The sequence below is a fragment of the Canis aureus genome, chromosome 11, assembly GCF_053574225.1.
Source record: "Canis aureus isolate CA01 chromosome 11, VMU_Caureus_v.1.0, whole genome shotgun sequence".
Taxonomy (NCBI): Eukaryota; Metazoa; Chordata; class Mammalia; order Carnivora; family Canidae; genus Canis; species Canis aureus.
The window spans coordinates 29905134-30043154 of NC_135621.1; the positions used below are offsets into that span (position 1 = coordinate 29905134).

General features: G+C 58.5%; 2 protein-coding genes and 3 long non-coding RNA genes across 11 annotated transcripts in view; 3 read left to right on the forward strand and 2 right to left on the reverse strand.

Moving 5' to 3' along the window:
- Positions 1-5384: 5384 nt before the first annotated feature.
- Positions 5385-62326, forward strand: ELFN2 (extracellular leucine rich repeat and fibronectin type III domain containing 2). 6 transcript variants are annotated; one of them, XM_077914623.1, is made up of 4 exons: positions 5385-5473; positions 15319-15474; positions 41549-46431; positions 54263-62326. In XM_077914623.1, exon 4 carries the CDS (start codon positions 54757-54759, stop codon positions 57211-57213), a length of 2457 nt encoding a protein of 818 aa, XP_077770749.1. In that variant the 5' UTR covers positions 5385-5473; positions 15319-15474; positions 41549-46431; positions 54263-54756; the 3' UTR covers positions 57214-62326. The 6 variants fall into 6 exon arrangements, with proteins under 6 accessions (XP_077770749.1, XP_077770746.1, XP_077770747.1 ...); XM_077914620.1 differs by lacking the exon at positions 5385-5473 and adding an exon at positions 5783-5966; XM_077914622.1 differs by lacking the exon at positions 5385-5473 and adding an exon at positions 6193-6361.
- Positions 48403-52508, reverse strand: LOC144323768 (uncharacterized). The gene is made up of 2 exons (XR_013389123.1): positions 52074-52508; positions 48403-48594 (listed from the first exon to the last, which is right to left on the reverse strand). It is a non-coding gene; the product is annotated as an uncharacterized LOC144323768 (long non-coding RNA).
- A 6858-nt stretch (positions 62327-69184) lies between the features above and the next one.
- Positions 69185-82499, forward strand: LOC144323767 (uncharacterized). The gene is made up of 7 exons (XR_013389122.1): positions 69185-75705; positions 76006-76115; positions 77372-77460; positions 78129-78310; positions 80798-80998; positions 81708-81764; positions 82042-82499. It is a non-coding gene; the product is annotated as an uncharacterized LOC144323767 (long non-coding RNA).
- A 21707-nt stretch (positions 82500-104206) lies between these two features.
- Positions 104207-107711, forward strand: LOC144323770 (uncharacterized). The gene is made up of 2 exons (XR_013389124.1): positions 104207-105053; positions 107365-107711. It is a non-coding gene; the product is annotated as an uncharacterized LOC144323770 (long non-coding RNA).
- A 403-nt stretch (positions 107712-108114) lies between these two features.
- The window catches only part of CYTH4 (cytohesin 4), a 30991-nt gene continuing 1084 nt past the window's right edge, over positions 108115-138021 (reverse strand). Inside the window, exons 2-13 of one of the 2 annotated variants that reach the window (XM_077914626.1) lie at positions 130946-131028; positions 128815-128879; positions 127376-127442; positions 125763-125881; positions 124539-124619; positions 122548-122660; positions 120577-120725; positions 114355-114466; positions 112674-112750; positions 112257-112328; positions 111576-111730; positions 108115-110095 (exon numbers count right to left, since the gene is read on the reverse strand). In XM_077914626.1, coding sequence (XP_077770752.1) covers positions 110023-110095; positions 111576-111730; positions 112257-112328; positions 112674-112750; positions 114355-114466; positions 120577-120725; positions 122548-122660; positions 124539-124619; positions 125763-125881; positions 127376-127442; positions 128815-128879; positions 130946-131028 — 1166 coding nt within the window. In that variant the 3' untranslated portion in view covers positions 108115-110022. The remainder of the gene's footprint in view (positions 110096-111575; positions 111731-112256; positions 112329-112673; positions 112751-114354; positions 114467-120576; positions 120726-122547; positions 122661-124538; positions 124620-125762; positions 125882-127375; positions 127443-128814; positions 128880-130945; positions 131029-138021) is intronic. The other variant, XM_077914627.1, reaches the window with a different exon arrangement.

Sequence of the window (138021 nt, forward strand, 5' to 3'; positions counted from 1 at the left end):
TTAATTCTGTTTTCGCCTTTGCTAGTCTGGATGCAGACACAGAACTTTCTGAATTTCCCCCAATATAATTGATTGACCTCAAGCCCATGGGCTCCCAGGATGGCCCCCGGTGATACCTTCCTCCTGGAATTCATATCCTGTGTAGTTCTCTCCCACAGGGAACAGGGCAGACCTATATAACCAGTAGGAAATTGCAAACACTGAGAATGTGTAAGTTTGGAGGATGGGGCATGTAAGACACTGTGGCCTCCTCTTTGTTGGCTCTGGGGGAAGCAGCCGCCATACTGGGAGGACGCGCAAGCAGTCCTGTTGGGAGTTCCACGCCGCACAAACTGAGGCCTCCCCCCACCAGCAGCGCCAACCTGCCAGCCACATGGATGAACCACTGTGGAAGCAGCTTCTCCAGCCCCAGCCCAGCCTTCAGATGAATGCAGCCCCAACCAACAGCCCGACTCACTCTTTGGAGATTTCTCAAGCAAGAATCACCTGCTCCAGGGGGTGTCTGGGTGGCTCAGTAGGTTAAGCATCTGCCTTTGGCTCAGGTCATGATCTCAAGGTCTTGGGATCCAGCCCTGTGTGGGGCTCCCTGCTTAGCAGGAAGTCTACTTCTCCCTCTCCCTCTGCTGCTCCCCCTCTCTTGCTCTGTCAAATAAAGAAATAACACCTTAAAAAAAAAAAAAAAGAATCACCCACTCCTAAATTCCTGACCACAGCAACATTGCAATAATAACTGGGTTTTTGTTCTGTTTTGTTTTGGCTGATATAAGCCACTGGGTTTTGAGGTACTGTGTTACACAGCCACAGATGACTAATATGATAAGCATGTAGACTTTCCTAAAGGAAGCAGGGAAGGGAAGGGGTATAGGGAGGATGAAGTGGGGAGGGGGATTATACTGCACACTCCACAGCAAAATGACTTAAGAATCCCTTTGGGAAGTGTGTGTGTTCTCCAAAGTCCATTCTTTTTTTTTTTTTCCAAAGTCCATTCTCTGGGGGCTTCCCTGCATCCCTCCTTCCTCCTGACCAGCCCTAAATCCTCTCATCCTATTAGGCCTGGGAATTTGCCCTGCCTTCAACCTTGCATACTGTGACCTGTTATGGTGCCAGCAAAACAAAACACTCCCATGTAAAGGAACCCCCCTTCCCCAGAAGCTCGGTCTCCATGTCATCATATTCCCCTGGGATGGCTCTGTGGTGGGCAAGGTGCAGAGATCTGGGGGTGGGGAAGCTTCAGGTTTTCCCTTCTGGGGGGTCCTGCATCTCATCACTGGTTCTTGTCTCTTGTGATTGTAGCCTTAATTCCAGCAGCAGAGGCACAGCAGAAAAAGCTGATTTTTGGTTTGGATCCAAAACAGGAATGTGACACCTCATACACACTCTGGTATCTGTATGTTTCACTAAAAGCATCTTAACCTAATCTTCTTAATCAACTCAAAATGCCACGTAGACCAAGTGAAAAACAATTCATCTAAGTACAAAGGGTAGATCTCACGGTTCACTTTAGACAGCGCGGGGAGCTGTTAGCATTCCTGGGTTCGTCTGGAACTTACTGCTCCACTCTCTAAGTCCTGCAGAAAGGAAGAGCTTCTGGAAAAATGTCCCTGTAGCCATGTGGCCAGGGCAGTGGGCTCATCTGGGTGTGATCCATGTCTGGTCAACTCAGGGGAAAGGGGTGCTCATGGGTGGGCTCTTAGAGGCAGCTCACCAGCACCACTGGGAGATTCCAGAACTCATGGGATCTGGGATTCAGGACAGGGGTCCAGGCAGCTGGAAATACCTGCCTGTCATCTGGCATGAAGGCTTCTGGGATGGTTCTGCTTCGGTGGTTTTTCCTGTCCACACATCATTCCACCTACAAGGGCTCAACGAGCCCAGCAGGGGCGGGGGTGGGGGTGGGTGGGCAGGCATTCTGATTCGCGTTCCACCAAGACTGCATATGCACGCACACACATACACACACGTAGGTGGGAAGAGAGGCGATTGTAATGTTGGTGGGAAGGGAGATAGATGCTGGGTGCCCAGAACAAAAGCCCCCTAATGTCCACTTCAGTGACTTATTAATGAGAATAATGGATCAAAAGCGCTCTGCGCAGTGTCTGGTCCTGAGTCAGCCACCATATCCAGTAGCTGCTATGATGGAGGTGATGGGTGAGGAGTAAGTTGGGGGAGGACACATGTGAGGATGAATAATAGTACTGCTGTCATTCAGACCTACACAGAGTGTGGCAGGAACCAGTGGAGGAAGAAGTAACTTGGCCAGCTCAGCTTAGGGGTGCTCAGGGGAGGCATCACAGAGGAGGTGGCCTTTGAGCAGTACCTGATGAAAGACTGGAAGTGAACAGGTGGAGAGGGAATATGGGAGGAGGAAAGGCATCCGGGCTGAGGGAATAGCGGCGTCAAAAGTACAAATGGTATGGAGATTATAAGATGAGGATTTCATGGCATGTTCTGGAAAGGGCAGGTCTTGGTGTTGCTGGGACCCAGAGCACGTGTGGGGTGATACGAGAAGATGCTGGGGTGGGGGGTAAGTAAAGGCCCCACTGCAAATGGCCTGATCTGGGCAGGTTAAGGAGTTTGAGTTTTATGTCGTGGCAGAGAGGACATACTACTCTTCCCCGTGTCTGCGCCGAAGGCAGACAACACCAGTGGGTCATGACACTTTCTGCAGAGGGAGCACCCAGGCAGCTGCTGCCAATCCCATGGCGTTGTCATGAGAAATGGAACACACTGCATTGCTGCATGGGAGCTCTTGGAGGGTGATGATGAGGTGACAGCACAGGTGTCCACGTGAAAGATGGCAAGGCCTGATCTAGGACAGTGACGACGGGGATGGACTTATTGCTGCCCACGTTTGTCTTAACCTTACCTGTCCATCTAGAGAGATTCTAGACAGTCTCCTTATCACCCCTGCTCCCTGGTCCGGCCGGGATGCTCAGGGTGCTGTGTGTGTGTGTGTGTGTGTGTGCTCCCTATGGGCCTCTATTTTAGTGAGGGTGCTGCTGTCTTTCTGGACCTGCACTATCCGACATGATAGTCACTAGCCACCTACAGCTGTTTAAATCTAAATTAATAAAACAAAAATTAAAATTCAGCTCCTGCTCGACCACACTAGCCACAATTTCGAGCACTCAACAGCCATATGTGCTTAGTGACTACTGTGCTGGACAGTGCAGATAGAACATTTCCACCACCACATCTCTAGTTCTCTCTCTCTCAAATAAGTAAGTAAATAAATCTTAAAAAAAAAAAAAAAGAAAGAAAGAAAGAAAGGAAGGGTGCCTCAGTGGTTCAGTTGGTTGAGCATCCCACTCTTGATTTCGGCTCAGGTCATGATCTCAGGGTCATGGGATTGAGCTACTACGTCGGGCTCCACGCTCAGTTGGGAGTCTGCTTGTCCCTCTCCCTCTGCTCCTCCCTGCACTCCTCCCATTGCACGTGTGCTCTCTCTCATATAAATAAACAAATAATCTTTAAAAAACTAGAACACTTCCACCATCACAGAAAATTCTATTGGACAGTACTGGTCTAGAGAAAGCCCAGTGAAGTGTCCAGATGGTGTGGGCCACCATGACCCGGGGGGGGGGGGTGGCGGGGGTGGCGGGCAGACCAACTATCTCCTATTTAGTGACAGTGACTAAGTTAAGAGTTTGAAAGTCTTTCCAGCCCATGTCGGCCTAGGAAGGGCAGCCTCCAGGAAGAGAGTCTCACTTAGAACATTTTAGAGCTGAAGTCACCCCAGAGCTAAGTCAGCTAGATCTGGGGGTCCCAGGTGGGAAGGCAGTGCTCATGTGGCGAGCACAGCGTGGTGATGAGGACAGGGCTGCTTTGGCTACTCTCATTTCACCAAAGGAAACCAGGCTCAGAGAGGGGTGCGACCTGCCCCTCGGCAGATGGCTGGGAGAGTCACGCAGCGGAACCAGAAGAGGCTGTCTGGCTGCCCGCTGCCCGGTGTTCCTTGAGATCCCGGCTCAGGTTCTGGGGCCGGAGCGCGTTAGGCAGGCCTCATCCCCTAGGAGGGTCTGCACGCTGGAGCCACGGTCACCGGGGTGACCAGGGGAGCTCTGTGCAGTGGGGCACTCCATCCGCCAGAGGGCGCAGGGGCCGCTGTGTCGCCTCCTGAGGTGGACGAGGCGGTGGAGGGGGGAAGGGGGAGATTCTTCTCGCCAGGACTTGGCGGGGGAGGGGAGGACCCGGCTTCACGCCCAGCTCTGTGCGGGGTGGGGGTGGGGGGGACGTCCTGGAAGCCCTTGCCCTCTAGGAGCGCTCAGTTCAGAGGGCAGAGACGGCATAGTGACTCGTAGGATCTGCAGTGAGGGGCCTTGAAGGGTGGGTAGGAGTGCGCTGAGCAGCCTGCAGTGCCGCTGGGGAGGGCAGAGGTGCAACGCTCTGTTGCCTGTCTCCTCCTTGGGGAGATAAAGGTGGCCTGCGTCCCAGCTCTTCTCCGCCCTCCCGATCCCATCCCGGACCTGCTTTCCTGTTCTCAGTTAACAGGAGGGAGGAATATCTCAACAGACGGTCTTGCCGCTCCAGTGGCACCCGGCTCTGTGGAGTTCCCTGCACACACACACCTGGCTGTTTCACGCCTCTGTGCCTTTGCACAGGCTGTTCCCACAGCCTGATACACCCCTCTCCACCTTCTCCAGCGGACCACCTCCTACTCATCCATCAGAGATTCAGCTCGGGCAGGGGCTCCGGGGAGTCGCTGCCGTTCCTGGCCTGGACGGGACGCTCCTGCCGCCCTCCTGCAGCGCGGACCTCAGGTCTGCTGAGCACCACCTGAGGACGGGCACTGGCGCATGCGCCCCATAGAAGTGATGGAGACACAGAGGACCTGCTCCAGGCGGGGCTTCAGCGTGTGGGTTCGCGGGTCCTGGGAGCCGAGAGAAGGCGCCTGTTTCTTCGGGTCTGACGGGCACAAGCCGAATCTCCCCACGAGGTGCTCGTGTGCCCAGGTGCCGGCGTACAGGGCCCGATGCCAGACCTTTCTGCATCTCCTACCTCCTCCCCCTAGCTTCTCCCCTTTCGCGGGTGGCCCAGGTGTGTGGGGGCATCGGCCGGGGAGGGGCCAGGGCCTAAGAAGTCTGCAGGGGTCGGCGGTGAAGGGCAGGGAGCCGCAGCCCCGAGCCCCCGCGCAAGGGTAGAGATCTGAAGTCTCAGGCGGTCTCTGCGTGACCTTGGGCGAGTCATTCCCCTGGGGAGCCTCAGCTGGCTCGCCCGTCAAATGGGAACGCAGCGGCCGCACTTGGCGGGTTGCCCGCGGTGGAGCGCGGAGCTCGGCGGGGCGCCGGGACGAGGTGAGGAGGGGTCCCGCCGCCCAGGGGGAGTCGGGGGGCCGCGGGCGTCCCCGGGCGGGCGCTGGGGGGCGCTGCGCGCCGGGCGGCTCGCCCCGCGGCAAGTTTGCCTCCAGCTGTTGAATGCGCCCGCGACGGCGACGGCGACGGCGACGGCGGCGGCGGGACCCGGAGCCCGCGGGGTGAGCGGGGCGGGGGGCCGGGCGGGGCCGGGGCTCGACGCTCCCCGCGGCCGCCGCCGCCGCCTCCCCGGGCGCTGCAGCTGCGGCGTTGGAGCCGGGCGGGCCCCCGCCCCGCGGCCGCGTGTCTGCGTGCGCGCGTGTCTGTGGAAGGATCGGGCCGGGGGAGGGGGGCGGGCGGGGTCTCGCTGCGGACGCGCCTGCGGACGGACGGACAGACCGCGGGCCGCGGCCCCTGACGCACGCTGCGCTCCCACCCCGGCGGCGGCGGCGGCCCGGGCCGGGCGGGGGCGGGTCGGGGGCGGGGGCGGGGGCGGCGGCGGCTGCGCGCACACGCGGGCTCGCAGACACACACACACGCACACGCGGGCCACGCCGCGCACACCCGCACCCGCGCCCGCGCTCACACTCACTCACACTCACACTCGCGCGCAGGCCCCGCAGCCGCCGCCGCCTCCGGAAGCGGCGCTCGGCCCGGATCCCGGCCGGGCTGGAGGTGAGTGAGTCCGGCCGCGGCGGAGGGAGTGAGCGCTGGGGCCGAGGGGCACCCGGTCCGCCGGTGGGGGTGGGCCTGCGGGGGCACAGCCGGGGGCGGCGGAGGATGAGGCCGGGAAAGCCGCCCGCAGGCTCCCGGGTCCGGGGACCACCGCGAGCCCCCCGGGACCCCGTGCGCGGGAGGGTGCCGGGGGCGGTGGGCGGAGGCGGGCGGGAGGACGCGGAGGACGGCCGGTGAGGTGAGCATTCTCGGGGGCTGGTGCAGAGGCTCGAGGGTGGACGGCTGTTCCGGGCAGAGCCACGGCGCACCTCTCAGCCCCCATCCTTGCGAATCGGGGCCCTCGTCCCCCTCTCTCACGGGGGGCTGCCGGCCCGAGGAATTCATCTTCGTAGCCGGTGAGGGGGGTTTGATCGCCGCTGCTCCAGGGGGGAGGGGGCAGGGTGGGGCTTCACCCCCTTTACCCGCAGGAGGGCGATGGGTTTGGTAAGGGCCAGATCCGGGGAGTGGGGTCCCCTGGCTGGGTGGGGACCCTGCAAAGGCTTTGCCCCCTTCTCCGTGGTGCTGGTGCGGGGCAAGCAGGGAGGCAGCCCTGGGAAGCGGCGGAGACCGGCATAGACTGCAGCTCTGGCAGGGCCAGGGCCACTGCCGGGCTGCGTGTGTGTGTGTTTGCATGTGTGGACTCCAGCAACTGGCAAAAGCTGGGGGGCAGGGGGGTGGGCGTGTTAGCTGGTGGGGCGCTATGTGCACGTGGGGAGGGATGTGTGTGCCCTGTGTGTGCACACAGGGCTGTGTGCAGGGTGGACACACACACACACACACACACACAGTCTGTGGCCCAGCAGGATTTCCTTGGAATGTCTGGAGGGGACAGAGCTGGTTACGTGTGTATGTGTGTGCACTCGGGAGGCGTGCGTCCAGGACAGAAGCAGCCACGGAGTGTCAGGCATGCCCAAGGAGAGAGATCAGAAGGGGATGGTGGCGCTGGCCCTCGGCTTAGCCTCGGAGGAACATCAGGCTTAGTACTTGAGGGCACTTTCTGTAGCACTGCGCCCCTTCCCTCTGAACTCTTCCTACCCCAGTGGCTGCCTCTGGGGGACACTGCCTGGGTCCCCTTGCCGAGACACAGGTGTTGGGCTGGACTGTGTGTGCGCGCGTCCGGTCTGCGGCTGTTGCCGTCATCAGGCCAGGCTGTCGGAGGAGGAGAGAGGCTGGGGTTGGGGGGGGGGTGGGGGGAGGAGGGGGTGCTGGCAACACCTGGAGGAATGTGGTAGAAGGCGCCAGCCCCGACTGCCTGATTTAGTGATTTAGTCATTGAGGGACATTTTCATACAGGGAGCTGCATCGTGGGGGTGGGGCTGGGGCTGGGAGGATTTGCCTGTGTACATGTGTGTCCATGGCTCACACACCTGTTCCCGTGGTCTGTCGGGCACCTGTGGGACGTGTTGTGTCTAGGCCATCAGCAGGGCACATGGGCCTGCTCATGTGTGTAAACGTGTGTCCTATGGGGAACGCACACACATGTGCATGCACGCGCAGGCCTTGCCTGTAAACGCTTGTCCGGAGTGAGCTGTGCCCCTGGAGCTGTGTACGTGGGTGGGGACTTCTGGGCCATCTGCTGCTGGGCAGCATGAAAGAGGAGTAATTGCAGGGGAGGGGGTCTCAGGGAGAAGTGTGCGTAACATCAGCATCGGCCTGTGGGTGTGACGTCAGTGAGAACCTCTGGGTGTGACATCAGCTCCAGGCTGCCAGTGACGTCACTAGGACGGCAGTGATAAGGGGTCACCCCCAGCAGCCGGAGGGTGTGATGTCAGTGTGTGTGTGGGGGGGGTGCGGCCGAGTCTGGTTATGTCCCCTATGTGTGAGTGGTGAGAGGGGGAGGAGGATGGAGCCTCTGAGTGAGGGGTCCTTCTCCAGATGCCCCAAGTGGATGTGGAGCCCCTTTCCTGCAGGCATCCTGCCCTAATAGGGCATCTTCTCTGCCCTCCACATTTCATATGGGGTGCCTTTCCTCCTCCCCCTGGCAGTCCCTATTCACCAGTTCCAGCTAGGTCATAAAGATACGTGTTAGCCAGTGAGAGTGTGTGTGTAAATGTGTGTGACAGCACAGCCAGGGAGACAGGGCCTCGAGAGTTCCAGTCCTATGTTGTACTCTGTGTTTTGTGACTTTGGCATTCTTGTCGCCTCTCTGGGTCTCAGTTTGTCATCTGAACCTGGGGCAGGGGTGGTTGGAAAGGTGAGGGGTGTCCCAGGAGACAAAGGGCCTTTGGGGTGCTGGGTGCCTGGCCCACAGTGGGGGCTCAGTCCACCACAGCCCCCGGCCTCCCATCCCCCAGCTCAGAGTCCAACTTTGTAAAGAACTTCTCTTTCCCTCCTCGGATCCCCAGAGCTGTCCTGTGGGGCTGGCAGGCAGGCTGCCATCACGTGGACACTTGACAGATGAGCAAACTGAGGTCTGAAGGGTAAAGTAAGCTGTCTGTTGATTCATTCCTTAGTGAGAACTTGCCCCCATCTGCCTTCTCCAGCTTGGCGGGTGCGGGGAGACACTCTGGATTGGCAGGTCCCTTCCTGCAGGGCACTTTCATTTTTTTTTTTTTAATGGAAGGACAGAGAGCTCTGTGCAGTGGGGGTGGGGAGTGCCCAAGGCCCAGGGGTCACTGGTGACTGCAGAGGCTGCCCAGACTCCCAGTCCAGTCTGGTTCATTCTCCCACTCGACAAGGTTCAGGGACAGGCAGGGTGATAGAAATGGGTGCTTCTGGCTGCTGAGCCTTCTCCAGTGCACTGTATGCCCGCTCCCCGGTGTGGCTTCCTCATCCTCTGAAGCCTGCGGGATGTCTGCTTGGGAAGCAGAACCAGTTCAGTGACACCTCCACCACCGAGCAGCGAGCAGCAGTGTGTGACACGGGGGTCAGCCGCTCTCTCCTCTGTCTGTGAGGTGGCAGCGGCTGCTGTCTTGCAGGCTCAGTGAGCGAGTGTGAAAGTGTGGCATCCACGCGCAGGGCTGGGAGGTACCCATCGCGGTTACCCTCACCCAGTCCAGCTTCAGTGCCCCTGGGTCCAGGTCTGTGCCCCCCACCCCACCCCCAAGTCTGCAGTGGCACCCTGGGCCATGCAGAGCAGAAAGCCAGGAGGCAGGATTGCCTGGAAGCCGAGCCTCCCTAACCAGTAGTCCAGAAGGTTAACTCAATCCTCTGCCTCCTGCTGCTCAGTCCAGTCCCCTATTAAATTCACCTTCTTGTGGCTCAATTAGCCCCTGGGGCAGAGTCACTGCCATTATTACCTATTACCGGGAGGCCCCTAGTCCTGGTGGGGTGGGGGGGGTGACTGGGGGTTGGAATAATAGAGCCCCTCCCCCTCTGCTCTGCAAACAGTCCCCAGGGAGGCCCCAGAGAGGCTCTGAGGGCTAGGGAGCCACCTGGGCAAGCCGAGGCTGCATGGTGCTGCTGGCAGCAATAATTACAGTGACAATAATAATCATGATATTAGCTAATATTCATTGAGCCTGAGAGCCAGGCCCGGGATGAAGCTCTTTGTAAGTGTTTAATCCCGCAGAACCTTCTGCAGCACAGCTATTCTTACTCCCCATTTCCCACACAAGAAACAGAGAGGTTACAGACCAGCTTAGGGCCACACAGCAGTGGAGCCAGGACTGGAAGTCCCATATCAGCACCGTGAATCAATGAACTCCTTTGCCAGGGGACCTTTCCATCTCGGGGTGTTCCTCACTGAGGGACCCCTCTGGGCCTTGCCTTGCTCATCTATCAGCAGGAGAAGCAGTGGGTGTGGCAGTGGCTGCAGGGACAGAGAGGCGGGGAGCCTCAGGCCTGTCCCACGCTCCTCTGTGCCCCTCCCCCACCAGGTGACCTGTGACATCCCTGTTGACAGCAGCACACTCTCTTGTGCATCCCTGTGGCACCGAGCACAGCACTGGCACACAGTGGGTCCTCTGTAGGGGCATCCCCTGGGTGATGAAAGGGATGCTGCTCCCAGATCAGTATCTTCCCCAGGCTTCAAGGCTGTCACTGTCTCAGCTGTGGTCCCTCCTGGGCCACTCGGCCATATCCTCCCCCTGTCTCACTCTCGGAAAGAGTAGGGCCCCAGGGTCCAAATTCTGCCTCTTTTTAACTGTGTGTGTCTTGGGAGAGTAAGTTTTCTTCCAGAAGCCCTGCTTCCTCAATATAGAGTAGGGATAATGATGCCGGGTTCCTAACTTTTCCAGTGTGGTTACATAAGAGAATGTCAAGTGTGGAGCATTGTGTCTGGCACATAGTAGGTGTCAATTAGATGAGTTCCCTCCCCCTTCCCATCTGTCTCCCTTATTCATGCCTGGTTCTCTGGAGTGGGTCCTGGGCTGTGTGTGTGTATGTGTGTGTATGTAGGTATCCCTCCCTCTGCTTCCAGCTTCTGTGTTCACCCCCTAAAATACATAGAAACTGTTTCCAGAGCCAGGCTGGGGGCCCCACAGATGTGTGAGAAGGGGCTGGGAGCTTCCCCAGCTGGAACGTGCAGAGGGGCTGGGAGGGGGCAGGGCATGTGTGTCTGTGTGCACCTGTGCGTGTATGTGACTGTATAGGTGTGCGAGTGTGTGTGTGTGTGAGACTCTGTGTGTGTACCTGCACATCCGGTCTCCACCTCTCCCTGGGGAAGGTGTGGAGCAGTTCTGAAGGGCTGCCTGACCCGTCTGCTCTGGGCCCAGTCCCCAGACTCGGGCCTGACTCAGTTTCCCTCCTTGGCCCATCTTTGTCCTCCTTGAAATTCTCCGTGGATGGTGGAGAGACCCAGGCGGTAGGGTTGGCAGCCCCCCTGCCTTGGTTCTTGTGCTTCTCATTACCTGGGAGGAGGGGGTTCATGGTTCTGCTTGTTTAGCATTTCCTGTCTGTCTCCTACGAGTACGGCAGCTCCACACAGGCATGGACCGGTAGGCCCTCAAAATTTACTTGCAGAAGTTCTTCTTATTTACATGCTATTGAGGATGGACTGACTGGTGCATTTCACATTCAGTACACACACACACACACACACACATGCGTGTGCACGAGCATATCTCATCCAGGGATAAAACCACTGGGTCTGGGGCTCAGGCAAGAACTTGCAGAGAGGAGTTCCTGCCTTGGAAGAGAGATGGGACACGTGGAACATCTGCCAAGTGCCCTGCGTGAGGCCTGCACACAGTAGGGCTTGGGTGACAAGGGGTTCTTGGTTGTCTGTGACCCCACCTCGAGGGGGCTGGCCCTGCAGGTTGCGGTTCAGGTGCTGAGCCAGCCTGGTAAGCTGGGCAGGAGAGGCTGGGGACCACTTCTGCTCAGGGCTCGGCAGGATTCCTGTGACAGTGCACCTGCTGTGAGCCAGGCATGGGACACAACACTGTCCATTATCTTGTTTAATTTTGGCTGGAGGACAGTGACAGAGGTCCAGCCAGACTCTGGGTGGGGGCAGGCCAGGTGAGAGACCACCATGTGAGCCAAGGTCTGGAGGTCGGAAAGCCCGGAGTGGATTTTGGGAAAATGAGTCTGGCGTGTAGTTGAGGGACCAGTCACATAGGACGTAAACTTTGGGCCAAGAAAGTGAGTGTTGGCCTTTCTGTCAGGGGGCAGGCGAGGGGGTGGGCACCAGAGTCTCTGTGTGTTTGTTAAAAATGCAGATTCTTGGGCCTCAGCTGATGAGGTTTTAATTCAGTAAGGTTGACGTGTGCCCCGGGAACCTGCATTTTCAATGCATTTCCAGAATATTAATTCACCCACGTTTGCTGGTTGGAGGGCAGCCGAGGGGGCTGCATCTTCTGGATCTTCCCACACAGGTGAGGAGGCAGCAAACCACCTGCATTTTTCAGAGGAGCCTGGGCTCACTGAAGTGCGGTCCCTTGTCTGCAGCGAGGCCAGGCCCCTACTGACTAGTCGTCTCCACGGTCACTGACTGCAGTTCTAAGCTTGCTCAGTGGCCCTCTTTATTTTTATTTTTTAAAGATTTTATTTATTTATTTATTCATGAGAGACACAGAGAGAGAGAGAGGCAGAGGGAGAAGCAGGCTCCACACAGGGAGCCCGATGCGGGACTCCATCCTGAGCCCAAGGCAGACGCTCAACCACTGAGCCATCCAGGCGCCCCTAGTGGCCCTCTTTAAAGCCCCAGAACGACCCTCTGCATCATTCCTGTTGTATAGACAGACGAGGGAGCGAGAAGAGTTGGTGGGCACAGGTTCAAGGCTGCACAGCTGGTAAAGACCTGAAGTGCGGTGGGGATGAAGTGACACAGGAGAGGGCCTGCCTGGCATCTTGGACAGACCGTGCCCTCCCTCTCTCTTCCTTTGGTGCCAGAGTGCAGGTGGAGGTGAGGCTGGAGTTGTGCATGTGAGCAGAGGCCAGAGGCTGCCAGGCGGTGGAGGTGGGAGCGGAGAAGCCAGAGGAGGACGGAGAGCCTGGAAGGCCTCCTGGAGGCGGCAGTGCAGAGTTGCTTAGCTGGGGCCTGAGGGCTGTCATCCTGTGGGTGCTCTGGCCCAGGCGGGTCTGGGGGTGTGTCCATCCCTAGTGCCAGTCCGAGGCCCGTCCCGGGCGGCCCCAGGGTGCACCTGCACAGCCCTCGCAGGGCACATGCATGATGGCGGGGTGGGGGGGGGTGCACACGGAGCCCCAGTAACCCCCTCCCGCCAGCTCGGTGGCCTGCTGCCCGCCAGTTTCTGCCTTAGTTCCCTGTGCTTGGAATTTGCAACCGCATCCCTTGCCGCTCTCAGCCAATTTCACGGCCTCTGGGCTCAGCTCGGTGCACAGATCGTAAACCCGAGGTGCAGGGCAGGGGCTGGCAGACGGCAGGCCGCGGGGCGTGCCTGGGAAGGGGGTGGAGGGGCGACCCGAAGGGCCTGCGACTTGTTGGTGAGGGTGTGTGTGTGTCAGGTGGGTGTGGATGGGCTGGGGGCTCCCCTGAGAACTGCCCTGGGAGAGTGGCCCTGCGCCTGTGGGGGGGTGGGGGGCCCTGCATCTGCAGGGGGTAGGGGGTGGGTTAGGGAGTGGTTCCTGGTGTGTGGGGGCACAGTGTGTGGGGCTGTGTCGGGGCCCCTGTGCCTGTGGGCATGTTTGTCTGGGTGTGTATGGTGAAGCCTGTATGTGTTGGGGGCCGTCCAGGGTGAGTGGGCTCCAGCGCATTTCCATGGGTGTGTGGACGGGTGTCTGTGCAGTGGCCCTGGGCGTGTGAGTCTGTGTGTCCAGAGGGTGCCCCTGTATCGGGGTTCTGTGGGCAGCTGTGTACAGTGCATCTGAGTCCATGTGCACACGTATGTCGGAGGGAATGTGAAATTCTGGTGTGTTGTTTGCTGCCTGGGGTCCTGTGGGTGCTGGTGTGTGTGTGAGGGTATAGTGTGGGGGGGGGGCTCAGGGTCAAGTGTGGGGGGAGGTACCCCTGGGGACCTGGGCCCCGGAGCGCTCTCCAGGAGCCAGCTGGTCGGTCCTCGTTCTGTGCCTGTGAGCGGGGCCGCGTGTGCTGTTCTGAGGCGGCCAGCTGCCAGCTACGTGTGTTTATGAATGGCGGTGTGGAGGGGGCCAAGGTGTGAGCCCCTGCCTGTGCAGCAGGGCTGGGATTGCCATCTGGGCTGGTGGGGGGTGGGGGCCACACAGAGGAGGGGCCTCTGGGGGAAGAGGATGAGCGTCTGCATGTGCACGTGTGCGCCCAGATGGAGGAAGGTTGGGTGGAGGCACGTCTGTCTGGAAGTCTGTGTGTCTGTTCAGGTGGAAGTCAGGCAGGTAGTTACCCTTAGGGCGTGTGAGTCTACACGGCAGCCCTGCAGCTGGCAGGACTCAGGCTGTGGGCACGCTGGGGGGCGGGGTGCGGGCCGGAGCGTCAGTGAGAGAGGATAGGCTGGGACGGGTGCTCATTCCCTGTCGCTGTAGGATTAGGTGGGGTCCGCGTTGGGGTGGCCATTGGGAGGTGGTGTGGTTGCCGTGTGAGGAGGGAGGGGCTGTGTACGTGAGCACCTGGCGAAGGCTGTGGGAGGGTGTGGGGGCCACCCCACCTGGGTCTGCTGAGTGGGGTGTCTGGCTGGACTTGGGAAGAACCTCCAGGCTCCGGGGCCCTGCAGGGTGCTAGGACCATGGGCTAGGCTGGGTGGGGTGGTAGGAATGGGGTCCCTTCAGCTCCCAGAGAATCTCCCTATCCGTGGGCTGCCCCTCCTCCGGGAACCTGGAGGCCTTGAAAGAAGTCCTGTGGCCCCTTCCCTCCCCTCACTCCCGAACCCTGTGGGGGAGGATGGGGACCCAGACTTCTATCTCTTCTCCATCATCTTTCTGTAGCCAGCCTCCCTCTTCCCCTCCCGCCAGCCTCCATCTCCCCCATCTCCCAGCCTCCCTCCCCACCCAGCCTCCATATCCCTCATCTCCCAGCCTTCCTCTCCCCTATCTCCCTGCTGCCATCTCCCAGCCTCCATCCCCCCAGCCTCCATCTCCCCATCTCCCAGACTCCACCCCCCCAGCCTCCTCTTCTCCATCTTCCAACCTCATTTCCCCCATCTCCCAGACTCCATCCCCCTAGCCTCCATCTCCCTATCTCCAGGTCTCCATCCCCCCATCTCCCAGCCTCCATCTCCCTGCCTCCCGCTCCCCATCTTTCTGCCTCCATCTCCTTGCCTCCCTACCTCTATCTCCCAGCCTCCCTCTCCCCCATCTCCCTACCTCCATCTCTCCACCTCCATCTTCTCTATCTCCCAGCCTCCATCTCTTCACCTCCATCTCCCAGCCTCAATCTCCCCCACCTTCCTGCCTCCATCTCCTCTGTCTCCCAGCCTCCACCTCCCCTGTCTCCCAGCCTCCATCTCTCCACCTCCCAGCCTCCACCTCCCCTGTCTCCCAGCCTCCATCTGCCCTGTCTCCCAGCCTCCATCTCTCCACTTCCCAGCCTCCACCTCCCCCGTCTCCCAGCCTCCACCTCCCTCGTCTCCCAGCCTCCATCTCTCCACCTCCCAGCCTCCACCCTCCACTTCCCCTGTCTCCCAGCCTCCAACCCCCCCCATCTCCAAGCCGCCATCTCCCCTGTTTCCCAGCCTCCACCTCCCCTGTCTCCCAGCCTCCACCTCCCCTGTCTCCCAGCCTCCATCTCTCCACCTCCCTGCCTCCGTCTGCCCCATCTCTCTCCATCTCTGCCTCCATCTCCCTCCATCCCTCCCCTCTCTCTGCCTCCTCCCTCTCTCTCACACTGATATTCATTTGTGGTATATTCGGTTGCCATGGGAAACCTAAGAAAGAAGTGAGTGTACCCTTCAAGACTTCAGCATTCTCCCTCCTCCCTCCCTCCTGCTGCCCCCTCCCCCTCCTTCTCTCCTCCTCTCCTCTCCCTCCCTCCCTCCCCTCTCTCCCCCTCGCTTCCTCCTCGCAGAAGGAGAAGACCTGGGTGAGAAGCTGCTGCCGCCTGAGCCAGACTGGGACCGAGACCCCGTTGCTCCTGCTGCCGCTGCCAGCGCGGGGCCTCCCTGAGACCAGGCCAGGGATAGACCTCGTGGGCCGGAGGGGCCCCCTTAGCCTGCAGACATCGGTAAGGACAGGGTCCTTCTGACCGTGCGCGACTGTGTGGCTGTGTGAGCCCGGCTCACATGACCTGGCCTGGGACCTGTGCTGGAGCGCGGCCTGCCCGGGTCCCCTGGGTCCCTTCCTGCCCTGCCCTGCCCGCCCCCGGCTGTGGGCGCCCACCGGCTCCTCCCGGGCATCCCTTCCCCGGGCTGTGAGGCAGCTGGCAGGGCGGCGGGCCTTTCCGGGGGCTGGGACAGGCCCCCCGTGGTGGGTGGGAGGAGGCCCAATCCTGCCCTAAGCCTGCCTGCGCCCCAGCAGGGCCGGGGCACCTGCGCACGGGCTGGGGCAGGGGTCGGCTTCCAGGTGGTCTCCTTTCCTCCCTCGGGCGGCGGGCGGCGGGGGGGGGGGGGTTTCGGGTGTCGGGGGCCAGCCTGAGGGGCTGGGAGCACAGACAGGCAGGTCAGAATCGATACCGGGTCTGATCCAGCGTCTGGAATTTCTTGGGGGAGCCGTCAGGCAGCTGGAGGCCGCGGGCTTGCTGGCGGGCGGGAGCGGCTCCGTCTAGGCTGGGGCTGGTGGCTGCCCCGGAGAGGAGAGGCTGTCACTGTCACCGCGGCTGTGTTGGTGGTGGCCACGTGGAGGGAGCTGTGGTCCGGGCGGGTGCTGAGTGACGGTGGTTGCCTTGGCGAGGGAGCCGCCTCTGTGGCATTGTGGTCTCCATGGAGAGAGGAGGAGACGAGGGAGGAGGCTGGCTGTCTGGGCCTGGGTGTTGGTGGTTGCTAAGGAGAGGGAGATGCCGTCTCCAGGGCGCGGTGGTCCCCACGTGGAGGGGCTGTGGCTGCCGAGCTGTTGACGGCCCGGGGAAGGGCTGGTGGTGGGTGCCCTAGGGGGGCCGCGCAGGGAGAGAGTGGGGGGGGGCTGGTGGGGGTGAGGCAGGGAGGGGAGGGGCTGCGGCATGGACTTGGGGTGGACTTGGGGTTGCTGGCCAGGGGGTTAAGTGGGGTCCCTGGGGAGCAAGGCATGCTGGGTGGGGCTGAGCTGTGCCTGTCCCTTCCATGCTCATCTTGTCTGTCCCTGGGGCCAGACTGGGGACCCTGCTACTGTACAGGGCCCTCCCAAGACTCCGTCTTGCCTCCTCTTCCCTCCCACTTCCGCACCAGGCTCCCCATCTCTGCCTCCTGGAGCCTGGAGCCTCCTCGGGGCCTTTGAGTCTACAAGTCCCCCATCTGGATGCTTGTTCTCTCCTTGGCCCCAAGTGACTTCGTCCCCTGCCCTCAGGCTTGCTGTGCCCCGGGATACCCGGCTTTGACACCTGCCTTTGAGACAGGGGAGGTACCTTGCCCACAGTCATACAGCAGGCATGCACTGGGGCTGGGATTGGACCCCTGGGCCCCTGCCTCCCCAGATGTCTAGCTCCCCGGTCCTGACTCCTCCCCGGGGAGCCTGCCCCTCTGTGACCACCCACTGAGAGTTCTCTCTGTCTTCCCTCGGGGCCCTAGGTACTTTGCCTAAGCAAACAGTTCACTTAAATAATTCCAGTAGGAAGCAGCATGGAACAGCAGAGTCCTGGGTTTGAATCCTGACTCCGGTGCTTACAGCTGTTTCGGTCCTGTGCCTCAGTTTCCCAGGCTGTAAAATGCAGGTGATGCACATGCATCGGGGGGCTTGCTGGCACTCGGGATAATGTGTGTGATGGTCCCGGTGTGGCTCCTGGCACGAAGTAGACTCTCCATAGGTGTCAGCCACCACCACCATCATAATTACTTTGAAAAATGATTTTTTGACTTGCCTGGGGGAGGACAGAGGTGACTTCTCACTGGTGATCTGCCTTGCTGCTTCCTTCCTGTTGACCCTTGAGCCCCAGAGGAAGTGACCCGATGGTAGGAAGCAAGGCTGGAGAGAAGGGCCTCCTTGGGTGCTGAGCACCTTGGGTGCTGAGCCAGTATAGAACCAGGTGTGCAGTTGGACACTCCCTGGCTGCTTGCTCCAGGGGCCTGCAGGAGCACCTCACTCGGGGGGCTCCTGGCTTCCTTCGCAGGGTCTGAGCATCCTGAGCCTGCTCGACTGATCCCGGCCTGGGTGCAATGTGCCTGGTGAGTGGCTGGTGGTGTCCTGGGACAGTTGGACTCAGGGCCAGCCCTTCCCACTGCCAGGGGACAGGCCAGATGATGGAAGGAAAAGAATGCCCAAAGGGGGACTTTGAGGATATTTGATTTGGAGGGTGAGTGGCAGCACGACTCTTTTTCTGAGTTCAGACCTGAGTTCAGAGCCTCTGCTGCTCTCCAGGTAGGTGGCCCCGGGCCGGGTTCTTCTCTTTCAGGGCCTCAGTTTTTGTATTTGTACGATGGATGTGATGAGACTCCACTTGACTCTGCCCATGTGAGCACAGAGTCTGCTGCCTGGGAGGGGCTTCCTGGAGCAGCAGCTGCTCTTTTGAACCCATGAGCCCTTCCCTACCTTGCCAGTGACCTGCAGGAAGCTGGGTGGGGTAGGGGTGGGTGGGTGGAGGGGGCTGTCCTGTGTGGCCCCAGATGGCAGAAGGGGGCCAACAAGGCCCAGATCTCTGTTCATCTCAAGAGACTTTCTGACAGTCAGCATGGTCTCGGGGTAACCCGGGGGAGAGGGAGTGAGTGTGTGAGTGCTCTGGGACCCGTGAGGCCCCAGGAGGCCGTCAGGACATAGGGTTTGGGATTATGAGACCCTGGTTCCCATCTTCATGTTACCGTTTATGGGCTGTGGGGTCTGGGGAGCCTCAGCTTCCCCACCTGCAAAATGGGAGGAATAAAAATGAATTGGGGGTGAGTGGAGCAGACAGGCTTCCCTGGAATCTGCACAGCATCCCATTTTCCAGAGGGGGAAGGCAGGGCGCAAGGCGCTAGCGCGTTTATAGCAGTTAACACCACCAGCTGCTCTTTCTGGAGCTTCTGCCGGGGGCTGGGCGCTTCCCCCAGGCTCCGAGTCTTGCTGAATTCCTCGGCCTTCACACTAGCTGTTCCTTCTGCAAGAGCGGCTGTCCCTCCTGTGCTCACTGCTGCTCGCCGGGCTGGTTACAGGGCTGTCCCCAGTTCCCCAGGGAGACTCTTTCTGACCGCTCTATTTGTGGCTCTGGGTCTCTTCCTTCTCTGTGTTTCCTTTAGCCCCTAGCATAACCTGATGCCATTTTTATTTTTATTTTTATTTGCTTATTTATCATCTGCCTTGCCACCACTGCCACGTGTCACCTCATGAAGGCAGGAGCTTTTCCTGTCACGTACCCTGCTCTATCCCAAATGCCTCGAAGGGGGCCTGGCCCATAGTAGGTGTTCAATAAATATGTGGTGAGTAACCCTACTGGCCACCCTGGAACGCCAGTCTTGTTGTTCCCATTTATCCCACAAGGAAAGTGAGGCCCGGGAGGCCTGGTAAAGTGGCCGTTGCTACACAGCAGAAAGTAGGTGGCTTCTGAGCCCCAACTGGGCTGACTCTGGGTTCAGTGCTTTTTCTGCTACGCTTCGCTACCTTGCTGGGGACCTGGCCTTTCAAGCTAGAGAGTTTGGACTTCACTCTGAACTTGCAGAGGCAAGATCAGCAGAGAGGCTCCGACGTGGGGAGGCTCTGGCTGTAAGGAAGAGCTTTCCGTAGCAGCCTGAATTGTCAGAAGCGATCAGTTCAGCTGCTGCTCACTAGCTGTGTGCCCTTAGGCCCATTACTTAACCACTCTGTGTTCTCAGTTTACTTGTTTGTAAAATGGAGATGATATCCTGGCTTATCTAGATAGGCTTTTGGGAGGCAGTGGGCTTTGAGCTTCGATTTGCAGGCTTGACTCCAAGGCCCTCTCCTCGGGGTAGAAAAACAGCCACTGCTGAATCACCCTAGTGCTGGGAGGCCCCTCTGCTCATTCCTGAGGGATGCACTTCTCACTTCTGAATAGGAGACATTTCAAGCGCTTGGAAAGGGCCGTCTTCTGCCCTGCCAGCCTGTGCTCTCCCCTCTGCCCGTGCCACCCCCCTAAAAAGAGAAAAATCAAAGAAAGTAGGAGCCTCGTTTTCCTTTGAGCACTGGCCATGTGCCGGGGGCCTTCCTGTCTGTCCCCCTCCGCAGTCGCATCAGCCTGGGTGGAAAGGGATTGTTGTGCCCATTTTACAGATGACCTGACTCAGGTTGGGGGAGATTCTCCATAGGGCACAGAACAGGGATTTGGACCTGGGCTCAGAGGCTCCTGCTGGCATTGTGCTGGGCCAGGGCAGGCATGATGCCGGTGTCTGGGGTGGGCCTGCTCTGATGTTACCCAGGGAGTGGGCTGTTGATCGTAGCCCCACCAGGACATAGCTGAGAGAGCCCTGGCCCTGATTTTGGAGGCTGGGCCTTAAGAGAGGCTGTGGCCCGGACAGCCTGCTCCTCGCAGCCTGGCTCCCCCCTCCCCGCCCCCTGGCCCCCTGCTGGCAGCGACATTAGCCCCGGGAATAGATCTGGCCTTGTGTGCGGTCCCAGTGGCTTACTCAAGACCCCATTTGTTTGGGGAGGAGAAAGTGGGGTCTGTGGTGCCCAACAGAGGTGGGATTCATGGCCAGGGCCCGGGGGAGGGGAGGAGGCTGCCTGGTACGGGCCAGGCCTGGAGGACTGCCAGGAGGGAGAGAGAGAGGAGGAGGGGTCCTGCTTGTGCCATGGGTGCCGACCGTTCTCTGGGTGGGCGGCTGTGTGGGTGGGCGTGCGGCAGGAGTGAGGTGGGCGTCCCACCCTCGGTACTTCCTAGTCTGAAGGAAGGAGAGTGTAGTGGCCCTGTCCTCAGGGAGTCCCTTGTCATAGTGAGAAGAAAGTCTGCCATCAGTATCCTGGTCTGAGGGAGGCGTAGCCCTGACTTCAGGGAGTCCCCTGTCTCCCAGGAGCCCAGGTCTGAGGGCAGAGGCTCAGTCGGCTTCGGGAGTGTGGGAACAAGGAACAGTCCCTCTGCGTGGAGGCTCCCTGAGTTCTGGGAAGACTTCCTGGAAGAAAGTCCCTAAAGATCAGGAAGGGGTTAGATTTTGGGCAGGGGCTCTGGGAGGGCATTTTCTGTGGTTGGGAAGCAAGGCGCTGTGGGTTCCACCCCGACCCTGAGTGGTCCTGTGCACCCGATGAAGCTCTCTGTTTACTCATCCGTGAAATGGGGACATTGCCTGTGGAGGGTGCTGGGCTCCTGCGGGGGATGGAGAGAGGAGTGTTTACACACAGCAGGCCCAGAGGGCTACTGGGGCTGCATGGTTGGTAAGGCCTGAGGCATTCTAGAAGTTGCTAAAAATCCCAAATGCCTTTCTTTCAGGAAAGGCACAGCTCAGCCAACCTAGCTTTAGTGTTTATAAACACAGGAGGGAGGGCAGACTGTGCTGATCTGTGAGGTAAAGCCAAGGGCCGTAGCTCTCCTTCCTTCCTCTGACTTGCTGTGTGACCCTGGCTAATCCCACACCCTCTCTGGGCCTCAGGCTGAGACCCAGCTCCTCATCTTGAGGATATTAGCTGAGGTCAGGGGAGACACAGACCGTCCCCTCCCCACCCAGGGCTGCACTTTAAGGATGGAGGTGGGAGCTGGCTGGGGATCCCGAGTGTCGAGCATCCTGGGAAGAGATGGGCCGTGGAAAGGTTGGGAGCGGAGAGCAGGTGTGATGGTACCTTGGAGTCCTTGAGCTAAGCAGGGACTCGAAGGAAGCCCGTCTTGCCTCTGTCTGACACTCCTGGGTATCGGCTTGGTGTCACTGGGTCAGAGCAGAGAAACTCCCAGGGCTGGAACATGGGGTGACACAGGGGTCAGGCATGTGGGCCCAGGCCTGGATCCAACCCCAGATTCTACTCTGAGTGGCCACACTTCTGTAAAATGGGAATAAAAATAGTACCTGCCTCCTAGGATTGATCCTATAAAGTGCCCTGCTCCTGGTATGTATACAGAGAGTGCTCAATACATGCTCACTCTGTTGTTGGAGTTCCTGGGGGCAGGAGCAGGTAGGCAGGGCTTCAATGGCCCTCCCAGCCACCACCTCTCAGGCTGTTGGGAACTGGCTGTGGCCTACGGAGTCCTGAGGCCTGGGGTGCCGGGTTAGGAAATGTGGGGGTGTCTGCCTGTCGGGTCCCTCCCACTCTCCCCAGTTCCTGCTGGACAAGACGTGGACATTGCTGCTGAGTTTTGGAGTAGGTGGTCTGGGCTCCATCCCAGCTCATTTGTCCCCTTGCTGGCTGTGCGCATGGTTCTGGGCAGATCAGTCTCCAGACCTCAGACTCTCCATCCGCAAAATGGGATCAAGCGCCTTCATGAGAATTAAGTGAGATGAAGCGGGCGGGCTGCATGCGCTCCTCTCCAGGCTCGCAGGGCGTGTGGTACTTGCTGTCCTTGTCACTGGCCTGCTCCTGCCCTCTCTGACCGGGGCTGGGGTTAGTGGCTGCAGAGAGGGAGGGGGCTTTGGGAATGGGGTTCATGGATTCAGGGGGGAGCTCCAGGGAGGAGGAACGGGGCTGTGCTCAGAGACCTCTGGGCCCACAGGGCCGCTTGCAGGCAGCGAGGGGTGCAGGGAGAGGTGGGTCTGCATGGCATCAAGGTCTGCATCCCCCCAGAGAGCCCCGGGCCCCGGGTCATTGCACGGTGAGCGGCCGGGCTGAGGGCAGAACCCAGGTCCCACAGCTTTGAGCGTGGGCCCTTTCACCTTCTGCAGCCCCCGGGCCTGCCCGAAGTGGCCGCTTCTGAGCCGGTCACCCCAGGGTCTGAGCAGAGCTTTCTTGGCTCTGTCTCTGTCTCTCCCTCCATCTGTGTCTCCCCGTCTCCTCTCTGTCTCTCATCTCTCCACTCTGCCCATCTCTGTGGCAGCTGTCGTGTCCCTTCCTTGGGTCAGACAAGGAACGTGGCTGGCTGGCTGTGCGTCTGCATGCACTGGGTGATTTATGTGTGTTTGAGTGTTGGAGTGTGTACGTGTGAAGGAATGTGTGTGCAAACACCTGCTTTCTAACTAAGAACTGACATGTGTTCTCTGTGCATAAAACAGGGCGCCAGGCTGGTGCCCCTGCCCCATCACTGGTAGGGCCCTTCCCCGTGTTTCCAGGCACCTGCAAACACATGTGCGCCATCTGGTCTTACCCACGTGGGATTCGCCTTGCAGCCTCTACCCCTCACTCCCTGCCCCTGACCCCACACGCTGGGCATCTCCCCTCAGGACCGCCGCGGGGGCCTGGTCCTGATCTGCCTTGGCACAGGGTCCCCTTGCACGGCCATTTCCCTGTTGGGGGGTGGAGTGGGCTGGGTTGGTTGCATGTGTTCCACTTTCACCAACGGTGCATGACTTCAGGTATTCGCACCTCTGGCCCGGGGGGGCTGCCCTGTGATGTGGGTGAGCTTGTTTGTGGGGATCAGCTTCTGAGGTTGAATGTGGTCTAGGTTCCCCTTGCAACTGAAGGCTTCAGGGAGGACCCCTATTCTGGATGGGATTCATGCCTGTGGGGCTTCTTGGAACCTGGGGAGGAGTGGGCCCAGGAAGCCCCCGGCTGTCCCTGGGGCAGAATGCTGGAAGCAGCTGCTGGGGGGCCATACTACCCCTTGCCGCTCCCTGCCTGCCATGTCCCAGGACCACTGGCCTTGGGCCCTTGGCACCAAGGAGAGCTGCTTTGGCACCTGGCTGCCCAGGGCCCCTGGGTGGCCATGAAAGTGCCTGGGGCTTCTGGAGCTGGGGGTGGGGCAGGGAAGGAGGTGCAGGGCCTGGCTCCCAGCCTGTGCTCTGACCTCTGTCTCCATATAGCCTCTACTTACCTCCCGGGGCCCGAGCCAGGGTCAGTCCTGGGACTTCTTCGTTCTTGTGGTAGCTGAAGCTACCTTGGTGCTGTAAGGAGAAAGTACTTGGCAGGGAGTCCTGGACTCAAGAGTTTGAATCTCAGCTGTACCCCTTGCCCTCTGGGGGACCCAACTCTCAGGTCATCCATAGAGTCAAGGGGAATAATTTATTCCTTTAATTTAACAACAGCCAAGTAATGCTTACCATGTGCCAGGCTCTGTCCTAAGAACTTTACAGAAATTAAATCCTCTCAACTATCCAACAAAATGTCTTGACCCCCATTTTACAGATGGAGAAACTGAGGTGCGGAGAGGTTAAGGATCCTGCCCATGGTCACAGAGAGAGCCAGTGGTGAGACTGAGATTTGAACCTGGGCCATCTGGCTCTCGGGCTCCCCCTGCCCCCAACTGCCTTGCAGTGTGGAGCCCTTGATAATCTGTAGAGAGCAGTGCTCTGGCAGGGTCTGGGCCAGCCTGGTTCCCTGGTCTGAGCCTTGTGGGTGGTCCAGGAAGGTGCACAGTGGGTGTGGCAGCTTGGGATGAGGCTGGATTTGAGTGCCCAGCTCATCAGTTACCAAGCAAGTCACTTGACCTAGCCGAGCCTCAGTTTCCCCCTTTGTCAAACTGGGTAACATGCTTACCTGGGAGGGCCATTGTGAGAATTCTGTGCAGTGAGGCGTAGGGAGCACCAGGTACATTGCAGGCACTCAGGATGTGGTGGCCAGCTGTGATGGCTCCACGACAAGGCAAGAGGGAGGTGGTTGAAGGGGTGGCCTGTGCCAGCAGGGGTGAGTGTGCACCCTTGGGAGCCTTGATTGGGAGAGGATGAGCCCCTGGGGGTGCAGGGCAGCCCCTCTCATCACTGGGTGCACCTGTCCATCCAGTGTGTCTGCCGTGCTCCTGGACACAGGGCTGGGACAGTCAGCTGTGTGTGTGTGTGTGTGTGTCGGGAGCATACCACCACCCCTGGTGTCACACATGTACACGCACCCACAATGGGGAGACGACCGAGAGTCCTCGCTTGTGAGAGTTGGAGACCATCTCACTCTGCTCTGTCGTTGTTGCAGATGGGGAAACAGGCCCAGACAGGGGAAGGAATTTGCACTGGGACCCCCAGTGAGTCACAGCTATCTGAAGTTTCGCTGCTGGGCAGGACCTTTTATGAGAAATGCAGTGACCAGCCCTGCCTTCGGTAGCCTGTCCCGGTCACACTGGCCCATCTCCATGGGGTCGGTGCCTTGCAGGATACTTCTTTCCATCCCACCCTGTGGTGATCGGAACATGGAATTTTGGAAGAGTGGAAGCCATGAGGACAGAAACCTTGTCTGTCTGTCCACAGCTGAGCCCGCGTGCCCAGCACGGAGCCTGGTGTGTGCGTAGTAGGTGCTTGGTATCCATTTGTTAACTAAGTGACCCTAGCGATTGGCCCCTCCTGCTCCCTCCCGGTAAAGCCTGGACTTCGGAGGGGCAGGGACTTACCCAGTGTAGAGCCGGGGATTGAGGCCAGACGTGCTGGCTCCCGGTCCCAAGCCCTCTCGTGTGCACTCACAGATGCAAGTAGCACGTGCGCGCGCGCGCACACACACACACACATGCAAGCCCACAAGCACACGTTCAATGCACTCGCTCTGTGCCATGATCCAAAAGCTTCACTCTGATTATCGCTCAATTTTCTAGCTTAAAAGTATCCATCTGTCCATCTCTCTGCCAAGGCCGTGGGCTGGACACCTAATGGGATGCCTGTTCTGGGGCCTCCCCCAAGTCTGGCTGCTCCCAGGATGGGGCAGGAGTCCCGGAAAGGGACTCTGGGAGGATAGGACCTAAGGGACACTGCCCCAGTCACATTCCCTGCTGTGCCCCCACCCCCACCCCCACTTCGGGCCACATCCAGCTTGTCCCACGCTGAAATCCCTGCCCAAGCATCCCTAGTTCTCTCCCTCACCATTTCTGGGCCATCTCAGGCTTTGGGGGAGGGGGTGTCATTCCTGAGGACCAGCCTCCCCGCCTCCCCCAGGAAGCCTGCCCTAATGCCCAGGAGGATGGTAATTAGCATGAGGCAGGCTGATTAGCTCAGAAATTAAGTCTTTGTTTCCCTCGCTCCCCCGTTTCCCTAATTGAGCAGATGCAGAGTGGGGGGAGGGAAGGGGCTGCCGGGTTGGTCATGGGGCTGGGTGGGGGCTCATGTGGCTGTGTGCTCGGTGCTGGAGGCGGTGGGGGTATGGGTGGGGGTGGATCAGGGCACGATTGGGGAACGGCTGGGTGGCGGGGCTGGTGGAGGAATGCCAGGGTGGGGGTGGCACCTGGGGTGGACCTCCCAGCTGTAGCCCTCTGGGGATATGCTACCTTGGCTGGGGCAGAGTGGGGAGAGGGCATCACTCCCAGGGCCCCACTGGAGTGCTCGTGGGCCATCATTCTTTCCTTCGGGTCTTTGCATCTGCTGTCATTTATGGAGCACCTGCTGTGTGCAGTTCTTGGGCTGAACACCTTTTGTGTATCTCCTCGTTTAGTCCTCAGACAGTGGTGCAGGCAAAGGGTCCCTCATTTTTTAGGGCAGGAACTTAAGGCTCAGAGAGGTGAAGTGACTTGTCCGGAGTCACACAGCTCAGAGCAGTTAGGGCAGGGTTCAGACCCAGGCAGTCTTGCTTGGCCCTATCCTGGGCTGAGAGGCCCTTTGGGCTGGGGAGGGAGGATCCTGGGGTCAGATGGTGGCCAATTCAGGTCCCGGATGCCAGGGTAAGTGAGGCCTTTGCCCTTCTCATTTATTGCGTGGGGATCATTACATTCGCTTTCTTGGGGAGGAAGCTGTAATGATGACCACAGTGATGATTTAGTTAGTGCTTGCTGTGTGCTGGGTGGTGACACATGCTAATGGGGTTTCATATTTCACACAACAATCCCATGAGCCATGGGCAGATGCCCTCCTTATCTCCATTTCATATTCCCAGAAGCAGAGGTTGGAGGGGAGGCAGGGGGCCGCTCCTGGTCCTGTAGTTAGAAAGCAAGGACCCAGGGTTCAGCCCCGGACCAGCTGACTCTGGACACTTCCTCCTTGAGCACCCCTCCTATGGTCTGTAACACCTGTGAGGTGCACGGCTCGTGCTGGGTGCTCTACAAGGGTTAGCATCCTGCCCCCTCCCTGAAGGAGCAGGTTCCTTGAGATCCCGCACCTCGGATGCAGGAGGAGGCCCTCCTCATACAACCTGTGGGATAGGCATCACCTGTAGTCCTATTTTAGAGATGGGGACGTTGAGGCTTGCCAGGGATCTCACAGCTGGTGAGGTTAAGGGGCCCAGATTTGAACCAAGGCGGTCTGGCTCCAAGTGCTGCCATGTGGAAGGCCCCTGCTCGGCAGTGTCCACTCCGGGCCATGCCTGTCCCTGGGGAGTCAGCTTCCTGGCCTGATCGTCAGCCTCTGCTCTTGCGTGGTGCTCCACTTCCCTGTACAGGGGAGTGGTGGGAGGGAGCACCCAGGCCTCTGTCCTCTGCTATGCCCCACCACTGGCTGGTAGGCATTGGGTATGGCCACCTGCTGATTGGACACATCCTTTGTGGGGGTTCTTCTCACCCCTAAAATTCAACTTGTTCCATCCTGGACTCCTCTCATCCAGCATCCTGACCCATTTGTTCTTTCTCTGAAGCTTTCTGTTCCGGGGTGGGCACTGCCATTCCTGAACCCTGGGAGTCATCCCTGAACACTATGCTCAGCCTCCTGTCTTCATCCTGAAGGTGACCCTATGGGTCACTGAACCCTGCTCTCGCAGCCTCCTCCCATCTGGTCATCCTGCCACCATCATAGCAGCTCCTCAAAGGCTGCCCCTCCACTCCTGTCCCTGCAGTTCATTCTGTACTCTCCCATTGGCGGGACTCCCTAGCATGTTACTGGCCCCCCATTTTCCTTGGGCCAAGATCCAAAATCCTTACCCTGGCTTCGGAGACCTGCCGGGACTTGGCCCAGGCTCAGTGCTCCTGTCTCGAGGCGCCCTCTCCTCTCATAGGCCGTGATCCAGTCCTCCTGGCCTCCTTCCAGTCCTCAGACTGCTACCCTTTGGGTGCTGCATAGGTGATTCCATCACCAGGATCTGCCTCCACAAAGCCTTCCCTGATCTCAGGATAAGGCGGTCCCCAGGTGCACAGGGGATGTCCCTCTATTTCTCTGAAGAGCCTTTTGAGGGGAGTGGTGTTCCCATTTTGCAGATAGGAAAGCTCAGGCTCAGAAAGCTGGGCTGGCCTCTGACCCCAAGGCTCTCTCACCGCGGAGCCCATGTTCTCGGCGTGTGCATGTGTGCGTGCTCGTGTGCGCTTGTGTGCGCGCACCACAGACTCTGCTGTCTGTTGTCTGGGCCAGGCAGTGTTTGGGCTGGGACGAGCCGCCCCCTGGGGAGAAGGGAGCGTCTGGGATGGTCTCTGGGGACCAAGCCTGCCTCTTCCTTTGCGGGGTGGGGATGCTGCTTGTGCACGTGGGGCGGGGCGTCAGGCTCTCCAGCCCCGACCCGCAGCCTCCCAGCTCCTCCCACTAATCTCCCCTTCGCTTCAAAACAAACACCCGGGAGCCCAAACCACCCATCCAGCCAAGGCACAGATGGAGCTCCAATCGGAATCAATTAGTCAGGTTACCAAGGCAACGGATCCCAGGATCCAGCCTTACCTCTCCATGGTGGGCCCCCCCACCTGCCAGGCTCCGCCCCTGCCTTTCACGGCTCCGCCCCTCAGCCAGGCCCCGCCCCTGCCTTCCATGGCCCGTCCCTCATGCCTCAGGCCCCACCCTCTCCCTCTGCAGCTGGGTGGGGGTGCCTTGGGGATTTTCCCCAAATCTGGAGGTAGTGGGTGGGAATGTTCGAGAGCTGGGTTCGAGTTTGCATTCAGGCATGCTTGGCTTGGTGGGAGCTGGGGCAAGACCTGCAAAGCTGGGAGCCAGGCTTTGTTCAGTAGGAAAGGACGATGGCTGGACCTGCCTGAGGAGGGGCTTCGAGGGAGCCGTTTGAGGCTGGCAAGAGAGGGAGAATGACTGTGGCCTGAACTTGAGGTCCCGGAGGTGACGGGCACTGTTAGGGTCAGGCGGCCTCTACGGTCGGCAGCAGTGATGGGGCTGCCTCCCAGGCTCCAGGCACTGGACTCCTTCCTCCTCCTCCCATCCCCACCTGGTTCGGCTCATCCTCTGCCTCATCTGGGCTCCTGTAACCAGGCTTGGGTTTTCCATCCTTGCTCCTTGGTCTGCACATCAGTCCACCTGCTGTTTCTTGCGGAGTAGCCTTGGGCAAATTACTTAGCTCTTTGTGCTTCTGCTTCCTTGTTTGAAAAACGGGTATAGCAGCATCTGTGTAGTAGATTCTGCACCTACCTAGCCCCCAGCGTGGTGTCCACCTGATTGCTCCTTGTGCCACCGTTGGATGCAGGCTGGGGGCTACCCAGTGAGAGGGGCTCTGGGGAAGGCAAAAGGGACGGAAGCCCCACTGCCCTGTTGGGGAAGTTGAGGCACACACAGAGATGGCCACATTGACCTGGTGTTGAGGACCCCCCGCCCCCACTGTCTTCTCTCAGAACGGCTCACTGTGTGGGAGTTGGCCATATTGCAGATGGGGAAGTCAAGGCCTGGAGGGGGTAGCTGGCGCCGCAGGCTGCCCTCTGGCGTGGGTCTGGGCCCTGTTTTCTGGATCGTGCTGGCTGGTGTTGGCTGGACGGTAGCACAGGACAGGTCTTAGAAGGCTAGCCTCTCTTTGTGGAACCATAGGGAATCCATTTCTCCTCCTGCTCGGGCCTCAGTTTCCATTTCTGAGAGATGGGGGATCACGGGGATGTAGCTGGTGTAACCCTGATGGAAGCAGGTTGGGGCCACAGCTTCTTTTTTATATATATATTTAAAATTATTTTTCTTAAATAATATATTTTTATTGGTGTTCAATTTGTCAACATACAGAATAACACCCAGTGCTCATCCTGTCAAGTGCCCCCCTCAGTGCCCGTCACCCATTCACCCCTGACCTCCTCCCCTTCCACCACCCCTAGTTCGTTTCCCAGAGTTAGGAGTCTTCATGTTCTGTCTCAGCTTCTTATGCTTTGTGACGTCAGAAGAGGAGCTAGTGTGGACGAACGAGTTGCAGTTTCTGGCCTAGGCCATCCCTGGAGGTCCATCCAAGGGGGTGGATTTTGAGGGGCCGTGAGGGGAACAGGCCAGCTCTAGCCCTGTCCCACATCCTTGGAGGGCCCTCTGATGCTGGGCTCTGTGTGGGTGTGGCACATAGGAGTGGCACGTGGCTTGGCCCACCATCGCCAGGTTGGGATGAGGCTCAGGACAGGCCTTGGCTCCTACTCCGCCACCCACCTGGTCCCGAATGCACTGAGCTCACGGGGGCCAAGCCTGTCTCTCCTGCCACCTGGCTAAGGGGCCATTTGCTCCTCCGTGTGCCCTGGGGGCGTCTCGCAAGCTGGCACAGTGGGGCTGGGCCTGGACTGGTGGCTGCCCCACAGGGACCGTGGGCATATCGTTGGCCCTCCGTGAGCCTGTTTCCTCGTCTGCCACCTGGGCCTCATGTTGTGTTCAATGAGATCACCAGTTGGAGAAACTTCTCGAGGCATAAACCAGGGGTGGCAAACTCAAGTGCCCACAGGGGCCAGGTCACTTAAAGGTTCGAATCCGGTTCATGGGACAATAGGGTGCAGTGGGGCCTGTGGTGTCCGCCAGCACTCAGAGCCTGATGGTATCAAACTCCAGTTTTTATCAACAGTGAGCAAGCCAACCAGAGTGATCCGTGGGCAGCGTTTGGAGCTGCCAGCCTGCCCCTGAAGGCAAACTCTACAAATGGATTAACTGGGGGGTATTTAACTCTCCTTTACATAATAACAAGGGCTAACATTTATTGAGGGCTCGTTCTGTGCCAGGAGCGAAGTAAGCACTTTAGTGGGATTATCTTGTGTGATCCTAACACCAACCTGGAGGCAGGCGGTGTGGGGTACTTTGTGGCTATTATACCAGAGAGGTTCGGCCAGAGCCCAAGGTCACACAGCCGTGGTGGGGGGGATAGCAGGGTCTTCCCCCCACTCCCCCCACCCCCGCCCCTCATCCGGGGGAGCCTTCTGATTCCTCTGTGGAGGTGTCTCCTCTGAGCCCAGAGGGTGGAGGGAGGAAGGGCAGAACTGCTTGGCCAAGGGGGGAACCCCCAGATCTGCGACAGCTTGTGCTTCTCTCTGGGTTGGGGGGGGAAGGTTGGAGAAACAAAATTAAGCAGAGGGAGAGTGTTGTGGAGCTGAGGAAGGATAACTGATTTTTTATGAGCTTGTTAACATTTGTGAAGTTAAGTAAGCAGAAATTTATGCGCTTCATTTGCATGCATTAAAGGGAGGGCTGCCCGGCCCAGGGCCCAGCGTAGTTACCAGGAAACCTCACGCTTCCCGGGGCATCGGGCCCACCGCCGCCAAGGCTGGCGTCCAGCAGTTGCCCAGGTCCGGAGGGTCTGTTTTGGCGGGTGTGCGGGGATTTCTTCAGATCCAGCTGTGGCCATTTCCTGACGGCCACTGTGTGCGTGGACTAGCTCCTGCGCCCGGACTCTCCTTGCTGTGTCTGAGACCAGGTGACCTGGCTGCTCACAGAGCAGCTTGGCCCTTAGTTCAGAGGCTGAATATACTAGAGCCTGTTCCCTCCCCACCCTGCCCCTGGTTGGGGGAGGCCTCGGAAGGTGCTGGAGGCCCAAAGACCACCAGTTTTTCTGCGTAAGAGCTGTGAGGCCTGAGGCAGGTTGCTCCAGGTCTTGATGTTCTCATCCGTAAAATGGGGACGGTGGTGGTGCCGACCTTATGGGCTTATGTCCTGCTCACGACACGGCTCGCCCGGGATGATGTTGACTTGGGGGGTGGCATGACCTCTTTGCACGTTGACCTGGCTCTTTGGGGGACCCTTTGTTTCCAACAGCCCTGAGAGCTACGTGGCCCTTTCTCTGGGAGGCCTGACTGGACACCCCTGACCTGGCCTTGGCAGCCCCCGGGGCTCCCCGACGTCCCCTGCCCGTCCTGCAATTACTGGTGTCCTGTAATTATAATTCCCTTCCAGCTGTGAGCTTCCTCAGGGCAGAGCCACGACCATCCTGATCCCTGGGGTGCCTCGTGCCTGCTCCAGGGCATGAGAAGTGATATTAAATGAATGAGTGGATGAAATCTATCATCTCAGCCTTTGTTTTTCACCCGTTTGGAATTAGAAGTCCCTTCCAGGTGTGTAGTGATGTATGTTTTTTTTTTCAAGTTTTCAAGATTTATTTATTAATTTGAGAGCGAGGGAGGTGAGGCAGAGGGAGAGAGAAGGAATCTCCAGCTGACCCCCCACCGAGCATGGAGCCTGACATGGGTCCAATCTCACCACCCTGAGATCATGACTTGAGCCCAACTCAAGAGTCAGATGCTCAACCACCTGATTGATGGCTTTAAAGACACTTTTGGGCTAATGCCCTCATTTGATCTCTACCTTTTCGCTCCCCTGCAAAGAAGGCAGGGTAGGTCAGTGGTTGAGCGTCTGCCTTCAGCTCAGGGTGTGATCCCGGGGTCCTGGGATCGACTCCTGCATTGGGCTCCCCACAGGAAGCCTGTTTTTCCCTCCGCCTGTGTCTCTGCCTCTCTCTCTGGGTCTCTCATGAATAAATAAATAAAAAATCTTAAGAAGGCAGGGCAGGCTACAGATGGGGAAGCAAAGGCCCAGGTGGACGTGGAGGGATTTGAATCCAGCCCTCACTCATTTGTTTGCTCAGGGCAGCTCCTGAACTCCTGCTCTGGGCTGGGTAGGGAGGTCCTGGGGGGCATCAGGTGGGATGCTGCCTTCCAGGGATTCAGAGGCTGTCCTCCATAGGTAGGCACAGCGTGGGTGGGAGGAAGCTGAGGAGGCCGTGGGGCGCAGCTGCATCGCTGTAGGCCCCGGTCCTTCATCTCGTCTAGTGGGTGACAGCTCAGAGGCTTACAGCTTCTTCCAGCTCTGATGGGTGAGATTCTCGGCAGTTCAGGGGGTTTGTCGCCAGGCACCTGCCAGGAGGCCCATCTTGCAGCCCTGTCCACACAGCCCTGGCCTATCCAGAAGGCCGACGGGCCCTGTAGACACGGGTGACTGGGCCTCTGGAGGGAGTGGCCGTCCCTGCTGCTGTCCCTGGGCCTGTGACAGTGGGGGTGGTCGTCTGCACACTGTAGGGGTCTGTCTCTGGATAGAATTTGCAGTCAGTCTGGAGCTAGGAGGCAGGGGTGCGGGGAAGGGGATCTGAGGGGCCTGAGGATTGGTGGGATGGGGGGTAGATGTGTGAGGGGTGGTCAGCTTCTCTGAATGGGGTTGTCCCATTTGGGGTGGCCCCCTGGGGGGAGGTTGAGGCTGAAGAGTAAGGGGTGCCTTCCTTTCTGATCTTCTCCCCCCCTGCTCGCTGTCCCCTCTCCCAGGGACCTGCTGGGTGGGCTGGGGTCATGGAGGGCTTGGCCTTAGGAGGCAGAGGGGTGCCTGGCTTTGGGCAGGTGATCGCCTTCTCTGTGCCTCGATTTCCTCATCAATGCCTTGGGGGTGGTGCCAGTTCACATCCTCCTCCTGGGGATTTAGTGAGGGTTCAGTCACCTAAGGGCACCTTGGGGGGCGGAGCCGGCCCGGGTGGGGATGGTGGTGAGCAGAGAGGTGAGGAAACCATGTCGGGAAGGCTGTGGGTTTTATTGTGACCTAATGGGAGTCAGCAGGCAGGTGAGGTTGGCGGCAGGGAGGAAGGTGCGGGCAGCTCCTGCAGTGGCTCAGGTGTGCCACTGGAGGCTGGTGGAGGTGCGGGCAGGGGACAGATGTGCACTGGTGCTTGTTGGCTCGTGAACTTGTTCCCTCTGTCCTCTGGAGCTCGGGGAAGGTACAGGAGGGAAGTACATTTATTCAGACAGTTCTCCAGTATCTGGTATGAGCCAGGCCTTGTGCAAGGTGTTGAGGGTCTGGGGGCTCAATGAGGACTGTGCCTGGCACCAGGGACCGCACTGCCAAGGGGGAAGGCAGACTAGCGTTGAGTGCAGCCCCGGAAGGCTGGAGGGCTTCCTGTAGGAGGTGGCTTTGAACCCTACATGAGGTGGGGGCGGGGCAGAAGGGAATCTCCAGGGGAAAGGCCAAGAGGTCTCAAAAGACCTCCTGAGTTCAGAGGAGGTGAGAAGTCATATGTGAGGATACGAGGGTCTGGGATGGATTTGGGAAGGAGGATCTGGGAGTCTGGGGAGGAGGTAGGGCTCAGAGCTCCATCCAGGCCAGGAGGAGTCTGGGATGTGCAGTCTTCCAGCAGCGGGGGGCATGGTGGGCACTTGGACTTCTCGGTGCTGTTCTGGGGTCAGGTGAGAGGCAGGTGGTGGGATCAAGGCTGGAGGAGGGGTCAGGGGAGGAGCCGAGGAGGCCCCCACGTGTGCATGCAGCGGGGCGAGGTTTGTTCTGACGGTGTCTCGGTTACTGGATGGTGTTGCAGGGCAGATTTGCAGAGACAAGTCCAAGCCAGATCAGGAGAGGTCTTGAATGCCGGGATAAGGACCACGGAGGCAATCAGAGGCTTCTGAGCAGGGCAGTGAGCCACGAGCCCGCTGTGCTTCAGGCAGCTTCCTCTGGCAGCTGGGCAGAGGATGGGTGGGGGCAGGGTAGTCTGGGCAGATCCCTTAGGAGACTGCACCCATCTGGGGGGGCTTCCATGTGCGGTGGCAGAGGCATAGGAGAGGAGAGAGGGCAGCAGAGCTCAGGGAAGGCTCAGTGGAAGAGGTGGCATTTGATCAGGGCTGTAGAGGGCGAGAGAGGTCTGCTCCCAGGGGGTGGAAGAGAACGACACAGCAGGTGGCTGGCACGTCGGTGGGGGGGAGGGTGCGTGATGGGAGAGGCCCGTCCCTTCAGGATGCCTCTGAAGGATGAAAGGGAAGGTCTGAGCTGGGAAGGAATATTATCATTACTGAGGACCACCCCCCCCAACCCCGTGCAAGGCTCTCTGTCCCCAGAGCTGGGTGGGTACCCAGCTCCACTCCCAGCTGCTTGGCTTGGGGCGGGTCTGTGGAACCCAGCACCTCCGTTTTGTTGTCTGTAAAATGGGGGGACTGTTAGGACCTGCCCCCTGCGGAGTCTCTGAGGATTAGGTGAGCTAATCCGCCTTCAGCAGGCCTTGGAGATGCTCCATGGTTAAGTGGTTAATTGGCTGTGGTCCTTCCGATCTCATTGAGCACAGCAGGGCAGCCTCACAACCTGGGGACAGATGACGGACGGCTGTGAGGGGTACAGAGCAAGGGTACCCCAGCCTTGGTGCACTTGCCTTCATGCCTCCTGGCAGTGGGCTGGCCTGTCAAATGCCCGGCCCAGCATGCTCGGTGCTCCTGGGGTCTGGCGGGGGTGGGGTTGGGGGACAGGAGTCAGCCTCTGGTCCCAAGGTAGGCTGGCCCCCACCAGGCGGGAGGCCTCAGGTTGGCTGCATGCTCTCAGAGCCTCAGCTTTCTCATCTGTTAATGGGGACCGCACGTGCCCCATAAGGCCAGTTTTGTGTGGGCTCCTTCCCCTGTTTCTCTGCACCTACTGACCACGCGGCCTTGAGTGGGCTGGGGCCAGGGTGGACTCGGGAGCCACTGTGTCGGTAGAGGCCCTAATGGTCATAACAGCAGTGGTAAGGAGCTGGGAGGCCCTCTTGTCACCAGTAGTAATAAAGAGCACACCTCAGCCTGTGGGGAGGTGGGGGGTGGAGGTGGGGATAGAGACCAGCTGGGAATGACGCACCTCTGGGGGCGCTGGGCGGTTCTTTTTCTTTTTCTTTCTTTCTTTTTTTCTTTTGCTTTTTCAATCCCCGTGCCCCAGGCACCTCCTCTGGGCCAGGCCCCCATCTGTTGGGGGTGGGGGGATACAGAGGGGACATGGTGCTGCCTTGGCCCTCCGGAAGGAAGACGGTGACTATTTAGGGGGACACCATTTGGAGCTGGTGAGCATGGGGTTGCTGTGGAATGGTGAAGGCAGACCTAGGGTTCAGGGCAGGCTTCCTGGAGGAGGTGATACCTGAGCTAAAGATAGTAGGGGTTCAGGTATTGGCAGCAAGTGTAGGGAGAGGGAGGTGCCAGTGCCAATGTGGGGTGGAGTGGCGGGTAACGTGAGGAGGGCCATGTGGCTGGAGCAGGAGCTGGGGAAGGTACAGCCCACCTCACAGAAGCTTCTCATGCCAGCAGGGAGCTCGGCCTCTAACCCTGGGCCTTCAGGGAGCCCCTGAAAGATGGGGAGCAGGAGAGGCAGTGTCAGAATTTCCCCCTGGAAAATTCTTTCTGGCTGCTGTACGGAGGGGCTCGAGAAGGCCATGCGGGCTGCTGGGCAGGTGATGGTGGCGGCCTGTCTTGGTCAGGTGGGGGAGCAAGCAGACCTTCTGGGGATAGAAGTGGCCGATCATCTGCTGGGGGAAGGGGACAGTTGAGGAAAGCTGGGGTCTGTGGCCTGAGCAAGCAGGTGGGTGGTGGTGACCTTGACCAGGAGGAGACGTGTGGGCAGGCGTGGGCTTGTTCTAGGTGACCTGGCCTGGCAAGTCTGGGGCATCTGAGGGCAGGTGGGACGGGAGAGCAGCTGTGGGGAGGTCGGGGATGGAGCCAGGAGGAGCTGTCGTGTTTCAGGGGCTGGGGCCGGAGGGGACCCCCTGGAAGGAGGGGCTGCAGTCTCCTCAGGTGCTGCACACCCAGGGCTCAGACGTGTTCAAGGAGCTGCCAGCTCTGACGTTCTGTGAAGCCCTCCAGAGGGTCAGGAAGTGGAAGGAGCGAGGTCCCCTGGGGGTCCCCACACACAGTGGCTTTGGTCCTGGACACGAGTGCACTGATGGGGTTCGCTTGGCCAGAGCTACTGAGCACCTCCTGTGTGCCAGCTCCCGTGTTGGGGCTGCAACAGGGCATGGGCTCGGCCTGGTCCCACCCAACCCTCTGGGCTCACGCGGGGTGTGTGGCCAGGAGGCCTCCACAAGGCCAGGGCTGATACCTCACTTGACAGCCCCAGTCTGTGAAAATGCAGATTTTTTTTATATGAGAACTTAGAAGCTGGTTATCTATTTTACAAAATAATTTGTAGGAGGCTTTCCTTCAACAGCAATACTCTCTAGTACGTGTGGGGGGGTTTCCATTTGCCCGAGTCCCCTGCCGGTCTGTGAATTCCTTGCTCATCTTTGTTCCCTCCACCATGGGCCAGGAATCCCAGGCCAGGCAAACAGTAGGTGTTCATTAGATGTGGGACTTCTCTTTTTTTCTTTTTTTTTAGATGTGGGACTTCTCGTTGGCAGAAGTGTGGCCCCCTGTGCGGATCCCCAGCCCCCTCGGGGAGAAGCAGGTCCTCCAGGCGCCAAGCCCTCCCAGTTAATAATCATCTTTGGTGTTTGGGGCTCAGCCAACCGCACCCTTGGCCTCCTGGCTGCCTGTTGGATTTGCTGTGTGCTTGGTGACAATAGGCCGGCCTCGTACCTGCTTGTCCCCGAGCCCTGAATGAACTCCCTGCTCCATCCCCCCCTGGGTCTCCCACCCCATGGGGATCCCTGCAGGCCAGAGACCAGTTGGCCAGCCCGTGGACAATGTGCCACCGCTTTATGTGTCTCGTCTACCCCCTTACAGATGACGAAGTTGGGGCCTGAAAGGGAGGCCCTGGCTCACGTCCTTGCTGCCAGGGAGCTGGGAGGGAGATGGAGCCTGCAAAGTGGATGCCTCTTGCCCCAAGCAACCCTGGCAGTTGAGGGCCTGGGAGGATTTGAACAAAGCTAAAGGGGCAGGATGGCCTCATGGCCACAACCACGTTTGTCTCTAGCCCTTCTGCTTCTTAGCTGTGCGCCCTTCCTTGAGCAAGTGGCTTCACTGCTCTGGGCCTCAGTTTTCTCATCTCTCAAATGATGCCTACCTCACAGGGCTGGGGAGAGGGTCGATTGAGTTAATTCCTGTAAAAGGCTGATCAGGGTCTGGCATGTAGTTAGTGCTCAGACACAGGCAGCAGGGCTTGAGTGCTGTTTACCAGCAGTGACCTGGGAGGCCACTTTGTCTTTCTGGGCCTCAGTTTCCTCCTTTGAGAATGAGGTCTGACAAGCTTTATCCTCTCATCCCACTAGGTAGGGGGTTGTGTGTGCACACAGATCAGGGGCGGTGAAGCCTCCTTTGTGTCAACCAGGCTCGCTGTTGGTGTTGGCCACAGCCCGGTGGGTTTGCTGTCTGGACCTGACGGAGGCCTGTTTGTTCAGGCCACAGGGTTACTGTACCGACTGGCAGGGCTGGAGCCATGGTGGAGAACACACTGTGCTTGGTGCTGGGTGGCCCCAGTGGGGAGGGTGGACACCTGTTACAGACAAGAACTGGGAGAGTCACTATGAGAGAGGGGAGAGCTGCCTGGGGCAAAAGCCGGAGGGAGGGTCTGGAGTGGGCAGCCCAGTCCGGCCTCATGGCTGCCTTGACCTTCAGGAGGACTTACGGCTTCAGCCTGGAAGCCATGGAAGCTTCTGGAAGTGTTTGAAGAGAGGGTCTTTCAGTGGGCCCATGGTATATGGCGTTTCAAAAGGTCTCTGGTGGCTGAGCAGAGGGAAGGGGAGGGACGCAGGGGACGCTTGAAATGCTGGGAGGCAGCTGTTGCTGTCTGGGTAAGAGCCTCGGTGGCTTGGATATACAGGCGTGTGGGCTGGACAGGTGTCAGGATGGATTGGAGGTGAGGGATGGACCAGGCAGAGGCAGAGTCAAGTGTGATTGGGATGGTGAGACTGAGCGCAGAGAAATTTGGTAATAGGCCCACAGTCACACAGCCAGCGGGGGAGGGAGCGAAACCTCGGGCCCAGGGCTCGTAGGGGGCGGCCCTACACAGAGGGGCCCACAGGGTGGAGGCAGAAGGCAGGACAGAGCCCGCAGGGGCAGTGCTGGCGGCCTCCTCAGTGCTTCATTCTCGGGCTCTGCCCAGCGCCAGGCATGATGGAGACGGGTCAGGGCATCTGCTGGGGATGGGGGGTCTGGGCTGTGTTGCCCGCGGCTCCAATAGGCAGGGCTCGCACGCAGAGGAAGCAGTCAGGGAAGGATGCAGCCGGCACAACTGGCAGCCGAGCATCCCGCCCTCAGGTGGCGAGTGTGATGGTGAGGAGCTCAGGACTCTAAGTGAGAGAGACCCAGGTTTGCAGCTGGTTCCCATCTGTAAAGTGGAGGTGGTTCTAAGATGAGTGGGACAGTGCAGGACTTAGCACATGGCCTGGGGTGTGGCCTCTCTGATCAGGGACAGGTCATGGCCTCCCGAGCCAGCTCAGCGCAGGGACAGACCGTCTCCTTGAGATGATGGGCAGTGCCCGGACCCAAGGCCCAGGCTCAGACGGGAGGAGGCTGCCAGGGGTGGGGGGAGGGCCAGGAAAGAATGATGGGCTCCAGTTTGTGGAGAATAGAGAGTTATGGGAGTTATGTGAGCCCCAGAGATACATGTAACTGCAGGGAAGTGACGGAGGGGTCTGCAGAAGGATGGGACGGGACCAACTTTGATGAGCCTGGGCAGTGCTTAGAGACCGTCCTTTGGTTTTACCAAGGTAAACATGCAGGAGGCCCAGAGAGGGTGAGGGCCTGGCTCAAGGTCACACAGCAGCTGGCACTGGGAGCAGACCTGCTGGCTTGGGGGCCTGGGCACTGCCCTCCTCTGAAGGAGGGTTGTGATCATTTATCAGGGGAGTTTAATAATGAATGAAGTCGAAGTGTCTTTAATGCAGGCAGCAGGCCCGAAGTAATAAGGGGCCCTGTATTAATTCGGAAGTTAATGAATATGCAGGTGTGTCTGAATGATTAATGGGGCTCCCAAGGCTTTGGAGCGGGGTATGTGAGCTGCTGATGGAAATATGAATATTGCATACAGCTGGGAAGTCGGATAAACTGGGGAGTAGGTGGGCATTCATGCACTGGGGAGGACTCTAGCGGCCACAGAGGTTGAATTTATAGACGCTCAGGGGCAGATGGACCGTGTCATGGCCAAGTGTGCTCATGTTTTACTGTGTGATCTTGAGCAAGTCACTTAACCTCTCTGAGCCTCAATTTCCTCATCTGCAAAAGGCTCATACCTGGTACCTGGGCCGTTAGCATAGGGTCAGGCACTGTGCAAACATCTGATAAAAACCGGTATAGCCTTGTTAGAAAGGAGGGCAGAGATGGCTGAGAAAAGCCAAGGAAGGTATCACAGTAACCGTTAAATTCCCTTAAATTTGAACAACACCTTACGGTTTGTAAGGGGGGGGGGGTGCGTCTCTCATTGGTCTACCCCTTGGCTCTTTGCAGCAGTGGCATGGGGCAGAGGAGATGGTTCTCGGGGAAGCTGAGGTTCAGAGAGGGCTGGTCACTGCCCAGGTCACCAGCTAGCAGGCACAGTCAGGCCTGGGCTCAGGTCCCCACTGCCTGACCATGAATCCCAGAGCAGGTGGAGATAGAACCACCAGTCAGGGGGAGGGTCCCACGGTGGCACTGACCGGAAGGACCTTCAGAGTATTTGTTGGGCCTGGGGTTGGGAGTCCCTGCATCACCTCTCGGAGCCTTAGCTTCTTTGCCTGGCGTGTGAGTGTCTGTTTGCCACTTGGGGCTGTTTTGGGGTTTTGATGAGAAAATGGGACACGGACCCCTTGTGTGTGCCTGGCCTTTGGGGAGTCCCTGGTTCTGCAAACGTCATCTCTTACTGTTTGGAATGGCTGTCCTGGGAGTCTGTCTGCAGCAGCCCTGTCTCATACTGGGGGCCGTGGGGGCTGGGCAACTTTGTAGCTTTGGGTCCTCGGGCGCAACCCTGAGCCTCTCTCTGCCTTTGTCTCTTCACCCTTCCAGTGGGCATAGCAGCGAGGCTGCTGTAGATTAAGTGTGTGGGCCCCGCACGCAGTTGGACTGGGCACAGTGAGCTCCCTTTCCCCCTTGCACCTCCCCCAGGCCCATATCACGGCCCCTGTGCGTGGGTACCCTTTTTATGCTCCCATGGCACCTTATTCATCCTTTGAGCCTGTGACCATTTATGGAGAGCCTCCTGGGCGCCCTGCTGGACCTTGGGTTTGCAGGGTGAGTGAGACCGCCCTCCCTGTCCCTGTCCTTGACAAGGTCATGGTCCAGGCAGAAGGCAGGTGTGAAACCCGTGTCCCGTGATGCAAGCTGGGATGGGGCATGGGAACGAGAGGATGGCCCTTACGCAGGCGTGGCTGGGGGTGGGGAAGACGTGCTCATTTATCTTGCGGGCTTCCCTGCTAGGCCCCCCACCCAGGACTGTGTCTTGGCTGTGGGTGCTCAGCTCCCAGCGGGAGGCACTTACAGGGTGGCTGGCCGAGTGAACGAGGGAGTGAGTGGATGGGTGGTCGCTACCTAGGCCCCTGCCTGGCTGCTCCCGGGCTCTAGGCCAGGCCGTCCCAGGTGCGCCCAGGGGGAGGCTGTCTTGTGTCCTCCTCTTTTCCTTCCCACGTCTCCGGTGTGGGCCCTGAAAGGCAAACCCCCTGCGGGCCTGGGCCAGAGAACTATAGGCTGTTGGGTAAAGAACCCGAGCTGTCACGGTTGTGGCGTGGCGTAGCCTGTGTTGACGAGATGAGGAGACTGAGGCCCGAGCGGGGAGGAGGGCTGTGGGGCAGGGCTGGGGTCAGAGCCCCCGCTGGGCCGCTCCCGGTGTAGCCCGGCTGTGCCCCGCCTGGCCGGGTATTTATAGTCTCGGCTGATCTATATTAACACCGGGGCCTGCAAAAGAGGCCTTTACAGCCTCTGGATCTAAGGATGGCTTTGAACCCCCCAGGGGCTGTGGAATCAGAGCTTGCCCCCACAGGAAGGGGAGAACGTGGCCTCTCATCTGTCCGTTTGCGGTCCTGGGGCTCACGCTGAGCCTTTCACCTGGAGAATCTTTGCTGGCCTGGGCCTGGGCTCGGGCCACCCTTTGGTGGGTTCCAGGTCTTTGTCTGGGGGATGTTATGCCCCGCTGCCCTCCTGCTCTGCAGGGGGACCATGTACACGGGCTGCATGGTCTCGGGCAAGCCTCAGTCTCCCCATCTGTAGGATTGGGCCTAATTCTCTCCCAGCTTCACATGTCAGGCGCTGAGCACTCAGATGCTTGTGAGCTGGGAGTCAGTGTTTACGCTCCTCACGTCTCTTCTGGTCCCTGTCCCATGCAGTGCTCAGAGCCTGTAGGGACTGGAGTGTCCTCTCCATGGGCTAGCTGAGGCCATCGAGGACCTGGGGTGGCCTGACGTTGCCAGGGCCAGGCTGCCTGTTGGGGCACAATTCGGACTCCTGGAAGTCCGAATGTCCTAGCTTCCCAGACCCTGTCTCCTTCTCAGGGCCCGTGGGGTCCTTGGGGCAGGCCGGACTCCTCACCCCACCAACTTGGCTCCACCCCCGTTGCCACGGGGACAGCTCCACTAACTCTATGCTTCTCTTACAGAGCAGAGACGACTGGCCGCCCTGAGCGCAATTCAATTCAACAGACATTTACTGAGTGCCTACTATGCGCCAGGCCTTAGGCTAGGCACGGGGGTGGGGGAGCAGAGAGGAAGATGGGGTCCCATCCTCAGGTAGCTCTGGGCTGGGGGGGCTTGGAGAAGCTGAACGGCTCAGCACCAGGAGAGAAGCTGCATGCGGGGCTGGAAGCAGCAGAGGTACCTGGGTTCCAGTGCCTCCCTGGAGAGCTGCTGTCCCTCGTCTGTGCCTCAGTTTACCCATCTGTAAAATGGGGGTGGGTGAGGTGAGGTGGGGTGAGGCGATCTCTAGGATCCTTCCAGGATTCCATGGGGATAGAATCAAGGGATGGGGGTAGAGCAGCAAGACCACTACTCTCCCTGCACAGAGGAAATCTGAAGGCTTCTTGGAGGAAGAGGCATGAGGTCCGGGTTATAGGGGGTGGAGAAAAGTGGGAATGGCACCCAGGCTTAGGAACAGCATGAGCAGAGGCCCAGAGGACATGTAGATGGGCATCCCCACAGCTTCCCAGGTTTAAAGGGATGTCATGGGGTAGGAGCTGGGTGGGGGAGGGGCCCAAGGGTGACATGTTGGGGTGTGAGCTCTGCTCTGTGAGCTGTTCAGGGCAGAGAGTCAGGAACAATGGTCCTACTTTGTCCTGCCCCTTCTCTTCTCCTTTCCCCTGGGGTACATGTCACAGTCATGTTTCCATAGGACCTTGTGGGCAAGGTGGTGTCCGCGCCGTGCTGGGCACTTTGCAACCCTATAAAGTGGGCGTTGATGGGCCCAGTTCACAGACAAGGACATGGAGGATGAGAGAGGGAAGCTTCTCGCCCAGATCATGATCTGATCCCCAAACCCCCTGCGCTTCTCCCACTGGCTCTCCCTGAGGAGTTTTTCTGTCCTGTGTGACGTCTCCCATCCTGGGAACCCCCACCCTCCCAAGCTCTGAGGAGTGCCTGTCACGGGCAACGCAGCCGTCTTTGGAGGTGAGAGTGGGAAGACCCCCAGATGTTGTTAGCAGGTGGGCTCTCTCCAAGACCTGGCTGCCCCTGCAGCCACCCTTGGAGATGGTGAGGCGGGGTTCCTTCCCACTTTACAGATGAGCAGGCTGAGGCCCGGGGGTGGGGAGTCATGTGGCCTAGTGAAAAGTCAAACTCAGGGAAGTGACAGCCTGAGCAGGGAGCCCTGTCTCCTCTCGCCCAGCTGAGTGCAGCTGGAAGGAGATCCAGTTTCCCTGAGATCCGTGCAGAAGGAGACCCCTACAAGCCCTCTCCAGGAAGTGGAAAAGACTGGCATTGGAACCCAGACCTGGGTTCAAATGCTGGTTTTGTCTTGCACAAATGGTGGGATCTTGAGCAAGTCGTTAATTACTCTGAGCCTTGGTTTCCTTATCTGTGGAGGGAGACAGCAGGCCTCCTTCGTTCAGTGGTTAGTAGATCTTTATTGAACACCTACTGGGTGCCTGGTTGGTGCTGGGCTTTAATGGAAAATCTGGCCCTCCCTCGGAGAACTCAATCCAAGAGTAAAAGCAGCAGTTCCGATTCTGGTGGAGATGGGGAAAACCTGGGGGCTGTGGGAACCCACAGGAGGGACCCTAACCAGACAGGTTTACTTGGCAGAGGAGGCAGGAGGGCAGGAGAGGAGAGCAGGAACCCACTCCGCAGGACCCCAGGGGCTGGCCTCAGATGTCTGCTGTTGGAACCTTACCAGATCAGTAGGGAGCCAGTGAAGACTTTTGAGAAAGGGAGTGCCACACTCAGAGATTTATCCTCTAGGAGGCTCATGCTCTGCCGGATGGAGGATGAGTTGAAGGAGGCCAGAAGAGGGGAGACAGACCAGAGAGGATGCTGATAGAGAAGTTCATTTGGGGCAAGGAAAGAGGCTGAAGCATCACAGAGGGGGTGCACAGAGGCTTCCAGTTGTGGAGGGGCTGGGCAGCTGTGGGCTTCTGGCTGGCTCAGGGCAGAGGCAGGAGTGGGGAGAGGAGTGGAGGGACAGGAGGCAGGTGGTATGAGGGGGTGGGCCTGGTCAGAAGCCTCTGGAGGGGCGAGATGCTGGATGGGGCAGGGAGCAGGCTTGGGAGTTGCAGAGGGCCAGGCCGGGACCTCAGGGGAGGCCAGCGTAGAGGAGCCTGAGGGGGAGCGCATGGGAGGTAGGAGGAGAAGCCAGGTGTAGGGACTTCAGGAGGGGGATGACACAAATCACATGTGTCGGGCACTTTACCCAGTGCCAGGTCCACGAGAGGGCCCCGGGGCGGGGGGGGGTGGGGTGGGGCGGCGTTGCCACAAGTCTTTGACCGGTAAGCAGACCTTAGTCTGTCCCCTCGCCATCCCCGCCATCCCAAGGAGGAAGGTGTTAGGGAAGGATGAAGAGGGGAGAGCATTTGCATGCGTAACAAGGCCGAAGTGAGGGAGAGAGAAAGAGGGAACAGGAGATGAAAAGAAATTACCATACGCCAGGATCTTGTTATTCAACCCAATTTTCAAAGGACCACAGCTGTCGCACTGAGATAATCCGTTAATTATAACAGCCATTGTGCTTTGGCAATGGGAGAGAAACTAGGCTGGGGAGCAAGCAGACGGCGGGGTGGGGGTGGGTGCAGGCCTTTGGGGGGCCGGACCTGTGAGAGAGGCCAGGGGCAGGCAAAGAGGGGTGTGTTGCCCTTGAGATTGAAAGGAAGACACTGTTGAGGGGGGCCGGGCCTCATCCCCTCCTGGCCACCATCGGTAGGGCAGTGGGTGGCGAGGACCCGCTGTGGGTGGGGCGCTGTGCCTCACCTGCCAGCCTGGCCACTGTAACCGTACTAGCGGTGGCTGACTTTATTGAGCACTTACTATGTGCCGGACTCTGCTCTGTGGCTGTTCACTCCGCCCTCTGAGGTAGGGCCCTTCTGGTCTCATTTCACAGAAGAGGATACTGAGACTCAGAGGGCACGTTCCGTGGCAGAGCGGGGATCTGAGCTGAATGTGGCCCGCCCTTCTAGAACATTCGGGGGTGGCCGTCTCTGTGGATCGCCCATGAGTTTTAGGACCAAGGAATTGGTAGCTAGGGATAGGACTCTTGAGCCCCAGCCTTTTAATCAGAGACCCGCAAGATGACAGACCCATGCTGTTGGAGGATGGCTTGGTGGCCACGCGCCCTGGGCCACGATTTCTGTGCAGCCGGCAGTCATGGGGTGCCCCCCCTGCATTTCCGGGGCTTTTCCAGCATGGACAGAGCTTCCTTGTTCTCCGATGCCACAGCTGCAGGCCCCTGGGGGCTCCCCCACCTGCTCCAGAGAAGCTAGTCTCAGGGCCAGGAGAGGGACCCCTTGCCACTGCCTGCTTCAGGGTTGGGATGGGCTGAGCCCCTGGGCTGGCTGCAGACCCTGGGTGCTGGGGCCTGCAACAGACAGTGGCGGGCGGGGGGGCAGGAGTCCCAGGTGAGCAGAGCGAGGGGGTCTTGAGGTCTGTGGGGAGAGGGGTGGGAGCAAGGGGCCATTCCAGACACTCCAGAGCCCTTTGCTGCAGGCGCTACTCTGGGGTGATCTCAAAACTGTCCCTGGGATGTGGCTTCAGCAGCCGAGGCCTTGGGCCTCCCAGTGTCCACAGCAGCCTTGGCTGGCAGTGTTTTATGGGGGTAGGAATTATCTTTGGAGCCAGTAAACCTCAAACCTCAGCAGGAACCCCGAACCTGATCCGGGAACCCAAGCAACATCATTGGAGAGCCAGGGGTCCCCTGGGGGTGACAGGCAGAGCCAGGAGATTGTATGGGTGCTCCTCCGGTTAGAGGTCCCCACCCCAGTGGGCCTGCTTGGAGCCAAGGTGGGTCTGCTTTTGGGTCAGAGCAGATTAAAAGTAGAATTGATGACCCACAGAGACCAAGACTGAGTAGGCTTTTAGGATCAAGGAATGATTGATGGGTAGGTAGAGAACTCTTGAGCCCAGACTCATTATAGAGGCACCCCAAGATGGGAGAGCCTGCTGTTAGAGTGTCCCAGGGCCACAGAACAGGGAGGACAGGATGGCAGGGACTTCAGCACTCTCGGGTCCTAGACCAGGAGGCTTGTGGGATTCCCCCCACCCAACCCCAGGCCTGGGATTCTAATCATTCCCACACTGAGGTTCCCTCCGTGGCTGGGCTCATAACCTCCAAGGGGCAGCAGGCAGCCTCAGCCAGAGAGGCAGGGAGGCCGATGGGCATGTGCTTTGTCCCTGCAGGGACGCAGATCCTGGGCAGCCAGGCTTTCCAGGTGTTTCAGTGGATTCCAGAAATGGGGATTTTTGAAATGAAGCCTCCCAAGTTTTCAACATTGGGCAACTAATTGAACAAATGTTTTGGAAGCACTGTCCGGATGAAACAGGATCCCATGGCATCCCTTGACCGAGAGCCTGGTGCCACGGAGGGTCAAAGCCAACTGTGCAGGAGTCGTTGAGACCTCAGTTTCCTCCTCTGTAAAGTGGGAATGATAACGGTCCTGGCTCCCAAGGTGGTGCTGAGGATAAATGAGCTGACGTGAGAGGTGCTTAGGCCCAGCTCGTGAAGGAGCCAGGTCTGCAGCTTGCCCCAGGCTGCCCGTCCCTCCCCGGCCAGGCTGCCTCCCAGGGGGCTGCACTCTGTGCCACTAGAGCCTCCGCTTCTCCCGGTGGGCTCCTAATGTGCTACCCCGCTTTGGGATAGCCCTGAGGGTGTTGGAAGGCAAGGAAATGTTCACCCCTTGGGGCCCTGGAGGAGGAGCAAGCAGAGCTGGGAGGGCAGGCCTAGCCGGTGCCTGGTACATAGTAGGTGCTCCATAAATGTTTATTGAATGAATGAATGGAGGCCATGCAGGCAGAGGCAGCCGCGCGTGTGCAGGCACTGGTGAAAGAGCGGGTCCAGTGGAGACTGGTGAGTAGTGCCCGGGGTTGCAGTTGAGCGGGGCCTGGGGTTTGCTGGAGCCGAGGCCAAGAGGCCAGCAGGGACCAGTTTGGGGGGTTGGGGGCCAGGTGGGGGGGTCAGAGACTCGGTGGGGGGCGTGGGGACTAGGTATGGGGGTCAGGGGTCAGGCGGGGGGTCCGGGGCCAGGTGGGGGTTCAGGGGCCAGGTTGGGAGGCAGGGGTCAGGTGGGGGAGGTGGGGACCAGGTGGAGAGGTCAGACTGGGAGGCAGGGCCCCAGTGAGGGGGTCAGGGGTCAGGTTGGGGGATGGGTCAGGTGGGGGCAGGGCAGGGGGCAGGTGGGTATGTCAGGGGAGGGCAGGGATCAGCTGGAGGAGGCAGGGGTCAGCTGGGAAGGTCCTTTGAATAGCCTGGAGGATTCTGGGACAAAGTCAGAGATAACCCCTGGGATGGAACTAGGAGGCGAACTTTTAAAACAGGCCACCCTCAGCTCCGGGCAGGGGGCTCATAGTCTCCCCCAGGTGCCTGGCGGTAGGTGAGGTGGGTGCTGGGCCTCTCGGGGCTGGAGAGTGGGTACCAGGCAGTGGGCAGTCTGTGAGAGCTCTGAACCAGCGTCAGGCCTCTCTGGTTGGCTGCCGGGTAGTTTTTCAAGACCAAAGCCTTTTGGCAAAAACTCTTGCATCTTCCTGCTCGCCTCCTCCCACTGAGGCCTGGACAGGGCGTGGGTGCTAATGACGGATGCGACAGCCCCGGGAGCAGCTGGGCTCATGGGGGGTGACTCAGTGGGCAGTTTACAGAGGGCTTCGGGGATGGCCCCAGTAAACCAGGGAGACGCCAGTGCCCAGCTGTCCTCCCGCTGCACAGACGAGGAAACTGAGGCCCAGAAGGGTAAAGTGCTGACCTGCCCAAGGTGACACGTTGAGCCAGCCAGCAGTGTGTTGTGACAGCCGAGAGCACCGAGGACGAGCCTGAGCCCTTCCCTGGTCAAGGTTACTGGGCTTGGGGACCAGTGCTTGTATGTTGAGGTCGTGCAAACCCAATTACCACCCCCCACCCCGCCCACTGCCCTTAGCTCTCAGCCCTTGCTGCTGCTGCTGGCGTGTTCTTCTAGGTGAGCTGGAGGCTGCATGAAGGCAGGGCCTGTGTCCGCTGCGGTGCCAGGCCCCTCGTAGGCGACTGCAGGCTGATGATGTGTCAGACGTGGGTGAGCGTGCAGCTGGTTACACGGAGTGCCCCGCCTGCCCCAGGGCTGAGTGGCCAGCCTGCTCCCCGTTTCCCGGTGACACAGATATGGATGCAGCCGCTGTCTGCTCGCCTGGCTCCGGATGGCAGGGAGCCGGGAGCGGGTGCTGAGGTACCGAGGGGCAGGAGCCAGCTCCCCCGAGATGTGGAGCAGCTGCACCATAGACTGAGCCTAACGAGACGTGATTGAATGGGGGTGGACGGAGCCCGGCACCTGGGGTGTAGCCCAAACCGACACTGCCCGAAGCTGCCTGAGGATGTTCAGGGTACTGGGGCTCCCCGGTAGTATGTGCGAAGGAAGGGGCCCCGGGGGTCTGGTCGACATCTAGGACGAGGTGAGGGCACAAGGCTGGGATGCGCTCCTGCTACTCGAACAGAGTGTGGTGCCAAAGTGAGGGAGGCAGAGGGCCCTGGTGCCTGTCCCTGCTCAGACCATGTTGGCCTGATGCTGGGCTCCAGATGACACATTTTAGGAGGGACCTTGACAGCAAGCGTGACCTGGGGCAGTAGGATCCAAGAGCTGGGGACTTGAGACCATGGCAGAGGAAGGGTAATAGAGAACATGAGGCTGTGCAGCCTGGATAAGCTGACAATAGGGCATGAGGTAACTGATGGGCAAATATTGGGTCTTTAAGGGAGGCCGTTGGCCTTGTTTTCAGTGGCTCCAGATGGCAGTCGGACCGGTGGACAGGGGTACAAGGAGTCGGAGTTGGCATATAAGAAGAATTGATAACAATCAGAGCCGTTCCAGAAGGGTTTAAGTAGCCTCAGATGGGTGCTGAGATCCCTGTCACTAGGGGTATGCAAGTTGGGGGAAGTTGCCTCAGCAGGAATTCTGGGAAGTCCTGCGGTTCTAAGAGCTCAGGCAGGCCCTGGCTCCCCGCTGTGTGGTCTTGGGCAGATCACTGCACCTCTCTGAGCCCATTTCCTCATCTGTAAATGAGAAGCATAGGGGAGTCATGTGGCTAACAGGAAGGCTCAGCGTGTTTCCTGCAGCCTCTGAGCACCCCGTCAGCAAGGCCCCTCCCTCTGATATTATCATCCTGACTCAGTGGAGTCTGGGGTTCTAGGGCCTCCCTCTGCCCTCTGTCCCCATCTTTGGTCCTGAGCTCTTGTTCCACACACTGTGTTCTGAGCACCTGCTACATGTCCGACCTTGTTCGAGGCATGGAGGTTAATTATAGTTGCGAACAAAATAAAGCTTGTGTTGATTTGGTGATGGGAGGGGGAAGGCGGCTGGTAATAAAGAAACTAAATGGTGTCTGGTATTGATGAGTGCCCTGACGGGACCACAGCCAGCTTTGAGTGACCAGTGAGTTATCTCAGATTTGGTGTCAGGAAAGGTGGGCTTGAGGGGAGCAGTTGAGCAGAGACCTGAACCAAGTGGGGTCTGGGAGAAGAGCATTCTAGGCAGTGAGAATAGCATGTGCAAAGGCCCTGAGGTAGGAGTGTGCCTGGGGGCTGGGGGTTTGAGGAGCACAGCTGGCCTGGAATAAGTACTTTCTAAAGATGGAGAAATTGAAGTCTCTCGGCCCGTGGAGCCCATCTCCTGATAGGGAGGAGGGTGCCTCCACAGTGGGTAGGAAAGCCACTTGGCAGCCCCTGCATATCCAGTCCCTGCTGTGGGCCCAGCTCTTTAGAGGAAGCTGGGGAAGGAGTGAGCCTCAGTTTTCTCATCTGTAAAATGAGGCTAATAGCACCAGTCATGCAGGATTGATAGAAGATTCGAGGACTGTACACTGTCAGGCAAAGGGATAGTTAGGACTATCTCCCAGGGGAGGAGACTGAAGCCCCAGAGAGGTCAACAGCTCAGCTTTCAATCCCAGCATCCTTTGCCTTCAACATCCATACTTCTTGCTCTCTGCCCTGCAGCTCGGGCTCATTGTACCTGAAATCCGAATGGTTTACCTGCCACTACCATTCAGTGGTGAAGGTATAATTATCCCATTTTACAGACGAGGAACTGAGGCCCAGAGTGGCCTGCCCTGGGGAACCCCGTGAGGTGGAGGCAGCGACAAGATTCAGGGTCCGGCCCCCAGAGGGCAGTGGGGTAGGAGCCCATCTCTGGGACCCCGGCCTGGTGCTGTCTTGGGGCAGAGTGAGGTGAGGCGGCTGCCTGCCCGGAGAATTCTGGCTGGGTCCCAGGAGTCCTCAGCCCTCCTAATCCTGGGTAATGGTGTTGACACGGATGGTGACAATGGCACCTCGGGGAACCTTGGCCAGCCTGGCCCAGGGCAGAGCCCGTGCCAGGGCTTATCAGCTGCTGCAAATGAGCTTTCCCCCAGTTAACCCTTACCTCCCTGCTCCTGGGAGGCCGGAATATGGACTGCACCTGTTCCCCAGATCCCACCAGCGTCCCCTCCTCCAGTGTCCCCTTGGGAGCCTCCTGCCCTGTGTCCACCGTGGCTTGGGGTTTCACAGGAGCCCGGGAGGTCTATAGGAGGCACTCACCATGCAGGTGGAGAGGCAGGTTCAGAGGTGGCCAGTCTGCTGACCCCTGCTGACCCCTGCTGACCCTGGCTCCCCCATCCCCCATCCCCTGCCCACCCCACCCCCCAGTGGGGGGACACTCAGGCAGGCTTCCTGTCCCCCCACCCCCACCCTGTTCATCCAGCCCAGAGTGCAGAGTGAGGGGAGCCCTGGGGAGCAGTCCTGTGTGCTGGATGATGTGCTGTGCAGCCTGAGCAGTGTCCCTGGGTGGCTGGGCAGGGAGCCCCTGTGGGGCAGTGAGCCCCCAGAAGGGATTTGAGGTTGGCAGATCTGGCCACCCTGCTCCTGAGCCTGACCTGCCACCAGCACCCTTCCCTGGGGTCCTGGTATCCGTTTCCCCTCTGGGCAGGGCCCCTAATCCCTCCTCTGACTTTCTAGGATTCTGAGTCTGTGGTGGCTGCATGGCTCTGAACTCAGACCCCCACCTTACTGGCCCTTCTTCTTCCTCACCATCCAAGGGTGTCCCCATGACAGGGAAATTTGAAGCCAGCTAGGCTGGGGGCCCACCCCAAGATCCCTCTACAGTATGCTGCACCCCCCAATTTTGCCACATTCCTTTTCTGTGCTGGCAAGAGAGAGGGGCACCCTTACAGTGGTGCCGTGGAGGCACTTGGGGCCTGTCCCTCCTCGGGCCAGAGGTCTTTAATTCCTGCTGCACCTCTCTGTGCCCTGAGGGTAGGCCCAGGGTGTGGGTGGGGGGTGGGGAGGCCGGGTCAGCCTGAGCGCTGCTCTTGCCAGATGCTGCACCCTGGAGCCCCTTACCCTGCCCCCCGGCCCCCAGCCTGCTTCCCTGTGGGCCAGGCCCTCCCAGGTTTAAAGGCCCTGCTTTCAACAGCTACTTTGGGTTTCTTGCCGCCCCCCCCCTCAGAGCTGGTCCCTGGCTGCGGTTTGGCCTGGCAGGTGGGCCGCAGGCTCCGTGCCCTCCATCGCCTCCCTGAGCTGCTCTGCTGATTGGTTCCTGTCTCAGACGCTCGCTCTCCATTCATCTCCTTCCTGACTCTCCCGCTTGGCTCTCTTTGGTATTTTGTTTTCCTATCCTGCTCAGTCCTGGCCTCCTGTTTGCAGCGCCCCCCATCTCCCACCCCGGAGCGTGGGGTCGCTCCGCTTCCCCTGCTGGCCTGTGTGCTGGGGGATCGCTATAGCCACCAGGCCCCTGGGCTCCAGGTGCGAGGCAGCAGCCCTCCCCCACACCTTAGTGGGTGTGCAGCTGGGCTGGGGGCCAAGTGCTGCTGTCAGCACCTTCTTCCCCTTGCTGTCCGCCTTCCGTGGCGGTGTTGGGCCTCCAGGGGCGGTGGGCAGGCGGCCCAGGGACTGGGACAGAGTGGCTGACGCACACACACGGGAAAGGGTGATGGGGAGCTTCCTCCCCTTTGGTCTGAGTCATGAGAGGAGTAGGTAAGGGGAGCTGGGCCCTGGCCCAGGCTGTCCTGGAGATCATGAGGAGCAGGAGAGGGCGCCCCGGGCAGGGTCACCTTGAGGGCTTGGCTGCACACAGCTCAGAGTAGCTGGGGGTGGGGGCTTCTCTGGACTGTTTGGGAAGGGAAGAGAAGGGGTGGGAGAGGACCACCCCTGTCCCTAAGCCTGGGTGCCTCCTTCTAGTGCCCTCTCCACCCTCCCCCAGCCTTGTCACACCTCCTCAGCTTGGCTTTGGATTTCCAGAGGCTCTGGCCAGCTCAGCTTTGCCCTGCACCCCCTGCACCCGGCTGCGGGGAGCTGCCTTGAAACCCCCTCAGATCTGAAGATAGGGGGTGGGGAATGGAGGGGGCCTTCGTGTGGCTAAAGTTGCACATGTGCACACATACATGTACATGTGGAACACACACGTGCTTAAATGTGTTGACACATAAGCAGGTATCTGCCTTTGTTCCCAAGATGCCCCTACATGACCCCCTTCCCATCCCTCCACACACAAGTGAGCTCACCTTGGCCTGAGAATACTCTCTGGCAGGCTACAGGTGCCTGCATCCTGGGCGCTTGGGTGTGTATGCGCACACACGGCCGCCTGCACATCCGTCTGCTTGCACGCGCCTGCTTGCACACCCCTGCGCTGGCGTTCTGAGCTGGTGCACACCTGCACGCATACCCGCATACAAATTCGGTCCCCAGCCATTCCCAGCCGGATGTGGTACAGACAGAGGGCTCTCTGGCAGGGTGAGCTTGGCATCTCAGCCTCCTCCTGTACAACCTGGGTGCCTGTGGCAGGGGAGGGAACTGAGGGCCTACGGAGCCAGTTGCCAGGTCAGATGGCAGCTCGGGTCTCCAGACTCCAGCCCTGAGGCTGCACGGCGGCACGGCCAAGGACAGGAATGCTTTCTGCTCGTGGGCACCCGTCCCTGCCTGACTGCCTTGTGCCCCCTCATACCCCACCTGCCTGTCCCCCCCCAGTCCCCCCGCCGATCCCCATCCAGCCCCTCAGCCTGAACCAGCCCTGCGGGGGACCAGGAGGTGTGAGTTCTCCTCACCTAGAGGTCCTGATCATCACAGCTTCTGTCTCTGTGTCTGCCTTTGATCCGAGAGGTCATCAAATGCCCTGTTCACCTGCCACCTCCTCAACAGGAACTGCCTGCCTGGACTTGTTTCTCTCCCTGCTTCCCTTTCCTCTGTTCTAACCCTCTGGGGCTCAAGGCTGTAAATTGGTTTTGCTTTAACAGCAAAGGTTTAATACTTTTTTTTGCCCCTTTTCAAAGCACTCTGTCTTCCGGAGTTTCCCAGGAGGAGGAGCGTGAGGTAGAGGTGGCTCTTGTGAACAGTCTCTGGCTTGCTTTGTCTGAACATGGATTTCTCTGGCCCAGTCTCATGTCCCTGGCCACTGCCCAGGGTGAGGGGTGGGCACACTATGCTCTTCCCGCAAGTCGAGAGAGCCTGGAGTGGGAGCTGGAGCCACGTGGGGCTGAGCGGCCCCTGTCTGGCTTGCTGGGTGATGGGGGCAGGTCTCCCCTGGTCTGGGGCCCAGTCCCCACCTGTGAAACGAGGGTCTGCTGGCTGCGTACCCTGTGCCATCAAGCCTGCTCCTCTGCATCTCGGGCTTCAGCAGCATGGCTCCCCTTACTTCTTCCCCATCAGATGGCTGGGCAGGCATCTGGTCCCCACTTTACAATGTGGAACACATTCAGAGGTGGTTGGCTCCATCTGGCTAATTGGGCTGGGTGGAGGGGGCTCCAGACCTCCTGACTCCTGGTGCCTTGGGAGCCTTGATCCTGGCCTGAGCTGTGCTGTGGGACTAGGCGCAAGTCGCTGCCCCTCTCCGAGCCTCTGGCTCTCCAGCCACGGAGGGGATCCAGGGCTTCGGCCACACTCTTTGGGACGGTGCCTGCTGCAGGCCTGTGCTACAGGATCAGGGCCCTCTAATGGAAAGGGAGGTGATGCTGGGGGTGTGTCTGGCCTCCCAGACTCTCACCCTCTCTCCCTTAGCTCTGGTCCTGCTTGTAGAAATGAGTTCTCCCCATGCCCTCCCCCTGTGGGAGACCCCGGCTTGTGGGGGGGGGGCACGGTAATGCTGCTGTGCTCCCCCTCCCCCGTGGAAGCTGAGACAAGGGAATTATTTTTGGAACAAGAGCGGTTACACAACAAATGAATTATTTATCTTTGGGTATGGAGGGGAGAAGGCATTTTGTTGGGCTTCTTAATTCCTTTCCTGGATTGGAAGGTGCCTGCCTGGGTATGTGGTCGTGTGTGTAAGGGCCCATTTGTCCAACAGAAGACTGTGGGCGTGGGTTGCATTCTGGCTCACGTGAGGGCATGTGGGTCCTTGTGCAGGCAGGTGGATGAGTGTGGACAGGAGTGCTGAGGTGTGTGTTGTGTATGTGTGTGCACATGCATGCACCTGACCTGTCACTGTCCTGTCTTCCTTCTCTGCCCACCGTCCTCAGATTCTGTCCCCTTCTTCCTATTCCTTGTTTCTTGTCTCCTTCCTTCCAGACCTCTTGACCCCCTCCTCCCTCTCTCGCTGCCTGCCACCCTCCCTTCTTTGATGCAACAGGGACCCCAGAGTGCTGCTGAAACCAAGGGCCCCCGGGGGAGGGGTGGAGAAGGAGCAGGGCCCCGCTGAAGCTTCACTGGGGCTGCTCTGAGCCTTCACTGATCTGTCCCCCCTCTCGGTGCTGCCTTTCAGGAGCCAGGAGACAGATGGGTCTCTTCCTTCCTGTCCCGTCTCTCGAGCTCCCTCCTCAGAGCTTCATTCTCCAGCCTCCTGTGGGAATCGTGGGAATCGTCTGAAGTTTGAGCCTAGAACCAGAGGAGGAGGAGGAGGAGGAGGAGGAAGAAGACAAGGAAGAGGAGGAGGAGGAGGGAGAGGAAGTCTTGAGAGCCCGTGCACCTTTCCAGAAACAGGCGGTGGGGGTGCGTCCCAGGCCCATCCCCGGTGGCCCACGCCTGCCAGTAGCACCCCTGGGAGGACCCCCCCCCCCCACCGCCGCCCTCCACCGCGGTTGGCACCGGCCGCGTCTGCTCCCTCGGGGGGACCCCTGTGCCGGGGGTCGCCCCCAAGATGGTGGCGGCCCCAGGGAGGACTGTGCCGCCAGCCCCAGCCTCCCGCTGCTAGGTCCCCTGTGCCCCGGGCCCCCCTTACCCCAAGCCCGGCCTTCCAGGGGGGCCACGGCCGGCGTCATGCTGCGCCTGGGGCTGTGCGCCGCCGCGCTGCTGTGCGTGTGCCGGCCGGGCGCCGTGCGCGCCGACTGCTGGCTCATCGAGGGCGACAAGGGGTACGTGTGGCTGGCCATCTGCAGCCAGAACCAGCCGCCCTATGAGACCATCCCGCAGCACATCAACAGCACCGTGCACGACCTGCGGCTCAACGAGAACAAGCTCAAGGCCGTGCTCTACTCCTCGCTCAACCGCTTCGGGAACCTCACCGACCTCAACCTCACCAAGAACGAGATCTCTTACATCGAGGACGGCGCCTTCCTGGGCCAGTCGAGCCTGCAGGTGCTGCAGCTTGGGTACAACAAGCTCAGCAACCTGACGGAGGGCATGCTGCGCGGCATGGGCCGCCTGCAGTTCCTCTTCCTGCAGCACAACCTCATCGAGGTGGTGACGCCCGCCGCCTTCTCTGAGTGCCCGAGCCTCATCAGCATCGACCTGTCCTCCAACCGCCTCAGCCGCCTGGACGGCGCCACCTTCGCCAGCCTGGCCAGTCTCATGGTGTGCGAGCTGGCCGGCAACCCCTTCAACTGTGAGTGTGACCTCTTCGGCTTCCTCGCCTGGCTGGTGGTCTTCAACAATGTCACCAAGAACTACGACCGGCTGCAGTGCGAGTCCCCACGCGAGTTCGCCGGCTACCCGCTGCTGGTGCCCCGGCCCTATCACAGCCTCAACGCCATCACCGTGCTCCAGGCCAAGTGCCGCAATGGCTCGTTGCCCGCCCGGCCTGCGAGCCACCCCACGCCCTACTCCACCGACGCCCAGAGGGAGCCCGATGAGAACTCGGGCTTCAACCCTGACGAGATCCTTTCGGTGGAGCCCCCGGCCTCGTCCACCACAGATGCATCGGCGGGGCCCGCCATCAAGCTGCACCACGTCACCTTCACTTCGGCCACCCTGGTGGTCATCATCCCGCACCCCTACAGCAAGATGTATGTCCTGGTCCAGTACAACAACAGCTACTTCTCCGACGTCATGACGCTCAAGAACAAGAAGGAGATCGTCACGCTCGACAAGCTGCGGGCGCACACCGAGTACACCTTCTGCGTGACCTCGCTGCGCAACAGCCGCCGCTTCAACCACACCTGCTTGACCTTCACCACGCGGGACCCCGTCCCGGGCGACCTGGCGCCCAGCACCTCCACCACCACCCACTACATCATGACCATCCTGGGCTGCCTCTTCGGCATGGTCATCGTGCTGGGCGCCGTCTACTACTGCCTGCGCAAGCGGCGCATGCAGGAGGAGAAGCAGAAGTCGGTCAAGGTCAAGAAGACCATACTGGAGATGCGCTACGGGGCGGATGTGGATGCCGGCTCTGTGGTCCACGCCGCCCAGAAGCTGGGCGAACCTCCCGTGCTGCCCGTGTCCTGTATGTCCTCCATCCCCTCCATGATTGGGGAGAAGCTGCCCACCTCCAAGGGGCTGGAGGCTGGGCTGGACACCCCCAAGGTGGCCACCAAGGGCAACTACATCGAGGTGCGCACAGGCGCGGGTGGGGATGGCCTGGCCCGGCCTGAGGATGACCTCCCGGACCTGGAGAACGGCCAGGGCTCGGCCGCCGAGATCTCCACCATCGCCAAGGAGGTGGACAAGGTCAACCAGATCATTAACAACTGCATCGATGCCCTGAAGCTGGACTCGGCCTCGTTTCTGGGGGGTGGCGGCGGCAGCGGGGACCCCGAGCTGGCCTTCGAGTGCCAGTCCCTCCCCGCGGCCGCCGCCGCCGCCGCGGCCGCCTCGGCCGCCCCCCCTGGGGCGCTGGAGCGGCCCAGCTTCCTCTCGCCCCCGTACAAGGAGAGCTCCCACCACCCGCTCCAGCGCCAGCTGAGCGCCGACGCCGCCGTGGCCCGCAAGACCTGCAGCGTGTCGTCCAGCGGCTCCATCAAGAGCGCCAAGGTCTTCAGCCTGGACGTGCCCGACCACCCGGCCGCCGCGGGGCTGGCCAAGGGCGACTCCAAGTACATCGAGAAGGGCAGCCCCCTCAACAGCCCGCTGGACCGGCTCCCGCTGGTGCCGGCGGGCAGCGGCGGCGGCGGCATCCACCACCTGGAGGTGAAGCCCGCCTTCCACTGCAGCGAGCACCGGCACAGCTTCCCGGCGCTGTACTACGAGGAGGGCGCCGACAGCCTGAGCCAGCGCGTGTCCTTCCTCAAGCCGCTGACCCGCTCCAAGCGGGACTCCACCTACTCGCAGCTCTCCCCCAGACACTACTACTCAGGTTACTCGTCCAGCCCTGAGTACTCCTCCGAGAGCACGCACAAGATCTGGGAGCGCTTCCGGCCCTACAAGAAGCACCACCGGGAGGAGGTGTACATGGCCGCAGGCCACGCCCTGCGCAAGAAGGTCCAGTTCGCCAAGGACGAGGACCTGCACGACATCCTCGATTACTGGAAGGGGGTCTCGGCCCAGCAGAAGCTGTGACCCTCTCCTTCCCGGTGAGGCCGGAGGGGGAGGGCTGGGGGCTCGTGGGGAAGGGCCCAGCGGCCCGGCCGGGGCGGGGAGGGGGGTGACGGGGGGCGCTGGGGCCGAGGCCGAGGAGTGGACGCACACGCACACCCGCACGCACGCACCCATGCACACACCTGACCACCACCTGACTGTGAACAACCACCACCCGACAATAACGGACAGGAAAACAAAGACACGTTCTCCTTAAAGTTTACACACTGATACCGAAACCAGTCGTCTTTACTGTGCTGCCCAGGGACTCTGCTGGGGTGTGCGGGGCTGGGGGGGCGGGGCGCAGGCCAGGAAAGAAGCTGAAAGGGGGTGTGGGGTCCGGGGCTCTGGGACTAGGGATGGGTTTGGGGGCAGAGGAGTCCGGGGCGGGGAGAGGGTTCCCCTCTCCCACCCCCGGCTCTGGGGACAGGTCACTCACATGGAGATTTAGCACCAGGCAGACACTGGGCATCATTTCCTTTCTTTATGGCTGGGGAAACTGAGGCTCAGAGAAAGGAGGTGATAACCCCAGGGCCACACGTGGCAGGTTAGGCCCTTGCCCAACTTCCCAGCCCCATGCTGTGTCCCCGCCCTTCGTCTGCCCGCCACCCCCTTCCGGAGCTGTGGTCTCCTGGGGCTGAGGAACTTGAGAATCAGGCAGGTGCTCTTCCTTTCTAGAAAGCCCCACAGCCATGCCCCCCGCCCCAAGCGTGGAGCTGTGATTCATCACACTGGGGGTCCTTCGCCCCCTTGCCAGCACCCAGGAGAGATGGGAGGTCTTGCCTGCGAGAAAGGAGCAGAGGCACGGGGCCATTCCACCAGCCCCCTTCAAGTGTCTTCCAAGTAGCCTGGGAGCTGCTTCTGGGGCCTGAGGAGAGAGCAGCGGGCCAGCTCCCACCGCCTCTCAGGTGCAGGCCCCCTTGCCCCACCCCCCAGCCTCTCTGGGCCCCTAGGGCCCCTACTCATCCCAGAGGGCAGCAGTGAACTGTGATGCCTGGGAGCAGTGGGGAGGCAGGGTGTCACGGGGGTCTCTCTGCCTGTGCCCGCACGTCCTGGCCTCCCGCCTGCCTGACCCCCAGGTGGGACTTCGGGGGCAGCATCTCTCGGCCTGCCCAGGGGAAGGAGGGCTTTCCCAGGCTTACTCACCCACCACTTCTTGGCTGCCCTTCCCTCCCCACCCTCTGGCCAGAGGGGCTCCCATGTTTCCATGGAAATGGCCGCTCCTCCCCTTGCAGACCCCCACCCAACATCGAACAAAGCACAAACAGTGAGCACCACCCCTCCCTGCTGGGGGGGGAGCGCAGGCAGGTTCTTGGGGCCCCTCCCTCTCCCTGGCCAGCTTCTGTCTCCATGGCAACCCAGGGCCTGGCAGTTGGGACTGTTGGGCTCCTGGGGGTTCTCTCTCAGTGTGGGCGGTGGAGGGTGGTAAGGGAGGGCAGGGCCAGGTGGCTGTGGCCTCTCTCACAGCTAGGGGCTTTCAGGGATGAGTCTGGGGGCTGGGGGAGGCTGACCTGGGGTCCTGAGGCTGTGGGGGCTTGAGCACACTGTCAGGGTGCTGAGGGGCCCTTCACCTTTGGTTAGGACGTGGGCCAAAGGGCGGTGGGGACAACTATAGCTTTGCCCACCTGCCAATGTGCTGCTTGGCTCCCCACCCACCTCAGGATGGGGAGGAGCCCACTCAGCTCCCCCCACAGCCCTGTTGGAGACCCCTAGCCTCTGGCCTGTCACCCCGTTGGGTTTCTTGAGATTTGGGGAGTGTGGCTGTGGGGTGAGAGTGGGCACTGGGGTGGGATCAAGACCTGTACTGTGTGTAGGGGGCGGTCCTGACCAGGAAAGCTAGTGCCATCTCCTGGGCTGGGGTGGGGGTGTCTAGCGACCTTTCTGCCAGGGGTAGGGTCTGGGGGAGGTCTTTTGGAGGGTTGCCAGGGCTCAACGGAGCGCCTCTCTTACACCCACTTGGGCGACAGACCAAGCCCAGGGCTCACTTTGGGAGTGACATTTGCAAAGAAAGGACTGTTTTTCTGGGGAATAGAGAGGAGGGGGCCAGCAGGATAACGCAGAGCAGACCTCCCTCAGCCCCTGAAACCTGGCCCCCCCAACCCCTCCTCACACCAGATTGGCAAAACTGAGAACAGCAAGCAGGCAAAGCCAGTGGTGTGAGAAAGCAGATTCCTGTTATATTTGCATGACGATTTTACTGTATTTTTCTGAGCAAACATCTGTCGTGTATGTGCCAGTTTGTCCAGACTCCCAGGCCCCCCTCCCGCCACCCCCTCTTGCCCACATTCCCTCTGTTGTGATCTGACAAGCAGCTCTTGAAACCTGGGGAGGGACCAGCTCTGCAAAAGACCCAAAACAGGTGCCACCGAAACACAGCCCCCACCCCGTACCCGTCTCCTGTCTTTCTGAATGGTGGATCCTGCAAGCGTTGCCTCACCCTGTGGGTCCCAGTTTCGTGCCCTCCTCCTTCCCCCTCCTCCCTGCCAGAGAAGGGTAGCCCCAGGGAAGGGAGCATGGGAGGACCTCTTTATCCCACTTGCTGCCCTTCTCAGATGAAGATGGGGGGTGCTGAAGAGGGAAGGGCTGGGTGGTTTGGCCATCAGGTTGGTGGGGGGACAGTCACACTGCTGAATACTGGGGGCTGAGAGCTCAGGGCTTCATGGGTGGTTTTATGGGGAGGCTTGGGGCCCTGAGTGGGGGGGAGCCCATGGAAGGAGCTGGGGCCCAGGGTGGCCTGGCCTCAGTGGAGATGGAGCTTCCCCCGGGGAAGGAAGGGAGCCTCACCCTTGGAAGGTGCGGGAGCCCCACCCTTGCCATTCCCCCATCATTCCTGGTTGAAGATGACCTCTAAAAACCGCAGGCCATCTTACTTTGGGGGCTTTAAGGCTAGGTCTCCGTCTTAATGGCGAGGGTCTTGCCACCTTGGGAGGCAATCAGCCTTCACAACCTAGATCGCGCCAACCTTGGAGACAGAACAGGATCTAACTTGGGCCTCTGGCCTCCCAGCCAGGCTGTATCTTCAGCTGCCCAGCCAGTGCCCTCCACCTGGGAAAAGTGCCAGTGCACCGTAGCCCACCTTGGAGGCTTTCTTGCATCTGTGTCCTATATCTTCCTGTTCAGGATACTTCTTCTCCCAGCCGTGAGCAAAATACGAGACACAAATGAACATTCCCGTTGAGGCGTCAGGCTGGCCGAGGCCCTGTGTTTGTAATGGCGATGAGCACGGTGGGCCTGGGCCGGAGCCTGGGCAGGTGGGGAGGGTGGGCAGGCAGGAGGGAAGGGAAGGGGAAGCTACTGGGCAAGGCGGAGGGCGAGGAAGAGGAGGAGATGTGGGTGCTGTACCCTGGACCTCCTGAGGAGGCCTCCTTACCTTGGGTTGTGCCTGGGCTTTGCTGTCACTGTCAGAGCATCTCCAGAGGAAATTCCTGGGTACCTATCGCTGGAGGGTGGCACCAGGAGGGCTACTGTCACTGGGAGGGCTGGCGCTGCTAACCCTCTGTTGGAGCTAATGGTTTTCCAGAAGGGAAAAGCAGAGGTCGGGGGCGGGAGGGTACAAACAAAAAAACACCTTAGTGTAGTGTAGATACCTCCACAGGGGTCCCAGGGCCTGCCCCTACCTGCGGGAGGCCCCTCCCCTCTGCACGGCTCCCAGGGGGCCAGGGGACAGTGCCAGAGGACTGTGGAGGCTGCCCCCAGTCCAGGCTGGGGGTGGGGTAGGGTAGGGCTATCTGTGGGGTGGTGGGAGTGGAAAGACCCACGGGACAGCAAGAGTAGGCCTGCAGGGCCCCAAGGGCTGGAGGGGCAGGGGAGAGGCTGGGCCTGGCCCTGGGGCTCTTTCAAGTTGCGGACTAGAAGCCGCTCAGCATCCCCACTCCTGGAAATTTGACAGAGAGGGAACAGAAGCTCAGGAAAGGAAAGGAAGGAAATCTTCTAGGGTCTCGAAACCAGATAGGGCTGGACCGAGTCCAGGAAGGGGAACCAGGCATGGGGACCAGGAGTAACAGGCCCTAGCTTGTAAAGGCCTCCTGTGCAGACAAGGGACAGCCACAAAATGTTCCCCAGTGGGGGACACTGTGTGGAGAATTAAAAAATAAAAACGGAGGGGATGGTGCTCAGGGCATGGGGGAGGGGCTCAGGGCACCCCTCTGACAGGGGCCCGGCTGGGAGGACTAACCCACCAGCTGCAAGGACCAGACCAGAGGGGAGGGGGTGAGGCGTGGCTGGGTGTCCCCAAGAAGCTCCTCAGGTGTCCCCACCCCCTCTGAGGGAGCCTACCCCACCCCACTGGTGGCTGAGCAGCGGGGGGGATGGGGCTCTTTCTGGGTGGCAGCCCTGGGGGTGTCTGACCCTGAGGGGCCTAAGGGGGCAGGGCTGACCCGTGCCCAGGGGGGCTGGCGGGAAGGCTGGGGCTTGCTCGATCCATCCCTCCCCACTGAGGCTTCTGCTCCGCAGTGCGCCCTCCGTCCCAGGAGCTGCAGGGCTCCTTGTCCTCCATCCTGACCCACGTCCTCCCACCTCTAAGACAGAACCAGTATTTACACTCTTTGCCTCTCCTGCCTGCCTCAGAAGCCTCATTAAAGGTCCCTCACTGCTGCTGAGCTGAGGGAGAGGAAGGGGGTGTCAAACGGGGTGCGTGGGAGGCTGTGGGCTTTCTCTTGCTTCTTGCCCCTCGCCCAACAAGCACAGGGCTGGACAGGGGCAGGGGTCCCTCCTGGCTCCCCCCTCCCCTCCTCCCTCCGTTGCTCTCTCCCTCCCCCCACAAGGAGCCACCAGCCCCGTGGGCACCTGCGGCTGGCTTGGCACCTGGTTTGGGTACTGCAGAGCTGGACTCCCGGCCCTGGGCTATGAACCTGTGACCCCTAGCTGTGTGTGGACCTTTCCTTCCTCGGGGGGGGGGGGTGGCCCAAAACCTCTCCTTTTCTTCTTTTGGGGGGGGTAATAACTTCATTTATTTTCTCTTCCCTCTATCTGCCTCTCCCTCCTCCCGATTTCCTGTTTTAAACTGAATGGCACGAAATTGTTTTCCTCAACTCGGAGATTCCTGTATGGAGAGAATCAATTTCTATATTTGCAATAAATTTCTTATTTAAAACAATGGGGCCGAGGTCTGTGTTGAATGTCGACCCCCTCCCTCCCCCTGCCCCCTGGCCCCCTCCCCTCACCAGCCCCTGCCAAGAGGGTGTCCCAGCACTTCCACTTTCCCTTTCTCGATGGAGCCCCGCACGCAGGGTTGAGGTGTGTGGCCCACGGATGGGCAGCCGCCACCCTGGTCAAGGGAGAAAGCAGTGTGTGTGCCAGAGAGCAGGGGCCAGCAGGAGATGACAGGGTCACGGTTCCCCTGCACCCCACAAGCCTGGCTGGCTAGGGGGCCTGGTGGCATCTCTTCCTGAGGACCTGGGCAGCCCTCTGCCAGCTGCCCTCCTTCGCCTTGTGGGGCCCCTGGCCTCCATCGTCCCTGCATTCAGCCAGACCCGAGAGACGGACAGGGTGTGGGCCTTACAAGTCTCGGCTGATGTGCGGGGATGATGTCCCCTGGCCGGTGGCCTGCTTGCAACTGTTCTCTGCCCTTCGAGAGGGGCGGGTATGGGGCCCAGCGGGTCGCCTGCCAGTGGTCAGGCCAACTTCCGGGCAGCCTGCCCAGTCCCACCGGGTCTCCGAACGGGTCTGCTGCCCTTTCCTGCACAGCTAGGAGCCGCCTCTGCTCCTTCAGGGATCAAGAGATGCAACTTGTCTCTGGCCGGGCAGGGAGTTCAGGTCTTCATCCAGGGAAACCCTCGCTTAGGTGGGGCCTGGGCAAGCCCCACCTCCTCGTTTCCCCAGGCCACCCTGTGCGCGGACCCCTGCTCTCCAACTGCTGCCAACCACCACCACCCCTCCCCCACCCGCCCCCGGAAGCCCTTGGATTCAGCCTGGATCGCTATGGGGGTCCTCTGAGTGGACTCGCTGGCGCCCAGCTATTCTTCTGTGAGTGATGTCACACGGTGGCACGTGGCAGCTCTGACCCCGGGTCAGGTGTCCCCATGGCCCTGGTGGCCCTTGACCAATGGGTCTGTGCTGATCGCTTTCACCTCCCTGAGAACTGGTGTGCACTGGGGGATCTTTCTGGAAAAGCCCCTGTCTGAGCCCGTGCTGGCGTCCCATCTCCTCTCAGCTACCCTGGGGCACCCCGCCCTGCTGTCTCAAGGTGGCAGTTGCCTGGCCCACAGTCTCCTGAGACTGCTGCTTCTTGGCTCTTACCAAGCAGCCCATAGCTCGTGTCCTGTTTCCTGGGAGAAGGTTCGGGATGAACTTGCGTCGTGGGATGGGAGAAGAGAGGGGCATGTCTGCTGGAGGGGTCAGAGTAGGGGGCAGAGTCTGGGGTCTCATAAGCTCTAGCATCTCAGGCCTGCAGCTGGGGCTGCCCCGGGGTCCCCCAGCCTGGCTGAGGCTCGGGACCACCCTGCCCAGACACTTTCCTGTGACACTTTGCTCCAGCGTCTCCATCAGCATGGGCCTTTCCTTTTGGAGGGGGTCTCATTATTCCCAAGGATACAAAGCCATGACCCAAGGTGGGCCTGAGCCGGGGTGGGCGTGGGGGGTCCAGGCCAGTCTAGGTCATTCCATTCCTGCGACCCTAAGCAACTCGGACTCCCACGTTCCTTTCCACAGGGGTCTTAGGGTCATCTGCAGTTACTGGGAATTTGGAAGTGTCTTCAAGGACAACTTTGCTTTTGTGAACAGAAAGACTCATTCTGTTATTACTCAGGTACAAATGTAAAGACCTTTTAGCTCTTTCATTTCGGTACAGGACTCATTCTATTTATAAGTCTAGTAAATTTTCGTATTCACATAAGGGGATTTGGGTTAATTTAGGTCCTGTTTACAAAATGCAATTAATCAAATGTCCTTAACTGCCCCAAACTTTATCCAGAAATGCATGCTATCTGATTTCCTTTTTAAATATTTCATTTAGTTGAAGAACAAACAAAGCCTTACATCCTGACAGATTTCTACTTGCTCCTAGGGTGACTTTGGTCTCTTGTCATGTACCAATCTTCTTATCACATGAGTGGTATTTTCAAGGAAAATCACAATCCCGAATTAATTCCCGATATACAAACAATCCATTTGAATTTCAAGGACTCTGGTGCGTTCAAGAGCAAACAGCACAAATAACCCAAAACACTAAATACGCCCAGGTATCTTAATGCCGATGTGAATCCTACAAACGTGACACGTGGGTTTCGTACCTACTTATTCTTCCTGGGGGAGGAGGTGTTCTTCCAGTGACGAGACACATGTCACCCAACGAGTCTGCCTTGTGGGCACTTGGGGGTAAAACCTTCTTGCTGACTGGGGCTCCCACGTACCGGAGATTTCAGCTGGGGTCTGGGATCTGGGCGCTATGGACAGAGGAGACCCCTCTTTTTACACTTTCCGGGTTGTGCCACGGAAGCCAGTGTCCGCAGGTGATCTGGTTCTTCTGTCTTCTCCAGGAAGTTTACTGCCCCATCCTGTCTTTCTGGCCTTGAGTTGCCCCCTCAGGACCGCCGTCTCCTCAAGATTCGCCAACAGTCCTCCCGCAGACGCGGGCTCCCACTTGGCAGCATGCTCCCGGGATGGCTCTCTGGGCTCGGCCCGGGTTTGGTTTGAAGGAGTTCACAGTTCTAGGGTTATTCTGTGACCTTCTCATAGCTGCGGGCCAACAAATTTGCTCTTCTATTCAGTCCCTTAGCTCAGGTCCCCTCCCCTGGGCTCCCACCTCCCCTTACTCCACAGCAGCAAAATCTCTTCCTCTGGAGATGTCTGCAAGCTCAGCCCTGTGCCTGCAGGGCACTGGGGACGTCACTGGGTCTTGGCTGGTTCTCAGAGGCAAGTCTCTGCAGGCACGGTCCTGCGCACCCCAGCCACTGGCCCGTGACCCCCGGGACCTGGCTTCTCCCAGGCCTGCCTGCCTCTTGGTTCTGCCTCGGGTGGTCAAGGTGTCTGTGGGACCCCAAGGTAGCCTCTTGCAGGCCACAGCCAGGGCAACCTCAGGCCGGGCTGACCCCTGACCTGGGCTCCTGGTTGCCTCATTCCCCAGCTGCCCTTTCCTGCACAGCTAGGAACCGCCCCTGCTCCTTCAGGGATCAAGAGATGCAACTTGTCTCTGGCCGGGCAGGGAGTTCAGGTCTTCATCCAGGGAAACCCTCGCTCAGGTGGGGCCTGGGCAAGCCCCACCTCCTCGTTTCCCCAGGACACCCTGTGCATGGACCCCTGCTCTCCAACTGCTGCCAACAACCACCACCTCCCCTTCCCCACCCGCCCCCGGAAGCCCTTGGATTCAGCCTGGATCGCTATGGGGGTCCTCTGAGTGGACTCGCTGGCGCCCAGCTATTCTTCTGTGAGTGATGTCACACGGTGGCACGTGGCAGCTCTGACCCCGGGTCAGGTGTCCCCATGGCCCTGGTGGCCCTTGGCCAATGGGTCTGTGCTGATCGCTTTCACCTCCCTGAGAACTGGTGTGCACTGGGGGATCTTTCTGGAAAAGCCCTGTCTGAGCCCGTGCTGGCGTCCCATCTCCTCTCAGCTACCCTGGGGCACCCCGCCCTGCTGTCTCAAAGTGGCAGCTGCCTGGCCCACAGTCTCCTGAGACTGCTGCTTCTTGGCTCTTACCAAGCAGCCCATAGCTCGTGTCCTGTTTCCTGGGAGAAGGTTCGGGATGAACTTGCGTCGTGGGATGGGAGAAGAGAGGGGCATGTCTGCTGGAGGGGTCAGGGTAGGGGGCAGAGTCTGGGGTCTCATAAGCTCTAGCATCTCAGGCCTGCAGCTGGGGCTGCCCTGGGGTCCCCCAGCCTGGCTGAGGCTTGAGGCCACGGCACTCAGCGGCTTTCCCCTAGCCCTGTCTGAGGCCTCCTCCTGCATCGTCTGTAAGGATGGAGCACTGCTAGCCCCTCCCTCTGGGAAGGCCCTTGAAGTCTATTCCTGGGCAGCAGCAGCACTTGAGGCAATTTCAGAGTAGCTGAGGTGCTTTTCTCGAATTTTTAGACAATGGGGTTGGAGAATCCAGTTCTGGGTCTGGACTTTCTCTTGGCCCCAATTCACCCCATTTCCCAGATTTCAAGTGCCCAACTGTAGCTTGTAGGTCCCCCTGAATTTGCTGTCTTCCACATGGATGAATGCTTGTTCCTCCAGGGAACAATGCTTGTTCCTCCTCTAGCCCCACAGGCACTTTTACCTGCAAGAAAGGAGACCTGGTGCCAGATGTGAGGCAGAGGTGAAGGTTCTGGGCTTCTACATTCACTGGGTCTTCCTCCTCCTTCCGAGGGTCACTCTGGAGCCTGTTCCTGGCCCTGTTCCAGCCTTGCCCCCCCCCCCCCCCCAGAATTCAGTTGTGGTGTTGAGCTCTAGGAGCATCCTCTCCTTCATGCTTGTCTTGGGTCCCAGAACATCCCGACATGAGTCCCAGATGGCAGGGTCTCTGGCTGGTTGACTCAGAGCAATCTGCCTGCCCTCCACTCCTCACTGGAGAATTCTGTGACTTGATCTATGGGGTCCAGTCTCCAGGTGAAGTTCGGGGCTGCCTCTCTGGCCTGGGCTGGGTCCCCCTCCTCTGCCCCTAGGCCTGGGGCCCCAGCCTGCTGTCTGTGAACCTCCCTCCTCAGTGCCAAGTCCGCAGCTCCCCTCTAAACTGGAGGCCCTGTCCCAATCTTTCTCGGACTTGAAGAGCCCTTCCCTGCATCTCTGACAGCCCGTCTCCGGTCCTCCTGGTTCTTGCCGAGCTAAACAAGATCAGGTGTGACGGGGGTTGCATGGTGACAGGGATGCGGATGTGGGAAGTTGTAGCCTCTCAAAGTCCCTGACCTCGACATCCTTGCCTACTCTTTCCCTGACCTACAGTTCCAGCAGCCTCCCGTCCCCTCGTGTAAAGAGCTACAGGAATCTGGAATGGCCCAGGACATAAAACTTGCTCTCCACCCCTTCCTCCTCTCGCTTTGGCAGACAATATTTCCATTTCCTAGCCTGTATAATAGCCATGAATGTAGGGACTTTGGCGTGGGCTCTGCTGCAGGGAATGGAATTCTCTAGAGCTAATCGAAGCAGGAAGGATTCATGGGAGGAGACTAACAGGTGTACAGAGGACCCAGATTCGAGCTTGTGCTTTCCGGACGGACATTCCCCCAGGCCATCTGTGAGCCTGCTGCTCCCTGGTCCCTTAGGAAGCCCAGAGCTGCCGGCACCGGGACCACCACAGCCAAATGGGCGATGGTGGAAGCTGGTGCTGGGCTGAGGGCTCCCCCGCTGAAACCGGAACGGGGGTGGGGGGGAGGGAATGGCACAGAAGCAGAAGCCTGCCCTCTGCCCCCTTTCCTCCTTCCACACCTCTCTGAAGAGTATGTGACCTGCAGAGCCAAACCACCTCTGGCCCTCAGCTTCAAGATGGTCTGGGCAGGTGGCTTTTCACTTGGGTGGCTGTGCCAGCAGGGTGCCTGGCAGGAGGGCGGGGCAACCCCTCCCATCTCTTCCCGGGGCCAAGTTGCCTTTAATTCCCATGGCAACCGTGTGAAGTAGGTGCTTTAGCTCTGTTTTGGGGGAACAGGATCTGAAACAGGAAGTTCCTTGAGCTGGTAAGGCTTTGTCAAGAACGGCCGGCCGGAGCCCGCCACGTTTCACTCCCAAGCCTTGCTTGTTCCTCTAGGTATCTTCTTCCAGATATCCCCTCAGGTCAAGGTTCACAGGCCCAAGGCCAAGGTAGGGCGCTGCAGGACCTCCCACCCTGGAGGCCAGCAGAGAGTGGAGCGCAGGCCCAGGGCCTGTGACCGGCCTGGGTCTTGAACTTACATGAAGCTGTCCCAAGGCCCGCCAGTGCCTGCATTCTTGATTCTTGCTGTTAAGATCCTGGTTACTGCTGGGCTCTCTGTTATGGATCCTATGTTTCAAGTTGAGAAGAAGTCCAGAAAATAGGGGTTGGGGAGAACCTTCTCAGGTCATAGGGAGCATGGCATGACCTGGGAGGATGGAGGTCAGATCTTAGGATGTTTTGACTAGGCCCCAGAGATGGGAAGGGGAGGAGGCAGAGGGGTCCAGGGTCAAGAGGGGCTCTAGCTCGGGCTGTGCACATCAGAGGGTGTGCTCTAGCCCTCTAGCCCCCAGCTCCCCCTCAAGGGGCAACAAGTCTGCAGGGCCGACGGGTGCATGCCCGGGGCCTCATGGCTTCTAGACCCTGCTCAGAATACCTGGGATCCTGACATTGTCTGCCTAGCTGGCCCTAGACCTGCTGCCAGGTTCTGTCCTCTCAAGAGTGGACTGTGCTGCCCATGTGACGCCCCCCCCTCGCCAGTAGGAGGAATGGCCAAGGGTAGCTGCGGGCCTGTGGTGTGTGGACAGAGCTTGGAGGTGTGGGTTGGAGGATTACAGGCATCTGCAAGAGCTCCCTTAAATTGTGGGCTAGTGCTGAGGGTGAGAAGGGAAAGGGGGGGAGGGTTGTGCTTTGGGCCAGGAAAAAGGGCTCTCAGGGCCACCACACTCAGAAGTCTCAAGAATTTGAAATTCAAATCTGTCATAGGTCATTAGGAAGGTGTATTTGCGTCAAAGCAGGAGGATGTCCTCACAGTTTGTTAGCTTGATTTATAACTGTCAAATATTTAGATGACAGTATGTGAGCTTCCCTCTGTGCTCTGGCCCAGGCTTTGCAAGCACCAGGGGCGGGCCTGAGCTCAGGGCTCATGGAGCCCACCAGGGTGGCAGATGGTGCGGCACGGGCCCACTGTGCAGGAAAAGTCTCTATAAATGGTGTCAGACAAGGAAATGGTTTTGCTTTTTTGTGTCTGGGCAGGAGCAGGTGGGCTCGAAAGTCGGTCACAGAGGAGGGAATGACCGTGTGAGGCGGGGCGGGGATGGAAGTGAAGATGGCCCAGCTTGGGCCCAGAGTTGGGAGGCGGGGGGTGGATTTTGTCTCCCAGGGGAAGAGGGATGATGGAGCTGGCTCCTGAGGGGGTGAGGTGTGGGGGTAAGGGGAGGTCAAACAGGCAGTTAGCGTTGGTGCTATTGTCCTGACCCTGAGGGTCCACCCACGAGCCTTGCCCTATGTGCCATCTGGGGCACCGTCCTGGCTGGCATCTGCCGTGGAAAAACTTAAAGGAGACACGGCCTCGTCCCTTGGAAGCCAAGAGAGGCTGGGGTGGAACAGTGGCGATGGACGCCCAGGGGTGGGGGGCTGCCTGGATGCCACTATCCCCTTCACTGTCTCTAAAGTTCCCTTCACATCCTCTAGATGAGGATTAAAGGCAGAATGTAACCCTAGTACCTAGTGGGGCCTCATGTGGCTTGGTCTCTGCAGCGGATGCCGTTCCAAAAAGCCCAGTCCAGCCATCGAATAGCAAGGGAAGGGGACGCTGCTCTTCCCTGGCTCTCTCGAAGGACATCAGGATTGCATGTAGGATTCATGGCGATCCTTTTCAGAGGCCTCTCTTTAATCTGTTCATTTGTCTCATGCCTAGGAACTGCTCCCACACTCCCTCCCTCCACTTCTCTGGTGTTGCTGCTGTTGCTCTGCTCCTGGCATTCCCCCCTCCCCAGTTTTGGTCCACGGGTACCCCCCTTCCCAGCCCTTTCTGGCCTAAGGACCATTCTGACTTTGGATGTGACATCGCCTCACCAGTGTTCCTTTAACAGTTGCCAACCAATCCCCACATAAGTCCCTGAGCTGTCACAGTGCCAGGCCTGCTGTTGGCTGCTTTGCTGGAGTAGGGGGTGAGTGGTCCATGGCTCCTGCCCTGAAGGAGCTCACCTCAGGGACAAAGCACCTTCTATGTGTTGGCACTGTGTTTGCACATGATGCTAACCATTTAAACCTCGCAATAGTGCCATGAGGTGGGCATCAGGTCATTAGATCTTTGCAGCATGCTCATGAGAGACACGGTGCTATTCTTATCCTCTGTGTATAGACCAGGGGACCGAGGCTCAGCAAACACTAATTAATATAGGCAAGGCCAGACTCACACAGCTCATGCCCCTGCCTCAGGCCTGGCTGCCCCGACCACCCATCAGTGGATGATGACTCATCCCAGGCCAGGCTGTCAGCCAAGGGCAGAAGTGACCACCAGAGCCTGGAAAGGAAGGTGAGCCTGGAAAGGAAGGAAAGGGAGTATGGTGACCTGAGCACTGAGACTTGGGAGAAGCAGTCCTACAGGGCCCGGCCCAGTGAAGCCGCCCAGGAATGTCAGCCGAGAGCAGGAGGGTGTGATGCAGTGATGGAAGCACACGCTTTGGCTCAAAGAAACAGGCCCCAGAGAAGGTGTTGGGAGCTGGGGAGGCAGAGAGGCTGGGGGTGGGATAAAAAGAAAAAGGCTGTGCTGGGGGCATGGGAAGGTGGGTGCTGGCGGCTGGCTGCCTGGCCAGGGGACCTCCCACCACCCAGCTCCTTCCTCTCCTTCTCTCCCTGCCCCTGGTTGGATGGTGAAGTCCTACAGATTGTATCTTCAGTGTTCCTAGAGTCACCCCTCTCCAATGGGGCCTGACCCCAGGCCTCCGTCTCTCTCTTGGGTCCCTGCAATAGCCAGAGAAACACATGCGTGCACCAAAAGTGCCTGCTCATTGATTCTCTACTGAGTGCGCTCTCTGGGGCCCCAGGGCTTCAGATACCATCCATATGTTGGTGACTCTTCAGCTACACATCCTGCTCAGACACCCCTGGTGTCCCTTCCCCGCCAACCAGGCCTCCTGCTTCTGCATAAGTGGCACCACTCAGCCACCCTAGTCAACATCAGGTGGTCTTTACTGAGCTGTCTCCTCACTCCCACATGGGGTGCTGCAGTGTGGGCCACACACTTTCCCCCAAGGGCCCATCTTGAAGTTGACCATACCCTCCACGTTGGCCAAGCCACATTGCCCTTCACCTGGGCCCTTGCAGCAGCCTCCAAACTGGGCTCCCTACCTCTGTCCTGAGCCTCAGGCCCTCCCCTTGCAGCTGCCAGAGGAACTGTGGTGGTCATGCATCTGATTGTGCCCTCATCTGCTGAAAGAGGCCCCCCTGCTTCCCTTAGCCAGGCCGAGAAGGTTCTTAGCCAGGCTGAGAAGTTTCTTCACCCAGGCATGCTGTTCTCTCTGTGGGGGGTTTCCTGCTGGACCTCCATTTCTCCCTTCTTCCTACCCATAAAGAATCCTCCTTTTGTTCATGAGAGTCCTCCCCTTGCCCCAACCCCACTGACACACAGCGTTGGACAGGGCCTGGTCCCTAGCCCGGGGCCAGGCTGGATTGGGCTAAGTCAACTGTGGTGGTCCTACCCCCCTTGCCAGTGATTGGTTTAGGAATGGCCATGGGACCTGGCTCCCACCAGGGAAGGGACACCTGCAGGTGGGCTTTCAGGGGGCAGGGCCCAGTCCTCCTGTGGATACCCTGTTGGGTCTAATTGGGATGCAGATACCTGGAACCACGGCAACCTTGTGGCCATGAGGCTCCTCCCTGCAAGCCAAGGTGACACACTGGGAAGGCCAAATGGAAAGAGAACAAATTCTGTATTTGAAGAAATGGCGGAGCCAAGGGACCCCTAGGCCTGGACCTGCCTGCCCCTGACTTCTTGTGAGATGACGTCTCTTTCATTGGAACTCGCCAGAGTAGGGGGCTTGGGGCTCCTTGTAGCGTATGCAGACCTACACCATCCACGTGTAACTCCTCTTCCTGGACACTGTGCTCAGTTTGGGCTCCGTGTCAGCTCACAGAGGGACAGAGCTGCCTCTAGGGCCGATGGCAACCATGGGCCACGTTAACAGAAGCACAGGGTCCAGGCTGGGGGAGGGGAAGGCTCTGTGCTCTTCTGTCCTGCCTGGACCCCACCTGGGGAGACTGTGGTTACTCTGCCGTGACTGCTCCAGGACGGAGCGTGACCTACTGTGGTCCATCTGCAGAGAATGATACCACTTGGAAGGGTCTGGGAATCTTCCTCATTCAAAGGGCAGGTGAGAGAACAGGCTATGGGCCGGCAAAGCGAAGGCTCACGGGAGGCCTCACTGGTGTTTGGAGGATGCAAGGATGTGCGTGCGCAGGGCTGCTGAGGGCCAGGACCGGCCATGAGCGGGCGAGGGAGCGAATGACAGTAGAGTGAGTTGTGCTGACAGCTTGGGGCACCCTCGACTGTCAGGGGGCCTCCCTCTCACTTGGGGAACTTGGTGGAAGCACAAAGGCCCAGGCCCTCCCTGCCTTTCAAGGAGCCCGGCTCCTGAGCTCCTAGCACTCCAGGGGACCGCGAGGCCCTCCAGCATCCCGGACCCCCTGGCTCGGAGGAAAGGAAGCCAGCATTTGGTCTGGCGTCGATTTTGACACAAATCCTCAGGGCCGGGCGTTGTTGTCACAGACTGTTTTGGTAAGTAGTGAGTCCCCCGTATGAAGCATAACTGAAACTAGGGTAACAGATGCAGTAGGAAAACGAGAGTGCTGGAAGGATGGTTCTTAGGCGGTAAAACAAAAATGGCCAAGAAACCTCCCAGTGTGTCAGAGCTCACTAGCAGTCCTCCTATATCCACCTTCCCTTCTTCCAGAGGAGCAGAACCCCTGAGTTTTGTCCGGCCATGTGGTTGTCTAGAAAAAAGACACTCCCTAGCCTGGCGTCGAGGTGAGGCCATGTGCCCGAGTTCTGGCCAGTGAGAAGTAGCAGATTCCCGGAACCCCCTTAACAAGACAGCTGGTAGGTACTCTTTGTCTCCTTCCCCTTTATCCTTCATTTCTGCTGTTGGCAGGAAGACAAGATGTAATGGTCGGCGCCTCAGCAGCCCCCTCAGACTGTGAGATCTTGGCGACAGAGATCATATGCAGCAAAGTAACAAGAGAAAGAGTCAGGTGATGCCACCATGGAGTAGAACTATCACGCCAGCTCCAGCCTGCCAACCTCAAGATTTTAGAGCAACACGCTTCTGGCTTAGTTCTCTGTTCTTTGTACCTATGGCTAATTCTGATAAAAATGCAAACTAAGACCAGTAACTCTCATTTTTTATTCACGAGATTAGCAAGAATGAAAAGATTGTTGTACCACCAGAGACAGCATAGCACCGTGGTTAATATCCCACCTGGGCTGGACTCCTGCCCTGGACTGACCAGCTGTGGAAATGTGGATCAAATATGTCATATCAGTGCCTTGTGCCTTTTTTGGGTGTGTCTTCATTTGAAAAAAAAAATGGGGGAAAACCAACGTGAATCTGTTGAGTCTTTGCGAGAAATAAATTCTGAGAGCAGTGCCCGGTACAGGGCACGCGTGCAAAGGTGTGCCTCTCCTGTTACCACCGAGCTGCCACCCTGTGCTCATGTGCAGGGGCAGAGGGGCTGTGGTCACACTTGGTCAGAGGGAGTATAGAGTGTATAAAGTGTAGACAGCTGTTTCAGAGGGCTCTGGGCCCTATCAAAACTTCAAAAGTACATATGAGACTCTTTTCAACAGGTCCCCTCGAACCTGGCAATCGGCCCTAGGAACCCAAAGCCTTTGGGGCCAGATGTATTCCAGATTTTAGGGATTTGGTGCACATGCCCCATTCTGTGTCACTGCTGCACAGGGTCTGGGGGAGCTTTGTGCTGCGGCCTCCTGGGGACCTTCAGCCCCCTCTTGGCTTCAGCCTCCTGCAGACAGTGGCCCCCCTCAAGTGCAGCTGGGAGGTCTTGGGGGAGTGTGTGCTCCCGTGGGGGCCCCCTTGGTGGAGAGGGCCCAGGGGCAGGTGGGTAAGTGCACGGCTGCCTTCAATCCTTCCGCAGGAGGTCCCAGAGGGCTCCACCTCCCTGCTCCTCGCCCCCTGGCCCTCTGCAGTGACTCTTGTTTTGGCTTTTCCAGGTTCCTCTCACTCTCCCCCAGTCCCCGCCTCCTGCTTCCTGGCATCACCCTCCAAATAAGCCACCTGCACCCAAGTCCTATCTCTGGCTCTGCTTTTGGGGGAGCCCAGCCCCAGATGCCCTCACCCCCTATGAAACACAGTGTGTCTTCAGCAAGCTGCATCCATACAGAGAAACCAAGACTTTAAGTAGCCTCCCATCAATGAGGGTCAGGTTTGTTGCCAAATCGGTAAAGAAAAGGGCCTTGGTTTTCAGAGTGTTTGGATCTGGCAGCTGTGGGTAAGGGCCTCGCCTCAACTCACCTGCAATATGGAGGCGTGGCCTCTCCTGCTTGGTTCAGCCAAGGGACTAGAGAACTTCCCATTGTCAGGGACTGCTCCCAGGAGGCCCCAAGGACACAGCAGTTACCATGACCTTGAGGTCCTGCCCTCAAAGAGCTGACATCCAAGTGGGAAGAGACAGTTGATCAATCCAGGTATGGAAGGTGATTTGGCTTCTGGCAACAACAGGAGAGGAGATCCGAGGTGGGAAGACAAGGCTGCATTTGATGGGGTTCCATCCTGTAGCCAGGATGATGTCTGAGTGGGGATCTGACTGGTGAGAAGGAGCCCTGGACACTGATCCAGGGGGGAACAAGCAGATGCAAAGGCCCTGAGGCAGATTAAGGGTAGACTTGTTTGAGGAGGAGCAAGGAAGCCACAGGGGGAGGCACAAGAGCTGGCTGGGAGATGGAAAGCAGGCCTGAGCTAGAGAGTCTCCACTGTCTGAGAGCAGAGGGGTGTACTGAAGGGCTGGGTGGGGGGAGGCAGGAGCGCGGTGCCCACTATCTGATTTGGAAGATCCCTTTGCTTGCTACTCCGGGTGGACAGGAGCATTAGCAGCAACAGGGCAAATTCAGAATGAGCCGAGTGGTGTTGGCTGCCAACACCAACCCCCCACGTCCTCGCCAACCATATCCATGCCCTCTCCACAACAGGAATGAGACCCCCGGCCACCACCATGGGTGCTCCTGATTGGTCTAAGGGGGACCACAGCCACAGTCAGTGGTCAGGTGTGTGCACAAGACCAGTCCCTGCCAATGAAACATCAGGAAAAGTCAACAGGGGTGGTTCTGGGGGAGGCCTGGGGACACAGCTGGCTTGGGGTGACACCTGCAAGGAGCTAGGGAGCCAGCAGAAAGAGGGAAGGGGCTGCCCCCGCACCAGGGACCTGAGTCACTACATGTTTCCTGCTGAGCCACCCTGGGAATGTGTTGCTGGTCCACGTGGGACTGAGCCCTTTAGCTCTCCTCAGCAGAAACCTCCAGATGGACGACAAGCAAAAGGTCCATCGGAAGGGAGAGTCTAACGAATCAGGGCCTGTCTGCTGCGGATTATAGCAGAGCCACTGCAGAGAGTGAGAGGGGACCTCGTGTCCCGAAAGGGGCCCAGCCACAAGAGGTGCCGTTGGTCCTCAACCTGAATGATGTCTGTCCCCGAGGTCAATTGCCAGACTAAGCAAATAGAAATGCAGGGCAACCAGTTAAATTTGAATTTCAGACAAACAATAGATAATTTTTTTTTAAAGTAAAAAAATCTCGGAGATGGAGCATGTTAACTGGACGGACGTCCTGTGTTTTTTCTGGCAACTGTACTCCCGGGGAACTTTTTGCTCTGCCTGGAGACACTTCTTATCGAGGGTATTGGGAGGAACAAGGCTGGCAGGTAGGTAGAGGCCAGGGATGCTACTGTACGCCCTCCGGTGCAGAAGACAGTCCTCAACAAGGAGTTATCCCGCCCCAAATGTCAGTAGTGCCAGGGTTGACAGCCTCTGTCTTATATGGAAAACAGCAACCTGATAGGATATGATAGAGTCCTGCACGCGCACACGTGTGTTTTAAATCCAACTAAACTACACAGTTGCATAGAAAAAGAAATGGAAGCTCCCACCCCAAAGTCATGGGGGTAAGGAGTGCATATTACTTCTCCATCTAAATATTTCTGCAATGCTTTATTCTTTTAAAGTTGATATATTTGAAGTTACCATATATGTGCACAGAAAGTACACGGATCAAAATGTGACATTTTTCAGAAAGTGAACACACTCATGACGCAGCCCTCCAGAGGAAGACACGGTAGGTGACCAGCCCTCCATGAGTCCCCCCTCCCCGCCCCTGCCCTGTCCCCTTCCCTTCTCTGGCTGCCCTGCCAGGATCAGGGCTCTCCTGACTCCTAACCTGTAGGACCCGTGTGAACGTCCTACAGATGGAATCATGCAGTATGTAGTTGTAGTCCTCTGTCTGGCTTCCTTCCCTCAGCACTATGTCTGTGAGATTTGCTCCTGTTTTTCTTTAAAGATTTTTAAAAATTTATTCATGAGAGACACAGAGAGAGGCAGAGACACAGGCAGAGGGAGAAGCAGGCTCCCTGCAGGGAGGCCGATGCGGGACTTGATCCCAGGACCCCGGCTGGGATCATGACCTGAGCTGAAGGCAGATGCTCAACCTCTGAGCCACCCGGGTGCCCCAGATTGGCTCCTGCTGAGGGTGACGTCGCGCGTACTCACGGCTGTGAAATGTATCACAATTTATTCATCCCTTCTCCTGTTGACGGACATGGGGGTTGTTCCCAGTTTGGTACCATGAGGAATAAAGCTGGTACAAACGTGCTCTCACAGGTCTTTCGGTGGGCAGGTGGGCCCATTCCTGACAGGTTCCCACCTGGGCAGAAACCATTCGGCCAGAGGGTGCGTATACATCCAGCTTTATGACCAGAGGGCGTCCCAAGTGCTGGTGCCCATTTCCACGTCCGCCAGCCGTGTGTGCAAGTCCTGGTTGCCGGCCCTCCACACGCTCTAGCTATTTCATTTTAGTTCCTCTGGTGGGCGTGGACGTTGGCAATCAGTGTGATTTCAATTTTGCGTTTCCCTGATAATGAAGCTAAGCCCGTGCTCACCCCCGGGGACCTGACCATCCCCTTTTATGAAACACTCATTCAGGTCGCTGGTCCACTCTGCTCTTAGGTCATCTCCTTTTCTCTCTTTGATTTGTAACGGAGTCCTGTTGGCGACTATCTCTCCCCATTGTGCGGCTTGCCTTTTACCCTCACTTCCAGGGCTGTGTCCTTTCCTGGACCCTGACATCATCCAGGTTCAGGTAATAGAACGGGGACTCTCTGAATTGACTCAAGGCGGACGAGGTCACAGACGCCCTTGGCATAATAAGGTCCAGGAGAAAGAACAGCTGGAGGTCAACCTTTGCAGAGTGAAAGGCCTGGTTGTCTTTTCCAAGTGCTGCTATTGGACTAGACTCCCCCGGGGTGGGGGTGGGGGGCTGCTGCTCCTCCCCCCAGGGCCTGAGCACCCCTCTGCCTCCCCTCCGTCCCCCACCAGGGCAGTTGCAGAACTGACAAAGCTGAGAAGGCTGGATGCAAGAGGAGGCGGAAAACTTCGGAGGGAAGAAGGAATTACAGAGAACTAAGGTACCGAGTAGATGGGGGGCGTGTTTGTGCAAAGGAAATGTGAAAGGGGCAGAGAGTCCTGGGCAAGTGCTTCCCGCTGTCAAGGATGGAACCCCCCCCCCCACCGTGACCCTCTGTGTGCCAAAACCCCTTCTCTCCATGCTGCCCTCTGCCACCAGCGCCACCAGTGTCTCTTCACTGCACAGAGACACATGCCCAGCTTCTGTTCTCGCCACCCCATCCCTAAGCACCCACGTTATACCAGCAGCCAGAGTATCGAGATCAGTTAAAATGAACAAAAGAACACATTTCTCTCGTGCTTAAAACCTTAGAATGCATGTGCTTAGAATGCATTGCCAATAATTTCTAGAGTCAACCCAGGCAAGACATGATCTGGCTTGGGCTGGATCTTTGACCACCCTCCACTCCAAGCCACGCTGGGCACCCACTGTTCAGACAACCACATGTTTCAGCCTCAGGGCCTTTGCATGTGCTGTTCCTGCCGTCTAGAATGACATGCTCCAAACCTTTTCATGTTGGCTTCTTGTCATTTGGGCCCTTTCTCAGTGTCACCTCCCCTGGGTGTCTTCCCAGAGCTCTTGAATCTGGCCCTGCTCCAAGTCACTATCCCCTCTCTCTTATATTTCCTCCCATTATACTCACATTGAAATGATCTATTTGTCTGCCAGGTTCCTTGCCATGTCCCCAGAGTCCCAGCATGTACACAGCACACAGTAGGAACTTGACAAGGATTCTCCTCTGAAGGCTGCTGGAGTCTGGACTGATGGGAGGTCCCCTGGGATCCTGTGTAGGCCCTCCCTGCTGAGGGAACGTGCATTCTGGGGAGGACACTAAAAGACTGCTTGCTGGGGTTAGTTATTACCTGGGTAAATAAACAATCATTACAAAAAGTAATATTAACTAAAGAAGGGATGCCTGGGTGGCTCAGTGGTTGGGCATCTACCTTCGGCCCAGGGCATGGCCCCGGGATCCCGGATCGAGTCCCACATTTGGTTCCCTGCATGGAGCCTGCTTCTCCCTCTGCCTGTGTCTCCATCTCTCTCTCTCTCTTTGTCTCTCATGAATAAATAAATAAAATCTTAAAAAAAAATTACTAAAGAAAATCACAGAGCTAGGTGAACCATCGTGTCCCCCACCTGTGCCAAGGTCCAACATCTCTGAGGTCTCAGGAGCCCGCACAGGAGGCTGAGATGGGGGTTGGCTTCAGATGGGAGCATGTGGGGGAGGGCAGAGTGCTCCTTCCAGCTCCAGTCAGAGGCCCCCTCCTGGGCTGTCTGTGGAGGGAGGGGAAGAGGGGGAGGGGGAGCTGGGTAACCTGAGTGCCCCTCCCTTGACTGCCAGCCCAGAGCCAGGGAGCCTGGGGGCCTCAGGAGGTGCAGAAACGCTTGTCTGTTCAGGAGCCAGGCAGGAGCAAAGATGCATGAGTAGGTCCCAGGGATCCAAACTCTGTGCTTGGCCCCAAACCATTCAGAGTAAAAACAAAAACAAAACAAAACAAATAATGAGACCAGCCACCAGGACAGGTTTGGAGTGAACAGCTGGCGGCCTGTTGCTTTGGACGGAAATTTGAAAGGTGTGGAGGCCACATGGGTGGGCTTCAAGGAGGAATCTCGTTTTTATAGATGGGTAAACTGAGGCCCAGAGGGGGCTGGGCAGGGATGCTGCTCTCTGGACTAGTAGCCCAGTGCTCTTTCCTCCAAGCTTTGGATTCTGCTGATAGCCAGAACTCAAGGGAGGAGATGGGGGCACTTGGTGGGGTGTGGGGGAGTGGGGCGGGTGCCGGCTCCCCTTGAGGGGAAGTGAAAGGTGTCTGCAGGCCTCAGAGGAGGGGGAGCAGCAGGGGAGTGGGATCATCCCCAGCAAGCAGCCCTGCCTGTGCTGGGAGAGGTAAGGGAGGAGGAGGAGCAGGAGGAGGGCAGGGCTGGGGGCATTAGGATTCCAGGCAGCTGCCGACACCCAATTTTCCAGCTGGGTGCCCTAGCCTGTTCTCTGAGCATCCTGCCAGAGCCAGTCTAATTGACAGGGAGAGAGGAGGCTGCTGGGGGGTGGGAGCAGCGGGAGTGGGAAAGGAAAGGGGGAGAGAGGGAGGGAGGGGTGGGGAAAAGGGAGGAAGGAGGCAGGAGTAGAGGGGGGTAAAGGGGAGAAGGGGTGGAAGCAGGTGGACACAGACCTGTGAGAGGAGGGTTTGCAGGTTGATGCAGCTGAAAGGCAGTCAGGGCCACCCCCTGGTTTAAGGGAACGCCCAGAGAGAGGCAGCAACTTGCCTGGGGTCACGCAGCCGACAGGAGGCAGGAGCCATAGAGACAGGGGCAGAGGTTTCCTGACTGAGGCCCCAGGAGGGAGAGAGACTCCCAGAGGAGAGGGAGAGGCCTCTGGGGGGTGGAGCCGCCCTGGCCTCCTCCCAGGGCCTGGGGAGGTGCAGGGATGGTTGGCTTCTGACAGGTGGGCAGAGGGGTAGGAGGCCGGCATGGGTGCCAGAGCTGCCCCCGCCAGCTGCCAGGGGTGACTGGAGTAATTAGTGCTAATGACAGGATCAGGGACTTGGGTGTCACACCCTCAGCCCTCTGGGCCTGCAACCCTGGGAGGGGCTGGCGGGTGGTGGGAACAGATAGGAGGGTGGGGGGCTGCCCAGGCCCTGCAGCCCCCAGGTGACCCAGATCCCTCTCGGGATGCTCCCCAGCAGCGCTGGCTGGGTGTGTGGTGAGCTTTTGTTTGCTCGGCCACTGGGCTGATGTCACTGTGTCCCGGCCACCCACCCACCCGTCACTGGGTGCCCACTGAATGGCACGCTGGGGGCTGGCAGCAAACTCCCTCAGGCCTCAGCTTTGCGTGGAGTTTCCAGGGGCCAGACATCATCTGTTTCTTGCCCCCTCCCTGTTGCTGCTACTTGGCCCCTTCCAGGCAAAGGTGGCCCAAAGAGGGACTTGGCCTTGGCTGGTGCGGCAGGTTCCCCTTCCACCTCTCTCCGGGTGTGTCTGGGCCCCGGGCTAGGTCGGGTGTGCAGGTGGGCATTGACCCCCCCCCCCCCCCCCCCGCGCCTTGTCCCTCCACCAGGGCTGCCCTTGGCTGCTGCCCCTGGGGGGCAGGGCTGGGGGCTCCTCCTTACCCCCTGGGATCCCAGAACCCACAGAGGGTCTCTGGGGGTGCGGGCAGGAGGCCCACGGCTATTTAGCTTCCAACTGCCGGTCCTCCCCCACCGGATCCCGATCTCCATCCCGATCTCCATCCTGATGATCCCCATCTCAGGAAGCGCTGGCTTCCTCTGTGCCCACCGACTGGGCGCGAATCTCTTCCTCTCTGTGCTGTGCGCAGACACAAGCTTCAGACTTTTATTTAGAAACTCAGAAGCTGAGCCTTAACTTCTGTGGGCATAATCACACCCTGAAGGTGGTGAGTCTGGAATGTTCCGGGCTGGAGAAAGCCAGCAGCGCACGTCGGCAGTGGTGAGAGGGAGATGTAAGCACGGCACACGGGTTGACATGTTTTCTCGTGCAGAGCCTCACGTTGGTGACCCCCCCCACCCTCCGTCAAGTGCCAGGTGATTCTCTGGTGGATGAGGGAGGGGGGAAGGGACCGAGGGATCGGCTGGACCTGGGAGGGAGGAGGGTCCATGAAGGGGTTTCCCTGCCCGGCTTACCCCGTGCCAAGCTGGGAGTCAGGTGTGTGGGTCTAGGAGGGGGTTCAGGCCGGAGGTGGAGATGGGCAGGGCCCCTAGGGAGCTTCTCCAGAACCTCTAGGCATCCTCGAGCAGAAGTAGGCCGGTCTGCCAAACTGGGGCAGGCACAGGGAATCTGGGCCGAGGGCCCGGTTTGTCCCCAGGCTGTGCCTCGTGCGCTGGCACCTCTGTGCTGCCCGCCCCTGCTGGGGCAGTCCAGGGCAGGGCTGTCCGGCCACCCGTTGGTGAGTCCCTGGTGCTCACACGTGCATAGCCCTTTGCTGACCCTGGCTCCATCGTAAGGAACCAAGGCCCCAAGAAGCAGAGTGGCCCATCTCCAAGCCCAGGACAGCTACGTGGCGGGGCCGGGATCTGTCCCCTGGCCTCCCGGATGGTAGGGCTTAGCCTTTTCTAGGCCACCACACTGCTGTGCCCTTCACAGGGGATGGGAGAGGCAGGTAAGCTCTCTAGTCCTGGAGGAAGCAGGTACAGGCCCTCTAGCCCAGAGTCAGGTTGTTGTAAAGGGGATTTGACTATTAGAGAGCTCAGGGAGTTCTTTGCCTTAGAGTATCAGCCATCATGCCTTTTCCAGGGAAATCTGCATCTTCAGAGAGAAATCTTCCAGATGCCAAAGAATGGATTGATAATGGTAGGTCGGAGGCCTGGTGACGAGCTTGCGTGTGTGTGTGTGTGTGTGTGTGTGTGTGTATTGCCACCTACCAGCTGTGCAGCATCGGGTAAGTCCCTTACCCTCTCTGAGCTCAGTGTGTTCACCAATGACATGGAGGCGGCAGGCCCTGGCCCAGGCCCAGGAGCTGCCGGGTCTGTGGGGGGCCACTGGCAGGTGGATGTTGAGTACAGCTGGGCTTCAGGGGCGGGAGGTAAGGGTTGTCATGTCTGTGGTTTTGGTTGTGATCTTTGTCCAGCCAGGCAAGGGGAAGCCCGTGTGGACTGAACGAAGCAGAGTGGTGTGACGGTGGACACCTACCTACTCTTCACATCCAAGGGATGGAGAATAGCTGGGAAGTCCACCCCTTCCAGAAATAACGACAGTGAAGTTGGTCCCACGCAGGATGCCTGGGTGTTTAGGGGAGTAGAGGCAGAGAGGTGGCCGAGGACCCCCGGGGGTGAGGGCCGTGTGTTAAGTGTGCAGTGTGCACACAAGTGTGCGTGTGCCTCGTGTGTGTGCATGGGGTGTTGGTATGTGTGCCTCCCTGTGGATGCCTGTTTTCCGCTGTTGTGGAGAGCACTGCACACAGGCCCCGCAGCCTCTGGCCAAGGGCAGAGGAATTCTTTATTTCCATGGCCTTCCACGGTGATTAAGTCTCCAAACTTTTCCTTAACCATCATTTCTTCAAAATGAAAAATCAAATTGCATCTCCAAGCAGCCTGGAAATCGATTTCTTTCAAAATGAACTTTTGGAGGAGCGATTCCAAAGAGAAATAAGAGGAGGAAGGTGGGAGGGGAGGGGGTGGGGAGGGAGCAGCTGCCAGGGCCTCCAAGGGCCCAAGGGGGTGCCCTGGCCCAGCTGGTGTTCCCCACCCCCCTGCCCCTGCCCTGCCTGGACAGTCTCAGCACCCCCACCCCTGCCGGCCCTCAGTTCTGACCCTGCCCCGGGGGGCTGGCAGCCTGGCCTGGGGGCCTCCGGCAAGTGCCCACCTGCACAGGCCCGAGCTCAACAGAAAACCCAGGAACGTGGCCCCCCAGAGGATTCCAGTGAGGGTGCTCAGCAGGGTGGCACTGGGTCCTATGAGGTCAATGGAGGGGATTCAAGGAAGGACTGGTGGCCCTTCATGGGGGAAGGGGTGTGTGCCTCGGGGTTTGCTTGCCTTCCTGCTGTGTGCCAGGGACTTGGGCATTTACTCATCCATTCTACAAGGCCCTGAGGCTCAGAGAGGTGGGGCAACTTGCCTGAGGTCACAGGCAGGGAGAAAACCCAGATTGTCCTGCGTCCCAAAGCCTGTACACCACTCGGGGTCACCACATAGAGCATCTGGGGAGGGCTTCCTGGAGGAGGTGGCTAGTGGAGATGATGGAGAGGGAACAGCAGAGAGAGGGTGTTCCTGGCAGGGGAAACCGAGCAGTGACAGGTAAAGTGGGTGCAAAAAGTGGGGATGGCCAGGAAGCCGCTCACAGCCTGGTGGAGCAAGGAGGCGGTGTGGACAGGGTACAGGCCAGTTCAACCCCTGTGAGGGGGCAGGTGGAGGGGTTCCTGGTCTCCCGGCAGAGAGGGGGGCTGAGGAGGGCTGCCTGGGAGCAGCGGGGCAGAGGGGCAGCGGGGCAGATGGTGGCTCACAACGAGTGCTTCCTAGGTGCTAGGTGCTGGGTGCTGTTCCCAGGGTCTCGTCTTAAGGAATCGGATGGTGAGGCCGGTTCCATGATGATCCCACCTTGTACATGCGAACGGGAGATGCGAGGGAGCTTGAGTCAGAGCCCAGAAGTGGTAACTCCCTGACTGCCACGCAGGCTTGGCTCGCCCCAATCCCCCCTGCTCTGCTGGAGATAGCTGGGGAGCAGGGGGAGAGGGGAGGGGGGAAGGGGGAGGACACGGAGCCTTCCAGGATAGGGGCTGGGGTGATGCTGTGAGCCGGCCCCCCTGCCACCTTCCCTGCCCCCCCCCACACGGGGGCACCGGGAGGAGGAGCAGGAGAGAAAGGCCGCCCTGGGGGGGAGGCTGAGGCAGAGCTAGAGGTGAGAGGTGTGTGTGTGTGAGCGTGAGTGTGTGTGGATTTGTGTGAGTATGTGAGGTGTCTGCTGGGTCCGTGTGCGTGGGGGGGATGTCTGTGGGGGTTTGTGTGTGTACGCGTGTCTCGTGGTGGTGGGTGTGCACACAGAGCAGCCAGCCCAGTGCGGGAAGGTGCCTGTCACTCTGTCGGGAGAGGGTGATGGGACCTGGTGGCTGGGCTGCCACGCCGCTGCCTTGTGGGAGCTAAGGGTGGCTCTCGGAGGCCCTGGCCTATCCCATGGCAGGTGCTGGGGTCCTCTGCCCTTCCCAGCGCTGCTCTGCCCACCTTGTGGTCCACAGGCCTGAGGGAGGGAGGAGGCTTGGGGAGGGGGCTGGGTACAGTAGGAGGGGGGGTCCAGAGGTGGGGGGTGCAAGGACAGGTGGGGGGGCTGGGGGCAGCAGGGGGGGCCCAGAGGTGGGGGGCTGGGCAGGTGGGGGGCCCAGAGGTGGGGGGCTGGATGCAGCAGGAGGGGGGCCCAGAGGTGGGGGCTGGGGCATGTTGGGGGGGCTAGGGGCAGCAGGGGGGCCCAGAGGTGGGGTGCTGGGGCAGGTAGGGGGCACTTGGGAGAGAAGCACTGCAAGGCTGCTATGTGCGGGGCTCCCTCCCCCATGGCTGGCAGGGGTGGGGGTGGGGGTGCAGCAGGGGCAGGAGCACTGGGGAGGGAGGCAGAGGGGCTTAGCAGCAGCCAGGAAGCTGGCCCATGGATGTGGAGGAGGCAGAGGCAGAGGCAGAGGCGGGGAGCTTAGAGGCGGGGAGCTTAGGGGCAGGGATATAGAAACCTCAGACCTGAGGCAGCCTGCTGGGGCTTAGAGGTGGCACCTCCCTGCACCAGGCCCTGAGCAGCTAGTCCTCACAGCACACTGAACAGGGGGCTAACCATGGGCTAGTTTCCCTAGGGGAAACTGAGGCTCAGGTTGTCCTGCAAGTGTCCAGTCAGAGGTGGGATTACAGAGCCCACAACGGTTTTGTGGGGAGAGGGAAGGAAGGGAAGGGAAGGGAAGGGAAGGGAAGGGAAGCGGAGGGGGAGTGTGGTCTAGGCCTCTGGGCCGGGTTCCCTCCTGTGGGCTGGTGTGAGGGCAGGAGCTCTGAGATGTAGTCTCCACCTTGTGACACATTGATATGTGTCCTTGGCCGGTCACTGCCCACGCTGGGCCTCAGTCTCTCTGCAAAACGGAGGAAGCCTTGAACCAGATCATCTGCCCTATTTCTTTCAGCCTCTGTGGCTCGAGCCCCGCGAGCCCCACTTTGCTGGCACTCATGGTCACAGCTAAGCTCCCTACCCGGGACTGTCCCCTTGCTGCTGTGGGACCCTCTCTCCAGCTCTCCGTGCCGGGTTTCCACCTGCTCCTGCCGGGTGGAGGAGCCCAAGACGGATCTGGCCGCAGGGCCTGGCCCGGAGCAGCTGGATGACTGCCTCCTGGCTCCCCCCTCCCCCCCTCCCCACACCTAGCTTCCCCAGCTCTTGAAGCCTCCCGGGCTGGCTCCATGAAAGGTTCATTTTCGATTCATTGTGCAGGTGACAAATTCTGCCGCCAATAATCACTTGTGAAAAATCAACAGTGAAGCCCGGCGGCTCCCTGGCCCCCGGAGAAATTTGAGTGGATTTCCGGAGGAGCAGGGAGGAAAAACCCCGGGGGCAGCGGGGGTATCTGGGGGCGGGCGGACAGGGAGGGACAGCCACACTCAATAGTGTGCGGCCAGGACTGGACTGCGCTGGCCCCTGGAGGGAGGGGCCGCCTTCTCATCACATCGGCGCCTCTGCGCAGGCCGCCCCTTGCTCCCCCAGCTCCTGCAAGGAGAGCGGACAGCCTTGTGGGCAGCAGGAATGGCCTGAGCAAGCCAGGGTGGTATGGTGGGCTTGCTCTGAGGATGTGGGATGTGGGGGATGCCCTGCTTGAAGGGAGGCCAGAGGAAGACGGGAGAGGAAGACAAATGCTGGGGTGGGGGGCATCCTTCTCGGAAGAGCCCGAAAGCCCAGGAGAAGCTGGGCTCACTTGGAGGACATCAGGAGACATGGACGGTTTGGGAGCAGGAGACAGAACTGGGCCACCTTCTTCTCTGCCCCCCCCTTTGGGATGGGGGCCTCAGGGAAACTCAGTCAGCCTCTCTTGGGGGAGGGTGGGGAGTGCATGGAGGCTGGGGGAGGACCCAGCTGACACAGATGGAGCACCACTCTCCTGCCAGGTTATCTCAGAGCTCCCTGCAAGGTGACACAGGCTGTAAGTGGCTTTGTTTGACCACAGAGCCCCAGCAGGAAGGGCACTCTGGTGGTGACCTGTGTGCAGAGGAGAGTTCTCCTAAATGGCCTCATTTGTGCCTCTTCCTCCTCCCCTGTGAAGGGCTATGTCCTCACGGGCCCATTTTATAGGTCAGAAAACCGAGGGTTTCAGGATCCTCAAGGATTAGCGGCCATCAAAGAAACCAGTCTTTCTGGCTTCCAGACCAGTGTTCAGCCTGTAGACAGAAGGTGCTTAATGAGTGGATGGGAGCCAGGATTTGACCCCTCCCCGCTCCCTGGACTCCAGAACCAGTACTCTCCAGATGGCACCAACGAGCTTTCTCTGAGCTGGTGCTATTGTCAGAGAGCATGACGGCCCCAGAAATAGAACCATCTGGGCAATGCTCAACCATCTTGGAAACACAGCCCAGAGAGGGAAAGTCATCTGCCTGAGGCCACACAGTGGCAGAGCAAGGACCAAGACCCAGGTCCTCAGACTCGGCCCCCAACTCTGGGCCCAGGCCGATGGGCACTGTGGACTCAGCCCCCAGCTGGGCAGGAAGGGCAGGCACGGCCCGGCTGTGGGGGTGGGGGGCTCCCGGGCTCCGAAGCTGGGCCCAGGGTGGGCAGGGAGACAGGGTGAGGGCCATGGCGACCGGGCACGATGCTGACACAGCAGGCTGCACACCGTGGCCAGCAGTGTGGTGAGCAGGGGTGAGGCTCCTTGAGCAGCGGGGGGGCCCCCCTCTGGCAGCCAGAGCCCCGAGAGGCAGGCGGGACCCACGCACGCCCTGCACCACTGCCTCCCCGCAGCCCCTCGGGCCCACTGAGCCCCTAATTCCCGTTTCCGTCATGGCCCTGTGGCCGCTGGTGTGGACGGTGGATCCCCTTCCTCATGATCCGTCTCGCTCGCTCTCTCCCCATCTGATGTCGCTCAGCTTTCAGCTTCGGACAGATGTGGTTGCGGAGGCAGGCATCATTCAGCCGTGTGACCCCTGTGGAACCGAATCCCCTGCCCGTGGCCTCACGTTTCTCATCCGTACAATGGGGTTGGCATCCGCGGTGCCAGCCTCTCCAGGGCTTCTGCGTTCACAGAGGCCGCCGAGCATCCAGCAGGTGCTCCTCTGCGGTAGCCGCCAGACGTGATGGGGATTTGTGGTAGAATCATTGGGCTCCAGGCGCCTCACCACCCACTTGCCACCTGACAGCCGCCTTCCGGCTCTCCATCACGGCGGGGGAGGCCGGGAAAGCTCCCCACTCCCTGCTATTTCTCCCCTCCAGCCTCCCGGGAGGTTAATAGCAGCTTCTCACCCGGAGAGTTGGCTTTTTTCCGAGTCTCCTCTGCCTCTTTCTTCTCCGTGAGGATGTCCTCAGGCTGGTCTCAGTGGAGAAGGGAAGGAGGGAGACATTTGCCCACTGGGAGGGCCCATAGGGGTCGAGGGGGGCCGATCCAGGCAGGAGTTGGACCAGCCAGTGCCTGTTTCCAGAACCATCCCCAGGCGCCCGGCTGGGTTTAAGTGTGGCAGTAGAGGCTCCCGAGCGGGCTTGTGCAGTTCACCTCCACTACGCCAGGTTATTTGACTGGGGGGCCCGGGGTGTGTGTCTGAGCCTTTTGGGGCCCGAAGTGGACCCGGTGGTCCATGCCCTGCAGCCTGAGGAAAGGAAAGAGCTTTGCCGAACTGCAGATGGACGTGCGGACCAGGCCACATGCTGGATGATGCGGCTGGGGGAGCCCCCGGGGCCTCGCTGGCTCATCACTGCAGCCTGGGGCTCTCCTGGGCCCCCACCCTTCCCCGGTGTGAGCCCCGGCCCACCCTGTGGGTAGGGCTGGCCACTTTGTGTGTGTGTGTGTCTGTGTGTGCACGTGCATGTGTATAGTTTTATAAAACTGGTAACGTAACATTTACTATCCCAACCAGTTATAGGTGAACGATTCTGTGGCACTAAGCACATTCACATTGTTGTGCAACCATCGCTACCTTCCACCTCCAGAACTTTTTCATCTTCCAAATGGAAGCTACCCATTAGACAATAACTCCCCCCCCTTTCCCCCTCCCTTCAGCCCCTAGAACTCCTCCTACTTCCCATCTCTATGAATTTGCCTACTCTGGGCACCTCACAAAAGTGAATTAAATATTTGTCCTTTTGTATTTGAATGACCTCTTTCAACATGAGTAAACTGAGGCCCAGAGAGACCATGGATGGCTTGCCCAAGCTGTGTGCCATATTCCACGTCCTTTCCATCTGGTCTCTTCTGTTTCCACATACCTGTGAGGGTCCCAGCTCACCCACCACAACTCCAAACCCCCATTTCAAGGAGGAAGAGACAGAGGAGCCAGGAGACCCTCGGTTGAGAGACTCTAAACGCAGTGCCCACACCTTCAGGGTGCCACCCGGCTCTGCCTGGGGGAGGCCGGGCAGTCCCTGGGCTTGGTGGGGAACCCACCAGAGACTGCTCTGCCCCTTGGAGGTCCCAGTGGCTCTCCTCTAAGGCTGACCCGGTGACTACACAGACCTTGCAGATTGCCTCTGGCTGTGCTGACATCACCCCTCCCCAGGGCTCTCTGAGTAAAGAGGGGGGACAGGCTAGCAGCTAGCAACACGGCCTGAAGGGCCGCCTGAGGCGAAGAAGAGCTTGATCCAGGGCTCTGGCCTCAGGGTGACCCATGCTGACACAGTCCCTGTGTCGTCCTCCTAGGCTTCCAGGGAGGCTTACGGTTCCTGGGAAACACATTTATTACGCTCTCAGTGCGTGTGTGGGGACATAAGCAAGTCAGGTGTCTAGTGAGGAAAGGGAAGGTAGATTTCCCTGCCTTACTCACCTTCTTAGTCTAACACTTAAGGCCTTATGTGATCTGGCCCAACCCACATATCCATCTGCAAACTCCATAGATTCATTCATTCAGCAAGCATTGGCCGAGGATGTCTGTGCCCAGGCACAGGGTCAGATGCTGGAGTCACTGCCATAGCTGTGCAGAAGACAAACACGCCCTGCTTCCCCGGACCTCCTGAGCTTGTGATCCGGTAGGAACACCTAACATTAAACAATCAGATGAGTACAAAGGCAGGCAGTGAGCAGACTGGGAGAGAGGGTCAGGGTGTTGTGAGGGACCTGGGAGGAAGCTGGACTCCCAATGGGAGCTCCAGCAGGACTTCCCTAAGAGGCTGTGGAGCAGAGAGAGGGATGGACCAGCCAGGCAGAGAGCTTCAGGAGGGGTGTCCCAGGCAGAGGGAAGAGCACACGGATGGGCCTGGGGGTCACTGGGGAACCTCAAGGAGCAGAGATGAGAGAGCAGCAACCTTAGTCAGCGAGGGGAGAGGGGGGCCCTGGGGCTGAGGCCCGGACACTGGGGACTCCCCATAGGAGACTGCATACACAGGGCAATCAGAAGAGTTAGTAGGGATGGGGAGGAGAGATCCCCTAGGCCAGGGGGACAGATTCGGGGTGGGGCGGTTGTTACTGGAGTCCAAGGACCACAGAACCAGGCAGGGAGCTGGGGTGAGGCAGTCAGAGTGGGGAGACACACCTGGCACTTCCCTCCCTATCTCCCTGCAGGCTCCCAGTAGGGCCTCCCACTGGCTGACTCCAGCCAAAGGAAGCTCTAGAAAGGTGACCTGTGTGGCCTTGGACAAGCCTCTTTTTCTCTCTTCATCTGTTAAAGGGACCAATCCCACTGATCTTGCTGATCTTTGGTAAATGTTGGAGGTAAAGGCAAGGGGGCTGTTTCTCTGCTGGCAGTGGCACCAAGGATGGCCCTCTTCTGCTGAAGTTTGACCAGCAGACCCTGCTGCCTGTCATTCCTCTGATCCTTCAGTGGCCACCATGTCCCAGGGGTCCTGGAGCCTCAGAGCCAGGTCAGACCCCAGCCCCTACACCCCCAGCCCAGGGCTGGCCCATGGTTGCAGACTACATGGGACTGCTCTCCTAGGTGCGGATGAGCACTGTCTGCTTCCAAAATAGGGGTGCAATGGTGGGGTTGCACCTGTGGGAAGACCTCCCTGCGGTAGGAGGCTGTGCGGAGGGCCAGGGAGTGCGTCTCAGGCCCAGGAAGCATACAGCACATTCCAGGAAGCGGACTGAGCTAGTTTGTGTTGGCACCTTATAGATAGTACTGCAGATGATGCAGGGGAGCTCCGTGGTGCCAGGTCTGACCGGCCGTGGACCCCCAGTGGAGTCATTTGACTTGGCCTTCAAGGCTGTTGGGAACCACCAATGATGAGAGAGAGAGAGACAGACAGAGACAGACAGACAGACCGGGCAGATATACACTGGAAAGGCCTGTTCAGATCCAGCCTAGCACCAGGTCCCTTTGTGGGTGGTGGCCTCAAGACAGGGAGACTAGTGAGGAGGATCTTTCTAGGGGGTCCCAAGACTGAGTCCCCTCGGTCCCCAGCCAGCCCCACTCCCATTGGACTGGCTTTCTGGGGCTGCCAGGGGAATCCCACTGCCCTGGAGCCCTGGGAGGTGCTGTTGTTTGGATTCTGGAAAGCTCCCTGGTCCTGGGCCATCTCTACCCTGTGCCCTGCACTGAGGGCAAACTGCCACTCCCAAGACTGACCTGGACAGGGATTATTACCTGTTGCCGGCTTGGGTTCATTCTTGCCTAGATCAGGAAAGGGAGTGCTGGGGGAGCCTGTCAATGAGGAGGGGGCAGTGGGGGGAGGGGGGCTCTTGCAGTGTGCAGGGTGATGGGGACCTCCCGATGCTGTGATGGGCTGTGTGTGTACAGCTGAGGGCTTTCTCTAGGAAGGGAGTGCACAGGGACTTCTAGCAGTCCCCTGGGGCCTCACCTGGTGTTTTTACTTTCCTCTCCCCTCCTTTCACGACCCATCAAAGGCTAACTAGGGACCCCCCTCCCCCACCAACTCCAAACTCCAAGAGGAGGTCATCCCTGAAGTCAGGGCCAGGAATCCCAAGCCAAGGGGAATCCTGTGGGCTGGGGCAGCACAGCTGCTCCTAGACCTTCCCCTGGCTACACTGCAGCCCTGCTCCATGGTCACACGTCCCCACCACCCTCCCTGGAGATAGGCTGGAGGTGGGTGGCAAGGTGCTTCAGCGAGGCTCTTGGATAGGAAGAGGCCCTGGAGGGAAGAGGGAAGAGGCCCTGGAGAAGGAAGAGTAGGAGAGGGAGATTGACAAGGCAGGGAGCTGAGAAGAGGCTGGAAGAAGGTGGGGGAGGTAAGGGGGGGGGGAGAAATTGAGAGCAGGCAAGAGAGAGCAAGCCCACAGTGACAATCAAAATAGGGGCGGTTTACTGAGTCCTGCCCGCGTCTGTCTGCTTCCCGCACATTATCTCATTTAATCTCAACACCTCCAGGTACTGGTATTATTTCTTCTAAAGTTTAGTTTTGTAAATGTTTGCGTTTTGTTTAATCTATTCATTGGAATTGCTAATGCATTTATGTATTTCAGTGTTTAAAAGACAAGTGTGCAATGCCAGGTCTCTGTCTCCTGGTCCCCTCCTCCAGGGACCTGGCTCCCCTCCCTGGAGGCAGCCGACTTGGCCAGTCCCTTGGCTTCTCCGCCAGAGTCTCTGCGCCCAGACAAGCAAACACATGCATAGGAAAGCAAATATGTAAACAGACATTCCCCCCCCCCCTTTTTAACCCATTAAAGGGCCGCATTCCATCACCAGGCTCTTCTGATCCGCCCCCCCCCCCCCCCCCCCCGCACTTTCATGTATTTTACACCGGAGCCCAGTACTAAGGGTGGAGGAGGTTAAGACCCTCGTCTAGGGTCGCACAGCGGGGTTGGTGAACGAGTGGGAGAGGGGAGAGGATCAGTTTGGGGGGGAGGGGAGGAGCTCTCCGGAGGGGGCCGCCGGTGGAGGCGCGACAGGGGCTGGGGACAGCGGAGGGCGGAGGCGCAGCCCCGGTGGGCGGAGGCGGCGGAGGCGCTGGGGCGCGCGAGGCTCCGTCTCCAGCCGCCTCCGCTGTGGCGGGAACTGGTGGTGCGGGTGGGGCGCCGTCCTGGGTGTCCTCCTCTGCCCCCTTCCAAATCCTGCGCTAGGGGCCGGCAGGTCCGCGCCCTCCCCTGCTCCCTGGCCCTTCCGGGCTTCCCGATCGATCGGGGCTGGGAACCCCCGGGAGAGCAACCTGGTCCTGGGCCTGCTCCCGACAAGCCACCTGCGGACCAGCCACCTGCGACCTGGGTGCGGGTGGCTGCGTGTGTGTGGGCGCGCGGTAAGGGGAGGCCGGGAAGTGGAGAGGTGACCACGGACTTCGCCCTTGGAAGTTCTAGGGCTACTCTCCTGATTGGCCCTGCCCCTCCCCTACTTGCTGTCCCCCCTCTTCCACCCCATCCCAGTGCCCTTGTGCCCCTTCCCCGGCTCCCCAAACTCGCGGGAGAGGTGATCCCCGAGCTTTGGGGGCCCTGCCTCCCGCCTCTCTGACCAGCAGCTCTCCGCCTGAACCCGCAGCTCGGTTCAGGAGCGCCCAGGTGGGGTCTTCACAGGCAGCCTGGGAGGTGCTGAGCTTTGGGGAAGGCGCCCCTGAGCACCGCCGGTCCCTGTGCACAGCCTGGTCCTAGAGCGGCGCTGCCTCTGCTGACCCACAGTGGAGTTCATATCCTAATCCGAGAGCGAGAGCCGGGTCTCTCTGCTTGATCTCAGAGATACCTCCCTGAGCCTCACTTGGCTCCTCTGCATGGGTTGGGGTGCAGTGGGAAAGGAGAATAAGATCTTAGGATGTTTGAGAGGGTAGACAAGAGTAATCCATGGCGATTGCTTTAGCTCAGCGCCTGGCTTAGTGAATGCCCAATGAATGCCTGATGGGATGGTGATGGGGATGGTGATGGTGATGGGGATGCTGATGCTGATGACCATGACCGCGATTCCAGATGGCCTGGCTGGAGAGTTAGGAGCCAGAATGGACCTCAGAGAGACTGCATGCAAATCTCCAGTCCCCTCTACATTCAGGAATAAAGGAGCAGGTTGGTCCAGTCTACAACCAACACTAGGCAGGGAATGTGGTTCCCAAGTGGAAATTGGAGGTGTCTTGGCCCCCACTGCTCAGCAACACTTCCCCTCCACACAGTGGATACCATACCCAAGCCTCCCCTTCACTCTTTGTCTTTACTCTCTTCCTTGAAATATTGAAACTGGGAGGGCAGTTAGGTCATCAGCCCTTACCCTCAGGCTCACTGTGTGACCCTGAGCCGGCCGCTCACCTTCTCCGGGCCCACTTTCACACCTAATAACTGAGGGCATTGGCCTAGCCTAGCAGTTCCCAAACCTTGGTCATGCGTTAAAGTCATTTGGAGAGCTTTTAAAAAACTGTCAGTGGCTAGACCCCTTTGCAGACCTGGTGAGCCAGCTCCTTTGGGATCAGGACTGGGGAATCTGCACCCAGGCGAGTCCTGGTTCTGGGAGGCACAAACCAAAGGGCCTTTGCACTCTCGACCCTGAGCCCCTCTGCAGCCCCTTCTAGGACAGATTAAGGACACTGAGGCCCAGAAAGGGGAGGTCATTGGCTTCCTCTCATTCTCTCCTCTCAATGGGCTCCTGCCCAGCCTCCACCCATTCTCTTGGGCTGAGATGAAGCATCAAGGACCAAGCTGACCTGGGTGGGGTCAGGAGAGGGCGGCTGCCACCCTGCCTGTGGCTGACCATCCCTGTGCACTTTCATCTGGTTCTCACCCCAGGGCCAGGGGCCCCACCTCACTTTTCTGAGCCCACATTGTAAGAATCCCTTGGGTGCTCCTTGAACATTTCAGGTGCCCACAGCACCCCCTCCGGCAGGGCAACCTGGGAGGAACAGAAGTGGAGGTGACGGTGGGTGGGGGCAGGCATGCAGGAAGTAGGCTCATCTGTCTTCCGTCATGAAGAGCTTGTGTTCTGGTCCTGACTCCGCTTAGGAGGGATGGCCTGGGAGAGGAACTGATTGAAATGTACTTTTCGTTTCGGGAAATTAAAGTCCTCAATTTGAGAGCATGGCGGCAATTAGTGTTTAATCATGGGAGGGTAGAGCATAGGGAAACGTTCCCAGTGCATGCCTGGGTGGGCTGATTATCAGCCCAGCTTCCTCCTGGGGGGGCTGAGGCTCATCCTGCCCCTTCCCCAGGACAGATTAAAGGTATAATTTGATGAATCAATTTGTTTTCTGGAGGAGGGAAAAGGGAAAAGGGAAGCAGAAATATGATAATAGCTAGAATCAAGCTGCTCCATCTTGTCCTACAGGAGTCATTAGGAAAGGGGAGGGGCAGAGAAAAGGGCAGAGGAAAGAGACAGATCCAATCAAGGAGACCCCAGGGTCTTCCTTCAGGTATTGCGCTGACGTAGTGGCCTTTGAAGACTCGAAGACCCGAGTTCAAATCCTGGTTCTGGCATTTATCAGGTGTGTGACCTTGAGAAATCCACCTAACATCTCTGTGCCTCTATTTCCCTCCTGGTCTCTAAGAGAGGCGCAGCCCAGCAGGGTGGCTGGACCATTGGTAGATGTACCTCTTGCAATGTCTGGCACATAGCTGGTGCTCGGTAAAGGTGACATGAGAAAGAACATTGGGTTTGGGAGAGAGGAAGTGAAACTGAGAGAGTTGCCCCTGTGGAGCCGGGCTTGAGATGCTGGGCCAGAGGGTTCTCTGCACAGCATCCTTTGGGTCCCAGAAGATAGGGCACGGTAGCAGGGCACTTCTAGGCAGAAGGCAAAAACTCCAAGCAGTGGGCGGTGGGACCAACTGTGTGGTGCCAGGATCTTAGCCTGAGGAGTGAAAATCCTCTTCCTTCCTTCCAGAAGTCACCCTACCAGGTCAGGTGCCCCCATGCATCTCAACATCCCCTTGTTTCCTTCTTGTGGTCCTGCGAGCGCCCCCGGGGGTGATGTGGTGGTGGGTGCCTAGTGCACCAAGTACACAGCCAGTCCTCAGTCGGTGTTGGGCATGAGGGATGCTGGGCAGCAGTGGCACAGGTGACAGGCTCTGGCTGCAGCTGGACTGGCCAGGAGAGCAGAGAGGCCTCGGTCTGAATCGGACAGACTTGGGTTCAAATCCTGCCTCTTCCTCGCTGTGTCTGGGGACATGTTCCTGCCTCCTCTAAATCTCATCTGTAATTTCCATTTTCCTGGGCTGGTTATTAATGATAATACCATTTAAAAAAATTTTTATTTATTTATGATAGTCACACACACACACACAGAGAGAGAGAGAGAGGCAGAGACATAGGCAGAGGGAGAAGCAGGCTCCATGCACCGGGAGCCCAACGTGGGATTTGATCCCAGGTCTCTAGGATCACGCCCTGGGCCAAAGGCAGGCGCCAAACCGCTGCGCCACCCAGGGATCCCATGATAATACCATTTGCCTCCTTCCTCTTCCTGGCAAAGGTGCCCTGGAGAAGCCTTAGCTTGGTGTCAAGGGACAGTTTGGGGCACTGGGAGGCCCCTCTCTCCATTTACTGAGTATGAGTCACCTACCAGGCCTAGTGCTAGGGTTTCTATGTCCTTTGTTTGACTCTACCACTGCCTGCTAAGCCAGGGATAATTGTTCCCATTTTCCAAACAGAAACTGAGGCTCAGAGAGGTGACCTGGCTTGCTCAGACTCACTTGCGAGGAACCAGTTGTTGAACTGGGGGCTCTCTGACTCAGAGTCTGGGTTCTGTCCAATCCGACTAGCACTGCAGGAGGATGTGTGGGCCTGGAGGCTGCAGCCGGGAGTGGGCGGGCAGGCCCACGGATCCTGGCTCATGGTTCTAGGTGGGCCTGGCGCTAACCGGCAGGTGCAGATCTAGTGGGAAAGTGGGTGCTGGCTGTAATGGGGCCGAGAGCCCTGCCCACCCCTTTCCTGCTCCCACTCCTTTGGCCAGGAAGGACAGAGTGGGAGATGAGGGCTCAGGGAGGAGGTGTGCCCAGCTTCCCTTCTGGGCTTCCCTCAGCTTTTCCTTCTGCCCAGTGGGCTAACGATCCCCCCTCTCAGATCTGTTCTGAGCACTGGGTGCAGTAATGTATGGAGATAAAAACTTGTAAAAATCAGGAGGCCGGCTGGAGTGGTCCCTCTCCCTACCTCGGAGAAAGTGTTCTTTTTTGGGACCCCAGAATCTTGGGGACGCAGGCGGGTGCCCCTGGATTATGCCAGGCCTCCCCCTTCTGCCTGGAGCAGCCCGAGGTGAGAGACTCACACAGCCGGGCCTGAATGGGTGGGTGGGTGGGTGGCGCTGGTGCTCTGAGAAGTGCTTGTCTCTGATTGGAGCACTGGTTTCCATGGTTACCGATTGATTGCCCGAGTTGCAGAGACTCAAGGGGAATGAGCAATGGGCCTGTCTCCCAAGCTGGACAGCTCGGGCTTGGGCTGGGAAGCCCCTGTAGGGAGACCCCTCTGACTCCTCCCGGGGCTGAGGGGCCCGCAGGGAGCAGGAGGGCACCTGGGCTCAGCCTGGGAGCCCTGGTCGGGTGCCTGGTCTGTGTGTCTCCTGAGCTACGGTGCAATGGGAGGGGGCGGGGCAGGGGGGAATAGCATTTATGAAGCACCTACTGTATGGAATCAAAGCTCCTGGGACTCGAGCCTGGCCCAGTAGAGTCCCAAGCTCATGAGTTTAACCATAGGCCATGAAGCTTCCCCGTGATGTTTGTGAGGACTAAGCACGTTGACGGGGACATGCACCCCACAGCAGGCACCCTTGGGCCACCAGAACGGAACCGGGCAGCATCAAGCCCTGAGGGTGAGGGGGAGACAGGTCTCCACTGGGGGAGGTCAGGGCTGGAACGTGCGAGGGCTGAGAGAGTCCGTGAATGGACGAGGGATGAGTTCGGGTTGAACGGACCCAGGTTTGGAATGGGGAAATAAAAGCATCCTGGGTGGGGGCACTGGGTGTGGGACGAGCAGGGCATGTGGCAGGGATCTGATTCTTCTGTGGGGTGGGCTGGAATAAGCTGAGAGGGATGGCAGGGGGCCGCTGTCTGGTTGGTTAAGCCAGAACCCCACTCCCCATCTTACCTCTTCCCACTCCCCCACCCTCCTGCCTCCTCTCTGGGTCTGGTTGAACCCTGACCCCCTCCCTCTTTGCTGGGGTCTGGGTGAGTCCTTGGTCCCCTTGCGCCACACTGGTGCCACCTGCAAGATTAGGAGGGTGACAGAGGTGGGGTTGCCCCTGTGACTCAAGGTCGGGTGCTCCTGCCTCTGCTTTCCCTGTTCATACTCCCCTCTTATACTCTTTCTTCCTCCCCAACTCTTCCCCAAACTGCTTCCCTCTGTCCCCTGGCCTGGAAGGACCCCTTACTCTTTCAAAGTCTGTTTCTGCCCCCGAGGTGGAGATGACTTTGTCCCCATCCCCGCCACAGCACCATCTCCATCCTAAACCCAGTCCCTGCCCCAGCCTGGCTCCTCCCCAGTGCCAGCCTCCCCCCTGCGCTGTCCTGCCCCTCTCCTATCTCTGCCTCACTCCTGCCGGCCCCTGTCCTGGCCCAGCCCTGCCTTCATTCTGAGCCCTGTCCCAGCCTCAGCCTCGCAGATGGGCTCACTGAGGTGCCGGCCTCATTGGCATTCTGTCCACAGCAGCACCCGTCGCTGGCTGCGGGCGGTGTCGGGGTGAGGGAGAGAGGGAGAAAGACAGAGGTCTAGGTCGGCTCCCTGGGCCTCCTCTCTGGGCAGGGACCCCCGAGCAGAACTGGAAATAGCTGCTCTTTATCGAACACCTACTGTGTGCCGGAAACATCAGACAGCAGCCTCTCTAACCTCCCGGCGGCCCACCGTGGCAGGTATTATTCTCTATTTCACTTCCAGACATGAACGGATGTCTCCATGGTCGACATCGACAGGCCTCACCCTGGACCCAAGTCCTCCTGTCAGAGCCCCCACTCACTGTCTTTTGCGTGGGATTGGGAGGATGTGAGAGTAGTTGGCCCCCAACTCCAGCCGGTCCTGATCCCCGGAGCCCTGTGAGATCTCCGAGGCTGGTCAGGGCTCCCATGGGCACAAAAGAGGGTGAGTGAGGAGGATTCACAGGGAGGGGGAACTGAATGAGCAAATGCTTGGAGACTGGGACACTTTCGGGAAGACAGGCCTGGGCAGGGGATCAGAGCTGCTTTATCCAGGGCTTGAGGACTTGGAGACCAGGTGGAGTGGCTGGCCCTTACAGAGAACCGGAGAGCCCCTGGAATATGTTAAGCAAGGGACAACTTGCTCAATATCATCTGTGTCGATTCCTTTTTTCTGTCATTGGTTCATTCTCTAGCCATGTCCTTGCTGGGACTGGTGATGCAGAAATACCAGTCACACTCTTGGCCCTCCAGGGGCTCACAGGCTCACCCGGAGAATGCATATTCGTGCATTCATATTCATGCACATTCGTAATAGCCCTGAAGCCCCACTGCTGCCAGGATAGCTCTGGTATACAGGGGACAGCCGAGGTGGATGAGAGATCTGGAAAAGTTTCATAGAGTCAGAGTCTGAACTGAGTCTTGGGGGGGTGTTCAGTAGAGGATGCCAGGCCCACTGGACTGGAGATAAAAAAGAAGATTCTAGGCGAGACGGAACAGCATAACCACCTGGATGCTTGATCCACCCTCTTGGATTCAGGCAATTGCTAGTAGTTTGGGTGTTCGGAAGATGGGTAGTAAGTAGCTCAGCCCCTTGTGTGCTGACCAGGGAGCGTGGCCTGAATAGAGAGGGCAGTGAGGGGCCAGGAGCAGGGGCCACAGGGAGGCAGGGCACAGGCAGGTCACCCTGTCTGCAAGATAGGAGAGAAAATGGAGAGACCTCCCTGGGGACAGACCTCCTGGGCAGGAGATGATGAAGGTCAGGGCAGAGGGGATGGATAAAAGGAAAAGCCTGCAAAGTATCCACCCAGCCATCCATCTAGAAATGTTTGCTAAGCACCTACTGTGTGCCAGGGACTGTGCTGGGCACCAGAGGCGGAACTAGCCAGGCTTGCTCACTGACTAGGTAGGTGGCTCTGGGGCTCCATTAGCGAGCGTGGAATGAAGACAAGTAGAATTAGGGGGTGGGCGATGGGCACTTTGAGCTCATGGAGCATTCCCCCAGCCTGCTGTGATTCGGGGTCGGGGAGGCAGGGAGGCGCAGGGCTAGGAGAAAATAAAAGGCATTTCCAATGGGGGAGTAGAGGGAGCTTGGCTGCTCTTTTCATTTAATCCTCATTGAATATCATTCCCATTTGTCCGGATGAGGAAACCAAGCCTCCGAGACTTCATCACTTGTCCCAATAGGTTAGGGGCGGGTGAATTTTTTCTGGGAAGTGCTAGGTAGGCAATATTTCCAGCTTTCGGGGCCATACCTCTCTGTCAACCAGACTCCAGTCTGCCATTGTGGTAGAAAAGGCAGCTGTATTCGGTACCAAAAATGAATGAGTATAGCTGTGTTCTAATAAAACCATATGAGCACTGGGATTTGAATTTCACATAATTTTCATGTGTCAGGAAATATTAGTCTTCTTTTGATATATATTTTTTAATATTCGAAAATGTAAAAACCATGCTCAGTTCCGGGTTATATCAAGACCGTTGCTGGCCTGTGGGCTGCAGTTTGGCCACCCCTGGATAGGAGGTGGGAAAGCTGGGTTTCCAACCCCGATCTGCAAGTCCATGGACTTCCAGCCCGATCAGCTCCAGAGTCAGCCTCCCTCCCGCGGGCTCTGCTCAGTCTGTCCCGTGGGTGCGGTCCTCTGGGACGCACGTGGGCACCCTGCTCCCAGGCAGCCAGGCCTGGGGAGGAGGCAGGGTGGGTGGGCCATGAGTTCTGGATCTGCCATTCTGGAAGAGGGTCCAGGGCCAGGCACTTATCGGCTGGGAAGACCAGAAACCTCTCTGGGCCTCAGTTTCCCTCCTCTGCCCCTCATCTCTGAGCCTGGTCTCCACTATTCCATCCATGCCTCTGCCTCTCTGCCTCTGTGCCTCCTGCATCCACAGCCAACCACCCTGTGCACCCTCCCTCCATCCTTTTTTTTTTTTTTTAAATTTTTATTTATTTATGATAGTCTCACAGAGAGAGAGAGAGAGAGAGAGAGGCAGAGACACAGGCAGAGGGAGAAGCAGGCTCCATGCACCGGGAGCCCGACGTGGGACTCGATCCCGGGTCTCCAGGATCGTGCCCTGGGCCAAAGGCAGGCGCCAAACCGCTGCACCACCCAGGGATCCCCCTCCCTCCATCGTTAACGCTGAGAATGACACCCCTGGTTTCTCTCAGCTGCCACCAGTGTCAACTGGTTTCTCGAAAGCTTTTAAAACTGAGGCTCCCCCTCCCCGGGGTGGCGGGGGTGGTTGGGAAAGGGGCACCGGCCTGCTGGAGCTTCCCGGGTGGGTGGCAGTGGAGGCGGTGAGGTGGCTCTAGGCCTTTTGAAAGGAAGATCTGTGGCTGATTATTATGGAAATCAGGCCTGAGCAGCGTGCCTGTTGGTGGCGCCGGAGCCTGGGCCTGTTTCTGCAGGGCTGATGGTCAGAGCTGCAGCTGGAGGGTCTGGGCTTTGAGGTGCTTGGGACTGGGGGCTGCAGTGCTGGTTTTATCTTGAGTCCAAAGGGAGGCAAAGGCTGTGGGGCCCACGTCCTCCCCCGTGGGAGAGGGATGGGGGCATAACCACAAGTCCCTTTTATTCAGCATGCGCTTTGCACCCAGCGCTCTGCTAAGCGCACTGTGGCTGTTAATCTATTTAACATTTTCCATCCACGTGGGCGTTATCACTCCCGTTTTCTAGATGAGAAGATAGAGACCCGCAGAGGCAAAGCCCACAGGGTAAACACCAGAGAAATCTGAACCCGAGGCTGCTAACACCTGTGGCCACTTCTCAGACCTTTGGTCCTCCTGTCTCCAGCTGGAGGATAGGCCGCTTGGACTTCCAGGGGCCTCTGTGCCCCCTGAGCTCCCCACGCCTGTCTGGAGGGGGCATCTGCAGATGGGGAGACAGACCCTCTGCCTACGTGTGGGGCAGAGTGAAGGGTGAGGGGTGGTGGGTAGTGCAGAGGCCCCCACTTCCTGTCTATGCCTCGTGCCTTGACCAGAGGGTTTGAGGTGAGCCCAGAGGACCCCTCCTCCCACCCCGCCAACCATAGGTGCACGAAATCCCCATCATTCAAAATCCAATTTCTTTATATGTTTCACATTCCAGAGAAGGGAGAGCAATCTCGGCTTAAAAGTGATGGAGGAAATAAAACCGGGAAAGTCAGATGGATTTGGTCACTCTGTGAGCCAGAAAAATGACCCCAGTAAAAGGCATGCAGCAGCCTTGGAAAAATTGTTGTAGAAAACAAGAGCGGCCATGGTGCTGCTGTCTTTGCTCTATAATGAGCCCGAGAAACCCACAAGTACCCAGGCAAAGGGCAGGAGCAGACGATTCACACTGGAAAGGAAGCACAGGTGCTTCACCACCACATGGAAAAAAAAATCCATTCCAGCTCAGAGACATGAAAGATATGCAAACTTTCATAATGTGATTCAATTCAAATTAACAAATATTTCAAAATACGAATTTGATCCACCGCTGAATCAGACTATCTTCAACTGAACTCTTGCGTCGAGCCTTTCAGAGCTCCGCAAATCCTCACAATGACCCCAATTCACAGAGGAGGAAACTGAGGCTAAGAGAGGGTAATTATGTGATTTGCCCAATGTTACACAGCTGCAGGGTATCTGGGCAGAAGCCCCTGACCTACTGCCAAGCCAGGGGCATTTAACCGCCAGGCCTGTGGTTCTCAAAGTGTGGTCCCAGATCAGAGGCACCAGTATTCCCTTGGGGACTTGGTACAAATGCTGGGGTCGGGCCTCACCTCAGACCTACTGAATCAGGCTCTGGGGCTGGGGCCCTGCTCTCTGCATTTTACCAAGCCCGCCATGGGATTCTGAGGCTAAAATTCAAGAATCGTTGCTCCGGGCTCTGGGTGAGCATTCAGAAGTGGGCGCTTGCTCATGTTATAGAAGGCAAGTTCCCCTGGCCCAGCTCTTGAAATATGAATACATAGCAGGTATTCTGAGCTCGAAAAAATGGTCAGTAATTGCACTCCTGAGAAGCCGTATGGACAAGGTTTTATTCATGATGCTCTTGTAGACTATGTATTTCTAAATGTGCAAAACTGGAAACAATGTCAGTCTCCAACAATAGGGGATTGGGGAGAAAAACTGACTCACCTGCTAGATAGTCTTTTGTCATTTAGAAGTGAGTTTGTGAAGAATACACAACGCGGCCCAGTGAAGGTAGACGGCTGGTTCTGGTTTGCCCAGAACGCTCTTAGTTCTAGCTCTGACAGTCCTGTATTCTAGGAAACCCACTGACCCCTAGAAATGAGGACCCTTGGCCATCCTGGATGTAACGGGCATCAGCTTTGCAGTCCAAGTATTTCTGTTCTCTCTTCTCAAAGGGCAGGTGGCAGGATGGTCCTTCTCTTCCCCCTTGAAGTTAGGTGGCCATGTGACTTGCTTTGACCAATGAAATGTGGAGCCAATGCGATGTGTTATATCCAGACAATGCTCCTGGCAGCCTGTGTTGGGATGGCACCTCCTCAGCCTGGGGTCCTGAGGGACAGATAAGCAGAGACCCCTATCGAGCCCCGCACTGGGCCTACCATGTGAGCAAGACACAAACTCTTGTGTGTGAAGCCACTGAAATGTGGGAATTATTTGTTACCGCAGCATAACCTAGCCTGTCCTGACTGCTACCCATGGGGGAATAAAAAAATTTCATGGTGTAAAGGAAGCCACGAGTTACAAACTTGTATGTCATGTAGCATGGCACAGATCTAACGCATAAAGCTTCCAGGTGTGCTGGAAATAATCTGAAGTTTTCATAATAAGCAGGTAGAGGAATTCTTGAGCTAAGTTTTTTCTTCCTGATGATTGCATTATCCAATTTTCTATAATGAGCATGCTTTATTCTTTTTTTTAATAAGGGATATTTTATTCAAAAAATACTTTCTTTGGGTCAAAGTGGAGGTTCTCTCTGGGCTCTTATTCATTAAATGAAAATCTGGAGGAGAAAGGGAAGGGAATTAAGCTTTTGCTTCAAAGGATCAGAAGGACTGTGAAGGTCAAGGAGTTAAGCCTCACTTGCGTCTGCAAACTCCCTGCCGGTTCCCAGGTCCTCCTGGCCTCAACAGCCCAGTGGAAGCAGTTGAGCAGATGCATCCCGATGAGGCTGGAGGTCCCTGTGCAGAAGCCGAGAGCTAGGGAGAAGGAGAGGGCTTGGGGACTTGGGAGTCCAGCAGCAGAACTAAAGCTTATACCCTCCCTTGGAGACTTGCAGGCCCAGACCACAAGACCGGCCTGCCAAAAGCCAAAACTGTAAACACTTAAGGTCAGGACCAAAGCAGCACTGGGTCTCCTTTGGAGGCCTGGGGCTAGCACACCTGTTTTTCTGGTATCACTGGAGTCTTTAAAGGGGATGGGGGTGGTCAGGGAGGACTTCCTGTGGGAAGAGGGCTTCAGCTGGTCTTAGAAGGATGGTGTGGACAGGTCCTGGCACCTATAAGGGTACCCTTGTTCTTGGCCTTGCAAGGAAATGAGTGGCAAATAATAATAATAATAATGATAATGATAATGATAATGATAATGATACGGGTGGCAGCTAAAATCTGTGGAGGGCCTGTGGTGGACTTGGCTCACTGTCCTTGTGGTGGGCCCGCACACTAGCACTGGGGCAGGACTTGGGGAAACTCATGAAGGAGACGAGTTCACTGGCATTGAGTGGTGGTAGAGGCCTGGGGCCCAGTGTGTTCTGGATAGAACCACTGCCCTTTGCTTCTCTAGGACTGAGCAGTCATAGGTCACATCCCTTCTGCCCCACTGGGTCACCTGGATGTCCCCAGCTGAACTCCCATGGATTTGACCAGTCTCTTGGGTGAGCATATGTCTCGGGGTCCCTGGGGCAGCCTGGTTTACTCCCCTCTAACCAGCCTTCTAGTATTCTCAGACGGGTCCCACTTTGGATGACATGGCTGCTCTACATCTACACAGGTCTCAAGTCAGGCAGCCTTGATTCCATGCCGGCTCGGGCCCTTCTGGCTGGGCTACGTGCCCCCAGGAAGTGGGGATCTATAAAGTGTGGATGACCGTGCTCACGTTGGAGGGTGTTGGGAGGTTGGGAGGCACCCTGTCGGCAGTGGCTGTGGAGGTAGTTATGCTCCATGACTGGCGGCCCTGGCCATGACCTATTGATGCTCGGGATGGCGGGGTGGCAGGGTGGTGGGGTGGTGGGGTCAAATCAAATCTGGAGCACTGGGTCTTGGTAGGCTGGTTTTGAGAGTCAGCTAAGAACTCACAGCGGGACATAAAGGGAGACCTCCGAGGGCACCTGGGTGGCTCATTGGTTGAGCATCTGCCTTTGGCTCAGGTCATGATCCTGGGGTCCTGGGATCGAGTCCCACATCGGGCCCCCCCAGGGAGCCTGCTTCTCCCTCTGCCTGTGTCTCTGACTCTCTCTGTGTGTCTCTTATGAATAAATAAATAAAATCTTTAAAAAATAAAAAAGGGAAACCTTCATAAATACTGCCTTCAAGGGCAAAAGTGACAGAGGCCTTAGCTCCTGCCTGGCCCCGTGGGTGCAGAAGTCTGTCAAGCTTCTTTGCTCTCTCCGCCCCACCCCTACCCCTGCTGCTCCTGTCCAGCCTCTGTGGGTCCCTTCCCCTCTGCTCCAGCCCCCTGCTGCCCTGTGCCTCCTTAGTCCCCTGTAAACAGCCAGAGGGACCTCCCATTAATAGCCTCCAGCCACTTGTGGGAGCCCTTCCCTGGCTCCAGGCGCCCAGTGGTCTGCCCTCTGGGTACATCTCTCCTCTGTGCCCACTGAGCGCTTTGGGGGGGCTCCCCAACAGGCCACGCCTCTGTGCTGGGGCTCCAAGCATTTCCCGGAGTGGCCCTGTCTGGCAGGTGTCCTTCCCTTCCTCCTCTCAGGCCCCCTTCCCACACCCCCCCACACACCCTCCCCTTCCCTTCCCACACCCCCTTGCCGCCCCAGTGCTTTGCCCCTTGAGAAGGTCATTTGTCCCTCCCTCTTCTTTCTTCCCTGCCTCTGGCCTCAGACTCCATAGATGCATCGTGTTTGTCCTGGAGCCCAGTGCTGGCCTGGAACCAGGTACCGGAAGAGCATATTCTCCCCCAGGGAGGCCCTGTGGAATCTGGCTTTTCTCCTGGAGGGAAGTTGGATTTTCGGAAGAGGAGGCTGTGCTCACAGCTGCCTAGAGGAAGCTGAGTGGAGTGGGGTGGGAACGATACCGCCAGACGGGGGTGGGGGGTGGGGGGGGAGGAAGGGCTGCTGGTGGGGCCTGGTCGTCTCTGGTGGATGTGGGTCCAGAGAGGGTCAGCCACTTGTCCAAGATCACTCAGCAATTTGGGGCAAGGCCAGGGCTTTGACCTAGATGTGTCTTACTTCTTTAGCCATCCTGGGGGGATGTCTGGCAGGGTTGGGGAGGGGCATGCAGGCTGGGTGGGATGGCTGGGTCTCTGCTGCCCTGTCAGGTCAGGGGACAGGGGAGGGGGGGCTTTCGTGGGTCGGGGGAAGGAGGGGCTCAAAGCCGGCTGCCAGGGTGGGAGGAGACCTGTCTCTGATTCTTTGATGTTCACACTTTGCCGACCCCTGGGGAACGCCTGAGTCATCGCTGAGCCGGCAAACATATTTAGCTCCTTTCATTGTCCCTAGTAAATCAATTTCTCCAGGTCTCTCACACCTGCCGGCTGGACTCCTGGCTGCCCGCCCCCCATCTTCCGCCTGCTGGCATCCGGGCCCAGGGACCCTGCGCCAGCTCCGGGTTACTGGGTGAGAGGCGCTCCCCCTCCCCAGGCAGGGGGCAGCCCGCCCCCTTGCTTCCCAGAGCCCCCTTGCTCTTTCCTACTCCGTCCCAGGGCATCCTGCGCCAAGCCTGTCCTCCCTTGTTCTGGGATGGCCTCTGTTCCACAGCCGGGTTGCTGGATCCCCAGTCAGAGCTTCATGACAAGGGGCACATGGGTCTCAGAGACTCGGGGATCACACCTTTATTCCTGCAGCTCAGCCGGCCCTCTGCTTAGCTCATCTTTCATGGACACCTCTTCCAAGAAGGCTTCCCAGATCTTTAACTCTCCTGCCCCCCTGAATCTTTCCTCCTCCGATGGGCCCAGCCTGTTTTGTACCATGAAAGCACGTGCAACAGTTTGCCTTGTAATAATGATAGCACTTAACATAACTCTGAGTAGGTACCCAACAGTGTTCTAAGTATTTTGAACATATTGAATTATTCCCATTTTACTGATGGGAAGTCTGAGGCTCAGATGGCTTGGGAAGGTTGCTTAAGACACAGGGCAGAGCTAAGCCTTGAACCCAGGCCCTCTGTGTGGCTCTCACTACTGCCCCCCTGTGGCTCTTCACCGTGAGTGCCTTTCCTGGCACCTTCTCATCCGACCCCGCCCCCCCACACCCTCTTCCCCAAACAGTCTCAATTCCCCCCCCCCCCCGCCCCCCCCTCGCTCCCCGGGCAGGGGCAGGGGCAGGGGCTGCACTGTGCCCATGTCTGAGAGTCCCTTGCACAGGGAGGTCCTCACTGGAGGTTTGTGCCATGGAAGTCACCCGGCCCAACCCTTCACGGAGGAAGATGGCATCCGGAGGGGCTAGGCTGCCCGTGGGGGTCCCACAGCCAGGTGGCAGAGAGCCAGGGTATCTGACCCCTGGGCTGAGCTGGCGCCACGGTGCCGGTGCCAGGGGAGAACGCAGGCCCGTGCTCACCTGCGCCCGTGGGGGCTGCTGGAGCCGCAGATCCCAGCTGCTTCCCTTTCCAGGGTGCTCGGCCCACAGCTCTGCTCAGGGCGGAGCCCCCCGCCGGCCAAGGGCAGCCTCGGGTTTGGCTACAAGGTGGAACCTCTCATTCACGTGTGGTGGGAGCCCCCTGCTGCCCAGAGCGAGGAGTGGCGGACCTCGGGGGAGGTGGGCCGAGGCGGCCCCTGGCCCCAAGTCAGAGCCCTTGGTCCTTCCCGGATTGGGATGTGGGCCCTGCCTTGGCCACTCCCCGCACCCAGGGCAGCACCAACTTGCTCCCAGTACCCCTGCCCCTACACACCTGCTCCCGCGGAGGCTGAGGCCCAAGGGAGCCTTTTCAGTTGTTTCATTCTAAAAATTATTGTGCACCTACTGTGTGCCAGGCGTGAAGCAGGGGTGGAGCAGGGACAGTCCAGGCCGGAGAGGAGGACGTTCACCGTCAGTGTGTGTGGGGGGGAGGTGCGGGCAGTGACCAGGTGAGCTCACCTCACCGCAAGATCAGGTGTGTGTCCTTCCCCCAACCTGGCTGCCAACAAGCACTCAGCACAGCTCCTCGGAGAAGCCTCTCTGCCCACCCTCTCTGGCCCCTGCGCCCCCCGTCTCTAACGGCACGGGCTGGTCTCGGCCATCCCTGCTCCTTCACGCTTGTCTCCCCCACCAGCACCGCGTCCCCCTGAGGGCGACCGCCGTATCTCCGTCATCCTTGCATGCCTGGTGCCGGGCATGGAGCCTGGTGCATGGAAGGTGCGTGGGCCAAAGGAGAGAATGCACGGAGAAATCCATCAGTTCGGCAGCTTCAGGTCTTCAAGGAGCAGCTCAACGGTGGAATTCCTAGCGGGACGCTGGCTTAGGGTGTGGGGCCCTCTTCCTCGCCCTGCACGTCCAGAGGGGGGCCTAGAATCCTGGAATTCAGGATCCTCAGATTGTGAACCACACGTGGGCTTGTCCCCCATGCAGCGCCTGGAACACTCTACCTACTTAATAAAAATTGTGGGAAGTACAAATAAATGAAGGTTACTGAATTCAAGCTCAGAGCCCTGCCAGTGACCACTGGTGCCAGCCGGCACTTGGGGCCTCGCAGAGGCAGGCTTGTTACCTCCCTCCCGAGGCAGCCGCTCACTCTCCCTGTGGCCGGAGCTGCCTGTTGGGAAGTTCTTCTGCCTTTCTCTGGCCTGGGCAGAGCCACTTGGGCCCTGGCCCTGCCCTGAAGGGACCTCTGTCACAAATGCAGCCTCTGGGGACATCTGTCTGGGGTGACAGCCCTGGAGCCCTGAGGATGAGGGCCCAGGGCCCTCCGAAGACCCACACTTTCCTGTCTGGCCTTCCAGCCTTCATCTGGGAAAGAAATGAGGATGAGTGGGGTGGGGTCAAGGATGGGAGATATGGTCACAGAGAGGAGAGACCCCTCTGGTGACATGAATCATGAGCTTTATTCTCTTTTCTGAGTGATTCCGAGAACAGGTGCTATGCCTGGAAAATCACTGCTTCCACCCTCTCAATGATGGGGGAGGCAGCTGAGGACCAGAGCGGGAACGGGGAGGCTGAGGCCACCCAGCCAGCCTATGCCAGCTGCGGGAGAGGACTCTGGAGCCCATGACCCTCAGCCCAGTGCTCCTTCCGTGGCCCCTGGCTGCCCTTTCAGGGGCCAGAGGCGGTGGCAGACGTGGCCCTCAGTCCCCAGGCTGATGTGGGGTCTGCGGAAGTCCTCAAAAGTCCTCCAAGGCCCCCTGCAGATGCCCAACCCGGGCCCTCTTCAGCACCATGTCCTTACCAGGCACTCGCACACCTCCAGTGACGGGGATCTCACCACTTGAAAGACAGCTACTCTACCCTGACTCCATGAAAGATGTGTGCGTGTCAGTGGGGGTGGAGGGGAGGAGAGCTCGCCTCCCGTGCCCTGGGGAATCCACCTTGCTCTGGCTCGCCCACGGGCTGGCGCTGGGGCAGAGGCAATCACGTATCCTGCTTTCCTGCTGGGGAACCGCCCTGCAGGGACTCCCCCAGGGCCTGTGCGATGGGGGGAGAAGGGCTTCTGGGAAGGCGCCTGTTCAAGGCGTCCTCCTCCTGGTTGGGGCCACCCTGGAGGCAGTGCCTGCTGGGAAGTCAGCTCAACTCTCAACGGCCCTACTGCGGGTCTCAGGATGCCGGGTCGCGGCTGGGGCAGCCCCTCACCTCCACAGGACCCCTGGTCAGCGCTCAGCCTGGAGGCTACGGCTGAGACTCTGCCACAAGCTCCTATGTCGCTCTGTGGCATGGGTGCTGCCTCCAGGCAGCCCTCCTGGTAACCACAGTTCATGAAGCTCTCTTTTCTGGGCTTCCTGGCCATACCACCAGCCCCGCATGAACATGTGTCTGGGATGCTCCCCTTTCTTCAAGAGTTCCACTTGCTCTTCCTCCAAAATGGACATCCTTGCGACTGGAGCCCACTCTGATCCTGGCTTCCCTGCAGCCTTGGGTGCGAGCCCCTCCCGGTGATCAGTCCACAAGCGCAAACACCTCCTGCCAGAAGCTTCTTGGGTGGATCCAGTACAATCTTGTGCTTACCGACAGGAAGTGGCCCGTGAGGAGGGAGGGGACGGCTTGGGCAGCACTGGGATCTGCCGTTGCTGGGGGCAGGGGGGACACGGAAGGGACCAGGACATTTCTATCCCAACCCCACAGTTTTCCAAGAACCAGAAGAGTGTGACCTGGCAGCAGGCACACATCAAGTTGGAGACCAGCTGCGACCAAGACCACGGGCACTGGGCTCCTGGCGTCTGCCAGCGGTTCCGTCCATGGGTCTGAGCTGTGTGTGTGTCCCTCAGGCAGGGACGGCTAAGCCCCTGCTGCAAACAGGGGAGGGGCTGGCTGAGAACCCCCTGAGCGGAAGGAAGAGGCATCACCACGGCCAAGGGCAGGAAGCACTCGGGATCCCCGTGGCCCCTCCTGCCTCAATGGCCCACAGCATTTCAGGTATAGGAGATGTTTAACAGAAGGGGAAACTGAGGCCCAAATGCAGGACAGGGTGCTGGGTGCTGGGGCTGGTTCCTATTCGGCTGTTTCCCTTGCTCCTTGCTGCAGTGACTCGGGGCCTTTCCTAGCGGTGCCTGGGTGCCCAGCGCCAGGGGATCCGAGTGCCACCTCTGAGCCCTCGGGGTTTCCCACCCACCCTCTGGAACCCTGCCGCCCCTGCCACGCTCCTGTTAGCTTAAAGTAATGGGGACGGGGGTGATGTCTGTGACCCAGGAAAGGGTGCCCTGGGGTGGGACATGTGTCTCCCGGGACCACAGGTGGTAGGCTTCCCGTGAGGCCCCGCCCCTGGCCACCACCTCCAGGAAGCTCAGTGCTTGCTGGCAATCTTCTTCTTCCGAGCAGAGACCAGGTCATAGAAGGGGACACAGGTGATGCTGGCTCTGAAATGAGAGCAGGTGAAAAGATTGCAGGGCTGGGCTGGCTGCCAAGGGGGTGGGGATGGGGTGGGGGTGGGGGGCGGTCCTCAGCTCCCAAGGCTCTAATAGGGGCGTGGGTCTCCCAGGGAAGGGACGACCTGCCCTGCTGCAGGAGAAAGGCCAGATGGCCCCACCAAGGGCCAGGCTGCGGTGAGTCAGCCCCGCCCAAAGTCCCATGGGCGGGGGTAGAGGGTGAGGCTGAGAGCGGACAGCCTTCAGAACTCTGCCCCCAAAGTTCTGTGGACCCCTCTTCCGAATCCCGGGAGGAGGGTTGCCTGGGGGGCTCAGTGGTTGAGCGTCAGCCTTCAGCCCAGGGTGTGATCCCCGAGTCCGGGGATGGAGTCTCACATCCGGCTCCCTGCAGGGAGCCTGCTTCTCCCTCTGCCTGTGTCTCTGTCTCTCTCTGTGTCTCTCATGAATAAATAAATAAAATCTTTAAAAAAAAAAGAATCCCAGGAGGAGGTGGAAAGAGCCCTGGTGGAGCCAGCAGACCCCCTTGTGGGTCTGGCTCTGCCCCCACTGGCTGTGTGGTGGGGCAAGTCCCTCCCGTGGGGGGCTCAGGGCCTCGTCTGTGAAATGGAGCTAAGGGTGGGTTTGGCCTGGCAGCTTCACAGGACTCCTGCCAGGCTGGATGGGAAAGACCCCGCAAGTCCCTAGGACACAGCCCCTGGCCCAGTGACCGCTCCGGTGGCTTCCTCTGGCTGACAGGACCCACCGTCACCCATGTCTCCACATTGCTCCTGCCCCTCACCTGGCTCCTTTCAACCTGCCCCTTCACTGCCCATCTCTGAACCCCCGAATCAGTCCCAACACCGTGGCCTTCCTCACCTGGCCACACCCCTACTGTTTACCAGTCTCCCCAGTGCCCCCAGGAGAAACCCACACTAGCTGCCATGGTGGCGGAGTCCTTGCTATCCTGGGGGGCCTGGTCTCCCACTGCCCGATCCTTGCAGAGCCAGCTGCAACCCCCTCCCCCCGCCCCCTCCCACCCCTGCAATGCCCAGAGGCAATGCCCAGGCCTCTGGGGTGGTGTCCAGGGAGGCCACATGCTCACCTGCCCTCTTGTCTTTGCCAGTCCTGGTCCTCGCCCCTAGAAAGCCCTTCCCTCCATCTCTACTAGGTCTTTCCAGGGCCCCTTTGGATCCTGGTGCTAATGAGTGTGCCATTCACGGGCACTTACCACCGGGCAAAGAGCTTTATATGCAACATCTCTCGGGATCCTCCGGCCAGCCCATGATCTTGGGGCCTCACCTTCTTGTGTCCCCCGTGGGGCCTGGCCAGGGGCTGGCACCAGAGGAGGTGTTTACACCATATGGGCAGGAGGGATTTGCATCCCAGAAACGAGGGGGAGATTCTAGATTTAGCCCCTTTTACAGAGGAGGAGACAAGGCCCAGAGAGAAGCAGAGGCCTCCAGAAGGGCCAGGAGGCCCCGGCAGCCCCTACCTTATGGCCTCGATCCACTGGTCGCGCTCCTCGGCACTGGCGGCAGAGATTCGGTAAGACTCGTGCTTGCCCTCCACCACCTTGCCCTCACCGTCCGTCTTGCAGGCCTTGATCTTCTGGCCCCGGCAGCTGGGGTTGTAGAGCTCCAGGCAGAACTGTGGGGAGGCGGCGGGGTGAGGGCCGGGCAGGGGTGGCAGGAGGGGGCGGTGGGGCTGTGCTTTGCTGGGGGTTCAGTGAGGACCAGCCCCTTGGGGCTCGGACAAACAGCAAGACCCACCCCACCCCGGGTCTGCTTCCCCGGCTGGCAAAGGGGCAGGAGCTGCTCTTCCTCACACTGAGGGCTTCCTATGTGCAAGGCTCCTCCTAAGTCCATCGTTCCCCTAAGACCCCCGGCTGATGGCCGGGGAAACTGAGGCTCAGAGGCAGAGACTTACTCAAGGTCATTCACCAGTGTCAGAGGCAGGCTCTGAGAGACCATGAGATCGCTCCCCTTTGATGACAGTGACCCGCCCCTAGGGTCCATGGCCTCAGGAGGGAGACGGAGGCGACCCCCAGCCCGGTGGAGGACCTCCTGGAGGACCCAGGCCAGCTGCCCTCTCCTCCCACCCCATTTCAGAAATTTCCCTCCCACCTCCCCCACCGCCTCTCGGCTGGCTCTCAGGACCCCGCTGTGCCACCTACTGGCTTCTTGGGGTCGTCCACCTTCTGCACCGAGAGGTTCTCCAGGGGTATGATTCCCCGGGGCTCCTTGTCCTGCAGCGGTGGAGGGGGAAAGGATCAGCAAATGCAGCCTTGAGACCCAGGGCAGGGAGTGAACTCGAAGGGCCCCCCAAACCCACAGAGGAGTGCACGAATCGTCCCAGACTCTGTCCAGCCCTGGTGGGGGGTAGGGAGCAGGGCACAGCTCGGATCTGGGAGTCACTGGGCCAGGCTGCAAGCTTGGCCCTGCCCCTCCTGCTCTCTGCTGCACAGTCTTCCCCTCTGTGAAATGGGTGCAGAGAGGGGCTGAATGATCTCGAAGGAGCCCCAAGCTCTGTTAGTGGACTGCTTGGTGGGAGTCCGGGAGGGGGCGGGGCTGGGGAGGGACCCCTTGCTCACAGTTGTGAACTCAAAGTAGTAGAGACAGTTGTCGGTCAGGATGAACCAGCGGCGCTTCCACGTCTTCACGCGGCCACCTGCAGGAGCCAGCGGCACAGTCAGCGGACTTCTCCCTGGGCCACCAGCACTTCCTCCCAGGAGAGCAGGGCCTGGAGAGCCTTCCTCTGCCCCCTCCTCTCAAACCTCCCGACCCCTAGCCCACTACGCTTCCCCCCCAGATCCGTCCCTTGGTCACTCAAACACCCTGATGGCACCCATCACCCCAGGCCTCCCCTGGCCACTTGACCTGGCATTCAAGGCTCCTTGGCAATCAGGCCCCAGGACCAGTGGCCGCCCATTCCCTGTGCTTTTCTGCCATCCTTCCCCCTCAGTTCATCCCTTGGCCTACTTCCCCACTGGCACCGTGCAAAGCATTTCATCTTTTGCCTGACAGGCAACATTCTAGAAGTTTTTAGAAAATGTTTGCTTATTAATCCCTAGAACTGCTTATGAGGAGGGGACCGTTATTAACCCCATTTTACAGATGAAGAGCCCGAGGCATAGGGAGGTACCATTGTCTGTGCATGGCCCTTCAGCAGAGCTCAGATTTGAGCCCGGCGTCCCAGCTCTTGAGCCTGGGTGCTTGGCTGCTGTGACACACACTGAACCCCCCCCGGGGACTGTGATCTGACCCCTGGCACATGTGTGGAGGAGCTGGGATCCGCGATTCAGAGCCTCCCTGGGGCTGAGAATGGTCCAGAGGGCAAAAAAGGAGGCTGAGTGGTCCGCGCAAGGGTCAGACTGGGATACGGGCACAGAGATGTGGAGGGCTCTGGGGGCATGGGGATGTGGAGGGCTTGGGGTGGCACGGGGACAGGGAGGGCTCAGGGGGGCACAGGATGGGGAGGGCTGGGGGGCACGGGGACGTGGTGGGCTCAGGCAGGCACAGGGATGGGGAGGGCTCGGGGGGGAACGGGGATGTGGAGGGCTCAGGGGGGCATGAGGACATGGAGGGCTCAGAGGGGCCACAGGGACGTGGTGGGCTCAGGCGGGCACCCCCAGCCCAGGTCTCTGCTCCAGCACGAGGTATCTGTCCTTGTCCTTACCTGCCTCCCAACACCCCAGTCCCTGGCTGGGCTGGCTCTGCAGGGGAGGCACCCAGGAGTGTGCTTGGGCAGGGCAGACAGGCCTGCAGCTCCCCTGCTGATTCTGCAGCCAGCCCGGGCACCCCAGCCCCCACCAGGCTCCTCTCTGCAGGCTGGAGGCCCTCCCCCACCATCATCATGCTGAAGGGAAGCTCCCCGGAACCACATCCTGTCCCACTCCCTCCCCCATCCTGCAGGGACACCCAACCCTCTGCCCACCCGCTTGTTGGCTGTGTGGCCTCAGATGGGCACCCCAACCTCTCTGGGCCTGGCTTCCTCAGAAACCTTCCAGGAAGAGACAGAGCTGTGGTTGAAGGCCCGTCAGCCTCTCAGCTCCTCTTCCTGCTTGTCCTCCCCTCCCCCACTGCCCCCTTCCCCCCCAGGACAGACAGATGGAGGGATGGGGCAGGCAGATGGCTGCACTGGGGTCAGGACAGCGGAGGGTTAGCCGGCTCCACCCCTGAGGCCCCATGTCCCGGTGTGCATGTGTCCCGGGCGTGCATGGGAGTCTGAGTGTGTCTGCCTCGTGCCCACGTGTGTGCCCATGTGCGCCTCACCCAGTTTCAGCAGCCAGCCCTCGCGGTCGGGGTTGAAGAAGGTGTGAGTGAGGTCGTTGCCGTCGTCCTCCGGGATGGAGAAGGGTTCGCTCTTGATGCTGTCGAAGAGGTTCTGTCCTCAGAGAAGGGAGGGAAAGGCCCGGCTGTGACATCCATCCCAGTTGGGAGCCTGGGCCTGTGTGGCAACGCTACCTGCTTCCCCCGGGCTGCTGGTCTGCACCTCCAGGCCCTCCGCAGGCCAGGCTCCCCAGCTCTGTGGCCAGAGCACGGTGAGTGGAGGCGGCATTGGCATTGTCTGTATGTCCGCTTGCTGGGGAGGCTCTCCCCCACTGGGCAGGGCGCTCCCCTAGGGCAGGCCTGGGTGTCACAAGCCCCAGGACTCCCCCAGGGCCTGGCCTAAAACAGACTAGCAACTCCTTAGGACCAGGTGGTTGATGCCCATCCTACCCCCCTCCTTGTCCCCCTGACACCCCACCCCCACCCCTGTTGCTGGAATTCCAGCCAGTGGCATGTCACAAGAGCGTAGGCTTGGGTGTCAGGCTCTCTAGGTTAAACTCGCGGCTTAGTCACTTGATGGCTGTGTGACCCTGGGCATGTGCCTCAACCTATCTGAGATGCTGGTCCTTTTTTTAAAAAAATTTTTTTTTAAATTTATTTATGATAGTCATACAGAGAGAGAGAGAGAGAGGCAGAGACATAGGCAGAGGGAGAGGGAGAAGCAGGCTCCATGCACTGGGAGCCTGACGTGGGATTCGATCCCAGGTCTCCAGGATCGCACCGTGGGCCAAAGGCAAGCGCCAAACTGCTGCGCCACCCAGGGATCCCTGAGATGCTGGTCCTTAACAGCAGAAAGGTGCTGATCCCTCAGAGTTCTGGGTGGGGGGCGCCCGCTAAACGGACTACACAGGGGTCAGAGCCCCTCTGTGCTCTAAGTCCAGGGGAAGGTAAAGAGGAGGGAGGAGTACAGCTCCTGCCTTCACCCACCCCCCAGCACCGCTCTTACAGGTCAGATGAGGGAGTCAGAGACAGTCACCCCTGTGTCTAGAGTGTTGCAGGCAAGGATGCTCACCTAGGACCTCTAGACCCCCACATGTTCACCTGTGTGTGTGCACACATAAAGGTTCAGACACACACATACACACACGCACTGGGTCATAGCAGCCAGGGTCAGGGCCTCCTTATGTAACATCCATGAGGGGTGGAGCCCCCTTTTGCCTCCTTGCAGTCACCTAGAGACTTCCAGGTATACCTCAGGGAGGAGGACACAGAGGAGCGACTAAGGAGGTGGGGATTGACTGCCCATGTCGAGAGGCCCGGCCCAAGGAAAAGACTCAAGGTGGGATGGATGCCAAACTTGGCTCTCAAGGGCAAGGGGGACCTTTGCTGGGTGGACGGTGATCACAGGGGGAGAGTTCCCAGAAAATAGATTTCAGTTCTCCATGCAGGACCTTCTAGCAGTTAGAGCTGCTGGAATATGGATGGAGCAACCTGGTGTGGTAATGACTTCCTCGTCACCAGAGGTACACAAGCCAGGGCTGAGACCTCCCCGTGGGTGAGTTGTGGATGTCTGCAGCAGATCATCCCTGCATGTGCTGAACCCCCTGCCATGGGGCTCTGTGTTCTATGGCCAAACCTGCCCATATTTCCAAGTGTTTGGAAAAACATTCCAAACTGTCTCTGTTTATTAAAACCAATGCTGGATCTCCATCTCGAAGATAATTAAATCATTTCCTTCTGTTGCATTTGTGTATACTGCTGTTCAGATGGTTTCCTTGAGATTTTAAATGAACAATTTCACAAGCACTGTTTGATTCCCCCAAAGTTTTGGAAATGGTGTTTGCTGGCTTTTAAAGGCCTTTTCTGACCTGATAGCTCAGGGCCTGGGGGGTTGGTTATAATTCCACCACAAGCAGGTTTTCTTGGGCCTGAGGGAGGTGTGTTCTGCCCAATCCCAGAGTCCCTGGCTCAGCCTGGCTGTGCTGGGGTGGGTGTAGGCAGCAGCAGGGACTGCTTGCTCTTTTGGGGGAGCCCCCGCACCTCAAGCGCATCTGGGAAGCCCTGTTGCCCCTCCTGCCCAGGCCCAGCCGGGCTCTGGGAAGGCCCGAGATGTGCTGGCCTATCGAACAAAGGCCAGCGGCAGAAAGGCCTTGTCAGCAAACCTGTCAGCGCAAACATTTGGGAGGCCCAGGAGGCAAGCAGGGTGGCAGACAGGGGTGGGGGGCGGCCTCATCCTCCGTGGTACCCACAAGGGGCCCCCTGGCAGCTTCTGCGGGTGCCGGGAGCCGACCAGCTCGCACATTCTGCCCCTCACCCCCTCCGCAAAGGAAACGTCTGGGCTCTGTTCCTGCCCTTGTAAACACCAGCCCTCCCCCGCAGGTAAACACCCCTGCGGGTGGGCGGTGGGGCGGCCACCAAGCCTGGCTGGGTGCACTGTGATCAGAAAGACAAGGCCACCTTCCAACGGTTCTGCTGGTCTTGTATCCGGCTCTCTCGCTGTACCGCATCCCCCCCTCCGCCCCCTTCTCTGGGGACTCACCAGCCCAGACACTCTCTGTCCAGGTTTCTGGGGGGGGGGGGGGTTGACACCTACTGCCTCTCCCCTAGGCTCCAGGAATGAGGGAACGACTCCCACCTGGGCAAGCAGGACATTTCCTCTTGCTGGCCACAGTGACTGGTGCAGGGAGGACATGTGACCCAAGCCAGCCAATACGCTTTAATTCTGGGACTTTAGTTTTAGCTGCTAAGCTGCCTGGACCATCTCTGCTGCAATTTGAAGACAGTCTGTTGAGGAGGAGAAGGTTGCTGAGAGCTGGAGACACTAGATTGAGTCCTGACTTCACTGAGCACCTGGATCTAGCTGAGCCTGAAGCCCAAAGATCTGAAGCCAAATGGATCCCTGATCTTTCCCATTACGTGAGTTGCGATTCCTTTGGCTAGAAAGCAACGGGTAGCTGGGATACATGGCCAAGTCCTCCATCACAAAACCTTGCCTCCTGGTCTCTGCAGGAGGAAGGGCCCTGGAGTCAGACAGACATGGGTTCGAATCCAGTGTCCTCACAAACTATGAGACCCCTGGCCAGCTACTGCTCTTGGAGGTAAGTTTTCTTTGCTGGAAACTGGGATTGGGGATCCCTGGGTGGCGCAGCGGTTTGGCGCCTGCCTTTGGCCCAGGGCGCGATCCTGGAGACCCGGGATCGAATCCCACATCGGGCTCCTGGTGCGTGGAGCCTGCTTCTCCCTCTGCCTGTGTCTCTGCCTCTCTCTCTTTCTCTCTGTGTGACTATCATAAATAAATAAAAATTTAAAAAAAAATTAAAAAAAAAAAAAAAAAAAAAAAGAAACTGGGATTGGTACCCACTGCCTAAGGGGGTCAGGAGGACTTAGTGAGAACACGGAGTGCCACAGCTGGGCCCGGGACGTGGTCAGTGCTGACGGAGACGTTTGGACAAGGAGCCAGGAGGTCCAGGACTGCCCGCAGCAGAACATGCCCTGACCTGGGAGACTGTTCCCCTGCCTGAGCCTCAGTTTCTCCACCTGTAACACCAGATGCCAGAGAGCCCCACTTCTTGGCCTCCCCCTCTTCCCCTCTTCCACTGGGAGCTCCCTTTCCGGGCAGGGGAGTAGTTCCCTTCCTGGTGTTTCTTGGGCCCCTGCCATCTGCCGAGCGTCAGGAGCTTGCGCGCATTACCTCTGCTTCTCAGGAGAGCTGCCCAAGGGCGGCGGCACCTGCCCACTTGGCAGGTGAAGAAACCGAGGCTCATGCTCACAGTCACACAGCCAGAAAGGGCAGAGCCGGGATGCGATCTCCCATCCTGTGAGTCCACACCGCGTATACCCTGGCCCTGAGTCTCTCAGGCATTGGGCCTCATCCCTATCAGGACAGCCTGGGGAGGGGGGCTCAGCTCGCCGCCCCCTCCCTCCCGCAGCGCCCCCTCCCACTTGAAAGCATTATGATCCTCGGCAGGGCCCCAGCTCCAGGGCCAGCACGGGGAATCCTGCCACAGAGCGGCCCACTTTGAATACCTGGAGCTGCTTAAAGGTGAGTTCTTGCTTTACAAACAGGGAAGGTGAGGCCCTGAGAGAAGGCTGGCAGGTGCCCCCCATTCCACACAGCACCGGGGCATCCCGCCCCCCGCCCCAGACTTCTGCAGGAAAAGCCCTAAACAGCAAGAACCAGGCTTGTGTGGTTCTCTTTGCCCCTTGGGAATCTTCTGGAATAATTAGCCACTCTAACGACACAGGCATTTTGCTCAACGCCTTACGGTTCTACACCAGTCCTAAGAGCTGGGAGCTCAGAGGTCAAGCCACTTACTAGAAGGCTCGCAACCAGAGAGGGGGCAAGCCAGGACTTGGATGTGGCTGTGACTCCCACGCTCTGTCCCCTCTCCCCCACCTCTGCGCCTGCTTCTCCGGCTGCCCGGCTGCCCGCTAGGATAATAAACCCTTCCCAGACCTCCCAGGCAGAGTGTGAGGCTAAATTGAGATTCTAGACCCTAAAGCCCTAGAAAGTTACAAGCTCTGTACAAATGTAGTGCATTGTTACTAACAAAAGGCTTGAATAGGAAAAAACCCTTGGGAGGGAGGTGCCCAGGGCTGGGGGGGGGGGGGCGGGGGAGTGCTGAGCCCCAAATGCTGGTGTGTCATTAACTCATTATCTGCCAGACCAGGACAGCCTCCTGCCACCAGCACCATATGAGATGAGTTACCGACTCCCCAGTGCATTTTAGATTTGGGGCATTTTACTAAGCGCCAGGGTTTTTAAATTATTATTAATTATTCTTCATAGTGACATAAGCCACCATTTGGAGCCCGTGCTCTGTCCCTGGCATGGGCTATGCCCTTTACATTTTTACAAATTGCTGCTCCCGGCAGCTCCGTGACGCAGGCGTCATTATCCTGGTTGAGAGAATGGTGGCTTGGAGAGGTGGGTGAGTCATTCCTCAAGGTCACGGGCTGGCAAAGGTGGGGGAGGGAGGGGAGACGGGATTTGACTCGAGCTCTAACCAGCTCTCAAGCCTTCATTCGGTGTTGTGGTTCCCCCCACCCCATGATAAACTTTCCCCTCTGGGGACCAAGGAGGGTGGTGGGCTGAGGGCGTGGCAGTTCTCAAGCACGGAGGGGGGACACCGAGTGCTTCCAGACCCAGGCTTCCCGCAGACCTCGCAGGGTGCTCAGCCGGGAGGGTGGGGTTCCCACCTTCTCCTCCCCTCCTCTGGCGCAGCTGTCAGTTCATTTCTGCTGCACCAGGCTCTGAATCTCACTCCTGTGTTTGCAAAACTGTTCCTAGCTCCGTGTTGCCCGTGGTTAACCACGCAAGCTCCTGAGGCTGTCATTGGAAGCCCTGGATGCTCCGGCTCCACTGTGCCCCCTGTCCCTGGCCACACACCCCACAACCTCAGCCAGCCACTCTGGACGCTTCTCCTTTTCCAGCCAGGCGAGGCCTGGGTTCTGGCTATTTCCCCCCTTCTGGAATGTCCTTTCTCTGTTTCACTCTGTGAAAACTCCCATTCAACCTTTAAGGCCCGGTTCAAAAGTCACCTCCTCTGTGAAGTCTTCCAGGATGGCACCCTTCCTCTGCCCCCAGGAGAGTGATAGTAGTGCCCTCTGCGTCTCTGTAGCTATGTTCTCTAGCAAGCACCACATGAATCACACAGGGCTATAACTCACATGTGCATCATCTTCCCGCCAGACCCTGAACTCGGCCTGGACAGGGCCCTGGTTGACTCATCCCAGGGTGCCCCTCACCGGCACAGGGCCTAGTGCAGTGTGGCAGCAGTGGGGGCTGTTTGAGGAAGAGATGGGAGGTGTGTGTTCTGCTTGGCTCACGAGCTGCCTTGTGGAAGGCCTCAGTTTCCCCCTCTCTGAAGGAGGGAAGGCTTTTAGCAGACCCTGAGGACTTTCACCTCTGACATGCTGACGGGGTGTAAGAACCTGGGATTCCAAGCAGTATACCTGAGTTGGGTGAAGCACCCCTTCTGGAAGGTGCGAATGATGGGTGCCCAGAGTTCCCCCAAAGGGTGAAGGCGGAGAGGACCTCCTGGGTGGACTACGATGAGGGCCACCGGGAACGCCCCTCTGGGGACCAACCCCTTGTGGTAGCCCGTCTGGAGACGGCCGCCGACCTGGGCGCTCCACCTCAGAGGAGCCCCTCTCGGCTGTCCAGGTAAGGATGGGCCCCTCCCGGATCCTGGGACCAGGCGGGTGTGGCCGTGCCCCTCTTACCCGAAGCTGCTCTTCAGGCAGATCACCACCGTCATTGATGCCTCGGTTCATGGACACGAAGCGCTCGAAGGGTGGCCTGTCGCGGACATTGGGGTTGTGGAGGCTGGTGTTCAGCATGATGATGGAGAAGGACAGGACGTAGCAGGTGTCTGTGAGACGGGACAGCGGTCACGGTCCTGGCCCTGGTCACTGTCCCGTCCTCTGCCCTGACCCCACTTCCAGGGGCCAAGCCTCACCTGTCTCAATGCCCCAAAGGGGTCTGTGCTGTCCTAGCTGGGTGTTCGAGGCCCGGCCTCCTCCCCAGTGTCACAGGCCTCCCTGCTCCAAACAGACCTGGTCTGCCACCTGCCACGGTCCTGAGCCCCTCCCACGCCTCCCCGCCTGCACTTTGGCTCCTGCCGGGGTGGTGGTGGGGCCCCCTGCCAGGCACGCAGGCCCCTTCCCTTTGCTCCCCATGTCAACCCTCCCCTTCCTGCTCCAGCTCCAGCCTCTCCCCAGCCCTCCCAGCCTCCCTGCCCACTCTGTTCTCTGCCTCCTCAGAACTCGGAGGACATTTATTGTTGGCTACACTGTTCAAGGCTTAGTCACATGCTGCTTGGCAATCTCACCGGCGTGGCGGAGCTCCTGGGGCCCAGGCCTCCACCCCCCACCCCACCGTTCCAGTCTTCAGACCTCACCCAGGGAGGGATGAGCCTGGGTTGAGCACTTGGGAGGGGGGGGATTGCTCCTCTGGGGGCATTTTTAGGCCTTGGGTCCCGAGCCAGCCAGGTCCAGCTGTGTCCCCAACTGTCTGGTGGCCCTTGAGAAAGTACCTGACCTCCTCAGCTTCTCCATCTGTGACATTATTAGGTTGAGCTTGAAGTATCTTCACGCCCTAGAACATCGATGATCCTACCTCTGAAAACAGTGATACCCACTGGAACAATCTAACAGTGGCTGGTGCCTGTGCTAGGCTGAGCTCCCCAGCCTCCCTGAGACCCTGTGACTAACCCCATCTTACAGAGCAGGAAACTGGGGCACAAGAAGGTCCTGTTACATGCCCGAGGTCGCAAACATCATGTCGTTAGAATGTGATTCAAACTGGGGGCTTTAAAATTCCGTCCCTTCTGCACATATTTACTGGGTCCCCATGAAGTGCCGTGGACTAGGGCTTCGTTGGTGAATAGATTTGATATGGTCCCTACCCCATGGGGTATTTAGGCTAGTGGAGGTGACAGATGGTGACAAGCACACCCCAATTTATTTATAACTACAAGGTAGGACCCGACTATGGTCGCACAGCCATGGACAAGCCACGTCTCTCCTCTGAGTCGGTATTACATGTAGAGAGGGGAACATCGCTGACCTCAGAGTGGATGCAAGGATGACCTGCCTTTGCACAGGTGAATGGCACACAGGTAGTGCTCAATGAATGGAATTCGTTATTGTTGCCATGGTAACTTCAGGTACAGAGGGGAGGCCAGGACAAGCCTGCCGTGATGACTTCTTGCCCGCCCTGCTGGGGGCCGGGTGGTGGTCTGGGGTACTCATCTTTGTTGATGTCTCTCTATACCCTGGGCTCCCGATGTCCTGCCCAGAGTGTTTCCTGCTTCTGGCCTTTGCTCAGATGGAAACTCCTGCCTGAAAGGTCCTTTCTCCACCTTGACCTCCTGGAGAACTCCTATTCATCCTTTAAAGCCCTGGTGAGCCCCCACTGCCTCTAGGAAGCCGTCCTGGATCTGCGACCCCCCCCCCATCGCTGCCCTCAGACGGGGGTCCTGTGCATTATTTCCTGCCTCCTCTCCCAAGGACCGTGCCCCGAGGCAGCTCTGCTTGACAAGCACCCAGCAGAGGGCCTTGTCAGTGAAGAAGTCTGGGCTCCCACAGTCTGGATGCTTGGGGTGGAGGGTGGGGAGACCCCGGGGGGGGTGGCCATGGTGCCTACAGATCCCGAGGGGTCCCGTGGCCCTCGGTCCCCTCCCACACGGTCACCTGTGGACTGGAAGACGCCTGGGTTGCAGAGGCAGTAGCGGGTGGCAAACGTCTCCATCATCCGGTCGATCTTCTGGGCCTCGCCTGGCAGCCGGAAGCTCCACAGGAACTGTCTGGGGGAGGAAGGGGGCGTGGGAGGTGGGGCGGGTGCAGATCTCTGGGCTATGGGGTCCGGGGACCCCAGGGAAGCTGCTCTGTCTCTCTGAGCTTTGGTCTTTGTCCTCTAAATGGGAGAGTCTGTCGCTGTCGCTAGGCTCACGGGGAGGTGCCCTTGCTTTCAAAGTGCAGGAGTGGGGCAGCTGGGTGGCTCAGCGATAGAGCGTCTGCCTTGGGCTCAGGTTGTGATCCCGGGGTCTTGGGATCGAGTCCCATTTGGGCTCCCTGCAGGGAGTCTGCTTCTTCCTCTGCCTGTGTCTCTGCCTCTCTCTCTGTGTCTCTCATGAATAAATAAATAAATAAATAAATAAATAAATAAATAAATAAATAAAGCTTAAAAAAAAAAAACAACTACAAGAGTGGAGTGTGTGCTCCCCTCTGCCCGTCTAGGACCGAGCACCCTTTGTGGTCCCCTCTGCCTCGTCCGGGGGGGCCTCTGTCTGCCCTGGGATCTGACTGGGGACCATTGGGCAGGTGCCACCCCCTGCCTGGACTTCCTGTTCTTCAAACCTAAGCACTTCCAGAGCTTCAAACTTAGCTCCTCAAGGGCAAGGACTTTCTGTGCTGCTCCCCTCACATCTCCAGCTAGGTCTCATCCCGGCCCAGGGCACTCATGGGCTGCTTGGTAATGAGTGAAAAGAAGGAAGGAATGGATATTGGAGACTCCCAACCACCTCCCCCTCTCCCTTAAAGAGAATGGGAATTGGAGGGAAGGCCACATTGCTTGGATGGTGGTGGCTTCTTCCTTTTCTGCCTTGCAAACTCCTATTCATCCTTCAAAGCCCAGGTCAAATGCCCCCGTTCAGGAGCTGATTTTCCAGGCATGACCTATAGCAGTAAGACTTGCTAAGCCAATTCTAAGTCCTTTCTGTTTGGTTCTACAGCCCTATGGATTTGGTACTATTATTATTATTATTATTAGTTATTTATTTAAAAAGATTTTTATTTATTTATTTGATGAGAGAGAGCGAGAGAGCACACAAACAAGAACATGAACGGGGTAGAGAGGCAGAGAGAGAGAGGGAGAAGCAGACTCCCTGCTGAGTGCAGAGCCCGATGTGGGGCTCAATCTCAGGACTCTGAGATCATGACCTGGGCTGAACCCAAGAGCTGGATGTCCAACTGACTGTGTTACCCAGGTGCCCCTAATTTGGTATTTTTATTATTTCCATTTTACAGATGAAGAAACTGAGGGACAGAGAGTTTGTGTGTGTGTGTGTGTGTGTGTGTGTGTGTGTGTGTGTTTGTGTGTGAGACTTGCCCCAGGGGTGAGTCATAGAGCTGGGATATGAGCCGGGCAGTCCGGCTCCAGAGTTTAATATGTAATAGTAAAGGGAAGACCTACTACGCTGTATTAATAAAATACACAAAACACTGAGCTCAAGAGTGTGGGGTGGGCGGAAGTAGCAGTAACAGCACGATTGTTAGGCTATAATGACGCAATGTAATAACCCGAGGGGCACCCGGGAGGCACACCCATGAGCCGCCTGACCTCAGCCCGCGGGGTGGCTGCGCTCAGCAAGAGTTCCTGCTCCTTGCTTCCTCCTTTTGGCTCCTGATGCTGTGTTTGTGCCACTAACCTGTGTGGCTTCTGATCCCCCTGCCTCCCCAGCTGCCCCCTGCCTGGGTCTCCTCTCCTGATCCCCCCCTACCCCCAGGATGCCCCTTTCCCAGCTGCCCCCTGCCTGGGTCTCCTCTCCTGATCCCCCCGACCCCCAGGCTGCCCCCCTCTCAGCTGCCCCCTGCCCAGCTCTCCTCTCCTGATCCCCCTCATCCCCCCATACCCCCAGGCTGCTCCTCCCCAGCTGCTCCCCACTCCTCTCTGGACCACTCACCTGAGGGCCTGCACAAGGTTGAGGTTGGCAAACTCGTGGCAGTCCACGAAGGCCTGGAGGACCTGCAGGTTGAAGGGATCCCTGGAGAGGGCAGGAAGGAGGGCACAGGCACTTGGGAACTTGCTGGACCCTCCTCTGGTCCTCCTTCCTGATCCAGCACCTTCCAGTCCATTCACACCCTCTGATCCCACATCATCCCACCCCCCAGGCCCCCATGGCTCGCCAGCCCTGTTCTCACTCCGAGGGGAGCTCCCGCTCTGCAGCAGCCTGCGCTGCGTCACTTCCTGCCTGGAGGACCTCCCCGAGCCCCAGTGTCCTCAGCTGTAAAACGGAGAGACCGACCATGCCTGCTCCTATCTCTTCCTTCCCTCTTCCCAGGTCAAATCTGGAAGCTCCATCCTTTTTTGCCACCTGCATCTCTCGCTCTCTTAGGAGAAGGAATGTGTTCACTGGGGGGCCGGCCTGGGAGAAGGGCTGTTGCACTAGCTCCCCCCTTGTCACCTGTAGCCCACCTGCCATTCTCAACAGCCAAAGGGGTCCTTGCTCACCATTTCTCTGCCCAGAACCCACCCATGCGGCCCTACCTTGTCACCTACTACTTCTTCCCTCCCTTGGCCTCTTCTAATCTCACCAGCCTGCTATTCCTTGAGCATGCTTCTGCCCCAGGGCCTTTGTACCTGCTGTTCCCTTTGTCTGGAATGCTCCTCCCCCAGATGTCTTCACTGCTCGCCTCTTAGCCTCCAACATCACTTTCTCCATGAGACCCTTCCTATCCACAGTTTTTAAAGTCACAGTCCATGACCTGCCATTCCCCATGCTTCTCATCTCCCTTCCCTGCTTTATTCGCATTCCACAGAACTTACAATTTTCTAACATACATTACATAGTTTGGGATCTGTCTTTCTCACTAGAATGCTTCTCCCTGAGGGCAGGAGTTTTTGCCTTGTTCACTAATATAAATCTGGGGATTGGACACTGCCTGGCACACAGCAGATACTAAAAAATACTTATTCATTGAACAAATGGGTGAATAAAGAAAGGAAGGAAGCCAGGCTTGGAGGTGGAGGGAGTGATCAGTTAGCCGGCTCAAGTCCAACAGTTATGACTTCCCTAACATAACTCACTCCCTCATTTACCTGCACACACAAACACACACACACACACTCACCTGTGTGCACCTGCACACCCTCATCCCTATCCCCCTGAGGCCATGCCCCACCTTACCTCTCCCCCAGATAGGTGCCGATGGCTGTCTTATTGAGGCCCTCACCCTTATACAGGAACTGGGCGATCTCCTGGACATCGGGGGTCAGCAGTTTGTGCTCGATGAGGTACTGGATGCCCTGGAAGGAGATGCACAGAGCCCACCATCAGCCCCCACACAGCAGCTGGCCTGAGGGGAGGAAGGGAGGGGGCCAGGCGGTGGGTGGGGTACAGGGGCCTGGCATCCTGACATTGGCCCCGACTGTTCTGAGACTTTGTGTCCCTCCTTAGTAGACGCTGCCTTTGTACGGTGGTGAGTTCCCCGCCACTAGAGGCATGCGAAGAGAGACAGCATTTCAGCAATGAGCCAGGTTCACACCACATGCTCCCCAGGTCTCCTTCAGTCTGAACTCTTGGATTATATGCTTCAATGATTCCATGAATTTATAATTTTAAGAGTCAATGATTCAGACACTTCTTTTGTCCCCTTAATACTCATCTATTTAAAAATAGTGTTTCTTTTTTTTTCTCACAAGTAATCTATGTCCATTGTATAAAAACTAGAAAAAAAAAAACCAGCTAAATCAAAGGGAGAGGAAATTGCCAGGTCCCACAAGGGGGAGGGAGGGAGACAGTGTCCATTGTGGCAACTTTCAGAGGGAGACAGTGTCCATTGTGACAACTTTCCTTCCCTTTGTACATGAAGCCGCTTTTCTGACTTGATGATGTCACTAACACCTCTCCTCCCCAGCTCAGGCACTCAGAATCGGTCCTTCTAATTTTGGGAGTTTGGGGGGGTTGGGCTCTGGTTTTCAGTGAGGGCCCTTTCGTGTCCCGCTTGACTCAGGGAAGACGTTGCTGGGAGAAGAGGGGCCGGGTTTGGGGGGCCTCTCAGTGACTGGCAGAGGGTCTTGGGGACCCCTCAGGGGCCCCTCCCGGTGCTCTGGTGGCCCGTGTGCACACATCCACCTGCGTGCACGTGTGTATTCCGTGTGATGGTCTTGAGGCTGCAGAAGGCACATGGGTGTGTGACCCTGTGAGCCTGTGTCACTTGATGAGGAAGAGGCAGCCGTCTCAGCCAGAGCAGTAAATTTCCAGGGACCCCTTGGCTGCCCTGACCCCACCTCTGTGTGTCAGCTCTGGCTTCCTCTGGTCTTTGTTCCAGCAGGAAGGGAACTGGCTGCCACCTCGCTGGGTGGGGGAGGGAGGGCCGAGCAGGGGCCAAGCCCTGAACCCTCCATGCTCCCTGCCCGCGCCCCCAGACTGGTTGCCCCCAGCAGAGAGGCTGGAAGACACTTCGGGGCACTGAGCCCCAGAATCTCAGGGCCCCACTGTCCAAAGACCGACTCACAAAGGAGGAAGCAGAGGCTCGGCCAGGAGACTCCAGGTTGGTGAGCTTCACAGAATGTGCCCACGTCCTCCTGGCTCCCACCTCATGCTATGTTTTGGGGTGATAGCCCTTCAGCCATGACAGGCTGTGGACACTGGACGGGGTACCGGGCTCGGCTGGGCCTCAGTTTCCTCATTTGTAAGGCGGGTAATGGTCAGTTGAGGGCAACAGGAGGACATTGAGAAGGGGTCCAGCACGCAGCTCCCCCAGCCCCATGACCCCCGAGTCCCCCTCAACTGCCTACCTTCATGGGATCCATGTTGAACTTCTTACGCCCGATGCACAGCTCCTTCTCCTTCTGGGCCAACCGGCTGCAGACACAAAGATGTCAGTCTGGACTGCCCCTAGGACCCCAGGGCTCCCCGTCAATGCCCAAGGATGCTTTTCTCAACTAGAGCCAGCTTCCCCCAAGAACCTCCAAGTGGGGTCCTTGCACCCGGAGAGCTTGAGACATGCAGAGTCCGGGCCCCTCCCAGAGCTACTAAACCAGACTCTTCCCATGGGCCCTGGGAACCCAGAGTTGCCCACCAGGGAAAGCATTCAAAGGGCCCCTGTGCTCCAAGTGGGGGCAGGATTACAGGGAGGCTGGGGGTGAGGGCACAGGCTCTGGGGCCAGGCTCCTGGTGCAAATCCTGCTGCACTGCTTTGTTAGCTGAGCCACATCAGGCAAATCACTTTATCTCAGGGGACTTAGTTTTTTCATCTCTAAAATGGGGACGACACCATCCCATGCCTCCCAGCATTGTTGAGAGGTTCAAGAGTTCAAAACAGCTCGGTGGTAGGTGCTGCGTAAGTGTGATGCTGTTGCTGGAGCCGGAACAGAGCACCTGGAGATGCAGGGCAGCCATGTGCGTGCCATGTTTGCCTGCGTGCATGTGAGGGGTGTCGGGCTGGAATGGTGACCAGAGGCATTGGAGACCAGGGGGTGGCAGGAGCAGGGTGTGATTTCCTGAGACACATATGTAGGAGTCAGTGCCTGGGGCCTTAGGGAATTACGTAGGGACCAGAGTTGTCTCTCTCTTTTTTTGAGAGAGAGACTGCGAGAGAGCACCAGTGGGGGAGGAGAGGCAGAGAGAGAGGGAGAAACAGACTCCCCACTGAGTGGGGAGCCCAACGTGGAGCTCCATCCCTGGATCCTGGGATCATGACCTGAGCTGAAGGCAGACGCTTCACTGACTAAGCCATCAAGGTGCCCCACAAGTGGGGAAACTGAGGCCCAACTGGGGGTCAGGGACCCACCCCAGGTCACAGAGCCAGTGGGACTCTCCCCATAGGAGGGGCAGTGGATGGCACCCTAGGGGGGGTGGTGAGGTGCTCCAGCCTTGGCCTTGCCATGGGCCAGGCTCTGACCCCGTGAGGCCTTGGCTCTTCCTCCTCCTCCTCAGGGCTGAGCTCTCATGATACTCCTGGCTGACGATTGATCACGGTCTGGGTCAGGGTGGGTTGGGAGAGACTCTGTGTGGAGGGGTTGAGGGAGGAGGTATCTCCCAAGAGAGGGGGCTGCTGGAAGTGCAGACCAGCCCAGACCACGTGGTGGAGTCTAGGGCCCTCCCTGTTCCATCCTGTCTCCACCGCCTCCTCCTCCAGGCGGACCTCTGACTTCACCAGGGCATGACCCTTGCTTCCTCATGCTGGTTCCCGGTGTGTGGCAGCTTCCCAGGGGCCCCTGGCCTAGCCCCTCACCTCTCCTCCGTGGTCTCGAAGCAGTCAATCTGGGCAAATACATCTGCGATCTCATCTTTCAGCTTCTGTGGGGTGGCAGGGGGCACGAAGGGTAGGAGAGTCAGGGACGGAGGCTGGGGCGGAAGGGGATTCCTGACCCCCTCACAACCACTTCCACCGCTGGGCATGACTCCTGACTCCACTGAGAGACCCTATCTCTGTAGATCCCTTTCCCAGATGTTTCTTATCCTCACAATCCCATGCCAACCTGTTGCCTGTTTATACCCAATTTCCGCAGGCTCCTGTCTTGGGGGAGACAGTCCCCAAGGCCCACCTTTCGCCCCACTCTATTTCCAGCCTTCGATTTCCCCTCTGCAGCTGTGAGGTCGTCTGCCCTTTAACAGAACCCACTCGACAAGCCCTCCTCCACCAGGTGCCAGCTTCCTGAAGCATAGCTTGGAGCCCACCCTTTCCCAACTCCCTCTGTGGTTCCCTACTGCCTCCCGAGTCAAGGGGCTCGAACTCCCCACCTCAGACCAGGCCCCAACTCCTCTCTGGCTTCCATTCCCCATCCATTTACTCTGTCGTTTGCCCTTGACTTGGTACTCGCTCTGTGCCAGGAGTTATGGGTATACCAGGGTGCCAGTCAGTAAGGCCCCCTTCTCAGGGACCCAGTGGGATTTCCCGAAGAGGACACTGAAGTACAGGGTGGTGAAGTGACATGTCCAAGGCCTCATTCCAAGTCCATGTCTTCCCCACGCCTCTTAAACCTCCGGGGGCAGAGGACCCTCTAATTCCGCCAACCATGACCACTGGGCAGACAGCAGAGGGGCACCTGTCCAGCTTCCCCTTCAAGGCTGCACCATGAGCACCTGGCAAGAGCCCCTAAAGCCCACCCAGCCCTTCCTCATCTTCCACTGGAATCTCTGGGGTGAGAGTGATCCCCAGGCTTGTCCGGGACCCCAGGGGCAGCGTGGGGCCTAGAGATGATACCTGAGCCCAGTCAGCATCTGTCCATGTGATCTTGGCCAAGTCACTGAGCAGCTTCCCCACGATTCACTTGCAAGTATTAATTGAGCACCTACTGTGCTCTGACTATTGAGCTGGGGATATGGTGGTGGGCAAGAGAAACCCAAGCTTTCATGGTGGGGTTGGGATCATGGTGGTCATGGGCAAATGATATGACTGAGCAAAAAAGATCAGAGTAGCTACACTCAAGCAAGCACAGTGTAAGGGACGGGCTTGTCCAATCACCATGTGGTACCTGAAGATAATGGAACTTGTGTGTCGATTATACTCAAATAAAAAAGAAAAATAAAATGATCTGAGTTATGGTATAAGGAGAGCCTGGCACATGGTAGGTCTCAGTAAAATAGTTGCTGAGTGAATGACTTTGTATCTTCTGCTTTCTCAGGTATATAGGGGTGGGGGGTAGGGGTGGGGTCCTAGCCACAGCCAGGGGGGGTCAGGGCAGTCTTTAGGAGGCGGCACTCGAGCTGACAATGACGTAATGAGAAGGAGGTGCCACAGAGAGAGCTTGGGAGAGTCCCAGACAATGGGATTTTGAGTTCTGCGTGTGTGTGGACATGTGGACGCATGTGTGTGATGCAAAGGCCCAGGGGTAGGACTGAGCTCAGCACATTTCCAGGAACAGAACCCGGGCCTGCCTCGGGGGTTGCTAAGAATCCGATGAGGAAACGTCTGAGCAACTGGTGCATTAGCAAGTGCTTGGCACGTACCGGTGTTATCTTGACGAAATGGTTTAAATTTTAGGGGGGATGAAACTAAGGCCCAGTGTGGAGATGAGAGCTGACGGGAGTAGAGCCTGCTGTGCCGTGAAGCGTATGGAGCACCGGGTGGGGCTCGGCACACAGTAGCTGCCTCGCCTATTGCCCTTCCTCCCTCCCCCGTGCTCCTGGCTCTCTCCGGATCCTGGTAGCCGGGCCTGGCAGTGGGGAATCCTCCCCTGGGATTCTGGTCTCCCCACTCCCGGGGGCCGGGGCTGAGGCCAGGTGCGGGCTGGAGTCCAGCCCCCCTGTCCGACCAGGCTCGGGTCAGGGGTGAGTGGGGAGGTGTGTGCGCTGTGGGAGGGTGTGTGCGTGGGTGGGTGTGCTTGGAGGGAATGTCAGCATGAACATGGGTGTGCACACACCTGGATATCTTCCAGAAGCTGCTTCCGGTGCCACTTGATCCGCTGCAGCTCCTCTGTCTCCCCGCTGCTCAGCTCCGTTGGGTCTGGAGAGAGAAGCTGCGGTCACTGGCCCATTCACCACTATCCCCTCCATCACTCGGCTCCAGCCACACAGGCCAGCCCTTGCTTCCCCAGGGCCCTCTTCCCTCCAGAAAACCATGGCTTCCTTGCCCTCGTCACCCAGGCTTTAGCCCAGATGTCACCTCCTCCAGGAGGCCTTCCCTGACTACCCCCTAAAAAGCAGGCCCTTCCTCCATCCTCCTGTTCGACCAAACTTGGTACCTTCTGGGTACAGGCTCCCTGGAACCATCTTGTTTATTTGCATCTTAACAAAAAAAAAGGTTTTATTTATTTATTCATGAGAGACACACAGAGAGAGGCAGAGACACAGGTAGAGGGAGGAGCAGGCTCCCTGTGGGGAGTCGCAATGTGGGACTCAATCCCAGGATCCCAGGATCACGCCCTGAGCTTAAGGCAGCAGATGCTCAACCACTGAGCCACCCAGGCGCCCCTATTTGCATATTTTCTGTTTTACGCATTATACTCCCAGCACCACGGAAGCAGGCACTTCAGTGTTGCTCACTGCTGCATCCTCAGCCCCTAGAAAGACCCCGACAGATAGGCGGTACTCAAAATACTTGCGTTTATCCTTCCTTGGGACTTTCATGTACTCTTTCCCTGGATCACCTGTTTATCACTTATCCACTTATTTATTTGCACAACCAGGAAGTGGTGTATCATTTTGCCTCTCATGCCATTGGCCAGATGGAGCTATATGACCACACCCAGCTTCAAGGGAAGCTAGGAAATGAGCTTTTAGTATGGTGGTCCTGATACCCTTACTACGTAAGATGGGGAGACTGGGTTTAGGGAGACCATTCATAGTTCCTGCCCCAGACACTGAGGCTCAGAGAGATGAGGTGGCCTGACCAGGGTTGCACAGGACAAGCTGTTGAGCCAGAGAGGAACTTGGATTGGGCAGGCTACAAAGCCTGGGTTTGTTCCTCATTGCCTAGAAATGAATTAAAGGAGACACATGGGTGCTGGTATTCTGTGAAAGGTGCTATGACAATTCCCACCCTGGGGTCAGTTGACCCACCTCTAACCCATCGTGCTTCCTGTTCCATCCATAACATTCACCTGATCAAAAAATCTCCACAGACTCCCTATTACTTAGAAACACGGTTCTCATTTGGTTCTGGCCTCCCTACCCAGCCTTATTCCCCACTATTCTCAGAAAGCACCTGAGAGTCCAGCCTGCCTGCTCCTCACTGTCCCCAAACTGTCTCTCAATCTTGTTTCCCACTTTGGCCTCTGGAGCTCTCCGCCCTGGGATGCCTTCTCCTGTCTGCCGTCCACTTGCTCCCCAACTCTTTAAGTCCTAGCTCTAGGGAATACCTGGTCCCATTTCTTTAAGATTTTGCGAGGACAGATATTATCTCTCCCAAATGAAAGCAGAGAGACTATTAAGGTCTCCTTTCCCTACCCCTCCTTCTCATTGACTGAGCAGCCACCTTGGGCTTTGTGATGGAAACTGGGTATGGAGATGGGGAGGCACCAAGCAGGTATTCAGTATACAGGGGGCACCCAACACTTGTATAACGGGTGCCATGTTGTGCCATCAGCTCTCCCCTTCAGGACCAAGGCACCCATTCTCTTGGGGCTGGGGGTTGGGTTGGGGGGTGATTTGCTGCTGTCACAGCTGAGTTCCTCCCCAGGAGCTTAACTCAGCCAAATGGAGGTGCCTCACTCAAGGATATGCCCCTCCCAAAGGACAGCCCACTCGTGAAAAGCCAAGACCTTTTGTCTAGTTTATGGACCTCTACCAGTATTCAGACCCAGACCCTGTCGACTGAAGGGGAAGCTGGGTCTCCAGAACAAAGGGTCCTGTAATGCTGGGGCAACTATATACAATAATGATACATTGATAATGACTGCCTTGGCCAAGCAGTCAAGGTGGGTCTGTGTGACCCACTGAGTCATAAAGTCAAATGAGCACAATCCTTCATAAGTGATTCACTCTCCACAGTGAACAGACCCAGAGGGCTCCAGTGGGCACCATGGACAGGTCACCCAGGCCCCTCATCTCACACTATGTCTACATCGGTAGGTCCTTTGGGATCTTTCTAGCAAAGGAACAAAACACCTGAACTTGGTTCCGGAATGAGTGGCTTCCTGTTTGGGGCTAAGTAAAAACTGGATAGCTATTGAACCACAGTCCTGTTCGAAGGTGTCCTGGAGAGACAGAGATGAGAAATCCCCCCAAGGGCAGAACCGTGGAGGAGCACCTGCTCATCCACTTCATGGGCAAAGAGCAGTGGTGCCAAATAAGGATACACAGGCGTAGGTGGTGTGAAAATTAATTAAAAAAAAAAGTCTTTTATAAGGAAGCCCGATGGCCAGCAGGGGGAGCTCTCACACACTACCACTCCTCCTCAACTCCAGCTGCAATGGGGGGGTTGGAGGTGGGGGACATGCTCCTGGCAAGTGGGAAAGATTTCAGCTCCTACTTTACTCTCCTAGCAGGAGGAAGGAAGCTTTTCTCTTCCCTTGGCAACAGCCCAGGGAATGGGAAAGTCACAGCTCAGCCCATAAAGAGCCACTTCGCCTCAAGCTCCCAGTTAGCTCCAGTGGACTGTTCATAGCAGCCTTTCCAACTCCTCTGAGTTCCATGAAAGAGCCTCTTCTCCTTTGTTCTGTGGACTAGCCTGGGGTTTGGCCGTAGCTTGCTTATCCTGGATCACAGTTCTGTACTATTTTGGAATAAACCCATCTTTGCTGGTAAAAAGAACCGGCAGTTTTATTTTTTAAGGTTAACGAGGGCCAGGAGAGGATGGCTTGACTTCTCAGTCAGAGGCTGGAAAGAAGAAATAAGATTGGAAGATCAGGAGCAGAGAGGTCTGGGGGTAGAGCTAGTGGATGGTCCTCTAGGAGTGGACATGGAGGGGGAAGATTTTTTGTTTTAAGATTTTATTTATTTATTTGAGAGAGAGAAAGGGCAGAGGGAGAGGGAGAGAGGATCTCAAGCAGACTCCCCACTGAGGATGGAGCCCAATGTGGGGCTTGATCCCACGACCCTGAGATCACGACATGAGCCCAAATCGAGAGTCAGATGCTTAACCGACTGAGCCCCCCAGGCGTCCCTGGGGGGTGAAAATTTTTGTGAAGCACACTAACGTTCCCCAGCAACCACCCACCACAGGAGAGGGCCTGCTCCACCAAGCAGATGGAATGACCCGGCTGGTGACCTCAGCCAGTCTCTGACCAACCGGCCCAGTGTTGGTGCCAGTGATCCATCTTGACTGGAAGCCACACGTACTCTGGACATGCAGTGGCCCTTTCTTCCCACAGAGCCCCGGCCGGGAAGTGTCCTCACCGACTCTTCACCACCAGAAGCTGCCGGCCTGATGGAGCAATGGAGCAGCTTCTGGAAGGTGCAGCTGAGGTGTCAGCTTGGAGCCGATATCCTGCTCGGATGGGGCACCGTGTACCAGGATGTAAGATATGACTGTTGATAGTGTTCTGTCCCCAAAGGTCACTGACATGGACCCAGAAATGAGGAAAGGCTCCGCATACCCTCCTCCTAGTGACCCACTTGGGTGTTTTCATCTCTGTCCCTGCAACTCTGAGCTCGGCTGGCTGGAAGATCCTGGTGTCACTTGTACCAGGAGACAACGCAAGGGTCCCTTCAGATCAAATACACCTACTTTATGCCAGCAGCACAGCATAAATTATGCCTTTTAATCCTCGCAGCTCCTGGAAGTGGCCAGGAGCCCAGGAGGCATGTTGACACGCAGCTGTCTCTCTTTCTCTCTCTTGCCCTCATGTCTCCCCCCCGCCAAGCCATGCCCTGTCCATCTCCTTTTCCCACTGCCCCACCTGCACGCAGACCACAGGTGGGGCCCTGGGTGACTGCAGGCCATCCCCGTGTTTTCCTGCCTCCCCTCTGTACCTCCAATCTGGTCTCCCACAGCATCCCATTGTTCTGGGGACAAGACCCCAGGTCTATAGGGCCCACTCATCCCACGGGCTCGCCCCCATCCTCAGCTCACACTGCGCCATCCTGTGCCGGGCCTGAGGCCTCCCGGAGTCCTCTGGTTGCTCCCAGTGCGCCTGGTCCTAGGGCCTGTGTGCTTGCTGTTCCCCACGTCGGGAATGCCTTTCCTTCTCCCCTCCACCTTGTAGCTCCTGCTCATCCCCTCTTAGGTGCCCTCCCGTGCAGCGTCTGGGCCTCTCCCTCGGGTCCCTCCTGTCCCCACAGCAGTTCTGGAGACAGTTCTTCGTGGACAGCTCCAAGATCCTGCTCAACAAACAAGCCGCACTGTCCCTTAGGGGGTGGCTCGCTGCTCGAGCACCTACTAGGCGCTCCAGGCTCTTGCCGTCTTCTGTCTATCCCGTCTGATCCTGATGACAGCTCTGGAGGAAGGAACATCTGGTCTCATTCTATAGATGAGGTATCCGAGGCTCAGAGAGGTCAAGTGACACAGCTGGAAGGTGGTGGAGCTGGGAGTCACCCCCAGGCCCAGCTAGGACTCCGAGGCCACACCCGTGATGCTGATGATGGTCTGATGCCAGATATTTTCATGCAAATCATTGAAACCCCATCAGACACTAGCCCTGGTTGTCCTGACATGGAAATGCTGACCGTGGCTCCCTGTTTGAGAATGAAGGCCGGATGTGGAATGATGCCTGCGGTTTGTTCCTCTTTCCCTTTCTGGGGGGTGAGAGAGAAAACAAAGCCAACTTCCTAGAGCTGGGGGGACAGAGGCACAGGTACAGGCCCACGTGTCCTCAGGACGGCAGGATGGCGGGGCAGGGAGGAGGGGCTATTGGCATTCCGTCTCCATAGGGCTTCTTCTGTGGCTTGACGGATGTGTCCATGAATCCTCCCAGGGCCCTGTTACCTTGACAGGATTCTGACCCCAACAGGTGGCCCCGGCGCTGTTGCAACTGTCCTGTGGAGCGTGGGGCCTTCGGACCCTTCACCTGTCTCAAAGCTGGGGTTCCTCCGTATTTCAGCGCAGAGGGTCCAGATGGTTCGGGGAGGGTGCCAAGGACACAGAGTGAGTGGAGGGTGACAGGGACATAGAGTGAGAGGGCCATTTCTGATTCCCAGCCAGGCGATGCTGGCGTTTTAAGCCCTGGAGCAGCTTAAGGGAGGTGTTTTTTTTTTTTTTCTATTTGTTTTTATTGAAGTTTGATTTGCCAAATATAGTATAACATCCAGTGCTCATCCCATCAAGTGCCCTCCTTAGTGCCTGTCACCCAGTCACCCCAATGCTCTGCATCACTTGCCATCGGGGAAATACAAATCAAAACCACAATGAGATACCACCCCAAACCAGTGAGAATGGGTTTTGATGACAATAGTGATAAAACACAAACAATAATAACATGAGAAGGACAATAGCCACCACCATGAACTCTCTTGACTCCTCAGTTTGACTCTAATTTTCAGGCCTCACAAGGGCCAGTTTTGGACAACTGAGCCCACGCCTGCTGCAGGCTGTGGTTGCCCTCTGCACCCATGCCCAGGCTGCGGGGAGTGCCCGGGGGCCCACCCCGACCACCTCCCCAACTCCTCCCTGCTTCCCCTTTGTCCTTCCTCTTTCCCATCATATTTTTAGAAATCATTCTGCTTGCAGCCTGGCTTCCAGGACAGCTGGCCTTGCTTCCGCTTTCCAGGGCGAGAGGAGGGTGCTCTCCTGGGCCCCCCCCCAGGGGGCAGAGGCGCCTCAGAGTCTCCGCGTGAGGGGCACCCAGGCAGGAGGGGGTGTCTGGCGGAGCGGCTCCGCCCCAGCCCCTGAGGCTCTGTGGGCGTCCGTGTGGCTTCCTCCCCACCCCCAGAGCCAAGCTGTCTCTATTTTTAACTGCACCCTAGCCTCGCTGCACCAACCCCAAGTTGTTGTCTTTGGTCACGTAGGGGCTTTGCTGCCTGGACCTCTCAGCTTCCCAGCAGGCCCTGGGGGAGGGGGCTTGATCTGCTTCTCTGCAGGACAAGCTGGAGGAGGCCAGGTTGTCCTGGGGGAGCCCGGCCCCATCCTATCTACGGCAGAGGTGAGGAAGCAGAGCCCACAGAGGATAAAAGGCCCATCATCACCACTGGTGGGTTGGTGCAGAGCTGGGCCCCCAGCCAGGTGGGGTGAGTCCCACCCCCCACTCATTCCCCACTTTCCCAGCTCAGGCTGGGGGTGGAGGGGCCCTTATGGATGATGAATCTGAGCTCAGAGAGGGAAGTCACCTGGCTGGGGAGGAGCTTTGATTAAGACCCACTCTGGACAATGGGGGATGACCTTCCTTCCCTCCCTCTGACTCCTCCAGGAAGTTTTCCCAGCTTGTCCCCCCCCCAGGTGGAAGAAGTCGCTTCCTCATCTGCCCTGGGTCATTGTCTGCAGGATCTGTCTCCCCCTCCCCCCGCATCCTGGACCAGCAGCTCCCCCAACAGCTGGGTCCCCACTGTCCCGGCACCGCTCAGCCAGCACAGGACCTGCACACCGGAGGACTGTTTGCAGCATGAGTGAATGAATGAATGAATGACCCAATCCATGGAGATCTCAAATCTCCCAGCAGACCACCTGCATTGACCTTCCTCAACCCACTCCCACCCAGGGCCAGCCTAAAGCAAAGCGGCGGCCCACCTTCTTGGTCTCCCGGCGCCTCCCACAGCCCGGGCTGACCCCTGCTCTCTTTCCTCTCAGGTTCACGTCCCTGGCCACTAACAGGCGAGTCAGCCCTCTCGTCCACTTCACCTCTTTATGGAGACGACCCTCCCTGTTCTGAAGGACCTCGGGCTGTGAGAGCAAAGTAATAGCGGTGGGAAGACAGGCAGTGTGGGCTCCGTGACTTCAGCGTCTCCTATCACCTCCCATCTGGCGAGTGACCTGGAGCCAGGTGCTACTCCTCACTGGGTCCCCTCTTGCCTTCTGGTCGCCACCTATGACATATCACGGAGCCCGTCCAGTCTGTGAGCCACCTGCCACCAAAAGCCCAAACGGGGTTGAAGGGATGGGTGGTTCTGTGTGTTCCCCAGAGCCCGC

Coding starts and splice junctions, on each gene's coding strand:
- ELFN2 (XM_077914623.1), top strand. CDS start 54,757: ATGCTGCGCCTGGGGCTGTGCGCCGCCGCGCTGCTGTGCGTGTGCCGG.